This window comes from Eurytemora carolleeae, unplaced genomic scaffold (assembly GCF_000591075.1).
Source record: "Eurytemora carolleeae unplaced genomic scaffold, Eaff_2.0 scaffold320, whole genome shotgun sequence".
NCBI classification, from domain to species: Eukaryota; Metazoa; Arthropoda; class Copepoda; order Calanoida; family Temoridae; genus Eurytemora; species Eurytemora carolleeae.
Genome location: NW_019396551.1, coordinates 132768 through 256420, shown reverse-complemented (window position 1 = coordinate 256420; position 123653 = coordinate 132768). Strand labels below are relative to the sequence as shown.

At 32.6% G+C, this 123653-nt stretch overlaps 6 protein-coding genes and 2 long non-coding RNA genes across 8 annotated transcripts; 4 read left to right on the top strand and 4 right to left on the bottom strand.

The window, feature by feature from the left end:
* Positions 1–7961: 7961 nt before the first annotated feature.
* Positions 7962–10455, bottom strand: LOC111705352 (uncharacterized). The gene is made up of 4 exons (XR_002765995.1): positions 9766–10455; positions 9496–9588; positions 8552–8620; positions 7962–8041 (listed from the first exon to the last, which is right to left on the bottom strand). It is a non-coding gene; the product is annotated as an uncharacterized LOC111705352 (long non-coding RNA).
* Positions 10456–20334: 9879 nt separating this feature from the next.
* LOC111705340 (uncharacterized) lies at positions 20335–21107 on the top strand. The gene is made up of 4 exons (XM_023477839.1): positions 20335–20557; positions 20617–20765; positions 20826–20939; positions 21010–21107. The coding sequence occupies exons 1-4, from the start codon at positions 20436–20438 to the stop codon at positions 21105–21107; spliced, it is 483 nt and encodes a 160-aa protein (XP_023333607.1). The 5' UTR covers positions 20335–20435.
* A 281-nt stretch (positions 21108–21388) lies between these two features.
* Positions 21389–22683, top strand: LOC111705354 (uncharacterized). The gene is made up of 3 exons (XM_023477858.1): positions 21389–21734; positions 21806–21981; positions 22039–22683. Exons 1-3 carry the CDS (start codon positions 21476–21478, stop codon positions 22147–22149), a joined length of 546 nt encoding a protein of 181 aa, XP_023333626.1. The 5' UTR covers positions 21389–21475; the 3' UTR covers positions 22150–22683.
* Positions 22684–25038: 2355 nt separating this feature from the next.
* Positions 25039–25433, top strand: LOC111705353 (uncharacterized). The gene is made up of 3 exons (XR_002765996.1): positions 25039–25106; positions 25198–25257; positions 25351–25433. It is a non-coding gene; the product is annotated as an uncharacterized LOC111705353 (long non-coding RNA).
* A 2786-nt stretch (positions 25434–28219) lies between these two features.
* On the top strand, positions 28220–32863 carry LOC111705350 (uncharacterized). The gene is made up of 3 exons (XM_023477857.1): positions 28220–28296; positions 29549–29702; positions 30234–32863. The coding sequence occupies exons 2-3, from the start codon at positions 29608–29610 to the stop codon at positions 32812–32814; spliced, it is 2676 nt and encodes an 891-aa protein (XP_023333625.1). The 5' UTR covers positions 28220–28296; positions 29549–29607; the 3' UTR covers positions 32815–32863.
* Positions 32864–41285: 8422 nt separating this feature from the next.
* LOC111705356 (liprin-beta-1) lies at positions 41286–48455 on the bottom strand. Its single transcript, XM_023477861.1, has 6 exons — positions 48367–48455; positions 46264–47790; positions 45209–45385; positions 43805–43858; positions 43224–43326; positions 41286–43142 (listed from the first exon to the last, which is right to left on the bottom strand). Exons 2-6 carry the CDS (start codon positions 46399–46401, stop codon positions 41722–41724), a joined length of 1893 nt encoding a protein of 630 aa, XP_023333629.1. The 5' UTR covers positions 46402–47790; positions 48367–48455; the 3' UTR covers positions 41286–41721.
* LOC111705339 (uncharacterized) lies at positions 47425–105734 on the bottom strand. Its single transcript, XM_023477838.1, has 38 exons — positions 105614–105734; positions 98103–98173; positions 95239–96444; positions 90075–90178; positions 85683–85790; positions 84602–84722; positions 83455–83603; positions 82196–82329; positions 81905–82020; positions 81529–81712; positions 80015–80087; positions 78452–78558; positions 77171–77283; positions 76238–76311; positions 75169–75278; positions 74816–74880; positions 74097–74205; positions 72150–72242; positions 71613–71691; positions 70941–70996; positions 70177–70284; positions 69258–69334; positions 68052–68171; positions 66141–66236; positions 65693–65785; positions 64781–64853; positions 63411–63507; positions 60247–60398; positions 59247–59363; positions 57797–57933; positions 55748–55850; positions 53852–53928; positions 53341–53385; positions 52000–52064; positions 49306–49446; positions 48537–48666; positions 48367–48444; positions 47425–47790 (listed from the first exon to the last, which is right to left on the bottom strand). The coding sequence occupies exons 1-38, from the start codon at positions 105651–105653 to the stop codon at positions 47425–47427; spliced, it is 5187 nt and encodes a 1728-aa protein (XP_023333606.1). The 5' UTR covers positions 105654–105734.
* Positions 105735–108031: 2297 nt separating this feature from the next.
* Positions 108032–120642, bottom strand: LOC111705355 (uncharacterized). The gene is made up of 7 exons (XM_023477859.1): positions 119565–120642; positions 118133–118206; positions 116669–116733; positions 112398–112519; positions 110705–110786; positions 110131–110243; positions 108032–108505 (listed from the first exon to the last, which is right to left on the bottom strand). The coding sequence occupies exons 2-6, from the start codon at positions 118194–118196 to the stop codon at positions 110166–110168; spliced, it is 411 nt and encodes a 136-aa protein (XP_023333627.1). The 5' UTR covers positions 118197–118206; positions 119565–120642; the 3' UTR covers positions 108032–108505; positions 110131–110165.
* Positions 120643–123653: the final 3011 nt, after the last annotated feature.

The following is a 123653-nucleotide window of genomic DNA, read 5'->3' as shown; positions in this document are numbered from 1 at the left end:
ATCATCAGTGATATTGTAAATGATCTGAACCGTAGAAACAAACCCAGTCCTGCTAATAACAATGCAAAATACTCATTTTATGCTTACATCTCCGAAGCTTTGCCGAGGATGGAGTGATTATCCAGCGTTAATGAGATTGATAACTTGGAACTGGATAACTGTCTTTACTCCAGGGCCACCCTAACCAGCTTATCCTTTATCCTACCTACAGAGACGTATGCAGATTGGATTACTGAAATGACTAGAGCTGGATTGGATTACAAGAATCCTGTTGGATTGTCGGCTTATTCTGTGTTCAAGAATCTGTGTATCATAGAAAGGAAGAAGAGTGAGGGTTCGAGGGAGTCGGAGAAATTGTCGAACATGAAATCAAAATCGCCAAAATCTCCGAAATCACCCAGATCGAAAGCAAAGTCTGTTCACAAGGTTCTAGATGCAGGGGGGGACAAATCTGATGAAGAGGCCAACACTGGAGTTTTTGCAACAACATTCCACAATACCAAGTGGTATCAGGCTAACTTAAAATTTCCCTGTCCTTTAAGTAATCATGCACATGAGATGAGTACCTGCGCTGAGTTTTTTTCGTTCAACCCTGTTGAAAGATGGAGTAAAATGGAGAAGGGTAAGATCTGTTACGCATGTTTGTGTCCTAAAGATATTTGTGTAACCAGGCGGTGTAGTTTTGAGAGCCGGGTCCCTGAAACTTTGAAGTGTCAAGGATGTGTGTCCTGGGCTCAATCCAAGGGTCTTACTCCTCTTTCAATATTGTTCTGCAGAAGGAAGGAGCATGCTAACTTGAGAGCGTCATTCCAAGGTATGAAGAAGGACCTGGAGAAGTATATTGGGAAGTTTGGAACCACTGTGGTAGACTCATCAATCAAGTTTGCAGCAAATTACACTTGTCAGGTATTCTCATTGGACCCCGGAGCTAACGCTCTGGGTTGGGTTCAGGAGAACTTTATTGATAAGCCGGCCCCGTCCATCAATTCTGAGACTGGGAAGAGTTTGAAGGTTTCTCCGGAGCATATTATCCATAAGGTTCTGGAGCACTCCTGTTATCTGATGCAGACAATAAAGATTGGGAATACGGAGTCTTTGGTTTTTTTTTATCGTGGAGCTAATATTCACATTATCAATGGTTCTTTAGCGGAGAGGGAAGGATTGCAGAAAGTATCCAGTGATCCTACTAGTCTCATGGTAGTGGGAGGAAATAGAGTCAAGTCGAATCATGGAACATTAAGGTTCAATCTGGGACCTGGAGATAAAGGAGAGTTTCACGAGGTTGTATGTGTAGGAATGGATGATGTTACTGGAGGGTTTGGAGTGTATGATTTATCCGAGATATGTAAGGAGTACAAGGAGCAGATGGGAAGTGAGGCTGATGATGTTATACTTCCCCAGAAAGTTGGTGGTTCAAGAGTTCATCTCCTACTTGGGATCAAGAATACTAACCTGGATCCAGTCCTGGTTAAAGTACTACCATCAGGAGTAGCTATGTATTTGAGTCCCTTCAAGGATATTTATGGGTCAAGGCTAATATTTGCAGGCCGCCATAAATCCTTTACAAAGGCTGATGGAGGAGTGAAAACAGAAATGTCAAATGCTGTTTTTTTAATAAGGGAGAAGGTGTATGAAGATTTTGAGTTGGAAACTGAATCAAGATGTTTTTCAATTACAACAGACAGAAAGTTGGGATTCACAGTGAGTCCACATCCAATTGGTGAAGAGGACATTCAGGATTCTTATGGAGAAGTACCGGAACAATTTGAGGAGTCATTGGATGATCATGAGAGATTGCTGGATTTATTGGAAACATTGGATGCTTCCTGTACTTAGCATTCTGGCTGTGCAAATATTCAAAGATTTGAATCTGTGAGGCAGGATATAGAGTTGGGATTAGGGAGTTTGAAGGATTCCATGAAGGAATTTATTTCTCCTGGAGATGGAATCTACAAAGCCCAAATCCCTGAAGAGGCCCAGGGGATGATGACTGTAGGGAATCTAACAGTTAATGAGAGTTTGAAGGATAACGAGGTAGAGCACCATACTCTGAACCACGGTGTCTACAAAGCTCACATGCCCATTGCAAGGTTCAGGAATGCACTAGATGATGAGAGGGATGAAGAGTTGGAGACTGTTACGGACGAACCAGATGGTGATGGATCAGAGTTCTGCGTTCTTGCTGCTGTAGCAGGCAGGGGTGTAGTGGAGCTACTTGTAGACCCTGTGTTTCAAGGCTGGAGAAGAGCTTTAAGGATAACTGGTTATTTACAAGGATGGAGGATAAAGTATTGCCACAAAAAACATTTAATCCCAGATGAGAGCTGTAATATATGCAAGTTAGGAGAGCACCGATGGGATCCGAGAAACGAGGAGAAAAAGGAGGAGTAATACCTGTTCAGATGGGAGTCAAAGAGAGTGCAGAACACAATGAAGCCCAAAGGACTGGACAGATTTATTATCCAGGAAGGTATTGTGTATGATAAAGGCAGGTTATCCCCTGAGTTTAAGTTTAAAACCACGGATCTTGATCAAGTAGGGTATCTAGACAAGCATGAAATATTAGGACAGATTCCTGTTGTTCTCCCTGATTCACCAGTCCTATATTCATTCCTAATGTATGTTCATACTAAATCTAACCTTCATGCATCATAAGAGATTACTGCAAGGGAAGTACACAAGAAAATGAAGGTAGTGAAAGGACTAAGATGGTTAGTAAAGAAGATTATCTCAGATTGTTTGAAATGCCGTCTGGTAGAGAAGAAAACCTTGGAGTTAAGATTAGCAAACCATCCAGAGGCGAGAACAGTCCTTGCTCCATGCTTCCATTCATGGATGATGGATATCTGCTACGGTTTCAAGGGACAACCATACAAAAGGTCTAGAACTACTGTCAAAGTACATGGACTGGTTGTTGTATGCTTGCTGTCTGGGGCTACAAATATTATGGCACTAGAGGGCATTGAAACTCAGGATGTTTGCGCTGCACTAGAAAGTCACTCTAATAAATACGGAGTCCCAGCATTTATTTACGTGGACAATGGAACCCAGCTGAAGGCATTGCAGTTTGCGAAATTTTCAGTACGAGACTTAGAGGCTCAAGTACAAGATAATCTATGTGTGAAGATACTGGTTTCCAGTGCTAAAACCCACTCAGAGAGAGGACGAGTAGAGAGGAGGATTCGAGTTTTGAGAGAAACCCTGGAGAAGTTAGGAGTAAATGTTGCTACACCTATGACATGCATGCAGTGGGATACACTATTCTCAAGGATATCCAATTCAATAAATAATTTGCCTTTAGCTAGGGGTGATACTTCTAATGAGTCTAGTCTAGGGTATGAAATCATTACCCCAAAAAGATTGAAACTAGGGAGGAACAATTATAGGTTTTTGGAGGGGAATGAGATTGATCTAGGTATGAGCTCTAATTTTACCAAAATATTGGATAGAAACTGGTCAATTTACCAACAGTGGTATCAATCCTTTTTAGACAATATACATTTACTAAATTTACGTCCAAACAAATGGTTGAAATCAAGTCGGTTGCCTAGTATTAATGTTTTAATCGCTGATGCAACCAGAAGACGTAAATTAGTTTATATATTGTTAATTAATTTCTTGATTTTTAGACTATTGACAACGGAGGATCTCCGGAAGAGGATTGAGAGGAGATTGATGGAGCAGAGAAGTGAGGTTTACAATCCGTCCATGACCATGTTAATCCCTCAGGAAGGAGAGAAGGTATGGGGAGAGAAGAGGACTGGAAACAAGGTGGACATGGTTGCGGAGATTGTGGGTTACAGGCACCGGATTAACACTGGCAGGGACCAGGCCTGTATGCTGAGGTACCTTACTAGGGTGTCCAGAGCTGGACTGGATCAGCCTAGTGTTCTCAACTCCTGTCAGTTCTTACCTGTGGATGCTCCCCTGCTAGACTTTTTGGTAGAGGATTCTAAAGGTGTTGAAGGTTGGAAATATCCTAAATTAGATGATCTAGAACTGTACCAATCTGAGAGGGGATTGAACTTGAAGATGTTGGATAGGATCGAGGTTCGGGAGCTAGTGTTCGGTGTTAGTTCTGACCAGGAGATTGAGGAAACCCGAGAGTGGATAAAGAAGATGCATGGGTTGGATCAAGACAGGTTCTGCTCTCAGGTGGTTTCACTAGATGTTGAGGACGTCAAGACGACCTATTACGGTACACTCCGGATGGCTGGTAAGCTCAGTATTGATCCTAAGAAAGCAGTTCTCCGGACTAGTGTAGAGACTGATCTGGCTCATGGATATTCAAAGGATGGTTGGAAGCATCGTTCTGGACGCAAGAGAGTTGGAAGTCAATCTGGAGTAAAATCAGGTAAAGTAAAGAAGAGGAGGTTGAGATCATCAAAGAGTGGAGAGAAGAATCTCCCTAGTGTTGAAGCATCAGGTCGGTCTCCGTCTCAGCCAGCTCCAGGCTTGCCTGGAGTTGTGAATGAGCTCAGAAACCAGGCCAGCGGGCTTCACCAGGGGGAGGAGATGGAAGAGGTGGTTTTCCTGGACGAGAATGATGAGGTCATGGTTGAGGATGAGCCTGAGGCCCTGCCTCCTCCTCCCAAACCTGTAAAGAAGAGGTTGAGTTCTGCGTTGAAGTGTTCTAGGTCTGAGAAGAGTAAACCTAGGACGTATGATAAGATGATTGAAGGTGTTGGAGATGAAGCTGAGTTTCCTGATAACCTGGATTTTGAGTTTGAGATTCCGAAGTAGGTTGAGGATTTCGGGTTCTAGAAGAGGAAACTTGCAGGCAGTAATATGGAAGCAGGAGCACAAGTGATAAAGTGATTTTCTTTTCAGGGTTGGACGATTAATAGAGAAGATCTCAAGTCCAGTTGCGGGGTGCAGTTGAACTTGTTTCTTTCTTTTCTTTCTTGGTTGGCGAGTGTTTTGCGAGCCATCTCACAACCAATGTTTAAGTCAAGTTGCCCCTGTGAAGATCTGTATTGCCCATGGGAAGCGTACTGTGTGTGTCTGTTGCTGTATTCTTGAAGATTCTGGGCAGAAGCTAGTTTATGTATAGTACCGGTTTTATAATAATAGCGTTCATTTTTAACACAGTTTTGGTCAATGAGCGGGCTCAGACACATGTCTGTCCCTTGATTAAAGTTATTTCCGTTCAAATAAGTATTTCCCCAGGATCAATGTGGTAAGATTTACGCTATTTATTACCTTATAAACCTGAGATTGTGAAAGTTTTAAATTAATCATACGTTTATCAAAGTTTTTGATGTTTTGTAAAAGATGAATATTTAAAGTAAAATATTGTTTATTTAATCTATGTATAACTACAGTTTTTTATGCCTAAATGAAACGTTTTTGATCGAAGAATTTTTAAAATTTATGGTTCATTATGTGCTTTTTCTGTAGTAATTCTTTTATGGTTTAGATTGAAGTTCCGAAATATAAATTGAGTTCGAGACGAGTTTTTTATTCTTACAAAAGATGAGTCGATCTCGAGAGAGAGGATCTTCCGATCAATCCAGGAGGAATACAACCCGGTAACAATTTACGACCATCACTCGGGGTTGAGAAACATTCAATCACCAGGCTAGGGAGCTAGTCTTAGAGAAGGACGAAGAAATATCAGAACTTAAGGCTGAAAGGAATAATACCAGATTACTCCTGGAACACCTGGAGTGCTTAGTTTCTAGACATGAACGATCCCTTAGAATGACAGTTGTTAAACGTCAGACTGCGTCCCAATCTGGTGTATCAAGTGAAGTGGAAGTTCTTAAAGCATTGAAATCTCTCTTTGAACACCACAAAGCTTTAGATGAGAAGGTGCGTGAGAGATTGTGTGTAGCTCTGGAGAAAAATGCTACTTTGGAGGAGGAGTGTAGTTCAGTCAGGGAAGAATTAAGCAGACAGAGACTAGGGTTTATTGAGGAGGAGGAGAAGAAAGCAAAGGAAGGATATGAGGAGAGGAAAGGAGAAGACGGAGAGAAGAAAATTAATGGAACTCTGGACCCAGAGGTCCTTGAGTTAAGAAAGCAGCTAGAGAAGCAGAGTAACGACCTTGGGAACGCAACGAGGTTGGTCGGAGAGTTGAGGGGGAAGGTGACTGACCTTGAGGACAAACTGATCGGGAACAACAAGGAGCTCCACGGAGCACAGGACCTCAATCAGGCTCTACAGCATGAGTTCAAGGAGACAATGGCTCAGAAAGAAGATCAGGAAGAGAGAATTGCAACCTTAAAGAAGAGGTATCTAAACAGTCAGAGAGAAGCAACTCAGCTTCATGATATCAACGCTAGGCTAGAACAGGAGATTAAGAACAAGGAGGAACAAATTTGTCTCTACCAGGAGAAGATAAAAGCAATCAACGAGAAGCTTGATATCGCAGAACAGAAGCTAATAGAGTACGCTTCCATGCCAGATATTGAGGAGCAGCTCAAGGATAAAATGGTAGCTCTAGCAGCTGCTTAGGAACGGCAGGGATCTGCAGAGGAGCATGTTAGCCTTCTGGAGAATTCCTTGGAAGAGAAAACACTGAGCTCTCCAGGTTGTCCCAGAGACTGAAAATGAATGAGGAACACAACCAACGTCTGTCCGCTACCATAGACAAACTTCTTACCGAGAGTAACGAAAGGTTACAGGTTCACCTGAAGGAGAGAATGCATGCTCTAGAGGAGAAGAATAATCTGACTAACAAGCTGACCGCTACAAGGAAGAAATTAGAGGATTTAGCAAATATCAAGGGTGAGACTACCAAGGAACTACAGAAGAGTAGACTTGAGACAGAAAACCTGAAGAGACAGATTCTACAACAGGAGATATCATTTAATATTCAGAAAACAGAGGCTTTAACCAGAAATCTGTCTCCTGGAAACCATGAAGTGTTAGTAGTTAGTATTAAAGCCCGGTTTTAGGCCAAAAGGGAGGGCTTTGAATATGTAAGAAAAGTCAGAAAATTTCAACAGCCTCAGACCAACACTTTTTGAGTTATGTAAAAAAAACTACAGGGGGGGGGCAAATTGACCCCCCCCCCCCAGCAGGATAAGTTTTAAATTGTAGTATTTCTTTAAAAGTTGTAAAACTTAACCCATGAATGCAACAAGGAATCAAAGCATGGAGTGCCGGGACACAATAGGCCTGCTCAGCCTATCCAGGTAGAGTGTACAAGCAGTCTGTGTAGTATGTGAACTAGACTTTCAGGCTGTTTCATGCCCATTAATCATTTTAACTTCTAATTATGGCTCTATACTTATTATGGCAACTAGGGATAGCAGGGATAGGGCTAGAAAAAAGTCTCATAACAGAAATGAATTTTAAGATTTATTTGGTCAGCACAAAACAGTAAGTACTCCATGTTATTGATCTAATTACTTTTTATCTTCTGAAAGTAAATCAGCTCCAGGATAAATACTGAAACAAAATAATAGATTTGATAAACATTACTAATTAAATGATGAAGGGACCATGTGACATGTGGGCAGAAAACAGCGAAACAATCTTCGTCTTTTTTTCAAGTTGCGAAATTTAAATTAACTAATTCAAAATAGTATTTCTTAATTAAATGAGAGAACAGAAATGACAATTAACCCAATTTAAAATGGCATCTCTTGATTAATGATAGATGAGAAAATACCATAATTCCAAATAAAAATAGCATTTTTTGATAAAATGAAAAATTTGAAACAATTTATCAACATTTTTTAGGTTTCCACTGCAGAACATTCAATGACCCAAAAAAACTGAGACTTTAACTGTGAATTAAAATTTTTTTCAAAATATAGATTAATTGTCAAGGTTAAATTCAGGAATTGTTACAAAAATAGATGATTGAAAAATGTTTACAGTTCAGGAAAATATGAATGTGAGCACAAAGACTTAATAAATTCTGTACAGTAGTCCCTTAAGTATAATCTTTAGTGGGTAACCCTGTCTGCATCTCAGCCTATACAATATACATGTTTCTGATAAAATCTATCATTCCTAAGGCAGATAATCCCAGTCCAATACCAAGTAGGACATATGCAGCTGCCATGTGCTCAAGATTTAGTTTTTCCTGAAAAGATATAATTTCATGGATCTACTCTACTCTAAATCTAGTTCTTGATTGCAAATTTTTAATGAAAAGCTTGGGGTCTCCATTAAAATTCTGGGGATCCATGATGAAAACCTTGTGATCTCGAAAGAAAGTGTGTGGGTTTCCTTATGGGGTCTTTAATGATAAACTTAAGAACTCCAACCTTGGTTCTCTTGGGGTCTCAGGTGTAAAGCTTGTAACTCTTTAGGAAAGGGTTTAATTGGATTTAGTAGTTTTCAATGAGCACAACATGATTTACACTTTAAATAATAAAAGTTCAAGATTAAACATTAAAAATTATGTAAGGTTGTAATAATGCAATTTAACAAAAGAATTTAGTCGCTGTCACAAACTCAAGTTTTCTGGTTCATCATTGCAATCTGATATTACTAACTTGGATCATTTTATCCAGCAGAATTCATAGTTTGAAATATATGAGGTCTACGACATCAGCTTACAAATATATAGGAATTAAAAAGTCATCCTTACCAAACTAAATTCATCCTCATCAAAATTAATATTATATTTTATTATGTCAATCCAGGCATCAAAATCAGCCTAAATATTGTATTAAGTTCAAATATATTTTCAAGAACAATAGATATCTTCTTGAATTCTTGATAATCTATTTGCTTCAGTTTATAGTATGTGAAAAAATTTGGTTACTCAATTATTGACTAGAAACTGTTAAATTATTTCTATAAAACTCAAACTTAAAAAAAAATTTGAGAACTAGGAAAATTCTTAAAATATCAAAATTTTACCAAATCAAAAATTGTAAATTAAGCAGTATGCTTTTTTTAGATAGCCATGAAGACAACCTTTAGAATTACTCAATCATTGATTTAAACTGTTAAATTATTTCCTTGAAACTTAAAAAATTTATAAATACGAAATTTCCCAATATTTTGATTCCAGAGCTTATCATTTATGAAATATTTATTTTTTTAAATTCAAAATTTAACCAAATCAAAAAATGTAAATTAATCAATATGTTTATTTGTAGATGGTCAAGGAGAAAAACTGCTTAGAAAAGTGCTTAGTTTAAGATTATTTTTTTTTCTAAGTAACATTCTCTAGATGTTTGGTTTCACCACATACATTATAAAATGTTGTTGCTGACAGAAGATAAGGGCCTAGAGTAAGCAAATTCATGTCTGGCTTGAACATCAAATTAAAAATTGTTTAGACTGATAGCTTAATATCTTTGATTAGAATCCGCACATTTTATAGTGTAATAAATCATCTTTTTGAGCAAATGATTTAAAAACATGCTACAGTTCTCATACTTTAGAATATTCTATTGAAGTTAAAATACTAAAATAAAATGTAGAAAAAATTAGATGACATGTCCATGATGGAAAGATGGCGTTCAACAATTTATTAAAATTGTGTACTGAAGGATGGGTTATTATTTCTATAAAAGTTTCAACCTGAAAGCATCTCAGAACATGAACATTAATCAGCTCTGCCCATATTGATTGCTTAGGCAAAATCCAATGAATTAAAGATGACTTTAAAACTTCCTAAATTTGATGGAGAAAATATTTACAAGCTTGAAAAACCTTCCTTAGAATAATTGATTAGCCTAAATAGAATTAAATAATCAAACAAGTTCATTGATTGAAAGCTAATGGAAATACTGTATTAAATATATTAATAAATATTTCATGGATTGACTATTTTTTGTAAAATCATATTACATCACTCTCATATAATCTGTACTCATTTCCTCCAGGGAGCAAATCCTAGATAATAAATAAATTAAAAGTATAGAATTTATTAATTGCTATAAAATAATGTCAAAATTTATGAATGATTTCAAATAGTCCAACCAAAATTTGGTATACAAATTTTAAGGGTTAGTAAAATCAGCTTTAGAAAAAGGGCTTTGACCACTTGAGTTAAACTTAGATATCATATTATTTGTGAGTTTCTAATTGTAGTTGTTAAATTTGTATAGGTAATGACCCATAAGGAACCATCGCGTCGGATAGAGGGTCTGAGACGTCCTCCCGTCCCCCTCCGACTATGTTTTTCGAAAACTTATCTTTCACTAAATATTTGTAACTTGAGAAATAACCATTAAAATATTTGAGCATTCCTCTCTCCATCCCTTTTTTCAAGCACCCCTCCTGCGTCAGTAGAGGTCGTAAATGCACGACCCTGTTCCCATCCCTGTTCAGTTTTAGTAGGTATCATATTTCTTCAGAATGTGTTATATGTCCCAACCCCAGTTTTGTCTGTTTCCCCCCAAGTCAGATAGAGGTCGGCATTATGATCCTGTTCAAGACCCTGTTCAGTTTTATTATGTATCATATTTCTTCAACACATGTGTCGGTCCTTTCCCATGCCTCCCCTTTTGTAGCCCAAAATATTTCCCCACCCACTCAATATGCNAGATTTTCTAAGCTGTGAAATATATACATCTTCTCTGAAGCTTTCAAACAGCTTCAATTTTTAACAAATTTATGAAAATTAGTCAGAAACAATCTTTGTTAATTTTTGACAGTAAAATATGGCATAAAAAGAGGCGTAACAAGGAGGGGTGGACAGCCGGGCGCGCGCCCCCTCCTTTCACCTGAGAGTGGGGGGGGGGCCTCCCCACCCCTACAGCTTGTAAAGAAATTTAGAGTGGTCTGAGGTTGGAACCATGGAAACAAAAGTTGTAGAGGACATTAAGGGCTTTCCATTTTAGTAAAAATATTGGCCGTCAGACAAGTAGTCGCTGAAAAATTGGCCGCCAAAAAAAAAGTTTTAAAAAAGTGATTTTTTCACTTTTTTTACATTTCATAGTATTAAGAACATATTCGAAAAAAAATTGTAACCAAAATTTTTTTTTGGTATGTGATTGATTGATTGAGTTAGGTTATGTTAGGTTAGGTTAGGTTAGGTTAGGTTTGTAATTTATATTTTTAATGCTCTGAGAGAAAAGCAAAGACAGTTTTAGAGGTCGGAGGCTGTTACTCGTGGCCCACCAAACCATATTACGTTTCTTACGAAATTTCGTTTTCTCTTTTGTTTCTGTTTCGTTTCTGTAACGTTACATGAAACGTAACGTTACATAACGTTTTAGAACCGTATTTGAAACGTTTCTGAATACCAATCAGTTTTCGGCAATTGCGCGGGCGGCGGGGCCTGCCATAGTGATAGGACAGGTCCTGGGATCGGCGCGCACGGCTTTTAGGTAGTTTGGGTAAGGCGTGGCCCCCCATTTGACCAGGCGGAAGGCACTGCTGAGTGCAGAGTAACCACAACCAGTGTTGCCAACCACCCAAATCTTTAGGCCCAAAACGAGAAAACAGCCCGAATGAAATTGCTTTGGGCGTAAGGAAATTGTGGGCCTAATTTTGGGCCGAAAGAAAATTGTTGATCTTAATTGGTAAAGAAGGCAGCCAGGCATTGTTTGGATAAAGTAAGAATGAAATTACTTCATGAGTTTTAGAATTTTTCACAGACCTCATATCAAGGTTGATATAGTAAACTAAAGTTTAAAACATGGAGATGTCTGAACCTTTTTCCTTGGGTAGAAACTGGAACAAATCATGGATTCTATACAAATGAATATTATAATTTATTAGCTTTCAGGTCGCTTTGTGCCAATCTATATCAATTAAGAACATTTTCTCTTTGTTTTATATATATATTATATAAATAAAACAATACAAAAAAAGTTGCAGATTTTGTAAAAAAAATTGTGCATTTAAAAAATTTTAATGGAAATTGATTGTGGTTCCAGAGGCTAATTTTCTATTCAGATATTTATGCTGGAAGATATTTGAATCAAAAGACGCAATAAATTAGGTATTTTGGTAAAATATTTAAAATTAGGCCCAAAAATTTGCTTTCAGGCCCAAAAATTTTTTTGCCCCCCAATTTCTGTCGTTCCCAGCTATCCAAATTGCGTAAGCAACATAATCGCATATTATTTTGGCTCCAATTACGCAATTAAAACGCAAATTTGCGTAAGACTAGATTTCAAATTAGTGTAAATATCTAGTTTTTCTAAAGAAAATATTTTATAACCCAGCTTTAAGTAAAAATATCATGAATTTGTGGAGATGTGTATCATTTTATTTCAGGTATACAAATTGTGTAAAAATACGCTCAATTTTCATAATTCCCTAAAACTCTAAATCTAAATTATTTGTAAAATATCTAAAATTTCCGATACGCCAATTTTGCATTTTCCAAAAAAAATTGAAAAAATAATATTTTAAAAAGAATTTAAGTTGTCTTTGTTAGCATTAAAATTGCGTAAAAATTACACTATTTTTACGCATATGTTTTGAGTGTTTTAAATATTGAAGAATTGAGTGGCCTAGGTGTGTGTGCATAGTGCAGAGTGCAGCAATGTTATATTATATAGAAAGCCGTGTGATATGTAGATAAGGGTTACGCATATATTTTGAGTGTTTTAAATATTGAAGAATTGAGTGGCCCTGCAGGTGTGTGTGCATAGTGCAGAGTGCAGCAATGTTATATTATATAGAAAGCCGTGTGATATGTAGATAAGGGTGGGAAGGGGGGGGGATAATTGGGCAGAGAATTTACAGTGCTATATAGCACACTGGTTTTTAGTACCAAATTTCACCGCTAGGTGTCTCTATTTGTTTCACGTAAAGTTTTTAAAAAGTGTAAAGGATCAGGTTAAATTTTTACTAAAAATATATCATTTAGAAGTCAAGATTTGGGTTTTAAATTATTTTAAATTTTTATAATAAAACATTTTTATTAGGAAAATTCACTGAATTTTCTATCAAAAAGTTTTATATAACTTTTATAACTCTCATACAAGTACAAAGCTTGACGCTATAATTTCTATGTTGAACTGTATTCCGGATGAATGGGAACAGTTCAGAGAGAGTACTATACCGGTACTCAGGGATGGATGGCCTATCTGCATGCATCAAATATTGCATAATTTTTGGTAATTGAGAAAAAATAAAAATGCGCATTTTTGGCGTAAATTTGTATAATATTATTATGTAAATTTTACGTCTACTAAAACCAATAAATTTTCGTAGCTAAGTGTGCGATTTTACGTCTTTCATGACGTAAAAAGAGCCAAAACCTCTATGCAAAATTTACGTATAAATGCGAAAAGTGATGCTTAAATTGTGCTCTTTTTGCGCAATTTGGCTAGCTGGGTTGTTGGGGGGGGCTTCGCCCCAAATTCTAAAATATAAGCCTAAAGATTGGATTTTGGGCCTAACTGTATCCTCTCTCCGGCATAGACCCCTCTTTTGGAGTTGGCAACACTGAGTCCACAACCAGTCAGTCAGTTCAGTAGTCAGTCACCTAGTGTCCAGTAACTCGGTTATTATTCACGTAGCAGCTTCAATCACAACTATATCTCAGATATTCAATCACATTCAGACAGGGGAAGAAGAACAAGATTAAAAGCGAAGTTTTTTATTATATAAGTCATTTCTTTGCTAAGCTGGTAGATCGAACAAAAGTCATATCTAATAATTAAACAAGCAAATCAACATTAAAAGCTGGATGCAGGAATTGCAGAAGTAATTAGCCAAATATCACTGTATTTAAATGATGTTAAAATATGTTTAGTATTAATATTTAGGGATTTTTTTTTATATTTACTGTTTATATTTTTATCCTTTTCCTCAATAACTGTGAATATTATCTTTTATACATCATTAAAAAATAGGACTTTAATCTGTTTGTTATAGTTCAGACTTTATTCAGTTTGTTTAGTTTAGACTTTATTCAGTTTGGTTAGTTCAGACTTTATTCAGTTTGTTATAGTTCAGACTTTAATCTGTTTGTTTAGTTCAGACTTTATTCAGTTTGTTTAGTTCAGACTTTAATCTGTTTGTTTAGTTCAGACTTTAATCTGTTTGTTTAGTTTTGAATGTTTAGTATTAGTATTTTGTGATTTTTTATATTTGCTGTTTATTTTTGAACCCGATCTTGTAAACCTTTGATATTTCAAACTCAGATTATTTGATTTAAAAGAATTCATAGTTGGAAATATCTCAGGTCTACAACATTTGGTTCCAATGATATAGTGATTAAAAAATTAGAGTTTGTGGCAAAGACTCAATTCCTTTAATATAAAATGCTAGTTATCCATGATACTGGATGTTATTAAATAGTGGAGTATTTTCAATGATTTTTTATTTACTGTATATTTTTAATCTTATTCTTTTCTACAGTACATAACATTCAACTGTATGTATGTGTTCTCTTAAATATGAAAAAAAAGACATGATAAGTATATACTGTTCTCTACAGATTTAGGATAAGGATTTAGTGTTCTCTATATTAGTAAGATATATTTAGTGTTCTATATAGAATATTAAGCTAAGTACTAAGTATATATACATATATAAGATTTTTTTCTTCAGATTTTTTTTGCATTTGAACATTTTAAAACAAAATTTGAAAGGTTTTTATTAATGTTTTACGTAACTAAAACGTTAAAAATTCGAATTTTTTACGATCTTAAAACGTTTCTGTGAAATGATACTGTAAAACATTTCAGTAACATAAAAAGTGGTTTGTTTTACGTAGCATTTACGTATCAGGATAACGAAGCCATAACATAACGCTACCTTACATAACGTTTCTGTAACGTTCTAGAAATGAAATTTGGTTTGTCAGGAGAGATAAGGAGGTTTTTAGGAAGAAGGGTATAGGGGATTTCTCCCTGTGTTCCTTCATTTTATACTGTTTCCCAGTTAGGGGAATTAAGGAATTTACCCATAACTGCACCCCATATGCAAAATGGGGAGTTGTGATCCCTAATAACTCTATTGAGAGGTATCTTCCATGGCAGTCCAGTCCTCACATCTGGTCGAGTAAAAAACCGGTATAATGCATGGCTTGTATTCCCACGAGGGGTTAAAATCCTCTTTCAGTGAACCAAGCAAATATATATATTTATATATATTTTATTTCATTAGATCATATATTTATTAGCTCATAATTGGCATTTTAGGGAAAATTAAAACATTTAAAAACCAAAAATCGAGTATATATGTACTTATTTTGAGGTTCAAACTTGGAAATAATCTTAATAGTTACGGGGTACTCTGTTCATGAAAATGACGATAAGTCCATATTAAAGACGACATTGTTTATTGAAGACAAAGTTAAGAATGCCCTGCAAAATATTATAACCAAATTAATTAATCTTGCGAATAAATCAATCACATGATTTTGGAACCTCCTCCTATCAATTTTGTCCCAGTGCTCAGCCACATAGCTTCTGATATTTGCAGTGCTTGGCTTACACATATTATATATCTTCATTTAATCTAAGCCTAAAATAAATAATACCTATTTTATACCTATTTTTCTCTTGGAAGTTTTAAGGGAGGGGGGCTAAATATTTAGGTTATTTCCTTGAGAACCCCCCTCCAGGCCCCCCCCCCTCCTATCAATTTAGTACATGGATCTCACAGTAAGTGTCTCAACTTAATTGACCATGTGGCCGCAGCGCTCGGACCCCTATAGCCTGTCCTTGCTGCAGAGCTTGGCCCAGAAAGTGTCTTAACCTAACCTAACCCTTAATAATAACTAAATACTTTTTTACTTATTTGGTCATGTACAAAATTGATAGGATTTAATGGAAAATTTTAAAATTTAAATTTTTTAAGTTTCTCTCGATCGAACAAACTTGGAACCTTCTCCTATCAATTTTGTTGTATTGCTCAACTACCTAGCTTGTCATATTCGCAGTGCTCGTCTTACACATATTATCTTCATTTAATCTAAATATATACCAAAAATAAGTTTCATGTACTGTTCATCTTTAGCGGCCTTGGAAAAGGTCTTAAATGATTTGTGATCAAATGATCACTGGAGAGGTTCAGGCTCTGCAAACAACCGCTCTATTTCCAGGTTGAAACGCTGGAGGAATTCAACTTGGGAGTCAATGAAAATTAACATTGAATCCAGGTTGTCCGAGGTGTGGTTGAATGGATCCCAAAACTCCCGGTTATATATATATATATATATATTATTGTATATGAATAAAAATCAATAAAGCAATGCACTGAGTTTCTCACACTCTTATCAACAAATCNGACAATATATATAATTTCATGCTACTTTATTACAAACCATGACAAACAAATCAAAGTTTGATAACCAAACAGAGAACTGCAACTCATTATTAATCGTGTGCAAAATACATATTACATTTAGGTTTTTTATTTTATATTTTTTCGTGTTACAAAATTAAAAGAACTAGCCAAGACAACATTACTAAATCTAACGGCTAGTTCCACCTGGTGTTGAAATAATAAATCATTGACATAGTTTCCCCCTTCCCCCTGTAGTCGTAATATTCAATGACGTATAAATCTTAATTTAATTAACCAATAACGTGACAGTGATTGACAGGTAAACCATATCAAGAAAAATTCTATCCAATATCGCAAACACTAAATATTTAATTTAATTCAAAAATGTCCACCAGATGGAGATCTTTTACACACAGGATATGTTGCCTACATGTTTACCTTTTTACATATTTACGCAAAAATAAAAATAAATAACCAAAATTTACTATAAAGTTTGGACCTGACTAACCAGAGTTTGTAGTTGTAATTTGCTTGCCCACTTTGATTTGTTTGCCATATCCTATTTTTAAAAGGTAGGAAAATTTTTATATGCTTTACCCAGTCTGTTAAGGCTACGAATAAGAGCAATTATGCCATTGTTCAGACATTCAAATCGACATGCGGATATTGAAATCCCTGTACGACTTTTTTCATAGTTTAACAAGGCACATTATCCATATGTTAGAGATGATAGGAGAATGGATTTTAGACNAACCTAACATGTGGCCACAGCACTCGTTTATATCACCATCTATCTTTGAAATTTTTAACTTTTGTCAATCTACTTTGTTAACTCTACTCTAAATAAATTATAATTCATTAAAAATGTTTTTAAAACAATAAAACTCTTTAAATACATCAAATTAAAGTTTAAAAAATCTTTAACGAACTGGAATTCACATTTAATAAATCTCTAAAATTTCTTTTGAAGATGACTGATCTGTTCAACTAAATAAGCGTAATTGTGTCATGCTCTCTTAATTGGGGTGTTTCGGGTTTTGACTTAATTTATAGCGACCTTAAATAAAGCCTTAAAATATATGTGGCCCTGAAAAGGGCCAGGGTGGGTTGTTGAGCTGCTTCAGCGAGGGCTCAATTGGAACTCTCGGTGTGCATTTGATGCCCGGAGAATTTCGATGAGGAAATTCTCCATGTAGTCAATGTAATCTTGGATTCTATTAAGGTACTGATTCAAGCCATACCTCAAGTCCACCTCTATTGGAGCTGAAAGCGTGACTATAATCTGTGACCTTATCAGCTTGCTTGCATGGATACTCTCCACCACCAGAGTAAGGATCTCTTGGTATAGTGAGGTAATATCTGCATGCTGAACAGGAGCTGTGAATCTATACATATTGATAGCCTAAATAGACTGTAAAGAATGAAAAAATTTGCCCCCTTTTAAAATCATGAGAAGAGAAACCAAACTGAACAATCCAACCAATTAAAAACAACCAACTCTGGTTAATCGGGTACAAACTTGGTATCAAATTGTTGTTTTATATTTTTTTTACGTTGGGTTTTGTAGTTGAATAGAGTAACATAAACAACAAATGTTTTATGCCTCACTAGTTACATCTAGTGAGTTGATTTTGAATTATATTTCCATATTGGGTATGGTGTTCATGTAGAGGTACCGTTCCGGTCATGCATATAGTTACTGTGTGAGGGGTGGTTAATTCTGTAGATTCAAGAAATTATGATTTCTTTCCATTGTTATTTAGAACAAAATGAACACATCATCTATTTTAAAAATTTCTATTTTAATAAAAAAAAAGACAAACTAAATAAAGTGCCAATATTTAAACATGATTGTAATTAAATTTTTAAATGTTGTATTAAACAAAACCACCCCTGCGATAAGAATGAAACACCGTTTTCTTTGATTAATTAGAGTTCAACGCCATTTATCGCCAAATAAATATATATTTTTAGCTATCGTCATAATAAAACGTCGACAAAAATTATTTAATTAACTGGAATTTTAACTTAAATAAAGCGCTTTAATGTCTTTTTTTCAGGATCCTCAAATATGACAAATTATGTTCAAATTTGTATTGGGTCTTTATTGGGTGCATAAGACATGACCACATTTCAGAGAATCGAATGGCTTGTTATCATGTAGCCTGCTGGAATAATATGGAGGACCCTGAGGGTGAGATTTATCTTGAGATAATAAGTTCAACATAAGTTTAAGACAAACATATGTTATTTTGATAATCGATTCACCTTATTATAGAATTTAAATAAAATTTCTGTATATCCAAAATGAACTGAACTATATAACTTTTAATTCTATAATTTCTTTACAAGATGGATATGCTGTGAGACAAAGTTGTTGTTTTGGCCTAGAAGCGTTCCCAGCAGGCATATAAAGAAGATGTTATTAAAACATTTGCCTCTTGACCAAAAAAACGCTTATCAGATACCTGCGTACACCATTGTGCATACAACACAAAGTAATATTTAAATTTATAAATAATTTGCTGATTTTCACAAATTGAAGTTGGGCATTGCTCAAATTATGAAATTTTGTTTGAGCTCAAGATCTGCCTCTAAATAAAATGTTAACAGTTATTTTGTTAAAATTTAACTTTATAATTATTAAAGTAATAAAAAATAATGTTTAGGTTATGAAGATGCTTATAAGTATCAGACGGAAAAGGGAAGACTCATGGATGAAGATGACAAAGAAAACAGACATATAAATTCAGACAAAGAAGTTGAAGAAAACGAGGTTCAGATTAAAGAACAGTTTGCAGACTGGGTCTGCACGGACGAATCAGAATAATTATAATTTTATAATTTTCCAGAGAAAATGGGTTTGTTTCTGCACAAATACCTTATTATTTCTGTCTACAATTTCTTTAAATTACGTCTACAGTCTCTTTAAATTACATCTATCTATAGTCCTTTAAATAACGTCTACAGTCTCTTTAAATTACGTCTACAGTCTCTTTAAATTACGTCTACAGTCTCTTTAAATTACGTCTACAGTCTTTTTAAATTACGTCTATACAGTCTCTTTAAATTACGTCCACAGTCTCTTTAAATTACGTCTACGGTCTTTTTAAATTTCATCTACATTCTCTTTAAATTACGTCTACATTCCCTTTAAATTATGCCTACAGTCTCTTTAAATTTCATCTACATTCTCTTTAAATTACGTCTACATTTTCTTAAAATTACGTCTACAGTCTCTTTAAATTTCATCTACATTCTCTTTAAGTTTCATCTACATTCTACAGTCTATTTAAACAAGGAGCTATTTACGGTCACTTATTCTGGGGTGTATAGTTCCGTAGATTTCAGTAATTATATATTGTTTCCATTGAAAATAAGGAAATAAATTCATCATCTAGTTTAAAAATTCCAATTTTAAAAGAAACAGGGTAAAAAGAAGAAAAGTGTGAATATTTAAAACATGATTTTGATTAAATGTTTAAATTTGGTTAATAGACTGTAAAGAATGAAAAATTTTGCCCCAGTTTAAAATCATGAGATGAGAAACCAATCTAAACAATCCAACCAATGAAAAACAACCAACTCTGGTTAATCGGGTACAAACTTGGTATTAAATTGTTGTTTTTTATTTTTTTTACGTTGGGTTTTGTAGTTGAATAGAGTAACATAAACAACAAATGTTTTATGCCTCACTAGTTACATCTAGTGAGTTGTTTTTGAATTATATTTTCCGTATTGTGTATGGTGTTCATGTAGAGGTACCGTTCCGGTCATGCATATAGTTACTGTGTGAGGGGTGGATATTCTGTAAATCTATTTTAAAAATTCCTATTTTAATAATAAAAAGATAAACTAAATAAAGTGCCAATATTTAAACATGATTTGTAATTAAATTTTTAAATGTTGTATTAATACTACGCTTATCAGATACCAGCGTACACCATTGTGCATACTACACAAAGTAATTTTTAAATTTATAAATAATTTGCTGAAAAGTAATAAAAAATAATGTTTTATAGGTTATGAAGATGCTTATAAGTATCAGACGGAAAAGGGAAGACTCATGGATGAAGATGACGAAGAAAACGAACATATAAATTCAGACGAAGAATATTTGAGGAAAACGAGGTTCAGATTAAAGAACATTTTGCAGACTGGGTCTGCACGGACGAATCAGAATAATTATAATNAGACGGAAGAGGAGGTCAATGTAGACGAGAATGAAGAAACTGGAGATGAAGTATCATTAGAAGAACTATTATAAGTCGGTCGACTACACCCACTTAAATATACTTTAATTACTATAAATTTCAGATATGACGCCTGCAAAACCGAAATGTGGCTTTGGGGTCGTAAAGTGGAACGAGACAATTTACGCCATAGAAAAGGGTATCACCAGGAAAACCAAAAAACGCTACGTAGATGTAATAAGTCTCAGGTATAGCTATTAATTTATATTAATTTTCTATTATTTTTATTAATTTTTATATTTTTAAGCTGGATTGATCCGATAACTGCAAATCTAAGGTTCCCTAGAGGATGTCCTGAATACCGGATATTCTCATTAATAAAGAAGCACAGACCACTAACAAAAAACTTTATCTTAATTCCACCAGGAGACTACTATATTGAAGTGGAAACAAAAAGTAAGCTGTATAAAATTAAATTTTAAATTTTAATTTATTATTTATGCTTTACATTTTAAGCTTACCGAGAGGCACAGAGGTACATGAACGAAAACAAGGAGATCTTTCTCACCGATGCTACAATGAGTACACTGGAGGAAGATAGTGAGTTTGATGATTCAGATGAGGATGAAGGTGATGAGCATAGTTTAACTGTTAAATCTTTAATATTTTATTATTATTATTCATAACTGATATTTTATAGGAACAGGAAATCTGGAACTCGACAACAATAAACTGTTGAATAGTCAAGAAATTAATGACTTGGTTACTGAAGGTACATGTTTAATTAATGATAATTAATTTATCACAAAGTAATGAAGGTGATGAGCATAGTTTAAATGTTAAATCTTTAATATTTTATTATTATTATTCATAACTGATATTTTATAGGAACAGGAAATCTGGTTATCGACAGCAATAAAGTGTTGGATAGTCAAGAAATTAATGACTTAGTTACTGAAGGTACATATGTTTAATTAATGATAATTAATTTATCACAAAGTAATCATAATTAATATCTTCTTTTATTCTACAACCTTAACCCTTTTCCAATTTTCATTTGAATTATATTTTACTTCCAGGTGTAAAAATTACATGTTTACATAAAAATATGACTATTTTATTTTTTCATAAAACAGTAACATTTTATACTTTTAGGATCAAAACGGATGCAAGATAACCTTGAAGATGAATTTTTCACGACGGAAGATAAAGAAGACAAGGAAAAAGTTGAACCGGAAAAGGAGAAACCAACGGATGACGAAAATATTAAAAATCAGAAGAAAAATCAAGGGAAAAAAAGAAAATTCAGTAGTTCATCAGAAGAAGACCCTGGTGAGAAACCTGTTGCTGAGCCGTTTCCAAAACTCCCCCTGTCACAACGTAGGGGTACCATAAACTCTTTTGACGATTCCTTACTAACTGACGGTAAATATGAACATAATTCTTTTTTAAAACCTTATCATAAAACAGCTTAATTATTTGTTTGATTTTTATAGATTATATGGATGAGAATTCCATCCAAGAAACTTCAACACCATGCATCAGACGCAAGAAACAAGAGGTTGGCGAACAGTATACATTCCTGAAGGAAATACGAAAACTACATAAATACATAAAAGAATGTTTTGAATATCAGAACGAATACCTAGGGAGTGTCATTAAGAAGACTTCGGTAATAACATGACTTAATTTCTAATGATATAAATAATTCATTTGAGGTTTTTAATAGGATAAACTGTCAGCTGAGATAGGTTGTATTGCCACCTCATCTTCCAACGCAACATTGAACGTTTCAAATTCTTGTGACTGGAAAAAAATTACGTGTAAAGGTAAATATTAAAACACTTTAAAACATTGTAATTTAATTTAAATTCTTAATAATATATTTTTAATTAAGAGGAGTTAAATGAATTAGAGAATTTACTGCAGCAGGATAAAACGGGGTTATTAGAAAAGGTATAAATAATTGATTATAATAAATAATTTATTTAAATGCAATATCTTATTTCTAGTACCAAGAAATTCTGGCACAATCATTAAAAGGAGAGAAAATTTACGAGTCGTCATATAAACTACTTCCTCAGGTGAATATTCAAAGGGGAGGAGAGAGGTTATTATACTTATCAGCTGCTTCAATATTTTTTTTAGATAATGGATAAAAAATTTCTTTTGAACGTCAGCCTCACAAGCGGATATGGAGGTAGTAAAACTCAGAAAACTATCATCCTGGACGACTTCCCAAAAGTGATGTCCTTAATGACAGGTAAGATTTCATTTTAAAAAATTAAATATAACCTCAAAATTAAAAAAAAATAATAATTTCAGGTGTTGTCAACATAAGATGGAGAGATGCATTCACTTCTAACCCCTACTTGGCACAACAACAATTTAGGGGCGGAATGTCGAAATACTTACGGTAAGAGGAATAAAATAGTTAAAAAAACAAACAAATAATAATCAACAAAATATATGTAACAGAAGTAACTTATTTAAGAAATGCGCACTATGAACACCAGTGTCGAATAAAATCATTAGAGAAAGAAAATCAGCCCAGTCCAGATACAAACCCAGATACATCGGCGCATAGTGAGAAGAAAAGGAAAACTGGAGACAAAGTAAGAAAATAAATTAAAATTGAAGATAAACTGCAGAACTAAAAATAAATCTGATATAATTAAATATAAAATTATAGATTCCAGACCGCAGATCAGACGGAGCCGGAGCTTCAGGTCCCTTTGAAGACAATGGATCACAAGCTCCAGGCAACCAAGACCAGCTAGTATGTCGGAGCAAAGTAAGATAATTAATGAATTAGTATTAAAAATAAATTTTTAAGGTGTTTTCAACATAAGATGGAGAGATCAATTCACTTCTAACCCCCTCTGGGCACAACAACAATTTAGGACCGGAATGTCGAGAGACTTAAGGTAAGAGGAATAAAATAGTTTAAAAAAAAACAAATAATAATCGACAAAATACATGTCACAGAAGTAAGTTATTTAAGGAACACGTACTGTGAACACCAGTGTCGAATAAAACCATCCAGGCAAGAAAATCAGACCAGTCCAGATAAACACCCAGATACATTGACGCACAGTAAGAAGAAAAGGAAAACCGGAGACAAAGTAAGAAAATAAATTTAAATTGAAGATAAATCTGATATAATTAAATATAAAATTATAGACTCCAGACTGCAGATCAGAATGAGCCGGAGATTCAGGTCCCTTGGAAGACAACGGATCACAAGCTCCAGGCAACCAAGACCAGCTAGTTCGTCGGAGCAAAGTAAGATAATTAATGAATTAATATTAAAAATAAATTTGACAATTAAATAAAGATTTGATATTTAAGAAATAAATTCAATAATTTTCAAGGCGCCAGACTCGTAACCACTTACTTCAGGCCTCGCGGTTAAACTGCAGAATTAAAAATAAACCTGATAGAATTCTATAATTATAGACTCCAGACCGCAGATCACAAGGAGCTCCAGGTGCTTCAGGTCCCTTTGAAGACAACGGATCACAAGCTCCAGGCAACCAAGGCCAGCTAGTTCGTCGGAGTAAAGTAAGATAATTAATGAATTAATATTATCAAAATTGCTATTTGACATCTAACAATGATAATTTTAGACTCAAAAGCAGTCTGAAGATAGATCAGATGACGACCTGGCATCTCAATTACTTAATGCGCCAGAATTTCTCGTAAGTGACTAATTGTAACCTTAAAATTTGTGTTTTTTCTAAAATTATTTAATTTATTCATTAGATGAAAGTGAAAGACAAAGAAAATAGATCTAAGCCTGAAAGCCATGAAATCGATGAAGAACAATACCAGCCTAGGTCATCGCATTCAATATTATTTTAAACTACTTATTAAAGGAAATCATTGAATTATAAACTTTTTAATTTTAGAACAGGGGAGAAGAGCAAAATCACCAAACCATGGGCAATCCGAGCTGACCATATAAAGTAATTCCTTTCTTTTAGATTGTACTAATTGGTTTAATATTTTATGATAATCATTTAGGATTATTATGTTTAATTTTTAATTATTTTAGGCAATGGAAGTCATTACAAGAAATCTACAATGAACACTGNGAGAGCGGTGGGGAGGAGGAGGAGGATGAAGATGAACGGGATGATTATCAAAATGGTAAGAATACTTTTAATATTATCATTTTAATGTTTTTAAAGGGACTGTAAATCTAATTTCAAGAGACCCTCCATGAAAGATGACAAGGCCCGATTCACAATGGTACCCTTTATCTTTTCAATAATGTGGAAGATGTTAACGTTTTTTCTAGGTTTAAAAGTGTTTCATTTTGATAATTCCTATAGTTTTCCTGCTGTAGAAATGCGCAAGTCACTTTTGTACAGAAATCCTAATTTCAAGAGAAAATACTCAGTTTTCAAAATGATAAATATATGATATTTAATTCATACTAAGAGTTGTGAATCGGGCATTGCCATCTTTGCATGGAGGGTCATTTGAAGTCACGCTTATAGTCACTATAATGGTATTGTTGTAAATCTGACATGCCACGCTATAATTCGGCAGTCACTAAAAATTATGTCTACAACCTTTTAAAAAGTATTTTTATCATTTCCTTTCTTGAGAGGAAGGCTGAAAAGTTTAAGTTAAAAATCAGTTTTTAATTTTGGAAATTGTCTAAATTAATTGTGAACATGTTCTCTTTGTGTACATCGTAAAACAAAACAAAAATAATTCGCGGAAGTCATTAAAAGAAATCTACAATGAACACTGGCAGAAAGTGAACAAACCTTCTGCGTTTAATCTGTAAGATTTTTTACTGCTATACCTACTATTCATGATAAAAATAATAATAATAATAATTTGTGAATTATTTTTATTTTTTGATTATTTTTAGGCAAGGCGCTGAGGTTGGACGTGGACCTGTGAACGAGAAAATTGAACTCGGCAGTTTTGGGTAAGTTAATATTAACATTTGTAGTAGTAGCAATTATTAATTAATGATATTATATGAAATATTGTATACTATATTCTAATTCATTATATGCAGGCGAGAGATACACGGACCACTCTACGAACTCAACCATACACAATGGCAATACGGGCTACCCCTGTAAGAAAATTTCATTTCTAATAANAGAAACAGAAACAGAAACAGAAACAGAAACAGAAACAGAAACAGAAACAGAAACAGAAACAGAAACAGAAACAGAAACAGAAACAGAAACAGAAACAGAAACGGAAACAGAAACAGAAACAGAAACAGCTAAAAAATATTAATACTTACTTTCTAGAAGAAGAAAGAAAATAAATGGTTTCATTAAAATTTTTAAAAACCGCGTTTGATATTTAAATTAAGCTGTGTTGATTTCACACTGTACACAAGCATACACTATAATGCAGTTTCCGGGTAATTTTAAACACCATTTTACACACAGATAAACACACAGATAACTCTGATGTTGTTTAAAGGGAACGGTTGTGAATCGGGCATACCCCTTTCTAAATGGATGGTAAATAAAGATCACGCTATCAGTACCTTTCATACAAGAATATATTGTATATCTTAGATTAAACAATTTAGAAAGAATAAATGTTTCAAAATTTCACGTTCGACTTATATTACTAGTTTTAAATTATTTCTGAAAAACGCTAAAAACAAATATTTCCAAATTCTCTACTCACGAATCAGATTCAACATTTAATCACTAGCTAGAGGATTACTTCTTAATAACGCACAAATCACTATCATAGAAGTTCCTTACGCAAGGATCAATACTTTACAAGTTCTTTACGCAGCGCAAGGATTCGATCTTTTATAAGTTCCTAGAGCAAGGATCAGATCGTTTAAGTTCTTTACACAAGTATCGGCCTTGTTAAGTTTCTTGCGCAAGTATCGGTCTTGTTAAGTTTCTTGCGCAAGTATCGGTCTTGTTAATTTTATTATGATGTAAGGATCGATACTATACAAGTTCCTTACGCAAGGATCAATATTTTACAATTTCTTTAAGCATTGATCAGATCTTTACAAGTTTTTTACCCAAGGATAAGAGTTTTTTAATTTCCTTACACAAGGATCAATACTTTACAAGCTCCTTACCCAATGATCAGATCTTTTTATTGTATTGGACTTGTTAAGTTCCCTGCGCAAGGATCAATATCTTACAAGTTTCTTACACAAGGATCAATATCTTACAAGTTTCTTACAGAAGGATCAGATCTTTGCAAGTTCTTTATGGAAGGAACATATCTTTTTGTATGATCCTTACCCAAGAATCACTGTTTTACAAGTTCCTTACGCAAGAACCAGATCTCTGCAAGTTCCTTAAGCTCGGATGACATCCATGCAAAATTCAATCCTTACGCAAGGATCAGACCACAATACTACAAAATTTACTGATCAACACTTTACAAACGTGCGAACATAATATTCTTCATGAAACCACTGAAAACCCGAAACCTTTGTTTCGACTAATTTTCATTTTTGTTTTGAGAATTTTTTATATTCATAAATTGTCCGGATTTGCTGGAATAATGCTGCATCCATTAATCCTCGATTGAAGCCAAAGGTTTTTACAAAACAGAGCTAAACTTAATTATAATATATATAATATGTATTATATATATACAGTGAGGTACTTTCATACTCTATATTGATTCTTCTTTTTTACTTTACAGATTGTGTTTTTACCTATATTTTGATACATTCTTATTCGACACCATTTTCCTTAGTTGAGTTTTTGTTCTTTATGATATTAAATGTTACTAAACCTTGTCCAACATATATAAGCAATATTTTGCAAAATCATGAATATTTCTAAAATTTTATAAAATTGTTTTGTTAACATTTGTCTAGAATGCATGGTATTCCTTAGGTGTTAAATTAAAGATATTTTATTATTTAAGACCTCAGATTATTTTATTACGATTTCTCCCATAACACCCTCTATCAAAACCTTAAATAAATTCGTAATTTAAGTTTGGGAAAAATAACATGTATTCTTAATTACTGTCAGCGAATTAATTGTATAAATGCAACCCAAGTTATGTTATCATGTTGTAAACGGCTTTTAGTTGAAATGAAAACTTATTAAGATGAAAATTATTATCAAGGTGCACTTTGCTCTAATTATTTCTATTTCTAACTACATATTAGGTACTTATGGTTTCAAGTTAGTTGGTATATTTAATTGAAAAAATTGATTGGAGCCAATTCAGATATTAAAATCTTTGAGAGAATAAGGCATAAAACCTCCCGTTGAAAAAGTCTTTTTTTTCGGCCCACCCGAAAATTATTAAATATTTGAGGAAAGAAATTTAAAACTCTTCTTTTTCAAATTTTAATTAATGCTCAATCAAGCAAAGTATTTATCTATTATTCTAGATGAGTATTCTAGATGAGTATTCTAGATGAGTATTCTAGATGAGTATTCTAGATGAGTATTCTAGATGAGTATTCTAGATTATTGTTCTAGATGGGTATTTAGATGAGTATTCTAGATGAGTATACTAGATAAGTATTCTAGATGAGTTTTCTAGATGATTGTTCTAGATGGGTATTTAGATGAGTATTCTAGATGAGTATTCTAGATGATTGTTCTAGATGGGTATTCTAGATGAGTATTCTAGATGAGTATTCTAGATGATTGTTTTAGATGGGTATTTAGATGAGTAGTCTAGATGAGTATTCTAGATGATTATTCTAGATGAGTATTCTAGATGATTGTTCTAAATGGGTATTCCAGATGAGTATTCTAGTTGAGTATTCTAAATGATTATTCTAGATGAGTAAATTCTAGATGAGTATTCTAGATGAGTATTCTAAATGAGTATTCTAGATGAGTATTCTAGATGATTATTCTAGATGAGTATTCTAGAAGGGTATTCTAAGTATTCTAGAGATGAGTATTGTTACTAACTTCTATAAAAGTTTGTTATAACAGGACGGATCACTGTTCAGATATATTCAACTACACCAGTAGCCTTCAGGTTTCAGGTAAATTAATACCTGTTTTTAGGTTCAATTTAAACCATTTTTTAGTAATTAATAGTTTCTTAAGTTTAATCAAAACAATTGGTTGTAATTTATAGTTTCTCCGGTTTAATCCAAACAATTTTTTTTAATTCTTACTTAATCAGGTTTTATTCAAACAATTGTTTGTTTTTCATAGTTTCTAAGTAATCCAAAAAATTGTTTGTAATTTAAAGTTTTTAAAGCTTGATATTCAGATAATTGTTTGACATTCATAGTTTCTCATCAATTTAATCCAAAAAATTAAAACATAGATTTGCTGCATAAAAGAATAGAGTTCTCTGTTTATTTTAAACTGCAGCCAAAGAATCAACGTAAGAACATAATTTCAAGTTTAACTTTCCACTCTTTTCTCTTTTCTTCGTAGAATAGGATTTTCTTAAATCTTTACTAAAGCCTGAGCTTTATCTTTTTAACAAGGAGGCAAGGAAGAGAAGTAGTTAAAGAATTTAAACATTAGCAGTCGAGATTTTAACACGTTTAGTTTAGAGTTAAAGGATCTGTAATAGTAATTGCATGTGATCCTTCATTTGTAAAATGGCATATCTGAATCACAACGGTTTCCTTTAAACATTAATCTTAAAACGTAACCAACTTAATTCTGTTGCAATCAAATAGATTCTAGTACAATAGATGGCAACGTAGAATTTGTTTACTCTCAGTAGAGCTATATTCTTACGTCGTCACAAGGGTCAACTCAGTTTTTGTGTCCGACAAAACTATTAATAATAGTAATAATTTTATAGTGCTTATCTTACACTTTATTATTTAATCTTGGAAAACATATCAACTAATGGGAGAAAATTTCTTTTTCCTTGTTATATTTGAAACTTGTGACGTCGTGTATAATTGATCTATTTCTCTGTTGCCATCTATTGTACTTGAAAATCTATTTTCATAAATTTTGTTTATATTGTGTTTGTTTTCCCCCGAAATAAAAGAATGACAAACCATTTTATATAAAGAAAGAAAAAGAATTTTGAATAAACTTTACACAGAGATCTATGAAAATGATGCATCAATTGTTAAAACAGAATCGACTTTGAAGTGTCGCAACGCCTTGGTCTTTGGTTTCACTTAACTAACTTATTTATACTTTCTAAAACCCTAAACATGTAGATTAAAGCAAAACAAATCTTCTAGATAAAGTCTATAATTATTACATTATTTCACAAATTGCAAATTTTTCATAAATTTGATTCATTCTCTTATTCAGGGTTGAGATGGAGTAGAGAATGTGAGTCCCAGTGTGAAAATATCTGGAAACCAAGAGAGATGAAGGGTCGGAGTAGAACAATAATCCCGGAGAGAATTCACAAATCAGATGAAACCTGGAGAAAACTTCATAAATCAGTTCAAACTGAGAAAAGGTTTGTAATCTTCACATTTATCTTTTTTTATAATTTTTTAAAGGGAATGTTCGAAAAAATTATAAGGATCATAGGAAGAACAATAATTAAAGGAACTAAAAGGGTAATTTGCAACAGTACCCTTAAAACATTTGTGTATTCGTCGAGTAGAGAGATATGTGTATGTAAACTTATCGAACACCGCTTGCGCTGTGTGTAGCTGGAACTCAACACAGCGTACACAGAAACTTGGAAGCGGGTTTCGATAAGTTTATACACACATATCTCTGTACTTGACGAGCACACAAATGTTTTAAGGGTACTGTTGTAAATCGGGCATTGCTCTCTTTGCATGTAGGGTCTCTTGTAATTATGCTTACAGACCTGTTCAGTCATTAGTACTACAATATAAATCTCATTTCTAAACCGTCCCCACAAACCCAAAAAATGTTCTAACTGTATCTCCGAGATATTCGATATTGAAATAGTACCCTTTGATATATTGACGAAACTCCCTTTAACAAAGGTAATTAAATCTTCTTTTCTTTGTAGAATCCCGGAACTGAGCTCAAAACACAAAACTTGTAATGATGTTGAAACCCGGGGAGATAAAACCTTAGAAAACTCGGTGCCGGAGAACCCCAATCTCAGAAATGGAAGAAATTCGTTAGTTTTCTCAGATTTGATTATAGAACATAGACCAGGGGCAAGAAAACATGAAAGAGACCCAAACAACGAATTGTATTTACACGAAACCAAATTGCCTTTTTCAATATATAGTAAACAACTTGGAACTACTCGGAGAAAACTTGAGGATTATCCTAGTAAGATCGAAACCAGGTTGAAAACAAATATTCTTATTAGTTCCTCAATTCAAACTTGTCCTTTAAACAATCCGTCCGTAACAACACTTCCCTGCAATGCTTCAATACAAACCTCTGCTCTAGCCAACCCTACTCCAATACATGATCCAAATAACCTAATCATAACTCATAACAGGATCAATCTTCCAGGTTCAGTTAATTCTCTAGGTCTCCTAACCTTGGAAAGACCAAGAATGAGTGAATTGCAAATTTCTTTTCCGTTCACTACTTCCAGCTCTAAATCCTACATTATGACGTGCACGAATGGAATAGCAAGGTTTCCGACCCCATCGGAGCAAACAAGAACTTTAAACAATCCTGATTCTCCGGTATCTAGTTTTAGCAGTCCTATCTCTGACAGTACTCCTTGTAATATTGTCTCCACCTGTGATAAAACTCGTAATAATTCCATTTTGCGTTTACCGTTTGATTCAACTGGTTTCCAAAACTCTCCGCAACTAAGTTCAATTTCAGATATATCTGGTTCAAACGTGTCCTGTATCCCACTCCCGATAGATGATATAATTCCTACTAGTCCCTCTGTAGGTTGTTTAAGCGTGGATAATCTGGATTATAATTACACTGTTCGTTCAAATAGTCCTACAAGTCAATTTGATAGATTTCGAGAAGAAGTAACGTTGCTACACAGTCCAGTCCATGCTAGCGGTAGAGGTTCATGCAGAGCACTTTCTTCTCAAAATGGTTCCTATAGCTTTAATTATTCTCCAGGTTCAATAGATCAACTGGATGTGGAGAATAGTATTTGTAACTTTAATAATAGTGGAGTTAGTTCCATGAACTCATTACTTGATTATTCAAGTCAAGACTACAATCCAAAATCCAAAACTTCAAACGGAGAATTTTATTTCTTGAATAAATCATTTTCTGGAAGTTCTGAATTGTATCGAAATTCAGAAACGTGGACCCCGTGTAAGGAAATTTCGTCAAACCCAACCAAGACCAGAAACCTGATTAATAAAACTGATAAAACTGGATTCAGCAAATCTAGATTAGAAAAAAATCCAACTCCAAAGATAAATCTTTCTAACTCCACCAGGTCAAAATGCAAACAAAGTTCAGATCAATCAAATAATTGCTCAAACTGTCAGTCAACAACCAAATTCAAACTGAAACCAAACCAAAATCGAGACAAATTTACGACCAGCTCTCGTCGAAAAGATTTCAAACATTCTGAAATAAAAAGTACTCAATCATCACGGTTTAACCATCTCTCCGAGGAAAGCCCAAGCTTTATAAAGTTCGATCCAGGAACAGGAAGGAAGGATACTTTCAACCAGGATTTACAATCAAATCTTAAGCAGAACTTGTTAAAGCAGAAAAAAAAGATTAACAGAGGTCAATCTTTATTAATGGAAAAGAAATCGAGTAGAAAAGAATCAGCATCGAAGCGACAACAACCCCTGGACTGTAGAGTACTTATATATTCAAACAAAAGTCCTAAGCTTCAAAACGGCCGAGTGCATCCAGACGTTAGGTCGGAGAATATTTCAAAAGGTCCAAAATTAAAAGTACAATCCAACCCAGAGTTGTTAATCCATCCCAAAGAAAGGAATAAGTTCGAAATACACCCTGGAGAGCAGTATCATAATAAACTAGAGATGAGATGGATGAAGGTGCACTGTAAGAACCACCCGGAGAAACAAGATAAATCCTCTCAAACTGATGACGTAACGCGAGAAATTAAAAACATTCCAGATGGTTATTTAAATGAAAGAGAGAGATATAACAGTAGAGAGGAGCTAAACGAACCTGTTGACTCTATACCTCAGAAATTGAGGAAAAGAACTCGAGGGTTTTTCCTAAATTCAAGTTCTTGCATCGGACAATTTACTTCTCGTCCAATGGGGAAATATCTGAAAGAGAGACAAAGTATTTCGAATTCTAGTTCATCTAAATTTAAACAGCTTGAGAACCCTCCGGACGGAAATACAGAAGAAGTTCAAGATGATAACGAACGAGAATTAACTCATCATAAAATTCCACGTTGGATCTCATGGTTCGCTAAAACCGACCCAGACTGTGTCCACGACCTGGAGTTAACAACATTAACCTCGTCCTCGAAACCCGAGGATTTAACCGACTCCCACCTACCCATGGAGCTCTACATGACTCAGGTTCTTGTCTCCAGTATCCGGTCATCACAGGAAGTGTGTTTAGCGTACTCCATGGAGTTCTATGAAAAAATGTTTTATCCCTCCGTCCCTTGTGGACAGTGCCATTATTGTTGGATTACAGGAAACAGAAAATAAAATTGAAATATCATCAAAAATAAATTTGTTTTAAATAAACAATAGACAATCAAAGGGATATATAAAACTTAATAATTCTAGGTTCGGATTAACCTGTTTGTACAAATTAATCTTATTTGTAAATATATATCTGATATTAAGAAGCGTGACAAGATGAAATGTGAACATTTATTTCAAACAATTCGTTAAATAATATAATTAACTCAAACTTTAATAGATGAACAGAGTTTAGAACTATTTAACAGCATGAGTTAAATAATATAATTAACTTAAACTTTAATAGATGAACAGAGTTTAGAACTATTTAACAGCATGAGTTAAAAAATATAAGATGAACAGAGTTTATAACTATTTAACAGCATGAGTTAAATAATATAAGATGAACAGAGTTTAGAACTATTTAACAGCATGAGTTAAATAATATAATCAACTCAAACTTTAATAGATGAACAGAGTTTAGAACTATTTAACAGAATGAGTTAAATAATATAATTAACTCAAACTTTAAAAGATGAACAGAGTTTAGAACTATTTAACAGCATGAGTTAAATAATATAATTAACTTAAACTTTAATAGATGAACAGAGTTTAGAACTATTTAACAGCATGAGTTAAATTAATTTTCTTCTGGGTGTGAGATTAACTGATCTCTTATTGGTCATGTTTCTGAACTTATGACTAATGACAAATCGGTAAAAATTTACCAGTCTCTCGTTGCTGAACACACAGAATTTTTCATTGAAGAATTATTTAACAAAAAATAAAATTAATTAAAATCATTTTATTTGACATATACATCCCAGGGTGAGACTTACTTGTGTTTTATGCTTTGACAAATTCTCAAATAAATCCTAAAGAATTTGTCCACAACACTGCATACTCAGTTTAACTACCTTACATAGCCGGTCTGTCCTTTTAAGACAAGAAAACAAATTTCCACCTTTAGATCGATACTTTACTATTTTGGCATAAAGAATCTCACCTTTTGTGGGTAACCCTGTGTAATATAAATTGACAATTTGTTTTCATGAAAAGATGGATTATGTAAAGTTTTTTCTTTGCTGACTTTCCTGAGTTACAATCCATAGAACTTTAAGATTATTGCATCTAGTCGACGGAATTTTAGTTTTATCCATAGATAAAGATAGATTGCGCATAAGACGACATTTTTCATCTTGAAAGATATAAATGTACAGAGATGTTTTAAAGATATTCCTATTATATAGAATAACTAGGTCGATTGTGAACATTGGCTGTTCTTATGTCATTGAGTACTTGTGGTGTACATGAGTTCTGTAAAAAGAAATTTAAGTTAGTTTAGTGCTTCTCATGTCCTTCTTCAGTTCTCGTCAATATGATATATTGCTCAGTAAAATAATTTGATATTTTCAAAATAAAATTCCCTCCTGAGTGGTTTAATAATTATGAAATCCATTAAAACACCAAACCACCCCGCTTATCATTGAAGTACACTTTGACCCCTAGAAGTATGAGTTCGCGGACTGTACAATTCTTGTTGATTTTGCGTACATTAGCTATCTATGTTTAATTATCTATGGTTTTATCTTGATTCAAATATCTGACAATGATAAAACTAGGTTGGAATAAATTCCAGAATTTAAATGGATTGTTCATCTATTTCTGAATTCTCTTAATAACCATATTTTTGGTATGAGGTAAGTTATCACACCGCCGAAGTTTCGGAGTCCCAAAATGATCTTGACTTTTAGCGAAAAGGAGTCGAGTCTTTGCCATTAACTCAAATTTTCTTTTCCCTATATCTTTGAAGCCTGATTGCGTAAACCTTTGATATTTCAAACTTAGATTATTTAATCTAATAGAATTCATATTTTGAAATAACTAAGGTTGGGTTCCAAAGATTTACAAGGAGATGTTCGAAAATCTCAAAAAATAAATATTTGGCCTCGAAGAGTCATTATAAGAAAAATGTTGACAAGCCCTTTGTTTAGGATTGTATATAAATATGATGTTTGTTATTTTAAATCAAAACTAAATTTAAAACTTGTTTTTGCTTTTCATCCTTTCTCGACAAAAATCCTATTAAACTAGAAAATAGGTATAAAACAGCTTTATTTTCTGAAACTTGTATTTTCTATTTTTGTTAAACTGGTATAATCTTTTTGCAAAGAAAATTGAAGTTGTTTGCAAAATTTTCAAGAAGTTTTCAAGTTAATGCCGATACATTCAACAAAATAAAAATTTTATTTTTTCTGTACGGAGAATATTGTGATTTCTCTACAAAAGTTGCACATTTTTTACTGCAGGAAAATATTTAGAAATTATCAGAATTAAACGCTTTTAAACCTAGAAAAACAACAGTACTTTCCACATTATGGATCAGATAAAGGTTTCACGGGTACCGTTGTAAATCGGACACTGCCATCTTTGCGTGAAGGGTCACTTGAAATTACGCTTACAGTCCCTTTAAATGCAAGGTTGGAAATTTCTTCATATTTACCCAATTATGTCTAACCTTGGATATTGAGTTGACATTCTACATGAAATGTTTTTGTCGGATATTCTTATACAAGGTGTCTCACTAAACATGAAAATTGTCATAGACTGTGTGTAAACAAAAGATGCATGATTTTCAAGTTTTCAAATAATGTATACCTTCTTTGAATCTAAAAAAGCAATTGATTTTAAATCAATTTTTTATTTTCTAATTTATCAAATTGAAATCAGAACGAAATTCTTTAGTAGTCTACACAGGTAGTATTGAAAGCCCGAAGGAACTGAGTTTCTGTAACAAACTCAATTTTTTAAATTCCTATATCTTTGCAACCAAGTATCGTAGACCTTTGATATTTCAAACTATAAATTATGTTAGATAAGATAGTCTAAGTTTGAAATATCAAAGGTTTACACCACCAGTTTGCTCAAGTCAGTTCACATTTTAAAACCAAGTAAATATATTTGAAAAGGATAAACCAACCTTTGCTTGTCAAGTTTATTAGGAAACCCTGTAGAAACGAGTATTGATGAGTTAGTATCTGGCAGGTTAACAAAGAGAATAAAAGTTTGGACAGATATCAAACACACAGTTCTTTTTTATCATTGTCCGACACTCTGGGTAGATGATGCTACTTCTTAATCTTGCAAACCTTTGGATTTCCAAGATCTTGCAGAACCTGTTCATCCATTGTTTAATATCTTGTAGAACCAGGAGTTCTCATGTTCATCCCTAGTTTAATATCTTGTAGAACCAGGAGTTCTCATGTTCATCCCTAGTTTAATATCTTGTAGAACCTAGAGTTCTCCTGTTCATCAATTGTTTAATATCTTGTAGAACCTGGAGTTCTCATCTTCATCCTTAGTTTAATATCTTGTGGAACCTGGAGTTCTCATCTTCATCCATTGTTTAATATCTTGTAGAACCTGGAGTTCTCATCTTCGTCCTCAGTTTAATATCTTGTAGAACCTAGAGTTCTCCTGTTCATCCATAGTTTAATATCTTGCACAACCTGGAGTTCTCATGTTCATCCTTAGTTTAATATCTTGCAGAACCTAGAGTACTCATCTTCATCCATAGTTTAATATCTTGTAGAACCTGGAGTTCTCCTGTTCATCCATAGTTTAATATCTTGTAGAACCTAGAGTTCTCATCTTCATCCCTAGATTAATATCTTGTAGAACCTGGAGTTCTCATGTTCATCCATAGTTTAATATCTTGTAGAACCTGGAGTTCTCACGTTCATTCATAGTTTAATATCTTGTAGAACCGGGAGTTCTCATGTTCATCCATAGTTTGATATCTTGATTCCAAGTTTAATATCTTGTAGATCAACCTGGAGTTTTCATATTCATCCATTATTTAATATCTTGTAGAACCTGGAGTTCTCACCTTCATTCCTAGTTTAATATTTTGTACAACCTGGAGTTCTCATCTTCATCCATAATTTAATATCTTGTAGTATTGTAATAATGTATCACATCCCTAGATAAATTGTGTATGGTGTGCTGTGTTATGGTTAAGTTTCAATGATAACTAATTCTCCCAAAGAAAATGTATTATGTTTATCTGCAGTGGATTTTGTATCATAGACCATACAGGGTGCAGCATGTATTTACACCTACTAAATATTTAGTCAGATCTATAATATTGGATAAGAACTTTTTTTGACAACCTTAAAGGACACCTCGAACTCATAGCAAGAAAAAAGCTCGCCAGAATCGAGAAAAATAGAAACCTAGAAAGAAAAATCCTGAGGTGGGTGAACATGCAATATGATGCTGTTTTTTTACTCTACCAGCTGCGATACTCGGCCGACTATGAAGACTGGACTACTGTCGAAAATGCCACATCCTGGCGCAACAAAGCCAAAAACTTCCCATTTTGTTATCCGGTGCAACTCCAATGGGGAAAAAACCTTAAATTCCATAGAGTGGGTAACACTATAAAATTAGAGGAAAGTAGGGATTTTCTAAGCTATGGGAGCATTTGGAATTGAATTCCTAGTGAACAAATGTTGTCAGCTCCATTTTTAAGATCACTAGGCGTAACCAGGATTTGGGCATGGAACTCAAAATAAAATTGCAAAAACCTACAAACAAGAAACAAGAAGAAAAAAGAAAATTGAACATGAAAAATGGTAGGGAACTCCGATGATAAGCTCTAAACCATCAATTATCAATTTTCCCATTGGCGAATGGAGAAATCATTGGGAGATAGGAAGATAGGGCAGGGAGACGTCCAGCCCCTCCATTTTACCTCCGTTTCAGAAAATATATCTTAAGTATGAGTTAAAGCTTAGTCAGCACTGTATTAACCTTCAATCTGCTTATCAAGTCAGGTATTCTTGAGTTAAACAACAAAACTGAAAACTAATACAATGGAGCAGATTGTCCCAATAAATACTGGTTTCAAGAAATTTTTATTTTCTTTCAAAATTATCAGAATCAGGGACAGTCAACAAAGGAAAAGAAAAAAGGAAGAAGAAAAACGACAAGAAAAAGAATCAAATCAGAATTTGTCTGTATCAACTGTATCCAATTTATAAGAAGTAAAATTCAAAAATAATAAATTGTTAAAAAAAATTGTCATATTTAATGGGACACACTGTATCATACTAGATCGTCTTACATTGTCATGTTTAATGGAACACATTGAATCATCATATTTAATGGGACATCCTGTATCATACTTGATAACGTCTTAGATTTTCATATATAATGGTACACACTGTATCTGTATCATACTAGTTCGTCTTACATTCCCATGTTTAATGGGACACCGTGTATCGGCGACATCAAAATAATTTCAATTGTCGTCTTGGCAATTTTTTAATGGGCTTTATACTATTTAACCTTAATCACAGTAATTGTTAAAATGAAAAAATGTAGCCATGAAATATGCCGGAACAGTTTTAAAGCGCTCCATATAATTATTCAATTAAAAACTAAATACAGGGTGTCCCACTTCATATTTACCCAATTATGTCTAACCTTGGATTTTACCAGAGCTGGGAACTTTAGAATGGGATATCCTTAATCCCGATCAGTTAATTAATCTGGAGATTAATAAAAAGAGGAGAACAAGTGTTATTTAATCTCGAGATTAAGAAAAAGAGTGGATCAAGCATTAATCCCGATATCCACCATTCAAAAATTCCCAGCTCAGATCATATTGTCATATTTGATCGTCTTAAATCTCATGTGTTTTGGGTAACCCCTTTAACATAAGATCATCATGATTACTTCACCCTGTACCCCTACTGCATGATCTGAAGACTACATGCAGTATATAATCTGTAAGTAACGTCCTACATCATTAATCTTGAGTTCTGTTTACTCATCAATTATCTCCAATATTCACAATTATCCGTCTTTTGGAACGAAACCATCCAGATTATCCTAGAGATACGGATTTAGTAGACAGAGCCAAATATGCTTCAATACAGGGTCTTCAATAGTGATCAGGTTTTCCATGGATTAATCGTCCTTATTTTATCCCAAAAAAGAGTTAAAGATACAGGGATACTCTCGAAATATAAGCCTTTGGATACGACTGTACGTGTAAACATTATTGGGACCTTTCCCTTTGGTTTAAATATTAGAACAATCCCTTTCAGATATATTGATGTAGTCAAGAAATACATGATTTCAACGTGCAATACTTCAGTAAAATAGTTATGATAGATTGAGTATAGATGTACTTGAGTACGAGAAGAAATCATGTAGATGTTGATTAAAAGAATATTACTTACACTAGAGACGATGGTATCTCCTTGCCACAAAAAAAAACTGAATCCTGTTTTCTCTCAGCTTTATACAGACTTAGTGACCTTTTACGACTAAATATTTATTAAAATGTACATGTAGCAGTATGATCTTATGCCAAGGAGGGGGTTCCAGCTAGCCCAGGCAGGAAATGGAGGAAAGAGGTGGGGTGAATGTAAACCCTATATAGCTCTATTTCTGAAACCAACTGTCTTGGTTAGGTTGCGGCCAAACTCTGTTACTCGCGAAGGCCGCAATGAATTATAAGAAGAGAGAGATTAGTATATGTTTTAGTGTTAGGTTAGGTTTCGACACTTTCCGAGCTGGGCGCTGTGGCTAGGACAGGCCGGGGGGGCCGAGCACCGCGGCTAAAACTGGCTCTCTCTCTGTCTTATAATTCATTGCAACATTTGCGGGTAAAACAGATTGGCCGCTGCCACGAGCCACGAGCTCCCCAAATCATTAACGAATAGTAACTTAAAAATAACAAGTATTGCAGGTATTTCAATAACACGATCTATACTTATAGGATATGGATTGATACATTCTAAGGCATCCTTTAAGCCCAAATATTTCGAAAACTGTCTAATATGATGATAGAAATATAAATTCAAGAATTAGTATATTTAATACAACAGATAAGTTAGTTTAACAATTATAAATATTTTATAATATATAAATATATATACAGCAATAATTCCACTAGTGTAAAGTTTAGAAAGAATTAATGAATAGTGAAGTTGGCACAACAGATAGAAAAAGCACCGAGGCCGGATTTATTTCCTTTAATATTTTGAAACCGAGTTAAATATCTGCACCGTGCAATATATGCTGTTTTAAGGGAAATATGTTTCCTCATGAAATAACGCTATTAACATGCTCAGAAAATACCAGCACATTAAGGCACAAACAGGGTGCACATTGTATAAACAGAATTCATTGATACAGAACATACAATATTTAAATTCGCATAGGCACAATGGTTAAACTCAGAACTTGACGAGTTTTTGTGTAAAATCTTAATAAACCAACACTTTTTTATGAATACAGTTTTATGCATTACTTAAAGGGAGTGACAGGCAATGTATGGTAGTTGAACTGAGAATGTAGTATTGTGGAGAAGTTTTTAGGATTTATTTGAGACTTATAAAACGTTTAAATGATGTATAATAACAGAGTTTGAGCGCAAAGTCGACGTTTAAAATCATCCATTTGAGTGGGTTCGTTTTCAGAATCGTTATTTTTGAGGTCATTAATTAACGACAATTAATAAAAATTCTACAGTAAACTAAATAGATGTTTAAGAACATATTTCTCAGTGGAAATTTGTCGAGATATCAATGTTAGGATTAATTATCTCTTTTTAAATTAATTATATCTATTTTATCATTATATTGAATTTCTTATTCTTTACGAATTTATTTGGAGAATTCTTCAAATGTCGTTTTTTCAATAAAAATTCCAGAAAATGTTTGTGAACAAGGAGAGATTACAGAAACTAATAACAGAATAAAATTACTTGTTTTCGACGAGGACAATTTTTATTTTCTAAACCTGTTTCTAGAAAACGTTTTATGTCTCAAATGAATCCTAATTTTTTTCCCCACAAAACACCATTCTCAGTATACTAGTGCCATACATTGCCGGTCACTCTCTTTAAGCAAAAAAATGAAATGCTAGTTTCTGTAATAATGTTATAAAAAAAAGTACGAAAGTTGCCAGATTTTTAAAATTTAAGAATATCCAAATTTGAAAGTTAAAATATTTGATTTTGTATGTAACTTCATGTAAAAAATATAATCAGAACAGTCATTTAAAAAACAATATTACAAGGCACATGCACAAGTTCATTTTAAGTAAGTAATAAGTATGATAAGTTACAGAGTAGGCAGGCACTAGATCATATGGTAGTTATACGGACATTTCTTTACCGTTCTTATGATCCCAGATCCTTTGGATTCGCAACATTTTGGCTACATTGTTCCGGATCCGCAAAAAAAATGCGGATATACGAATCCGGATCCATTTTTCTATGGCGAATCTAGGATCCGGATCCGCAGCAAAATGAAATGGATCATAAGCACTGTATTCTTCACAAATTAAAGTAATAGTCTACATTAATAATTACATTCGATATATTCAATAATGTTTTTGTGCGTTCTTAACTTCTTCAAAATATGTATGATTTCCTAGGAACATAAGTTTTTAAGGTAATTTAACTAAAAATAATATAAAAATAGTAAGATTTATAAATAAACTTCACATTGTAACCGTCATATAATTTCGATTTTGGCAACAGTACAAAAATAAGCAAAAATTGAGGATTTTCAGTTTCCTGGTTTCAACTACACAAAATAATATTACTAGCTGTTGGCTGAAAATGCATATTGTTTAAAACTATAAGATAAACAATTGTCAGGATTGAGAGGCGTTGAAGTGTGTCAAAGTACTCTTAGAGTAAATGTGCTTCCATCTTGTTTAATGGATGTTCTCGTCTCAACTTGGATTTGGAACGAAATAAATATTTTCAAGAATTATCCCGGGAAATGGAGATTTTGCGTTATACAATAGTTTAAAAATTTTACCCATTAGGGAAAAGGCAATTTTGTTTTAAGACGGAGTAAAAATAAATAAAATAAAAACATGTCCTTTTTTGTTCAATATCGATTAGTTTTTATATTTCGAATTTAATGCTGGTGAGAGAGGACAAACCAGGCAGTCCTCTGCATCAAACTCAGCCTTAGACTTCTTACGTTTTAGTGTAAACTGTCCGTGGCGGGGTTTATGTTTTGCTGTCGGAGTAAGTGGGACAAAATTAGGATCAGATTGAAGTTCTCGTTTCTCTCCCATCAAATCCTTCCCAATGAGGGTGGAGAAATGTATGTTTAGATGGCGTCGAAGTAAGCTCTTACTAGGAGGGATGGAGAGGAGGGCGGCTAGAAGCTCGGAGTTAAACTTTGGTTCAAGGATTATAAGTGCTCCGTGTACTCCAGAACCTCTGAGGTTCGGAGCATACTCCGCTAGATCAACCTGTCTCAACCACTCCATCACTCTATGGTTGCTCCAGGTTATAATATCAGTATCCTCGGCGGAGTTTGTTGCTCGTCTCTTCAGGAACTCAGTGTCAAATTTTTGCTGTCTTAATATCTGTATTCCACGCCTGATTGAGTAATGATGAAGAAGGTTGGATACCTTCAAGTATGAGAGATCATCTACAGTGAGTAGGTTAAGTAATCTTCCATCTACCCGACACTCAATAAAACTTTCTTTATATTGTGGCAGACCAATATCATCCAACCACCTGACAACCCAGGAGCAATCTAGGTTTCCGGCAGGATCAGGCCTTTTCAAATCTATCTTGGCCTGCATAGCCAGGATTAATTTCTTCCTGTGCAGTGGGTTCTTAATCCCTAGCTTAGTATCCAGATCTACTCCACCCAGTTTAGCAAGATCTGAACCTGTTCCTATGTGTCTCTGAACCTCTCCAGTATATTGACCTAGACCTATGGTCTCCAGCCAAGTGCAGAGCATGTCAACCGACCACTCGGAGAAACGTTTCTTCTTAAAATTGTATCCGTTCGCGTTCGACCAACCCAGACGTCCACCCGCGGTGGCTCGGACACCCCCTCGGTTGAAGTTAGTATCAGCTCCAGCTTGACTTGGAGCTCGATCACTTTCAAACCCACCAGAGTTGCTTCTTTTGATTTTCCCCAGAATCTTTCTGATACCCCTGGTTGACCGACCAGACAAGGATATCATGCTTGTATCCATCTCATTAGAATTCTCAAAATTTTCATCGTCGGAAAGCGGAACTCCTTTCCTGGAAACCGGCGAATTATCATCCGGACTACTCACAGGAGTTGGAGAACGAGCTAGACCTTGACTCAGGTTACTAGGTCGTGGTAGTTTAGGGGTTGCGTTCCTATACTCAATTAAATCCCTCTCAAGTCTTGCGCATTTTAACTTGAGACTAGCAATCTCAGTTTTGAGTTCTCCTTGTCTCATGTCGGAACCACTGAGGTTTCTGTCTCGACTTATCGTTTTCTCCAACCTCTCATATGCGTTCTCCTTATTCCGCAGATCTCTCTCTAAATACAAAAAAAAACTTTTTTTTCTATCTCAGATAAAAGAAATAGAACGGAAGGAATATTTCATATACAATCTGTTACCTAATTCCGCTATTCTCCGTGCTTGTCCATCTATTTGATCCTCTAGTACTGTAACCTGGAGCTGGAGAGAATCCTTGTCTCGTTCCAGCTCCTGCATCCGATCCTATATATACAATACATTTGTCATTTATACACAGGAATGAAAAGGTGGGATGAAGGATGAGTGGAGAATAGTAGATGAAGGGATGAATGTTTGAGATGGAGGACGAATAAGCAGGAAAGAAGGGTGGATGGATAGAAAGGGTAATATTACCGAAATGATGAGTAAGATAAGAGGGATAATTTTTGGGAACGATGGATAGGACAAGAGTGAAAAATTTGGGATTGATGGCTTGGAGAAAAGTAATAAAATGTGATGTTCTTTCCGTGTTTTTGTTTTTGAAAATATTTTTTTCATTTGCAGTTTTTCTACAAAATTGCGCATTTCTTGCATACATGAAAAAATGGCGGATGATCTTGAATAAACACTTTTCGAGTCAGAAATACAATGTCATTGCAATGCCGTTGCATGGAGAGTCACTTAAAATTACGCTTACAGTCCCTTTAAGACTGATCCAAAAAGAAAATGTGTATCCAATTACCTCAACTCCGGTAAGATCATGAATCCCTGAGTTTGCATCCTTGTTCCACCATTTCTAAAAGTTTAACAGCTGATAAAAAATAGCATTTAAATATAAATGGTTCAACCTTTCCCATTTGGATTTTGAAATAATATGTTCTACTATTGTAGTCGGCCTAAGAAGATACCTCTTATATGGGATAAAGTACATAAAATGATCTTCCTATGTTAGGTGTTAAATTAAAAAATCTATCTTCTTTCGCATCTTTTTAACAGTAAAGATGTATTGTTTCCCCAAGAACTAGAATTGTATTTTGTGCATTGTGCAATGAAAAGACAAAATTTCAGCAATTTTACGTTGTTCAAGTAATTTAATATACTTTTCTTTCATTATTATCAATGTTCTAGATAGACGTTTGAGGGAAAATATTAATATTAGCTAAGTTATCAAAACTTATATTATATTAAATTCTCATAAACTATGTAAATAATATAGAGTGAAGCCTTTTCTGTGAAATTTGTTAGATTTTGTTCCCTCAGAACAAATTGACATAATTTTTTACTGATAATGAAAGTGATAAGACATTTAAGAGGAAGTATTTTTCAAGTAGAGATAGAATTTAGACATATTTAAAGATGATAATGATAGAAAAAAGATATTTCTCAAGATAATATTATTACGAACTATAAGTCGACAATAACATTTAATGTAATTTTTGACTGATAATAATAGAGATTAGACATTTTTCAAGATAATATTCTACAAGCATTTAGAGGTAATGTCATTTTTCAATGATAATGACAGAAAGTAGATAGTTTTCAAGATAATATAATTACGAACTTTAAGTAAATGTATATATAAATGCCATTTTTTTTTTGATAATTATAGAAATTAGATTTGTTTAGAGATAATATAATTGCAAGGTTTCAGAGGTACTGGCAGTTTTTACCGAAAATGGTAGAAATTAAGAAAATTTTTATGATGATATCACGAGGTTTCAGAGGTAATACCTGAAAATCCGCCATCTTGAAAAACCCTGACCAACAGCGGGTGGCTCAGTTTCATTTGCCATAATACTTTTGCCATAATTACACTTGCCATAATACTTTTGCCATAAGTACAGAAGTTAGGTCATCAAAAATCATTTTTAATTCTAATAGATATACATTATACAGTATACACCCCTGCATATTTGTTGCACTGAATTATACAAATGATAATGTTTGATGTATATCACATTGTTTGTTTAGCCAAAAGATTCCCACAATTTTTTGTCCTATTTTTCAGGGTTTGAAAAAACTGGAAGTTTTTACCGAAAATGGTAGAAATTAAGAAAATTTTATGATGATATCACGAGGTTTCAGAGGTAATACCTGAAAATCCGCCATCTTGAAAAACCCTGACCAACAGCGGGTTATTTATTACCTGTGAATTATAAAGATTGGTCGCATATTCAGGTTTATTATTCTTGAGCCAGGTTAGCAGGAACTCCCTGGTCTCGGGATCGGTCTGGGTGATCACGTCCCCCTGGGAACTCAAGATTGCACGTTTTAAACTCCTGAGCGCATCCCGAACTGAGACTGCAGGGGGAAATGTAGAGTCCTGAAAATATAAAAAAACAATAAAACCCAACAAAGCTCACTTACAACTTAAGCGGTTTTATAAGTAGGATTTATTGTTTTTTGGGGGGCGTTTTTTGGGCTTGGTTTTTTATGCCAACCCTGCTAATTTTGGTTTATTTTTGATACAATTTTTTTATTTGATTGTCGAACTTATTTATCGTATAACTAATTTTCTTTACGTATTCATGTTCATAATAAATAAATTTTTCTTGTTGAATAAAATATTCTTGACAGAAGTTTTAGAATGTTTGTGTTTGTCTGAATCTTGACTTGTCTGTTAGTTTTAGTATCTGTACACGTGTACGGTCTACAACTGTACAATGTACACTGTACAGTAGGAGAACTTCATCTTTATTCCTCTCAAGTACTATGCAGGGGTGTATTGTGTATAAGAATTACTTTCCCCCTCCCTCCAGGGGGAAAGAGAAATGATTTTTGTAGACTTGCAAACAGAAAAAAAAGAAAAAAAATTAGACTTTAACTGTCAATTTTTTCTTCTTGTTGATACTGTTTGTTACCTTGAACGAGATTTTAATGACCAAAACTTCTAAAATTTTGTTTTATGTCGTGCATGTTGATTGCTGAATATAGTTTTAAAAGGGAGTGCTATAAATAACGATTTGGCAAAGAAAGAAACATGTTTACAGTTGTAGGAAACCAAGAATATATGTAATAATACTTAAATAATATCCGTACTATCGTCTCTGACGTTTTGACCCCAAAATTTATTTATTTCCCTTCAAAATTCCAATAAGGCGGTAAAATGCGGGAAAGATAATTTTGTGGGAACGGGACCGGGTAGGGGAGGGGGAATGATTTATTACGAAAAAACACACCCCTAGTACTAGGCTTGTTTACCTGGATAGAAAAGTTATCGAACTGTGGTAAATCGTATCTTGCTCCTTGTATAATACCGTCCATCTGCTCAAGCGCAGCCTCAAGCATCCTAGAGGCCTCAGAGGTCATTCCTGATCCCCTGCTCCCGTCCTCATTCATCCTGGTTCATCTGAAATTTCTTATCAATATTTGCATAATGGCGAGGACATTTTCAAAATTTATACGTGAAACCAAATACGAAACTAAAATTACGGACAGTGACCGAATTTAATGAATCTAAGCCTCGTCCCAAATCCGCCAAAAACCGGTTTTAATTGAGAGCCAGTTTAAATCTTGAAACATTGAATACAACTTTAAGTGGAACCAACCATATTTGAGCCGCGGCTCAAATTCGTCCTCAGATCGTCTAATAATACTTTAATACCATAATTGTCTGTTACAACGAGTATTTAGGAGATTTAAAATACATTTCATAAAAAATAATGCTACAAAATCTTGCAAATAAATGAAAAAAACTGAAGAATAATTAGTACGGTGAAATCTAAAATATTGCAGGACATTTTAACTGAATGTATGTTTTTCTTTTTTTTTTAAAGCTCATGCTGAACTATTTTTATAATCGTGGCAAAATGTGATCCTTTGTTCTTGGAATTACACGCTATGCGATCACTGGATCAATCAAATACTTGGAAATTAGATAAGCGTTTTGAGGAAATTTTATAATTCTGTCTCGAGGAGGTATGTATAGAGTAACTCTCTACGCTTCATGATTTTTTTTTTTTGGGGGGGGAGTAAGAAAAACCTTAGAGGTGGGGAGATGGTGTATACCGTAGCGCATATGTAATTGAAAAATAATTTCCTTCATCCTCCGTTTTAGAAGTGTTTGTTTAGCGGGGACTTCGTTCTTTTATCGGTAAGTTGGCCGGTCTTTCCGGGAAAATAAATATTACACTATAAATTAAAGCTAATTACATTTACTTATGGACGTCATACTTTATCCCTCCCCCACCCCTACGGGATAAACAACATGGATAATGGATGTCAGCCCATCCAGTGACGTAGAAAAATGTTTGTTTAGGCGGCGGAAGGGGCAGAAGAAATATTAAGAGAGGTGTTGAGGCGGATAAACTGTGTGAGCCCCGGTTTACAAAACCAGGGTTCCGAGCCACACAGAGAAACACGTCATAATCTCTCCTCCGCCAGCATTTCAGAGAGAAGGCCAGCGGCAGTTGTAGCGGCGGAGCGGCGAGGACGTTTAGAAACCGTGTTCTCGTTTTCCTCTCTCACCAGAGCTCTTCTCTTCTCTACGCGAGCTGACTCCGCCCAGGAGGATGTTTTATTAGCCGATGGTTTCCGACCATTAATCACGGTACTACTGGTGTTCAAGTCCTCAGAAGTTGGATCAAAACTTTCAAACTCCTCCAGAGATATCCCCTGCTCTGCAGGAAGGTTCTCTAACTTCTTTTTCTCCTTGTTCTTCTGGTTTTCAACCTTGATCAACATATCTTTCAGCTCTCCCTTCTTCTCAGGATACAGCAGATCAAACCACTAAAATTAATCATTTTTTTATTTTGATAAATTATGGGACAATGTTTTCTTTGGATTTGAAAATTTTAATTTAAAACTCAAAATAGAATTGTCTCACTTGATCTATCTACTATTTTTTCTATTTCTCAATTATTATTATAAAATGATCGTTAAAGAACCCAAATGTAGAATCACAAGACCGCCATCGTGGTAATACGCCACTGCCTAAAACCCGTTCAACTGTCAGTATTGTTTAGATTATTGGAGAATGGAATGGATAGCTAGCTAGCTCCTTCCTTGTATTTAAACTTTAAGTCACAAATAAAATTAAATTGTAAAAATTAGTGTGATAAATTTGAAAATAAAATAGACATTGTAAGAAAAAAATGGCTCTTATAATTGGAGCGAAATTTGATACATTGAATTCTTGAGAAAATCTTGTCATCAATGTACCTAAGCAGGGAATTAATAAATAGCGAGGAAAAGCTGAACTTGTGTGACAAGAGTGCACGGGAGAAGTATTTCAGCCAGTCATATCTCGATTAACTAGCTTTTCATTAATTCAGAACTCAGGATATCTTGAATTTAGTTCCTCACCTCTGTAGTTCCCATTTTTGGAATATTATCCTTCTCATGGAGTTTAGTCATCAGATGCTTAGGTATATCAGCTCGTGCCTAAACATTTTATATTTACAGTTTTTCAATTAAAAAAAATAATAATTATAGTTTTTATTTTTCCCACTTTGTGCAGACAGTATGCTTTATACTAATATTGATTCCTGAATATTCTTGTTGAATTTAACCAGGATAGAATTCAGGTTGGATGAGAATACAGCGGAGACAGGTTCAGGTCCACGAGAGATTATCACACTCTCTCCTGTAGACAGACGGAGATCCCTGAATTGTATTAAGTGATCCGAGTTGGAAGGAGTTTTTGCCACAAACTCTGATTTTCTATCTTTGCAGCCTAATAAATTCTGTTAGATCAAATAATATAAGTTTTAAATATCAAAGGTTTTAAAGATATTGGGATATGCTAATTTTTTACAATAATTATTTCCTCCAGAAGTTTGGTTTGTTTGCGCGGAGTTCCAAAACAGTTTTGGGGGTAAAAAGAATTTAAATGGATAAAAAAACATGCCTTTTAATATTTTAATTTTCAATTTTTTCTTTTTTTAGATCACCAAATGTATTACTTTCACAAAAATAAGGTATGTTTGCTGGGAGCACCAGAACTTTTTCAGGGTTTTACTTTCTGAATTTTTGTGTAAAAAATATTATAAATCATGTCCATTTTTCATTTTTCATTACACATATTTTCATTATATAAGAAAATTCCCCCACTGCCCCTGAAGAGCTTTCAGTAAGAACACGAATGTGTTGATTTGTTAATATGTAATAATACTTGTGCATAAAATCAAATCTAGAGGAGCTACGAGGTCAAAAAATCCTACCAGTAATGTCACATAAATTTGACCTTCACCTTCTGTATACAGTTCACAGTTTGTTACGTGATGCAACATACGTGATACTTACGTGATCGCCTTGGTATATGGGAGTAGAGTTATTCCAAACATATACTCTCCGCCTCCCATAGGTAGGAACCGCCCACAGTCAACCACGCCCTTCCTGTAAACTGCCTTTCCCATCAATCCTCCCTCTAGGTCCAACTTTTTCCTAGAATATATTCATTCAGATTATTTTCCTCGTCAAAATCATAATTAAAAACTGAAATGAAAAAAAAATGTGAAATTAACTTTAAAAAATACTTTGATTTAGATTATTAGAGGTTCATTTAATTCTATACTTTTTTAACAGCGTAAGTATGCGCTACGAAGTACAAGTATTTTCAGACCACACTTTTGAAAATGATAAAGAGCTTTGAAATATTATATGATTATTGTTTTAATATATTTTAAGAAAGCGACAAGTCTTTCTCTACTTTTCCAAATATTTTCATGTTTATTTGAACACGCTGTGTACTGACAAACTTTGTGAAACTTCAACTTATTTCTTTCTATTTTCTGTATATACTGAATATAGTGAGAAGGCAGAACTTTCAAATTTGAAAATAGAGTTCTAGGGAAGAAATATTAATTCATAAAATATTCATCAACTTTTCATCATTAAAGGAAAACCAAACCATCCTCTCATTGGTTTCTAGGTATGCGTTGAGAACAGAGGTGCTTCGGGAGGGGGGAGGGAGTAGTCCATTCCCCCCTGAGTAAAATCAGAGGGCTGTAGTACCCCTTTATTTATTTATTATTTATGATTTTTAATTATAATTAATTTAATTATGTTACTTTGTCGCATTCCTCCCTTTTCTCTGTACTAATTGAAAAAAATACATCTTTATTTGAACCCGAAACATTCAACTTAAGTGATAAAAAATGTCCTCATTAGGACTTTTTGTCACCTAAATAGATAAAGAGAATTTAGTTCAAAGGTTTCTATTCATACCTTTCAGTTTAGATTTAATATTTTTCACAATGCATGCATGGCTAAATTTCATTTTCTTTGCAATTCAGGGGGAGTGTAAGGAGGGAGGGGCAGAGTAAATTGTTTAATTCTGCTTTTTTAATAGGGATGTGGAGATAGATTGCACTGATATAAGCATTTTTTGCAAAAACATCATAGAGGAACAGGGTGTAATTGGAATCTATGCCTTTTTTGGTTGTAAATTGCACTGTTCTTTGGATGTAAATTGCAATATTCAGGGGTTAAATCCTGACAGGGGGGAAGGGTTAAAAACTAATTATTTTACTCCCCCCCCCCCCCGGACTAAAGCATCCAACCTCCCTGGGTTGAGAACTTGTTAAAACTCTTAGCTGTAAATTTCAGCAGTAGTAGTTATCTTATCGTAACCACAATTTAAATTTGTAAAAATTTAAAGTATTTTCAATATATTTTCAAAGTCCAGCCGTTTGGCCAGCTATATCAAACATATATATACATACATCCTTATATACATACAGGGTGTCCTTAAAAAAATGGGAATTAAGTGACGACTTCTATGTCGTCTTTGTTCCGCATGGCATTATTGCACAGTTTTATATAGTATCCCAGTTAAAACAGTTGATAATTAAAACTGTTAGTTTTGGGAATTCAAAAATGTGGTTTACCATATTTTTAGGATCAAAACTGACGGAGATGTTGAGAAATCTATCCAGATTTTTTTCAATAACAACGAAATCTTTCAAATGTGTAATATCCCCGTCAATTTTTAAGATACAAAGAAGGTAGACCATATTTTAAAATCTCACAAGAACAATCAGAAAACTAAGCCGATTTTCAAAACACCCTGTATTTATAGAATATTCTAAAATGCATTAAATGTTCTACAGTACAAGTGCAGGATTTTCAAAACACCCTGTATTTATAGAATATTCTAAAATGCAATAAATTCTTTACAGTGCAAGTGCAGGATTTCACAATGCACAACGGATATCTCAGAAAAAAAGCTTGAAATAAAACGATTTATATTTCACCACTTTCATAAATTAGATTTTCATAAATAAACTGAATTCTACTAAAAGTAACGGCCCAGAAATAAAAACATAACTCTAGTAAAATAAATATTTTCTGCAATATAGCATATATCAAATGATGATGGTCTGAATTTCTATGTAACGGACACGTTAAATATTTGGATTTCCAAATCAGTTTTCCGTAACATATATTTCCTCATATCGGGCCCTATAATACTCAGATATGTGCATTGGCGTTTTTGATCACCCATTCTTGAAAATTAGTTTATACTAACTAGCTCCTAAGCTATTTACAGGATCAAAATAACACTGTATTAATCACACCTCCTATCGTAAATTCAAAATTGTATTGCAGTTAATCCAAAGGATTAGTTATAGTCCTATTGGCTATATACTTTTAGTTATAGTATTCATTTTAAAGAAACTCCATTGAGTTTATTTTGTTTAGATCTATATAGCATGTACATACTAAGGATGGGAAGCCAGATTCGTTTTACAGAAACTTTGAACGTTTTAAAGGTTTTAAATGTTTTGTTCGCTTGAATTTCCTTGTACAGTCCTTTTAAATGTTTTTTCCCTTGAATTTTTGTGTACAGTCCCTTTAAATGTTAATTTTTCGTTTGAATTTCCGTGTACAGTCACTTTAAATGTTTTTTCCCTTGAATTTCCGTGTACTGTCCCTGTAAATGTTTTTTCCATTTGAATTTCCGTGTACTGTCCCTTTAAATGTTTTTGTTTTAACCTGAAGAAGCATGTGATGGAAGGTAGTTTCAGATCCTCGGGTATATTCTTTACGGTCAGGTAAACCTTTAATGTGGAAAAATTTAGATTTTTATATGAAAAAAAAAATCTAAAAAACTTAATTTTTAGAAAAAAAAACACAGGATGTTTAAAAAAAAGATAATTATGAAAACTGATTCATGTGATAAAAGGAATTAAGAAAACCGTAAATTTTTAGGAAAAAATTTAATTAAAATCTTTGGAAGAAGAATTAGAAAAAGGATTTTCGCGGAAAAAAGAAATCAAGAAAGAAAAAAATTATTGTTTTGAAAAAAGCAACTAGAAAACTAATTTTAAAAAAGTTTTAAAAAAGTTGAATTTTGAAGTAAAAATAAAATCACGAAAACAGAATTTTTAGAAAAAAAGGAACTAAAACTGATGTATAAGGAAAAAAAAATAGAACTGATTTATTTGAAAAAAGGAGTTATTAAAACTGGTGTATTCAAAATAAAAAATTAATAAAACTGAGCTAAAAACTTTAGAATGAGATATCCGTAATCCCGATTAATTAATTTGAGTATCCAATGAACACACTTTTGATATTCTTCTTAATCCTCTCTTTTTGGATATTCCTACTGTATTAAAGTTACTTTTGATATAACAATGACAGATATATCCGATTCGACTAATGTCAGCTGTTCACAAGTGGGCTTTTAGAGAATTTAAAAAAATAAAATTTTTTATCATGTTAATATGAATTTATTAAAAAAACAAATTTTATCACATTTGAGGACTATAGTCATTTTGGACATTCGTCTCAATAAATATTAATCCAAGACTTACGTTTCACGCAAATCTGCCCCTTTGGTAAAAGTAAATTCAACCTGTATGAAGCATAAAGTCTGACCGTGTCAACCTCACTGCACCGACTATTTCTGTCCATAGAGCTAGGTATAGTATAAACTGGGACCGGAAAGGTTAACCCGGCTCGGAAATTCAAATGTACTACGGCTGCCCGTGGTTCATTCAATCGATCATTAGTTCCATTGATATGACACCATCATCACAGAAAATGCGCTAAAACTAAAAACCGGTTTTCAAAAGTTAAAGAGCGCATCTAAACTTGACACGCTGATTAGTTGAATTTTAAACTTTTTTCTTGGATATCGAATGCGTATTAACATAATCTCGGGTTTAGTAAAACCTGGAGTTTAAGCCTTAATCTCAATATCCACCATTTAAAAGTTTTCAGCTCTGATCTATTAGAAAAAAAATAATTTAATTAAACTGATTTATTTGAAATAAAATGAAATAAAACTGATTATTTTTAAAACAGCAAGGAAATGAAATAAGATAGATTTACCTGTCGTTTCCTATCCTCAGCATAACTAGCGTTTACGGAAACCACCTTAACCATGACGTAACAAAGTCTTATCAAAAATAACCCAATAAAGGAGACAAATTGTTTCTTTGATTTGACAAATACGGGGTTACCCACAAAGAAAGAGACTGCAAAGACGACCTGACATTTAAATATTAGGGCCTAGGGGTTATGACTTTACTAAGGTTGAATTTATTATTCTGCCCTGAATTTAAGTCTTTTAATGGCTTATCTAATGATTTGGCAGAGAAAAGACATATATTAAGTTGCATCATAAATGTAAGGTAACAGACATAATAAATTCCATACAGTCGTCTATGAATTCTCGTCCTTTGTGGGTAACCCTGTATATATATATCTTCCAAGATAAGCTTCTCAAAGAACGCGAAAATAATGCAATAAAAAGTTATCTTTTGATTGTTGACAGTTAAAATTAGTTTTCCCGTCCTGACTTGCATTTGTAAAGATGCAAAAAAAAGTTTTGTTATCATCCCTGAACTAACAAGGAATTAAATATCTGCAGTTTCTGATTCAATTTGGAATAGAATGTTTCAGACTTGTTTTCAGCTTCTAATCAATCAATCAATCAAAAATCAATCAATCAATTAAATAAATTATAGTCTCTACATTAAGTCTGAAGGTTAGTCTATTTGGTAAATTTGATAACTGGCTTTTGGACCACCAATAATTTTTTTCTTCAAAAAACCCTATTAGTTTTTTATCTAAGCCAAAATGCACATAACTCTCGAACCTGGCAGATTAAAGCACGCATTAAACTCCAAAAGTGAGAGATGAAGACCCCCCCCCCCTCCCCCAACAACGCCTCCAATTGAATTTTACCCATTAAATTATAAAAAACCCAAAAACTGTTGTTTTTAATCTTCCCTCAGAAATCCGCATATTATTGAATTTCCCACTTCCTTATTCGACTCTATGGGGGGGGGGGGTAGGTTTCTCACAATTTTTGCCTTTTCAATGTAACAACGTTAGAGCGCGCTCCAACGTTAACGATTTCAGACCACTCTTTTAAACCAATTACTGTTCGATTGTTAAAAACAACCATTAATGGCTTGATTGTTTCTGTTACAAATCAGTATTAGATAAAATAATGAAGATCAAGCACTAATCTCCGCATAATGCAGATCAAGCATTGATCTCCACATAATGCAGATCAAGCACTAATTTCTGCATAATGCAGATCAAGCATTGATCTCTGCATAATGCAGATCAAGCATTGATCTCCACATAATGCAGATCAAGCATTAATCTCCGCATTATGCAAATCAAGCACTGATCTCCACATAATGCAGAACAAGCATTGACCTCCGCATAATGAAGATCAAGCATTGATCTCTACATAATGCAGATCAAGCATTGATCTCCATATAGTTCAGATAGAGCATTAATCTTCTCATAATGCAGATCAAGTCTTTATCTCTGCATAATGCAGATCAAGCATTGATCTCCATATAGTTCAGATAAAGCATTTATCTCCTCATAATGCAGATCAAGCATTGATCTTCGCATAATGTAGATCATGAATTAATCTCTGTATTATTTAGATCAAGCATTGATCTTCGCATAATGTAGATCATGAATTAATCTCCGTATTATTTAGATCAAGCATTGATCCCCACATAATGTAGATCAAGCATTGATCTCCGCATAATGCAGATCAAGCCTTTATCTCCGCATAATGCAGATCAAGCGTTGATCTCCGCATAATGTAGATCAAGCATTGATCTCCGCATAATGCAGATCAAACATTGATCCTCAATACTATGCACAAAAGTTCTAATCTTGTGTCTAGTTAAAAAATAGTAAAAATTTATTTTTTATATCAAAAAAATATTTGCATTCGACATGAGATTAGGTCATCTCCCAGCTGTCAAGAAAAAGACATAAATCTAATATATTCTGCTCTGCTCCTCCCGGGGGAAATTTAGATGAACGAATTATTTTTACGTCTGTCACGGCATTAAAAATTATACTTATATTAACCTTAAATATAATTATCTTATAGAAATCTGTTTAATTTATTGTCTTGTATCATCTAAAATATATTCAGGTGGAAAATTATTTCTTGTTGTACGGTTTTCTTTATTTGTCAATATTGATTTTTAAATTGAATCAATAATTAATAATACATTACTTTGATTCGACAAAAACAGGCAGAGTAATTGATTGTTGATCAAATTTAACATTTAACTAAAGCCAATTTGATTAATCTACTTATATAATTATATAATTAGATTAATCTTTGCTGATTGATCAAATTGATTTGTAAATGAATTTTGTAATTTATAAATTACTTTGATGTTACGTACCGTATGATTTATTATTTGATTGATTTGATAAATTAAACCGAAATTTATTGATCGATTTTTTCCTAAAGTGCAAACAATGCTGAAAACTCCAAGAGGGGGGTCATCCTTCCCAAGCAGTAAATAATCTCTTCTTATAGATATATCAGGGATACTATACTTCTCATTCTAAACATATATATATCAGGGATACTATACTTCTCATTCTAAACATATATGTATCAGGGATACTATACTTCTCATTCTAAACATATATATATCAGGGATACTTTACTTCTCATTCTAAACATATATATATCAGGGATACTATACTTCTCATTCTAAACATATATATATATATCAGGGCTACTATACTTCTCATTCTAAACATATATATATATCAGGGATACTATACTTCTCATTCTAAACATATATATATATCAGGGATACTATACTTCTCATTCTAAAAATATATATATCAGGGATACTATACTTCTCCTTCTAAACATATATATATCAGGGATACTATACTTCTCATTCTAAACATATATATATATATCAGGGATACTATACTTCTAATTTTAAACATATAGATATATCAGGGAAACTATACTTCTCATTCTAAACATAAATATATTATATTATATATTAATGATCCCTTTAACTTTCCTATCCAATGTCGTAGACTTTTGATGTTTCAAACTAAGTTTAAAATATTAAAGGTTTACACCAATAGGTTTCAAAAATATAGGAATAAAGACTATTTTAGTTTATTGGGAAAATTCAGTTCCTTTGAGAGTTTGATGTTCGATTAACATGGACATCCTTTAACCCTATCACGGATGGGGGTGGGGGTGTTTTCTAACACCGCCCCCCCCCCCTCCTCTGGGGTTTATTCTGAATAACTTAAAAATGGGTTACATTAGAACACTAAAACTTCTTTACTTTTTCAAGAATTTAGTTGTGAACAAAGTTTGCGTTAATTTTTTTTTCTTTGATGCATAGGGTAGGGTGGAAAATGGTCAAACGGCGGGTCGGTGTTTAAAAAAATCAGAAATGGTTAATACATTTTTAATAATTAAGCTAAAAATATAAGGCTTATATGTTTGAAAAGACAGACTAGGGACATGTATCACACTCCCCTATCTCAACTCAAAGGGCAAAAACATAGGGGTTTAAAAACACCCCCCCCCCTCCCCCAATCTATATTAGACAAAAATAGCCTAGCCTGGAAAGGGTTAAACTGACGATCAATGAGGAAAATATCATTTTATTGAAAAACATTAACAATTAAATGAACTAAATATTCGACACAATATAAAAATATATATCCTGATATGTAAACCTATGATTATTGAAACTTTCCTTAATTTGACCACAATTAAAAATAATGTCGACGCCAATACTTACTGTCTTACCAATACTTCTTATTATCTTACCGATACTTCTTATTATCTTACCAATACTTATTATTATCTTACCAATACTTATTATTATCTTACCAATACTTATTATTATCTTACCAATACTTATTATTATCTTACCGATACTTCTTATTATCTTACCAATACTTATTATTATCTTACCAATACTTATTATTATCTTACCGATACTTCTTATTATCTTACCGATACTTCTTATTATCTTACCAATACTTTTTATTATCTTACCGATACTTCTTATTATCTTACCGATATTTCTTATTATCTTACCAGTACTTATTATTATTCTTACTGATACTTCTTGTTATCTTACCAATACTTCTTATTATCTTACCGATACTTATTATTATCTTACTGATAATTCTTATTATCTTACCGATACTTCTTATTATCTTACCGATACTTCTTATTATCTTACCGATACTTCTTTTTATCTTACCAATACTTATTATTATTCTTACCGATACTTCTTGTTATCTTACCGATACTTATTATTATTCTTACCGATACTTTTTATTATTTTACCGATACTTCTTATTATCTTACCGATTCTTCTTACTATCTTACCGATACTTCATACTATCTTACTGATACTTCTTATTATCTTACCGATACTTCTCATCATCATACCGATACTTATTATTATCTTACCGATACTTCTTATAATCTTAACGATACTTCTTATTATCTTACCCCAGCATCTAGCCAGCAGATTGGGTTTGTATAGTTTTCGGTTAGAAACTCCTGGCTCTCCAGGTGCACTGAGAGATAGGTAGATTGCAGGATATCATGGTTCGTTTCACTTAGATCACAGAATTTCTTCTTACAACCTGAAACAAAGTTTTCTTAATTGGAATCCATTTTTTACACAACTACTAATTTCAAATTCTTTAAGTTTGAAATATCAAAGGTTATCGGGTTGCAAAAATATTGGCATTAAAAAATTAGAGTGTGTGGCAAAAGCCAAATTTCTTTATATGGAGGGAGTTACACGTTTCACGTTACTTTCTTGTTTTTTCCTTAATAATATTAATAATATAAACGTAATAATGAGATAAACTTTTATTGCTATCTTTTAGAAATTAGGGTTTCTTGTTAAGTATAATTACATATTTTTTTTAATTCATTTCTCCTAAATTTGTTTTCTCAGAATAAAGTCGTTGTAAACATACCAAATATATATATATTTTTTTGAAAAAAAATATAATCTCTACTTTTATGATAATAAATTAAGTTAGTGTGCGTTGATACTTTAAAAAACATCTTTGGTTGTAAAGAAAGAAGTGTTTGACAAAAAGGTCTATATGTTAAATCTGTATATTTTAGATGTTGATCGGGACCAATATTAACCAAAATTCCAAAACTAATGTTGGTCGCGATAAACTCCTAAAATGTTTAGGTATTATCCTATTTCCCCTTTAACATTTTAAATTATAAATCTTCAAGATCACATCAAGGATGAAAAATCTTAGGTTTTTTCTACCAGGTTGCAAAGATATAGAGATTAGTAAACTAGAGTTTGAAGCGAACAGTTTCTTTTGAATTTCAGACCATTTCATTCAGATATTTTACAATAAAATACAATACAATACAATACAATACAATACAATACAATACAATACAATACAATACAATACAATACAATACAATAAAATACAATACAATACAATACAATACAATACAATACAATACAATACAATACAATACAATACAATACAATACAATACAATACAATACAATACAATACAATACAATACAATACAATACAGTGCAATACAATACAATACAATACAATACAATACAATACAATACAATACAATACATACAATAAAAGTTTAGACGTTTTCCTAAAAAGGACTTTTCTTTTATACATCTGCATATTGAATATCAAGTCCATTTATTCCATAGTTGAAAACATATTTTGTTCCTATGCATTTTCCACTTCCACTATAAGAGGACTTCATTTCCAGAGATTTTTCATTTCAAGGACTTTTTTCACAAGACTATTTAGTACCAAAGTTTTTCAAAAAACATTTTTGGAAACTAACGAAAAAAATACCGTTAGTCCTACAAACAAACAAACAATGGGTTTTATTTATAAATTGAATAAAAAAGAAGAAAAAACTATTTATTTGGAACTTACTGTTTCTAGATGAAGAGTTAGGTTTAGAGCACACTCCACAATCATCCTTCTCCTCTCCACATTTACCACATTCACGGACACCAATAGCAGAGGAACATCCACCACATTCATGCAATCCTATATAATTATACCACATTTACCACACTCATGTACACCAAGTAGAGGAACATCCACCACATTCATGCAATCCTATATAATTATACCACATTTACCACACTCATGTACACCAATAGCAGAGGAACATCCACCACATCCATGCAATCCAAGATGATTTTACCAGATTTACCACACTCGCGTTCACCAACAGTAGAGGAACTTCCACCACATTCATGTAATCCTAGACAATTATACCACATTTACCACATTCTTGTACACCAATAGCGGAGGAACATCCACAACATTCATGTAATCCTCGACAATTATACCATCCACATCCATCCACCACATGCATACAATACTAGCAATCACCAAAAAACCTAGATATTACCTAGATATTACAATTACCACATTAACGTACATTATTAGCTGAGGAATATACACCACATTCATGCAACCCTAGACAATTAAACAACATCATACACCTCCTAGTTACCAAAAATATGATATCTCAGTATTAATTAATACTTGATTCTCATGATTAAACGGTTACCAGAATACGTTTGCAGTTTGTGAAAAGGACTGAAGGAATTATATCTGAAGATTCTCCATCAAAAAGTGGTATTTCTGACTCACAACGGTACAATTTAAACTTTTGTCTCATTAAAGATGGATGATTCACCTTTTTTATATTTTCAATTGTGATTTCTGTTTAAATGTGAATTTCGAAAATGAGTGAAATTGTATTAGATTTAGATTTAGTAAAACAACCATATACCTATCAATTTTTTAATAAAAGATTTTTAAGGGTGCCGTTGTGAATCATACATGCCACTCTATAAACGGTGGGTCGTTTGTAATTATTTCTACAGTGCCTTTACTAGCTCTTAGCCTAGCTGGTGACCTGCGTGAGCTGCCCGGCCTGTTGTTCCTCCAACACAGATTCCGCACTGGTTAATCCAGGCTCCGGATCTAACCTCGCCATCACACATGAGAAAACTCTGAACCTCGACAGGGACACATACATCCTCTACAGCTACTCCGGTAGAGTTAGGACTAAACAAAATATTTTTTATATTTGAAATAAATTACATTTTTTACGAAGCTTCACTTCAAGTATCTTTTAATGGTTCAAAATGCTTGAAATTTCCTAATTTAATGCTACTTTAAAATGTAAACATCAAACAGATTCTGCCAGCCCGCCCTGAAAGAAAAAAAACATTTTTGAGAAAAAGAGTGTTTGCGAGGAAAAAAATAAAATTTTGGTTTTATCCTTTTTTCGTGAACCCTCACTTTAAATTGATTGAGAAAAAATCAGCTACACACATTAAAATATTCTTAATCCATATACAGACAAAAAAAATCCCTTTTTTACATACGACGCTTAGATTTTGATTAGAATCAGATTTAAAACTTAAAACATTTTTCGTACTACACCACATTACAAAATAAATTAAACTCACTTTAACTTATATTTTTGTTGAAAAATGTTTTCCTTTTCAGAAATCAAAGAAAGAATTTTACTTTTATCAAAACTAAATTAAAAACAAAACAATAAAACTAGATTCAAACTAATTCAAATTTTGATGATTTTAATTTTAACATTGAATATGTGCCTACTGCCATAACAATAAAAAGAAAAAATTGAATATCTTTGAAAACTCTTTTGATATCTTAACAATAAGTTTATGATAAAAACCTTAAAGTCCCCCCCCCCTGAATTTCCCAAGAAAAAAAACTATTGAATTCTTTTTATAAAGAAAATTCTAATGAACCTTAACTCCAAAATAATATCCTGTAGTTTAGTTGATCTTCTGAAACTCGGCTACATTAACCCTTTATCAACCGACATCTCCTCTGCCAAGAATACCGCAGAGGGGGAGGTCCCTTCTTTATCCTTATTGTGGTACTAGGGGGAAGGGGGTTGAGTCTCTTCTTTATCCTTATTGTGGTACTAGTGTAAAGGGGGTGGAGTCTCTCATATATCCTTATTTTGGTACTAGTGTAAAGGGGGTTTAGTCTCTTCTTTATCCTTATTGTGGTACTAGTGTAGTCCCTCATATATCCTTATTGTGGTACTAGTGTAAAGGTGGTTTAGTCCCTCATATATCCTTATTGTGGTTCTAGTGTAAAAGGGGTGGAGTCCCTCATATATCCTTATTTTGGTACTAGTGTAAAGGGGGTGGAGTCCCTCATATATCCTTATTGTGGTGCTAGTTTAAAGGGGGTGGAGTCCCTCATATATCCTTATTGTGGTACTAGTGTAAAGAGGGTGGAGTCCCTCATATATCCTTATTATGGTACTAGTGTAAAGGGGGTGGAGTCCCTCATATATCCTTATTATGGTGCTAGTGTAAAGGGTGTGGAGTCCCTCATATATCCTTATTGTGGTACTAGTGTAAAGGGGATGGAGTCCCTCATATATCCTTATTCTGGTACTAGTGTAACGGGAGTGGAGTCCCTTTTATATCATTATTGTCGTACTAGTGTAAAGGGGGTGGTGTCCCTTCTGTAACCTTATTGTGGTACTAGTGTAAAGGGGGTGGAGTCCCTTCTACATCATTATTGTGGTACTTGGGGAAAGGGGGTTGAGTCCCTTCTGTACCCTTATTGTGGTATTAGTGTATAGGGGGTGGAGTCCCTTCTATATCATTATTGAGGTACTAGTGTAAAGAGGGTGGAGTCCCTTCTATGTCCTTATTGTGGTACTAGGGGGAAAGGGGGTGGAGTCCCCTCTATGTCCTTATTGTAGTACTCAGGGGAAGGGGGTGGAGTCACTTCTAAATCATTATTCCTGGTACCAAGGGGAGGGTCCTTCTACATCCTTTTTGTGGTATACTAGAGGGAGTGGTCCCATCCATATCCTTCTTGTGTTACTAATTCACAGCAATTCATATATTTTGGTAAGCCCTTTAGCTTTACTTTAATAACCTGCCTAAAACTGTGCGAAATATTGCGCCAAATATGATACGGTTTGCATTTTTTAAAAGTCCTTAACCCAGCAAATTCAAATTTACAAAAATAAATTTTTTAACCCTAAGTTTGAATTAAAGAAAATGAAAATGTGGAAATTCAATTTAAAAGCGCTCGTGCAACCATTCTTTACAAAACTTTTGCAATCTATTTTCCAAAGAGGTGTAAAACTTACTGATATTGGGTCTAAATATAGATTTAGTCTAGACTAGGTAAAATAAGGTACTCAGGCAATACGACCTAGGAATAAAATCCCTTTTTTTAACCTAAAGTGAGGGGCTTGTGTTAGTTTAAAAAAAGGTTTTTGAAATTTTACAGCCTGATAATTTCACCTGAAGAGTTAATTCCCCCCCCCCCCTTCTTTCCAGTAGGAGTAGGGTTAAATATATATTTGGTTATCAGCAATCAAAAACATTTTTGACATTCGTTTTCCTTATATCCACATTAATTTCCGAAATATGAGAATATTCAAAAATGAAATAAATTTCCAACATGAAAACTACTTTGAATTATAATTGAGTACTGTGTGTACACATGTATATTTGTATTAGTGTTATTTTGAAACTGTAAAATATTTATTATTATAGTTTTTGTTGATCTAGTATCTGGGCCGGTCTTGAGTTCCCAATGTGTTTGAAAATTATATACAGCATGAAATACTACTATTATGATTTTTTTAATGTTCCAGAGATACGCACAGGTATTTTTAAAAAAGTATTTTACAATGTTTACATGTAAAAACTATGTTATCCAGTAAGCTAACTATAGAATAAGTAGAAGTAAATATTTCCATTTACTGATAGCGCCGATTGAAGGATTCATAACGCTGATTGGATAATGAGATAGATAGAAAGATAGATGTTACCGCTATGCTATTTCTATTGGTTCAGAATAAACAACAAACACATGAACCCTGATTGGATCAGGCGCTAATGGACTCGGCATACATGAATGAGCAAATTCTAAGTTTTGCATTAGATTTATTTCTAATTTATGTGAAAACGACCTAGACAGGAATTTATTTTCCATTGCAAATGATTGTTTTGTAAATAAAGCTGATCTCAGTAAAATGTTATCTAATATGAGGATATTTACCTTATTATGACATTTCCTCCACAAGTTCCCAGACAGTCTCTTTTGCTTTTAGCTTCCTCTGCACTTGCATGACATACTCCACAGTCAAATACACTTCCTATAAAAAGATATTGTCCAGGGGCGTATTTAGGAATTTGTCCAGAGGGGACGCTTAAATTTTTTCCTGTCCATACATACATTTCCTAAACAATACCTCTACTCTTTAATCTGTATGCATTGTCCAGTATATGTTCTTACAGGAACTGAACTGAAAACTTTTGAATGGGATAATTAGTCTGGAGATTAATAACAAGCGGAGAACAAGAATTTTTCAAACCCGAGATTAAAAAAGAGTGAATCAAGCATTAATCCTGGTATCCAGCATTCAACAGTTTTCAGCTTGGTAATCATAATTTTAAGTGACCCTACGTTTGTAGAGTGGGGTTTCCAATGTACAATGATATCCTTTAAACCTTTTCCTAATTAAGTGTACAATGTACAATGATATCCTTTAAACCTTTTCCTGATTAAGTGTACAATGTACAATGGTATCCTTTAAACCTTTTCCTGATTAAGTGTACAATGTACAATGATATCCTTTAAACCTTTTCGTGATTAAGTGTACAATGTACATACAGTGATATTTCAACCACTCAATTGTTAACTACAAAATAATGATATCCTGCTGTATTCTGCATTATAGAGTGTAAAGGGTTAGAACCTCGTACCCGATTATCCGATCTAGTTGCTTTCCGACCTAATGTTTATCTGACCTCAAGGGTTTCCGACTTAAAATTGTCTTAGATCTTAAATTAGGATAGGTATAAGGGTGGTGTTTGTTCGGGGTTAGACCATTAGACGTCGAGTAAAAAATAAGCGGAAGTCGATTTAAATCTGTAAAAACGCAAGGGGAGTGAAAACTACTCAATATTTTCTTTGAAACTAAATGATAATGAGGTTGGATACCCTTCAGGTCGGATTCCTCTAGGTCAGTTTCCTTAGCATTATGTCCCTCCAACTAAATGTTTTTAATAATATTCTACAATTTACAATTTGTTTGAACGGGGTTTAAAGAGCTTAAAACTGTATTGTTCCTCATGCACACAAACAGGGGTTAAAGGGACTTTAAACGTAATTTTGATAGACCTTCTTTGGCTTGAATGTTTATTTAAAATTGTACCTTTTCTCACTTAAAAATTAGTCTAAAGTCCCTTTAAGATGTATATAATGGCTAATTANGTTCTTTGAAGATTTAAAACTGAAAAATAAATTAATCTGTCTAAAATATCAAATTAAGAACTTTGACACTTTAAATCCACATAGACACTGATATACAGAAAGAGTAAAAAAATTAGACTTTTTCAAATTTACCAACAATTATGACATCTCACCTCCATTCAGAACGTTGTTACAATCCCTGCACGAAGTTCCAATTCCTCCACATACCCCACATTCATCTAGTTCCTTGAAGTATATATTCATTATTCATCTAATTCCTTATAGTATATATTCATTATTCATCTAGTTCCTTGAAGTATTTATTCATGATTCATCTAGTTCCTTGAAACATATATTCATTACTCTTCTAGTTCCTTACAGTATTTATTCATAATTTATCTAGTTCCTTGAAACATATATTCATTATTCAGTTAGTTCCTTGAAACATATATTCATTATTCTTCTAGTTCCTTGAAAACATGGCAATATATTTATCTAGTTCCTTGAAAACATGGCAATATATTAATCTAGTTCCTTGAAAATATGGCAATATATATTTATCTAGTTCCTTGAAAACATGGCAATATATATTTATCTAGTTCCTTGAAAACATGGCAATATATATTTATCTAGTTTCTTGAAAACATGGCAATATATATTTATCTAGTTCCTTGAAAACATGGCAATATATATTTATCTAGTTCCTTAAAAACAGGCAATATATATTTATCTAGTTCCTTGAAAACATGGCATTATATATTTATTTAGTTCCTTGAAAACATGGCAATATATATTTATCTAGTTCCTTGAAAACATGGCAATATATATTTATCTAGTTCCTTAAAAACATGGCAATACATATTTATCTAGTTCCTTAAAAACATGGCAATATATATTTATCTAGTTCCTTGAAAACATGGCATTATATATTTATTTAGTTCCTTGAAAACATGGCAATATATATTTATCTAGTTCCTTAATTTATCTAGTTCCTTGAAAACATGGCAATATATATTTATCTAGTTCCTTGAAAACATAGCAATATATATTTATCTAGTTCCTTTAAGTTAAAAGTCAAAATGTACCTTAGGTTTAGTAACTATAGGACCTCCTGTACAATCAGCTTTCTCAATATAGAAGAGTGCGAAATCAGTAGCCAGGGACCCATTCTCTTTACACTGTACATAAAATATATTCTTAGCACTGTGCACATATTTCTTTATATTTCTTAAATGTCATCATACCATCCCACAATTTTATACATATAAGTTGTAATCTCTGTGTGTATGTTTTTTTGTTTGTTCTATAGTAGTTCAGGAACCCCTGGACCAATTTGCCTCAAAATTTGATTAGGGAACTCGGAAGAACCTCGGGAATGTTATTTATAGTTTAACTTTGATATTCTAAGTTGAGTTGGTCCACTTTTAACGGGATAATAAGTAAAATCGTAATTTACAACAAAGGGCGGGTAAATGGTGGACTAACTATGTGCTCCCAAGCTAGGAATTGTATGTATATAAGTAAACTAAATACCTGACAGCAAAATGGAAGTTGTTGATCTAAATACTCTTCTTCCTCTCCTTCCTCGCCATCCCAGGCAGTAAATACAAGTCTTGTCTCAACCATAGCCTGAAAAATTGTTTGTGTAAACCAACAAATGAAAAAACTATTGTTATTTTCAACAAACGAAAATGATAACTATTTAAAATCGTTAAATTCTTTCTGAACGATTTTTAAAATCATTTTTGAGTTTAGTCTGTTATATAAATCTATAGGGTTCAAAAGATACTACTTAAAAACGGTAAAAATAAGTAAAAAAAGGTTAAACTAAATTAAATATAAGCTTTAGAAAACTTTTTAAAGTAACCAGGCCAAAGAAGATCTATTTTTTTCTAAATGAGAATGGAATCAGATTTCATTAAATCCCTTTTCTTAAATTGTATGAAAAAAAAGTTACGAGTAAAAACATGTTCAAAATATTTTTTTTCAATTTTTCTGGAAATATTTAAATTGTTTTGGACTTTTTCAATATTTCTGGATTTTTTCAATTTTTCTGGAGCTTCAATTTTTCTGCAATTTTCAGTATTTCTGGAATTTTTTCAATTTTTCTGGAATTTTCAACTTTTCTGGAATTTTCAATTCTTTCTGGATTTCAATATTTTTATTGACGTATAAACGCCTTAATGTTACCGTGCATTTATTTATTTTATTAGTCTGAAAAACTAAAATCTAACTCCTAGAAATAATAATATAATGTAAAAAACATTTTTATTTTATTTATTCATTTTATAATTGATCGTGTAATTTACAATTTTCAATCCATTATAATCCATCCATTAAATAGTTAACTAAATGTCACGTATATTAATCGAGTTCTTCAAATAGTCAATCAATTGATCGTGTAGGTCATGAACGTAAATTAATTGATCGAGTAGTAATTGATCGCTAATCAATTCATCGAGCATAATAGTTAAACTTTATTAATAATTTGATCGAATACAATTTAACAAATTCAATTTTTTGATTATCTAGTCAAACCAAGGTTGTATAATAAGGTTGCTTACTCTTGATGCTCTCCAATGTACAGTAAATGTTGTCTCGTAAGCTTGGATAAATAAAATCATCATATGACATCACTGATTATAGAGGTGAGAGTAACGTCATATACGGATTTTAATCCATCATTGCTAACGAGACGACATTTCCCGTACGTTGGAACGCATTATACAACCTTGAGTTAAACCAAATCAATCAATTTTGATCGAGTAAGTTATAAAGTAGCTAGTTATGCATCGTCAATCATTCAAGTAGATTAGTTTTTTATGTTCTATGTTCTATGTTCTATGTATACCACGTTAATGTCAATTACTCGATTAAGTAATTTTACAGGGTTAATCAACCAATTACCCAGATATATAACCTTTATCAAAATACGAAAAAAAACATTAAGCGAAATAATTAATAATTATTTAAGTTTTCTTATTCATGAAAAATAAATATGAAAAAGCAAAATATTATAAACTACGCAAAAGCTTAAAGACAATACATATAAAAAAAAGAATAATGGATGAGATGATAAAATAATTGCATTTGTAAATCGTTTGATCGTCAAGAAAACTAAAATATAAATATAAGAGAAAGGAGGGCTCAAGAAAACTAAAATATAAACATAAAAGAAAGGGTATAGATTTAAGGGGAGAAGAATGAATAAAACAAGAGGAAGGATGAAGGAAGGAAGAATGAAAAAAGAAGAAAAGGATGAAAAGGATGAATAAAGTGACACCAGGATCTGGGCAAAATAGAAAACAGACCGGATGATTAATGGATAAAAAGATAAGAAGGGTGTAAAAGCAAAGAAATATTGAACAAAGGAAAAATTGGATGAATAAAAGGAAAGCGTAATTGATGACATGGAAAAAGAATGAATAAATAAATGAGTATAACCTGGAAGGTTGACCAGTACCCTTGAGAATCTTTAGGATTGAACCTTATCCTGGTTTGGTTCGAGAGCAAGAGTATCCTGGTAATCCTGGTCTCTAGTTCTACTGACACCTCTGCTACACTCTAAAAATTAGTTATAGTAGCAGTATCCTGGTTCTCTAGTTCTACTGACACCTCTGGTACACCCTAAACATTAGTTATGGTAGCAGTATCCTGGTTCTCTTGCTCTACTGACACCTCTGCTATACCCTAAACACTAGTATAGTAGCAGTATCCTGGTCTCTAGTTCTACTGACACATCTGCTACACCCAAAACACTAGTATAGTAGCAGTATCCTGGTTCTCTAGTTCTACAGACACATCTCCTACACCCTAAACACTAGTATAGTAGCAGTATCCTGGTTCTCTAGTTCTAATGACACATCGACTACACCCTAAACACTAGTATAGTAGCAGTATCCTGGTCTCTAGTTCTAATGACACATCGACTACACCCTAAACATTAGTTATAGTAGCAGTATCCTGGTTCTCTAGTTCTACTGACACCTCTGGTACACCCTAAACACTAGTATAGTCGAAGTATCCTGGTTCTCTAGTTCTACTGACACCTCTGGTACACCCTAAACACTAGCATAGTAGCAGTATCCTGGTTCTCTAGTTCCACTGACACCTCTGGTACACCCTAAACACTAGTATAGTAGCAGTATCCTGGTTCTCTAGTTCTACTGACACCTCTGTTACACCCTAAACACTAGTATAGTAGCAGTATCCTAGTTCTCTAGTTCTACTGACACATCTCCTACACCCTAAACACTATTATATATCCTGGTTCTCTAGTTCTACTGACACATCTCCTACACCCTAAACACTATTACATATAGTAGCAGTATCCTGGTCTCTAGTTCTACTGACACCTCTGCTAAACCCTAAACACTATTACATATAGAAGCAGTATTCTAGTTCTCCTGGATAAATTATTCCTTTGATTGGTATGTTTGTGGGATAGAAGAGAAGAGATGATATATTAAGATTAATGTTTTCTCGCAAAAGCTTAAAACTTTGACTTTTCGAACTAGCGCAATAAAATGTGAATTTTAAAGAGGATTCCAGGGGGAAAGGGGCGGTAAGTGGAGGAAAGGAGGGGGGGAGAGGGGAAGGGGAAGGAGGGGGTGAACGGAAAGGGATGGAAGCGTGAAGGGGGTTAATTACCTCTGGGATATCTGAACTGCAGTCAGATGTTCCATTGTTGTTCCTACACAATTTCTTCTTCTCAACTTGAATACTCTCTACACAGAAAATATTTTAGACAGTTTAACCCAGAACTGTGGAGATATTGAAAGAATTTATAAAATGTCGTCTTCAAAGTCAACTGATTATTGAATTTTGAAGATTGTTGATTAAATAATTATATGGAGCTTTTTAAAACTGTTCCAGCATATTCCATGGCTTTTTATATATTTTTACAATAACTGAGATTTTGGTATAATAGTATAAAATCCATTGTAAACTTGCCAATAGTACTTATGTTTTTTTTCGACATTGAAGTTTATTTTAATTTTTAAAGGCTGCAGAAAACTATTTTCATTTTTATAAATTATCCCGGAACTTCTTTACCTTTATCTTATAAAAATGACAAAATTATCATAGATTTTTGCGTGAGAGCTACTTTAGACTCTTCAACAACCTTTTTTATGTAGTTTTTTTTACTTTATATCTCTCCTTTACGGTTTTAACAAATTCAATTCATCTTTTATTCTGACGTTTCCACTTTCAAGAAATTATTGCATTCATAGAAATAGAACGAAGCTTGATCGTAAAATATATTTATTAAACGAACAGAAAAACAAAGAAAGTTAATGAATGATTTCCTACATTTACATTCCTATATTTACAAAAAAGTAGTTTTTTATTTCGAAATTTTTTTTATGAATATGTATAGATCAGATAAATAAAATAAAAAAAATTTGTTATTTTTTCACAAAATGGTTTGAAATAAAAATTAATTAAAAGTCGTACATTTAAAAAGATTGTTGTAAAAATAAGTGGATGAAATAACAAAAATGTAAAGAAGTGTTTTCCAAGAAAATTTATTTTTAAATTTTACTCAAGCAAAGTATGAAAATACGACCTTTAAAGCTGCGAATGGTTGAAATTCCTCTTGTTCTGAAACCACAACTTTTGGATTTTATTCTGGACCAACATCCAGCATCCGCTGAACCGGTTAGAGATACGTTCACTAAAAAAATATTAATTTTTATTACAAAAAACTTACAGTGGTCGGCAATTATATTTTGTTTTGATTGCTAACAAGCTTGTTTTCCAATTTCAAGTTTACAAGTAATTAAAGAGAAGCTTTTTTAATTGACAGCCTCTCTTTGTTTCCATGTTTACGTGCATCCATGCTATATAATAGCTTGATATAAATCAAAATTTAAATCGAAAGTCGTCTTCATTGTATTGATATATGCGACAGCGACTGTATGTCAAAAAAACGCAAAGAATTATCCATCTATTCAAATAGATATGTTCTTTTTTATTTTTTTAATAGAGTTTCATTAAGCTTGTAATTGTTCTTCAGGAAACTTGATTTTGAACTTTCTTAAAAATATCTTAGACTCTCCAGCACTTCGTACTATTGAACTTAATGAAATTATTTTCCGTTAAAGTGCTTTATCTGAGCAATTAATTTTTATAATGAGAATATTATGGTACAGAAAACAAAATATTTTCTTTACTGAATCAAATACAGCGTAATTTATAAATCCAAATATTTAATATCTTTATAATGAACTTATACACAATAACATGCAGTATATTTTTTCATCTGAAACCACAGATGTAAGTAAAATCAATTTGGAAATAGTTTTTAGAAAAGAATTTAGATTTTGTTACCTTTTTGATTAGAACAGGCTAGCTTTTCTATATACTTAGACACTGGAACAACACCTCTAGATAAAGAACAGATGAAAATAGATGAGAATAGATGAGAATAGATGAGAATAGATGAGAATAGATAAGAATAGATGAGAATAGATGAGAATAGTTGAGAATGAAAATTATATATACTAAACTTTCTCTATGAAAGTAAACCCATTCTACTCAGAATTTTCTTATATAATGTTTATAACGTGTCCTCAAAACAATATTTGAGGCAGTTCGGTCAAGGGGTTACTGAGTTATTATCGTACATAAAACAAACATACAGACACAAAGACAGAGAATAATGACCTCAGCTTGGTTTAGAAATTCTAAGTTGAGTAGGAAGACTTTTATAGAGAAATTTTAGGTTTCAAGCAAAGTTGGGTTCCCACGATAATTTTACATAAGTATTAATTATTCATGAAACCATATAAACGCTTTCCCCAACATTACAAATACTAGAAATGAACAGTGGGTAAAGGAATTGCATCTTTGCCACAAACTAAAATTTGAAAACTGATGGTATTAACTTTTGATATTTTAAACTTAGATTATCTGATCTAACAGAACACCAAGGTCTATGACATTGGGTTGCATTAGAAAATATCAGTTTGTACCTAAACCTCAATTCCTTTCACGGTTTACCTAAATGATTGTTGTAGTTTTAACCCTGTAGGTACTGGGTAGTAGGTCATATTCAGTATATCAGTCCACTCTCCACCTTCTGCAATAGCATTAGTTACATAGAATAATAACAATACAGATAGAATAGATTTAGGGGGGTTTCATTCACAATTATCCTGATGAAGAGGCCCAAATGAATTACGCGCATGCTCTCTCTCTGTCTTCTTATTCAACGCTGCCCGCGCAGAACTCCTTTGGGTTAAGTAAACGAGAAACTCCCAATCTTGAAAAGACGACATCTAGTGTTCTATCTGTATTGCTATTAATCTATGATTCGTAAATTCAAGTGCACATACATTTAAATTGAAGATTTAAAAATATTTTCTTGAATTTCAATTATTTCGGTAAGTTTGCGTCATTTTAAATTACGCAAAAATATTTCTCGAAATTCTGAGCAGAATGTTCAGATTATCTCACACATTTTAACATTACGAACATTTTGAGCCTAATTTGAGAAATTTTCTTGAATAATAAATTTTTTAAGTGTATATTTTATACCTGATTTGTACTGCCATGTTCCCAGGTCGCTCTCTTGGGCATATATTATACCAATACCAAGATCTGTACTCTCAACATCAGAATAGTATAATCCTAAACACCAAGATCTGTACTCTCAATATCAGAATAGTACAATCCTAAACACCAAGATCTATACTATGAATATCAGAATAGTACAATCCTAAATACCAAGATCTGTACTCTCAATATCAGAATAGTACAATCCTAAGCACCAAGATCTGTACTCTCAATATCATAATAGTACAATCCTAAATACCAAGATCTGTACTCTCAATGTCATAATAGTACAATCCTAAACACCAAGATCTGTACTCTCAATATCATAATAGTACAATCCTAAACATCAAGATCTGTACTCTCAATATCATAATAGTACAATCCTAACCACCAAGATCTGTACTCTCAATATCAGAAAAGTGCAATCCTAAACACCAAGATCTGTACTCTCAATATTAGTTCAAACCTAATAGAATTTGAACGGCAAAATTTAAACAGCTGACTTATATTCATACAACCTTTTATTGATACAAGTATGTTTTTTTTAGCTTTCGATGAGAGATAATTTTAATAATATTCAACTTTTATACGGTGGATTATAAAAGATACGAATCTGTGCTTTCTCAAAGTCAAACATAGCTCTCATATTTGGCTGAATAAGGAAAGTTTTCCTCTTGTCGGATTTATTACAGTGAAGCTTCTTTTTTGAAAAGTCAAAGTTTTTAGACTTTTACGGATGTTGCTTCTGTTTCAAATTGTTATGCATTGATAAGTTTGCTATTATTACATCGCGCAACATTTTTTACTCTGACCCCAAAGATACTATTAAAAACAATAAGTAAATAGTTTTTATGAATGGTCTTTAAAAATCATTTTGGTTAAAATCCTTGTATAAAGAAAATATGTTCTATAAACTAAAAAAAGCAAACTTATCAAGCATAAAATTCTAAAACAGGATTGCATCTGAGATTCTTGGGAAGAGTTTTTAAACACAAAATACCTTAAATGTTTCCAAACGAACCTGAACACGATAATTGAATCCTCTTGTTTAATTACAACTCTTCAGAACCAAAGATTAGATTAACTTAAAGTTATATGTTTCATGATATTGAAGGAACTTGGAATAGAACTTTGGTTTAATCAATATAATTTCTGATAGGAGATTAATCTTCTTTTATAATATTTGGTTTGGCTTCCAAATTTACTTCATCAATGTCAGTTCTTGGCGTGGTTTAATAAAGTATGATTAAATTGACCGGCGTATTTTCTGTAAATTAGTTGAGATTATTAATAGTGAAGTAGAGTCTATCTTTAAAAAATATATAGGACAGCTCGGTAAGGAACCATGAGTTCTTGAATCGAAATAAAATGTTTTTTGCAATCTTTTATATTTAAAACTTGGACTATTGGATCTAACATAATTCATAGTTTGATATATCAAATGGCTGGTTGCATATATATATACTAGAGGGATATAAAAGCCAGAGCTTAATTGTGGCTTAAACTCAGTTCCTATATTTAAGGCTTTTAAATTAATTTATTTGCATTAAAGTTTTACGTTCGCACTCCGCAGCAAAAGTGGTAAAAACTATTCTGTCAATCTTCTTTTCTCAATCATGAAAGTATAGGAAACCCATAATGAAATAGTTGACAATCATTAAAACTAATCTTTAGGCTTTTTACCTACTAATACTGTAACCAGTAATCTCTGTATCTACTATTCCTATGACCAATAATCTCTGTATCCACTATTCCTATGACCAGTAATCTCTGTATCTACTACAGTAATCTCTGTATCTACTATTCCTATGACCAGTAATCTCTATATCTACTATTCCTATTACCAGTAATCTCTGTATCTACTATTCCTATGACCAGTAAAGGCTGGTGCAGCTCAGACTCAAATTACAAGAGTTAAGTATGGTATACCTGCAAGATCCCTGACCAGAAACCCGTCCTGAGGAAGCTTAGAGGGAACTAGAGGAACATCTTCTCCAGGTGAGTCCAGGGGTACAGGAACATCATTGACAGGGGAAACCTTTTATAAAGATAAAAATCAGTTTGTCCTTGGTTCAATGATCTTATTAACTATTATGTGTTTTTCTAAATAACTTAAAAACGACTGACATTAGAACGCTAAAACTTCTTTACTTTATTAACTTCACAGTTGTGAAAAATGTGGCTAAAAATTAATTTATATATTTAAACAGCCCTTGGAAAAGGACGTAAGAAAATGTCACATGTTAATAAAATGTCACATGTTAATATTTGTCATAAGTAACATAAGAAATATATAAGGTTAGGCTGGGCAAGACCACTGCATGCACTATGATATAAAGGTTGGAAGCTCTTACGCAAAAATCTATCAGAATCTTGCAAATTTTTCCTTTTTAACTGATGCTAAAAAAAATTGCAACATAGTTATATGAAGTACATTTCTAGAGCTACAAAAACATTCAAGTGAGTTGGTAAGCTAAAATCAAAGTTCAAGGCGTTACGACATATTAAAGTTGACCCAGTTTTTTAAATGTGTGCATCTGTTCATCCCATTCAAGCTTTATAGTTCACTATGTTGTATGGAGAGTTCTGGTTATGTTCCACATTCGCTAAAAATAAACCAATTAAACCAAATCTACGAAAGTTCCAACCTGAACGCGGATTTTCTTCGGTTTTCCAAAAACTGTTTTGTTCATCCAGTCCAGAGCCACGGGAACTGTTTCCAAAGACATTCATTTTATTTTGGAAATTTCATTAATTGAATATTATTTAAGCTTCAGAAAGATTTATAAATTTGACAATACAAAAAAAAAATTATAGTTGTAAACTGTCTAAAAACTATTTTTGCTCTATATTAATTAAGGTTGTACTGTGAGTGTTTTTATAAATCAGTAGTTCGGATTCAATTAAAACTTCTAAGATAAAAGTTGAACTAAATTGCTCTCAAGGATAACCTGCAAGTTCTATAAAAACTTCCAAAACATTGAGAAAATGAACAGTTTTCCTATATTGAAGACGACTTCACCATTAAAGTCTTTTTCCGGAACAATTTGGATTCTGGGGTTGTTCTTTAACCAGAGGATTGGTTGGGATACAGGTGTTACCAGTTCAACACTAGACAATATATATCTATATATATATCAAATATGTCCATTGCCCAGTCATTAATTTCCAACAAATTTAAAATCGGGGAACTCGGTGGAACTGCACGGAAATGTTCTTAGCTTGGTTTAGAAATAAGAAACTATTTAAACTTTTCTATAGAGAATGTTGTTTTCGGGCAAAGCTGAATTCCCAAGCTAGTTGTGTAAAAAGGAACTGAAAACTCTGATGGGGTGAACCTGCCATATTTAATTTGATCCTTATATCTTTGCAACTTGATGTTGTACACCTACAATATTTCAAACTTTGATCTAAAAGAACTCATATTTTTAAATATCTCAGGTCTACAACATCAGGTTGTAAAGATATGAGAATTAGAGTGTTCTTTTTATTTAATTTCTTAAATGCACTCTTGTTATTATCTATGTGACTCTCCATAAATAAATGGACATACCCTATTGACAACCTTAATCTGATCAAGGATAATAGTTGAAAACTGTTTAATTCTGACAATTTTTACATTGTTTCTAGGGCAAGAAGTGTGAAAGACACTTTTGTGCAATATAAATGAGAAAAAAAGATTGTTTTTAAAAGCATAGAAATGGATATCTAATTCATACACGATCAGTCAAAACTTTTATGGATACCACAGAGCATACAACTCTATCAATGGAGTGTCACATAAAAATACATTTACAAACCCTTTATACAGAAATTCTTATTCCGAGTTTTTAGTGTCTGTTTGAAGATATTTAGAACCTTTGTCACGCTTATTATACTGGAAATTTAAAAAGTACATAAATGTTTAAGACGTAAAAATAATATTCCAAGGAAAAGAAACTCTCTTATTATTATAAACAATGATTATGCTATTGTTTTTTTTCTGAAACTCGCTCCACCACTAAATGTGTTGATATTACAAAGAGTAAATTAAATTTTAAGAAAACTTGAGTTTAAGAAATACAACTTACTTTCGTCCGTCTGTTGAGTAATAAAGTTTAGATTTGTAATCACTCAACCTCTCAACAGAGTCCACTAATCGGATCTAAACAAAATAATTAAGATTTCTCAAAAAATAACACGGCCCCCGATTTATTTGCGAACTGATATTTTTTTATGTAATGCAAGGGTGCATAAGGATAACGAATGTATATCTTCATTTAAAAAGGGGGATATCCGATGAAATAGGTATCCGATTTTAATACAGGGTTACCCACAAAGGATGATACTGTAAAGAAGAGAACATGATATCATGAATATAAGGAAACAGACACCCCTCTCTGAAGTTTCATCTTCTGTGTGTAACATTGCATTTTCTTAAAATAAACTTGTGAGTTTGTGGGTTAGGCCTCTTGACCTAGAAACAGGTTTATAAAGAACTGGACAAATGATTCCAGTCAGAGAGGAATTAATTCTTGGTTTCCTAACATTGCATTGATTCATTCATTCATTCATTCATCCTTCTTCCTTCCTTCCTTCCTTTCTTCCTTCCTTTAATTCATCCTTTCACCCTATATTCTCATGATTTAAGGTATCTCTAATGTGCGTACTCTTTTTATGAACTATATAGTATTTGATTACGACTTTTCATTATTTTCAACTATTTTAAAGGAAAGCTAGGGAAATTATACTTTACAAAGGGTTCCCAAGACCAATTTTGCCAACAAAACGCAGCGAGGGATGTTTTTTTGCAAAATTGGTCGAAGGAACTCGTGGTTAAATACAATTTTATATCCTGAAAAGATAGTTGTACACAATTTTATTGTCTTTTGAGATGAAAATGTAGAAATTTGTTCACGAAAACTTTTTTATTTTACTTAATTGTCCCTAGGGACGTAAAATAACTGTTGGGGGAATTATCGGTCGATAATGTTGATGAAAAGGCGGTAAGAATAATATATCACCTGAACCCCTAAAGTCCTGGTTCCTGATTTGAGGAACCTAAGAATGTTGTTTACATGCTCTAGCTGTAAATCCAGGAACCTGGAACCAGATAACAGAACCCACTCCTGGTACACTACAAAATAGAATACAGGATTTTTTTATAGTCAAAAAAATTATAAAAGACTAGCTTAAGTGCCCGGCATTGGTCGTGAAATTCAAAAAAAAATTTTATTTAAAGAAAAAATTCCATCTTGAAAAAAAAATTTCAGTCAATTTGGTCCCCAGCTATTGCTAACATTTAAATATATATAAATGAGTGAAGAGCTTTATTATATGGATTAATACAAAATTATATTTAAAAAAAGTATAAAGTTGATAATTTGACACAGATACTTTTTTGTCCCTAAAGTTGGCAAACAAAACTTGTGAAGTTCTTAAAGTAGAGAATCCACAACAATATGAAATACTTGGCAAGCACATAAATGTTGGATTTCCTTAAATACCATATTCCTAAATCATCAGATATTTTCCAGTACATTAGTCCAATTCACATTTTGAAAACCCAAAGTCAGTTTGAGAGTGGGGAAGGAAAATATTGCCTCCTTTAGATTTTTTCATGGTAGAAAAAAATAATTAAATAAAAAGCAAAATTGCAAAAATTGTAAAAATCCATGAATGCAATATAAATTAAAGGGGTTGTAAGATGCCCCCTTTTAATATTAATTTTATGATACTAAACATAATATTAATCCTCTGATACTAAACATAATATTAATTTTATCATACTAAACATAATATTAATCCTATGATACTAAACATAATATTAATTTTATAATACTAAACAAAATATTAATTTTATGATGCTAAACATAATATTAATTTTATGATACTAAATATAATATTAATCCTCTGATACTAAACATAATATCAATTTTATCATACTAAACATAATATTAATTTTATGATACTAAACATAATACTAGTTTTATAATACTAAACATAATATTAATTTTATGATACTAAACATAATATTAATTTTATGATACTAAACATAATATTAATTTTATGATACTAAACATAATATTAATTTTATCTAAACACAATATTAATTTTATGATACTAAACATAATATTAATTTTATGATACTAAACATAATAATAATTTTATGATACTAAACAAAATATTAATTTTACTTCAAACTAGAGAATGGGAAAAGGACAATAAAAGCCTTTATTTTAAAAAAATGAGTTTTATTAATTTGTAAAATTGTAAAAAAATCTAGTAAACCCTGAATTACAAACCTTTTTGAACAGCTACAATATGTTGCTTGACGTCCATATTCTCATTGACCTTCATCTTCCTGGAGATACTGATGGGTTTATGTGTATCCTCATCTACATCTAATCCACTGAACACAGATATTATGTAAACAAATTAACAATATGTAAATAAATCATCTTCAAGCTTTTTTACAACTTGTTTGTTTAGTATGATTTACAGGACTGGCGGGGTTCAACCAAAATGTGTTTTTTTTTCAGTTCTTTTCATATTTTATTCTTTTATTTTTTTAATCCCGTTGACTGACCTCAATAAAACGAAAAGAAAAGTATTCAGCGGTACACTCGAAATAAATGTACGGTTCGGACGAAAAGATGGGTGCCTTCCCTCCCTCACACAACCTACTTCATGCTTCCCACCTCTACCATGTTTCTCAACCTTCCCGTGTTCTTAAACCTTCAAATGTTCCTCAACCTTCCCTTTTTCCTTAACTTCCCTTGTTCTTAATCCTTCCCATGTTCCTCAGCCTTCCCTTTTCCTTAACCTTCCCTTTTTCTTAAACCTTCCCTTTTTCTTAAACCTTCCCTTGATCCTAAACCTTCCCTTGTTCCTAAACCTTCCCTTGTTCCTAAACCTTCCATTGTTCCTAAACCATCCCTTGTTCTTAAACCTTCCCTTGTTCATAAACCTTCCCTTGTTCATAAACCTTCCCATGTTCTTAAACTTTCCCTTGTGCCTTAACCTTCCAATGTTCCTAAACCTCCCTTTATTCTCAACCTTCCCTTGTTCCTAAACCTTCCCATGATCCTCAACCTTCCCTTGTTCCTAAACCTTTCTTTATCCCAAAACCTTCTCTTGTTCCTCAACCTTCCCTAGTTCCAAAACCTTCCCTGTTTCCTTAACCCTTCCTGTTTCCCACCCTTTATCCATATATTTCCCAGAATAGAAATAGATTTCATTCTCCCCTGTGGCCTATTCCTTCTTTCAGGTTTTATATAAACTTGTGGATGCATTGAGGTTTGGGAATTGAATCTTCAGGACCTGCACTGTGTAGAGATGGGCATTGTGTTTTTTTGAACGAACGAAATTTTTTGTGGAAAAAGGGGTCGTTCAGAAAAGAAACGAATGGTGAACGAACAAAATGAATTGTTCAGAGAAATGAGGAAAAAAATTCATTTTTTAAATGAATGAAAAAGAAACACAAATGAACGATTTAAAATCAAAAACGCACAATTTTTTGGGAACAAAATTTTGAACGAACGAACGAAAAAAAGTGGAACGTGCCCATCTCTAGCACTATATACATGTGTAAATTATGTGAAAAGAAAAAAAAGTTGTTTAAACAAAATTTGTTTTTAAATTTTTTTCCATCAATAAAAATAGTATTTTAAACCACAAAGCATGGAGTCGAAGCATTTACAGGACACAGCAAACCTAATTTAGCTTGATCTAACCACTGCTCAGTCGCTTAGCCTGTTTATCATAATATAGAATAGAAAAAAGAATATACTTGATTACTCAAACTTTAATTAATTAAATGAGTTTTTAATGGAGCATTGTTTGATTGTGTATTGTTTACAATTTGCCTTGTTGGTATGTTTACAAGAGGAGGGGATAGATCCGGTAGTATTGTCTGTAGAATCCGCCTCTCAATACCACCTAAACAATATGTATTGTCTGTAGAACCCGCCTCTCAATACCGCCTAAACAATATGTACTGTCTGTAGAACCCGCCTTTCAATACCACCTAAACAATATGTATTTTCTTTAGAGCCCGCCTCTCAATAGCACCTGAACAATATGTATTGGCTGTAGAATCCGCCTCTCAATACCACCAAAACAATATGTATTGTCTGTAGAACCCGCCTCTGTATACCACCTAAGCAATATGTATTGTCTATAGAACCCGCCTCTCTAAACCACCTAAACAATATGTATTGTCTGTAGAACCCGCTTCTCTAGAACTCCTTAACAATATGTATTGTCTGTAGAACCCGCCTCTCTATACAACCGAAGCAATATATATTAACTGTAGAACCCGCCTCATAATACGACCTTGCAATATCATAATTTCATTAATTATTCAAAAAAGAATGGTTAAACTGTAAATACATGGTGAGTTAGGTAATTTCAGTTTTTTTAAATATGATAATAAGAAAATAAGAAAAGAATGTTATTTTTTTGTTTGTAATAAATCTATTTTTATAAGCCTAGGATCAAACAGGATTTATGAGATTTGGAAGCTCATAAAATCTTATTATAAACCCCAGCTTTAATATTCTGATTTTGTTTATTAAATGAAAAAATAAAACCTATTCTTAGAAAATGTAGTTACATGAATATTTATCAGAATTGATCGCAGTCAAAGTTTAAAGGGACAGTAAAGGGAAAATGAAAGGGGGTATAGGCTGAAAGCTAATCACTTTAGCTCTTGATCGCGACCCATGAAAGTTATATCTGATGTTCCTGTCTCGAGAAACTGATATAAAACTGTATTAAAATTATACGAAAATTCGTGTATGTAAAATTTTGAAAATCTGAAACTTAAATCACGTGCCCAGAACTATCACCAATGGCAGAGCAGTATACTGGTCACTTGTCTCCGCCTGTATCACGTGACCACTTTACTGCACTGCCATTGTTGGAATTTCTGGTCAAGTAATACGGACGTAAAAATAATATTATGAATGAAATCTATTGAAAATAGAAATAACAAATATAAAAGTAAACCTAATTTACAATTAGCTTTCTCTGGGATATCATCGTTTTCAGATTGGTTGCTTATTTGCTGAATATGATCTGTTTAAACCTACTACTTTTATACAAAATTGTATATATATTAATTTTCGTATATATTTGACACAGTTTTATATCAATTTCTCGAGATAGGAGCATCAGATATAACTTTCATGGGTCGCGATCAAGAGCTAAAGTGATTAGCTTTCAGCCCATACCCCCTTTCATTTTTCCTTTACTGTCCCTTTAAGGGATGATTTTTGAGACTATTTCGTTTATTTCCAAGATGAAAAGAGCCTGTTTAAAAATTACCAAAAGTGGAAAAGTTCTTAACGGTTTAACCAATAAAAAATAGATATTTTACTTGGATTCTCAAGAAGATTAAGAAAGCCTACACCCGGAGCAGAACTGTTCAAGAGCTGGAGCTGGAGAAAGGATTTAGAAGTGAGGTTTACTCCGGGTTGTAGTTTACTCCATCCTGTCTCCGGGGTTCCATACTCCCAGCTACTGCTGCTATCCGGAGTAGATAGGTTTAACACAGTGTAAACCTTAATATAATATCAAGCCTGATACATCAATATATCATGTATATATTTATCTTTCTTTTTATAAAAATATTTTTCAATATATTTTTATTGTAATGATTATTATTATTGCTGTCACCTTTTTATATTAGTTTTATTATAATTAGCATTAATCATTACGTTATCAATACAAAAAAAAACATTTATAGACTGTACCTGGTTTTTGGCAACTTTTTTAAAATTTTCTCCGAGTTGGTAGAGAGCTGTTTGAACAGGTTTATGAGAGAGAACATTGGGTTCGGGGAACATCCAAACCGTCCAAGCACTTGTATCTAAAAACATTACAAATCTATATATATATATATAAAGTAGTAATCTCTGTTTGTTTGTTTGTATGTCCGATCATAACTCATGAACACTTGGATCGATTAGCCTCTTGTTTCTATTGGGAAATGTGTCACTTCAAATTAAGTGTGAAGCCCTTTATGTTAATCATGACGTACGTACTTCCTGTGCATGAAGTGCCTGGTGGGGAACATATTTGTGTAGAGCCTTCTGAACAGATAGTTAATCCGGGACCACAGGATACACTACAATTCCAAGCCAGTGGGTCAACACACGAATTCAAGGTTTCACAATATCTAAACATTTCATCAAATGAATGTTCATTGTTCACATCTATATATAAAGTAGTAATCTATTTGTGTCTGTTTGTATGTCCGATCATAACTCATGAACCCCTTTACCAATTTGTCTCAAGTTTTGATTGGGGAACTAAAGAGAACCACGGGAATGTTCTTAGATTGGTTTTGAGATTCTAAGTTGAGTGGCAGTAGTTTTATAGGAAAAAATAGCTAAAATCGCAATTTACGACCCAGTGCGGGTAAACGGTGGAGTATCGCAGCGCACCGCTTGTTTCTCAATCTAGAAAAGAATAAAATATATGAGGAGAAGTATGTGTAGTTTTCGTTTTTTTCTTTTAAAATCTATTATTTTGTAGATTTATATTATCTTGTTCGTGGATTTTGTCCGTGTATGAAGGAAGACGATATTAACTCTGCTAAATTGAAAAATTTACAAAAAATGCGATCACAGTAACAAAAGCCAGAGTACGAATTTTGAATAAACAAAAAATGACAATACAAAAAAACATTAAAAATTATTATTAGTATTGAGTACGGGAATCGAACCAGTGAACACCATTCTGGACACCAATCCAGTTACTGGCTGTGGACGAGTGTGCTTAACTTCAGTGATCTGACACTCTCCACCCACGTGGATTTAACGGTTCTGTTCTTATTCCAGAAAACTGGGACTTTCGATCACAATTTAATCTATTAAACATAAATATTTCGCCCTTTTTCGTTAATACTTTTTGCGTGTTTTAAATGATAAAGTATAAAACAAACAACTCCTGTATTGTTGAATTTTAGACCAAAACGCGTTTGATTTGAAATTTGAAATATAGAGGAAACCGTATGCATCTTACTCCTGGTTATTCCTGGGTGTACCCCACTCTACTAAAACACCCCACCCCACCTCACCCCACTGGTTTAATAATGGCACCTTCATGTAAGATGATCTAGTAACAACAAGAGAAATAACTTTGTTCAGAAAAGTTTCTAACAGATTTTAAAGCTTATGTCTATTATTTGTCAAAGAAAATGTGTCACGTATGGCGTGGGTTTATGAAAATGAAAACTCTAAAATTATTAATTTCCGAGAGTGGTCTCATCATATTTACTCCGAGATTAGATAGTACTTACTCTAATCCTCTCCTGCATCCTGCAGAGCCGGTTATTCCGTCCTCTCCTGAACCTGAACCTGGTCCAGGTGGAGGTAGTGGAATACCTCTACACTCTCCTCCACAACATAAAGATAGAGGTGGACAACTAGAAGGGGTCTCAGGACACATCTGAACAATTAACATTTTTTTTATATTTTCAGGAAATTGTTTTTGACTTTGCTTTTACATGTATTTTTCTATAATGATATTTTTGTGTTTAAATTGAATGGGTTCCATTTATATATATTATATAATACAGGATATGGAAGGAAGAGGCAGGAAAGCTTTAGTTCCTGTCATATAACACAAATCCAATTTTCATGTGTTCTACTCCTTCAACTTTTAAAGGTTTATTTTAATTTGCGAACTAATTTTTAAGTATTCATTGAAAACCTTAAGTAATATTTTCAATAAGTTTCTCCGGCTCAGGGGGGGATCAAAATATTTTTATCCGATTAGTTTTACTAAGTTTTCCATTCTGCATTAAAATTTAAATTATACCAAATATAATTCATAAAAATACTAATTCTGTAGAATGAATATCTTTGGTAACGCAATAAATTAAATCCCGAACTTTGATTCCATGAATAGGTCTATAGAGGTATCCTTAAGCAGTATATACTGGAGTCAGTATTCTTTAGATAGACATGAAGTAGGTCCGGAGGTATCCTGGAGCAAGTATTCTCTAGCTATACCTGAACTGTGAGTAGGTCTGGAGGTATCCTAGAGCAAGTATTCTCTAGCTATACCTGAACTGTAAGTAGGTCTGGACGTATCCTGGAGCAAGTATTCTCTAGACATACCTGAACTGTGAGTAGGTCTGGAGGTATCCTGGAGCAAGTATTCTCTAGCTATACCTGAACTGTAAGTAGGTCTGGAGGTATCCTGGAGCAAGTATTCTCTAGATATCCCTGAACTGTGAGTAGGTCTGGAGGTATCCTTGAGCAAGTATTCTCTAGATATACCTGAACTGTGAGTAGGTCTGGAGGTATCCTTGAGCAAGTATTCTCTAGACATACCTGAACTGTGAGTAGGTCTGGAGGTATCCTGGAGCAAGTATTCTCTAGATATACCTGAACTGTGAGTAGGTCTGGAGGTATCCTGGAGTAAGTATTCTCTAGATATACCTGCACTGTGAGCAGGTCTGGAGGTATCCTGGAGCAAGTATTCTCTAGCTGAGTAAAATATGTTTCTTCTGATGAAATGTTGCTTGATGTACAATATCTAGACCCTTCTGTTTTACAGCAACTGTAAGAAATAAATTTAAAACTTTAGATTAGAGTTTTAAATAAAACTGAATGTTTGTTCTCCGGGGTTGTCTATTGTTGTGAACAATGACAACCGGGTTTCTGAAAAAGATACACAACAATGATGAACATCCCTAAGAATTCAAATATAACGGATTTTTTAGTTCTCATGGACTGGGTTATTATACAGTTTGTACAACATTTGCGACATCGAAAGAATTTATAGAATGTCTTTTTGACAATTTGTTGACGGTTTTTATACTTTATACTTTAATCTCAGTAATTGTAAAATAAATGAATGCCATGACATAAAGGGGAACAGTTTTAAGGTGCTCCATTTATTTATTAAATTAAAAAAACATGTTTACTGCAATCCTATATCAGTAGGTTTGGAAAACGACATTTTATAAACTATTTCGGTGTCTCCTAAGTTCTGGATTTAACTGAATGTATTTTTAATGAATGCTAAAAATAAAATCATTAAAACTCTGAAAATTATTCGTCAAACATTTCGACAATCACGACATTATTTCTAGCCTAAGTTCAAATGGAGTAATTGGCAAAATATTACTCGATTTTAACGTGAGAACATGCACATCCTGGTTCGAATAATGAACAAAGATTATTGTTAGGATCGTTTAAAAATTTAAATCACCCATGAAAATCTTATAGTTTCTTGCAATATCTCTACAATATATTACATCGTTATCTTGGGATTCTATTCAACGAAATATACTCAGTATTTTTTCTTTGTTAAAAATTCTCAAATTTGGATTTTTTTTTTTACAAAATAAAACTTTCAATTTCTTATTTTTGTGTAAAGGAATTAAGTCTTTGCCGCTAGCTCAAACTTTCTAATCTCTATATATTATCAACCTGATGTTGTAAACCTTTGATAATTCAAACTTACATTATTCATTATTTTTTCTTATTATTTTTACACATTATTAAAAAGTGATACCTTTGATTTTGTGAACAATGATTTGAAAGAATGCATGTTGAGAAATCAGGTTGGGTTAGGGGGGATATTTCCTCATTGCAACAATCTTCAGCACACGTCGTTCCACACCTGAATAGGATAGATGAAAAAAATTAGAAATTTAAGGTAACAAATGGAAAGAAAAATAAAATCGATTTTTGAAAGAACAAATTTAGCCTACGTTACCCCCCATGGTGCCCATGGGTTCCCTAAAAACGGCTTTTCATTCGGCTCAGTCGCTTGGCAAGCTATTATAAGTAAATGAAGTAAATAACACGTAAAATTAAAATCTATAACTTCTAAAGTTTGAGAAGAACAAAAATGTTTTAAATTTTGTAATATGTAATCAAATAAATATGCTGTTTCATACTTGTGCATAAAATCAAACCGCGAGGAGCTACTAGGTTACAAAGTTGTACCAGTAATGTTCTCTGTTTAGTTAGCAGTGAACTTGTTCATTACCTAAAGGACCAGTTACGTTACCGGTACTTTAAAAGTTCAACCAACCAACTTTCAAGGGATGAAAAAAGAGCTGAAAGGTCGGCAGTCCTTTTCTTTAAATTTGTTTTCAACCAAATGTAAGGTGTGAACCTCGGATAAAAAAGATGAATTTTGTTATAAATAAAAGTCGAATTTCTGTGGAAAAAAAGGAAATTATTATTCGAATAATGGAAGAAATAAAAGAATATTGTTGTATAAAGCCTGACAAAGCTTTTTATCTTCGAGGACTGATGAGAAGTCAGGAAATGTAAATGTATGTAGATTACTGCATATAGAATCATAATTGATATTTACGGTCTATTGAAAATTCTACAATATCATTCTATACATATATAAAGTTGTAATCTCTGTTTGTCTATTTGTCTGTTTGTCTGGGTGTCTGTTTGTCTGTTTTTTCCGATCATAACTCAGGAACCCTCGAACCGATTTGCCTCAAATTTGGATTGGGGACCTCGGGAGAACCAATGGGATGTTCTTAGTTTGGTTTTGATATTCTAAGTTGAATGGATCGACTTTTATAGCAAAAAGTTAGTTTCCCGGTAAAAATCGGCTAAGTGCGGGTAAACGGCGGGAATAAATATGAGTACCCTGTGCAACGCTGGGTCCCCAAGCTAGTAACAATATACATATATTCCCTGGAAGAGATAAAATAAGCCAAAAAAAATTTCGACAAATAATTAAGAATGTTTAAAAATGTACGATAAAAGAAACCGTAGAACAGATAACCCCCCCCCCCTCCCCCAACACACTCCTATTTTCAAATCGTTAAACTTGAGTAAAATAAAACCTTTCCTCGTAAAAAACCCGTTCGGAGTATAATTGTTATATAAAAATAAAACAAGACATTCCTACACATGTTCCCTATGACTGCCAAACGGCTAGACTGAATGGGCTGACATTTTTTTGATGACACTCGTGGAGGTGACAGGATAAAAAATTGAAATGTTCTTTCTTCAAAAATTCGAGAAAAAATTTGTAAGAATTTTTTTTTAAATTTGATTTTACATAACTCCACATGGAACACCGGGCACTTCAGCTAGTTTGTATATAATACAAATTATCAAAAACCCAAACCAACAACGGTTTAATATTTACTAAATTTAATTTCTGAACAACACACCACTTAAATCATCCACAGTGGCAGCATTTATGCATTTATTTCGAAATTCTAAAATTCAAGTTTCTAAAATTTTTTTTTTACTTTCTATCATTTTTTTTGAACACAATCGACTTTCTAATATTTATTTTCCTTGACTTCTCCTTAGCCCATTATTCTGTCTGTATTGGAGAAAATATATAGAAAATAATATGTCATCCACAAGAAATTATATTAAAGGCCATTGTTCATGTTAAAAGTACATTCATATTACAAGGGTCTGTACGTGAAATTCACACCAGAAAATGTTCATTTCAATAATTATATATTTTGAGCTCGAGCAATCTAAAAACAAAAATATCAATTTAAAAAATTAAAATAAAGAAGTGGGAACAATCCATACATTCCATAATTCACTTTTTCATTAAAAATATTTGATTAGGGAAAAAATCTCAACATGGTTTAAGTTTTTACTTTTGAATAAAGAAATCAGGCCAAATTCCTTAATTTTCTCTTTTGTTGATCATCATCTTTTTTGAACTTTTCAAGATTTGTAATTGAGAAGATGGGGAAACTATTGCTGGGAGTGGGGTGTGTGTAAAATATTGTATTTAATTATACAAGCTTCAAGAAAAATGTACCTCTACAAATATTTTATATCTCCAAATATTAATTAATTTAAAAAAAATAAAAAAAAAATAATAGGCTAAAATGTTTCTTTGATATTTTCTGGATATTTTTTAATGGTTAGGAAATTATTTTTCTAGATAAGGTATTGTAATCTATATAATGAAGCTCTTCGTTCATGTAAATTTATATGTTAGCTATAGCTGGCCAAACGGCTAAACCGAATGATTTACATCATTTTATTTGGAAACCCACGGGTACACACTGGGGGTAACATAGGCTAAAAAAATTTAAAAAATAATTTTCTCCAAAATCTAATTTTTCTTTTTTAACCTGGACTATTTTTCAAACAAAAAATGTTATTCCACGGGCAATGCCGGGCACTTGAGCTAGTTTTCATATATTTATTGATAAACCTCCAAGGTGTTGATACTTAGTATGTTCAGAGTTTAACAGAAGTTTTATATTCGAGACAAGCTTAGCTCTATAAAGTTCTCTAATCTCTTCTCAGGTTCTCCGAAAACTATTTACTTCCATGAACAGAAAGAGAAAATTTAAAAACTTTTTCACAAAAGTCGTAGATATCACTTATATAATGTTATTCATAATAAAACTATCATTTTAAGGTAAGAATATAAAACTGAATATATTTTATTTCAAAATAAACTATTCTTTGTTTTATGACCTTGGCAGCAAGCTATCTCTACTTAGTCTAAGTTTTCAACAAAGTTTTTTTAAATATTCTAAATTGAGTCTTTCCCACAAACTCTGAATGTCTAATCCCTATATCCTTGAAACCTAATGTCGTAGACCTCAGATAATTCAAACTATAAAATCTGTAAGATCCATTTATCTAAGTTTGAAATATCAAAGGTTTACACCATCATTCTGCAAAGATATAAAGATTCGAAAATTTGAGTTTGTGGCAAAGACTCATATCCTTTGAAGAAAAAAATTTAACTGATATATTATCACGTTCAAGTTATCAGGGACAGTCAACAGAAGGAAAAGAAAAAAAGGAAGAAGATAGAAACGATGACAAGAAGATGAAGCAAATCAGAATTTATAAAATTCAAAAACACAAAACAATATATAAAAAAAATATATTTTCAAGTTATCAGAAGGTGGCATTAGTTGAATCTGTTATCTTGAATAATATAGATTTGTAATATAGACTTTTCTCTTTGCAATTTAAAGTTTGAAAACTTCGTAACTCTGTGCAGAGACTGATAAGTTAATGCTGCATTCGGGGATTGAACAAAAAATTGTGGGGACTTAATTTTTTTTATTTATATAACCGGATGAGCCTTTATCTGGTCAAATAAGTTTGTTTTTGTTTTTATAACCCTTTGAGAAGGATTGAAACTTTGCCACAAACTCTAACTTTCAAATCCCTACATCTTAACAACCCAATGTTGTAGACCTTAGAATTTCGAACTATGACTTCTGTTATATCAAAGGTTTACATAATTTGGTTGTAGATATATAGGTATTAGAAAATTGGGATTTGTTGCAAAGACTCAATTCCTTTGTATTTTGAAAAAACAAAAACATTGGAAACATTTGGGAAATAATCTAGTTTTCAATTAAACGAGATCTTAAACATAAAATAAATTTTTGCATTAGATCTCATTACATGTTTTCCATCAACCCTTTGCTTCGTAAGGGCAGTGGAAGGACATGGGATATCCTTGGGCCACCTCTTGAAAAACTTGCAGTTATGATTAATATATTAATACTTTACAGGGAAGTTTTAGTTCAAGGAAATTTTTTTTACCATGCAAGGGTTCCCTAGACGAATTTTCCTACAAAACATCCGCCGCATATTTTTTGGTCTGGGTAACCCGTTGCTAAGTAAAATTTTTAATTTGCCGAAAAATTAGTTGTGAAAATTCACGATTTTTTTTCACGAAAACTTGGCAGCGCGGTAGGTATTTTACATTATTGTCCTGAAGGACGTTAAGTAACCTAACATCCCGCAGTTAGGAGAATCATGGGTTAATAGTGTTAATTGTTGAAAAGGCGGTAATAACCATTTAATTTCTTCATTACAGGGATCCAGGAGAAAATATTACATATCCGAGGATTCACAAGACCTTGTTGAGTTCTAAAGCAACATGATGTTGTTGGAAAGTTTGAGAAATAAATACCTGAGAAGACCAAGTGGACATGTTCCAAGATCTTGTTCCTCCAGGGTTGCATTAATACAGCCCAGTCCTTCAGGTACACATCGTCCTATATCCAGGCAATAAACCTGAATTCAATTAATTAAAGGGACTGTAAGCCAAATTTCAAGTGACTCTTCCTTCAAAGATTTACAGAGTTGCCATTGAACACTTTGTCTGAATAGTAATACATGAAATACTCATCATTTATTCTTTGAAAATTAATTATTTTCTACAGTGGTTTCCCTGAAAATTGACTTTCGGATTTATGTTTCAGAAACAATGGAAGAAAATGTCGAAATAAAATACTCTTTAAACTTGAAAAAATATGTATCTGATAAAAATGTGCACATCCATATCGTGTAAATATAGTGCATTATGATGCAAAGTTTGCTGATTGCTGAATGGGATTTTAATGCATTTATATTCAAATATATTAAAAAAAAAACTAATTCTACAATTTTATCAAACAATTAAGCTTGCAGGGTAGGTTACCTTGCAGTACGAATGTTTCAAAAAATGCAAAAAATCATGACATCCTAAGACTACTGATGGACATCATTTTTAGGTTTGTTGCTAAACATTCATCTCTTTACAGTTTGAAAGGTGAAATTACAATTAATCGTTTTGAAAAATTGTTTTATTGAAATTTTAGTCGAATTTTACTTTGCTTAATTTATACAAAAAGCTTACTTTTCAAGCATACAATTCAAAAAAGATTAAATATAACAAATTTTTGTGGAGTCTCTTGAAAGTAAAAAAAAGAAAAGTTTGAATATTTAAAAACGGGCCTCACAACGATGCGTATATCATTACACATGACACATTAAATGTACAATCAAATTGCTGTTGATTAGCTGAATTAGTGTCTATATTTCTATGGTGTGAATGTACAGAGTTACAAGCAAAAAATGAGACTTCAGAGACGACTGTACAGAATTTATACTGTCTATTTCTTTAATTTCATGATACCCTGCAATTATGAACTTGGTTCTTTATATGACAAATCATTAAAATATTATATGCTGAGGCAGACGGCTTAATTTAACAAATGTGATTGTAATTTTTTCTAAGTTTTTGGTCGTCTTTTCAGTCTCATTCTTTATGGATAATTATGTACGTGAACTGTGTTTTACTGTTTACACAATGCTGAACATTATTGATTGTTAAAAGAAAGATCTGCAAGATAAAAACGTGATCTAGCCTTATATATATTTAAACAGCTAGAGAGGGAAGTTTTCATGTCAATTTTTACAAAATATACGCTTTCTCTGGAATTAAAACTAATTAACTATTTACATTTTTTACTTTTGGGAAATATTATCGTTGGTTTTTATTATTATAAAATATGAAAAATTGTGAAAGTTATTTGCATTTAAGAAAATAACATGCAACATGCAAGTATGTCATAGATTTTCAATTTATATATGTAAAAAAGCATAGACTTATAACAAAAACGTTCTGGTATAAATTAGTTTGTTTTGTTTATTACAGTGTCTATATTGTAGATCTAAAAAAAAATGTTACAAAAAATATGATCTTTTATAAATTTTTTGTTTTGTTTCTCCATCTTCTGTTTATTACATTTAGGCTTAAATAAAAACTTAATATTGCTGGAATAAGAATATTTTATGTATACGTATGTGTGTGATCGAATGTAAGAGGAAATAGTGGGGGCGATCACGCCCCCCCCCCCCATCATTTGATTTACTATTCGGAGGAAAGGTTTATTTTGGCTCCTCGTCTACTTTATGTAAAACACAGAACAAATGAGTTCCAATATGGACTCCGTTCCAAACTTTTACAGGGAGACAGGGGAAGAAAGAAAAAGTTGGTGAAACATTGAAGATTTATGTTTAGACATTTACAAAACTGTTTCGTGTTCAGAGCCGGAAAGTTAAGAGAGTTTCGTTGAACGAAACTTCCGAGTTTTCTTTTTGGGGTGGATAAGTTTCCGTAGATTTTATTTTAAGAAATCAGAAACCAAAAAGAGATTTTAAAGAATATTTCTTTTAAAATATTGGTATCTACAAAACTTCCTGACCCTATTCATGAAACCAGGTTTCCGATACAATTTTAAGTGGAACCAACCATATTTAAGCCGCGGCTTAAATTTAAACCGCCGCTCAAATTCTTTAAATTCAGCCACGGGTTTCATTACGATACTCTGTATTCCGCTTCAGGCTCTGTCGTACTTAAATCAGTTTTCATTAATAATTTTCAAGTTTATATTTTAATTTTAAATTAACATGAAAGACATTGGGTCAAGAATGCAGGAATATGTCAGGAACGTACATAACATGCCACCAATAGTATATTTCATACACTTTACTGAATTTTACTGAAACTCTGGCAGATTGTGAATTTGTGATCAAACCACGTTCTCTGGAGGTTTTCTGTGGAGATTTTAAATATTTAAGAACCGTTCGATTTTATTAAAACACTCCTTTTCATCCGTATACTGGGTTACTCACAAAAATTCTTTTAATATAATAAAATTCGATGATGATGATGATGGACCAATCCTCTTTGAAGGAAATAATGTAGATGTTAGTTCGACAATTTATATATTTCGGTCTGGGTTGACCCTTGTCTGTTCTAACGATAAAATAACCAACAAAATCAAAGATAAAATACGTTCCCCAAGAATGCGCGAATTTTAATTCGAGGTTAAAAGTTCTGTAAAATAATGAATAGCTACTTAAATATTAAACTCTCTCAAATTTAAATTTGAATTTCCCGGGAAAATCTGAACCAATCAGAGAAAAGAATTATTATGTAACTATTGGTAATCAGCTGATTTTGAAATTTTAAATTACTTACGTGCAAACATTAATTAATCTAAAACGTGAAATTTATTAAATCAAGGTTTTTACTTTTAAATATATTGTAATTAGTTGAATGCCGCTTACCGCGCTGAATGATGATATGCAAATAGGGAATAACTCTGTGTTTAAATTTTAACTCGTCGATCGCGGCGAGTTAAATATTTAACCACAGGGTTAAATATTTAACCTCACGGTTAAAGTTCAGGTTTAAATTAAATTAAAATTTAAGTCAAAACTTTTCGTTCTTTAGTTTTAGACTCAGATTAATTAACAGATCAGGATTAAGGATATCACATTCTAAAGTTTTCAGCTCTGGTAGATTATGTAATCTAAGTCTGAAATATCAAAGGTTTACACCATCAAATTATAAAGATGTAAGGATTGTGACAAAAGCTTAATTCTTTTCATCTTTACATGTACGAGTGCAACGATTAATTTAGGAACAAAACACTTGAATTTCTACAAATCAAGTTTTATAAACAATATTTCGGTGATTCTTTACATTTCCAGTGACTGCATGAATTTTGTTTCTCATCCCGATTTTAAATCACTTTTTGCCCCAAACTGTGATTTTTCAAATCCCTATATCTTTGCAACCTAATGTTGTTAACCTTATTTCAAAATTGAACTTCTGTCAGATCAAACAATTTAAGAATGAAATATTAAAGGTTTACACCATAAGGCGTCAAAGATTAAGGGATTTGAAAATCAAAGTTTGTAACAAAGACTTAAATCCTTATTTTGCCTAAAATCTTGTTCTTGTAAGGTAAAAAGAAGAAATTGTACCAAAGCCTCAAAGGAATGAGTTGTATCAGAGATGTAAGAAAAAGTTTGCAGCTCTGAAGTGGCATCATAAATCTGTTTGTAAAAATTTGGAAAAAAGCGAAAGTATTTATGTCTTAATTCACCAGCCTTTTAACAAAGATATTAAAAGCCTGAAAGGTTTTGTTTTTTACTGCACACTCTGGGCTGTAGTAAATTTGAATTCGAACAGGACCTGCCCAGTTTGTACCGGCCTGCCAGATAACAGAGTATATTCCCATGGCGCGTTCAGACTTTTTACAGTACCTGGCCTAATTCTGGCCTATTTGACCGACCCCACTGGCTTAGTCCACTATGTGCACATTGCAAACATAGATAAATAAATAAACATAGATAGCTTATGTACGCAAAATCACTATGAATTGTACAGTCAGGGAACTCATACTTCTAGGGGTCAAAGTGTACTTCAATGATAAGTGGGGTGGTTTGGTGTTTTAATAGAGTGTAAAATAACTCCGGGAATGGAACTAATTGAGCAACAATATTTTACTGAGAAATATATCGTATTGACGAGAACTGAAGAAGGACATGAGAAGGACTAAACTAACTTAAATTTCTCTCTACAGAACTCATGTACACCACAAGTACTAAATGACATAAGACCAGCCAATGTTCACAACCGACCTAGTTGATCTATATAATAGGAATATCTTTAAAACATCTCTGTCTTATGCGCAATCTATCTTTATCTATGATTGCAAACCCAAGACTTATAGACTGATAGCATAAGAAGGAAAATTTAGAACAAATAGGATTTAGTTAAGTAAGATTAGATATTTGATATTCCTAAAAGATACTTCGTGTCTTCAATAAGAATGGTTTTTATAAACTTGAGGGTTGATATTTAGGTCTCATCTCCGACTGGACAGACAAGCTAAACACGAAAGTAATAAGTAAAATGGTAAACTAAGTTAATATGGTTTTCAAGCTACAGAAAAGTCTACTTCTACTCTATTCTTTATTTTTATGAATAAAGGGTTTTTTAAAAAAATCATAATTATGTGCACTAAAAATTATACATGTTGTACAAAATATTATAAAATAATCCATGAATCAATAAATGATTCCTGGATTTATTGTAATAAGAAAGGTTTTATAAGATTGGAAAGGAATTATAGTTTTGTGTAACATTTAGAACATTCACTCAATCAACGAATCGAGCAAATCGAAATACAATAGAAATAATTATAATCCCCCCCGCCCCCCCCTTCCACCAACTTTTTCCGTCTGATCATTTCAAAAGATAAGTGGAAATTACATTAGTACGTTTTCAAGGTTAAATATTAGAATCCAATCCATTCAATTTCGGAGAGTTCAAAATCAGTTTCTTGATCTTTCAATCAATTTTAGTTTAACTCTGATGAAGTCTAACTTGAAAGGAATTCCCTGTAAATAATCTATAAATCTATTAATTAGTATTGCATGCATAAAACAATATGATAACACACTGAACACGGAAAATGAAAAACACACCAAAACATAAAACAACTCTGGCTTACTGTTCCAAATGGGCATCTCTCGTTTTCTTCCTTCTCCTCATCTTGGTGATTAAAGAAGTCACAGTTGGTAACACATGCTTGAACTGCCAGGCAGTAGGACTGTCCGGCAGGACATGTCCTCCAGAAACCTTCATCGTCGTCCTCTTCTTCTAATGCTCGTCCTGGTCTTTCACAGTTCTCTTCACAGTTCTGCGATTTGAAGCAGTAAACTGTTCCATGAGGACACTCAAGTTCATCATCTTCATCATCTTCATCATCGTTGTTCAGACCATCCTCTTTCCTCTGGTCATCAAATATACAGGTTTTGTACTGCATACAGTAAATCATACCTGGCGGACAAGAAACTATATTGGAGAAATATTCATCCTCATCCTCATCATCATCCCAGTCCTCTACCCTGCAGTCCGAGGAGCATCTTTGGGTCTGGATACAGTAAATTTCTCCAGCCTGACATTTGATTATACCTGGTTCATCTTCATCGTCTTCATCTCCAACCCATACACCACAGCTTGGAGAACATTCTCCTAGTTCTAGACAATAAACTTGTCCTTGAGGACACATCCGTCCTTCTAACTCCGGGTCCACTGGGATGAATATCTCCTTGATTTCGGTTCGGTTGAGAGCATCCTTCTTCTTCGAACATTTAAGTCTTGAAGTGCATTTATTTTGGTTTACACACCAGTACTCATCATTCTCCTCATCACAAACCTGGATAATACATTCTCCTTCCTTCAAGCACTCAAGCAGAGGCTGACACCATTCTTCTCCGAGCTTGCATTCAGTCTGCCGTCTCTCCCTCCTTATCTCAGAGTCCTTCTGCCCTTCCTCCCTCATGGTATCAGGGTTGGCCTGCACTTCCTCTTTAATGGTCTCGGAGTCGATCTGCCCTTTCTCCCTCATGGTATCATGGTTGGCCTGCCCTTCCTTCTTCATGGTGTCCGAGTCAATCTGCCCTTCATCCCTCATGGTGTCAGGGTTGGCCTGCCCTTCCTCCCTCATGGTCTCAGAGTCAAACTGCCCTCCCTCCACCTTGTTATCTGGGGGTACCCTAGGTTCTAGGTTTGGTCGAGGAGTTATAAACTCTAGGCATGAGTTGAGTAGACAAGTGTCCTTGGAGCAGTCAATACTCTCTCCTGCACATGTACCGTCAACCTTCTTCTCCATACAGAAGCTTGGTAGACATTTCTGTACTGAGGAGCAGTACACCTAGTATACAAATATAGTACATAAATAAGACCTGTTAAAGGGACTGGGATTCAAGTCAACCTTCATGCACTAATGAATAGTTGGATTCAAAACGGTATCCTTACAACCTTTATCTGATTAATAATGTGGAAGATATTGTCGTATGTCTAGGTTTAAACGGTTTTAATGCGCAAGTCACTGTTGAAGAGAAACCACAATTGAAAATAATCAGTTTTCAAAATTATATACATTTATAGATGATTCATACTTGATCAGAAAAAGTGTTTAAGGGTACCGTTGTGAATCGGGCATTGCCAGTTTGCAAGGGGAGTACAGTCCCTTTTATTACATAAAATGTTTAAACCCTCATATTGTATAAACATTTTTTATTTAAACATGGGAGTAATTGCTAGAAACGTAAACTCTTAATGTTTTCGTCTACGTGGTGGTTTTGAATGCTCCTGAACTGAATTTGATAAAAAAAAATATCGAGGAGGGATAAACTAGAAAAAATCATTACTTTGTATTATTTTTTTGTTCTTGTGAAAACGCATTTAAGGTTTAAACAAAGCATAATTTTTTACTTTCATGTTTATTCATTCTAAAATACATCCGTCAGTTCTCTAAACTTCATATTATTTTAACTCTAAAATAATCTTAAAATCAATAAAATCTTGAAAAGAATTTCATCTCGAATATTTGTTCGTATATAATTGCTCGGGTTCAGGATATTACAGAGGAAAGGTTTATGAAGGCTGTAAAAAACCGGATATTTTTACTTGGAATTTGTAGACTAAAGAATATTTTGGGGAAAAAAATCCCTAGAGATGCGGTAAAATATATTTTTTAACCATGATATTTTGATGATAAAGATAATTGCATTGAATTAAAATCGATATTGAATCTAAACATGGAATCAAATATAGATAAACATGGAAAAATGGCAAGATAAAGGAATTGAGTTTTTGTCACAAACTCTGATTTTCTTATCTATCCCTATATCTTTGCATTTCAATGTCGGAGACCTTAGATATTTTAAACTATGAATAATTTTAGATCAAATAATGATAGTTTGAAATATCACAGATTAACACCATCAGGTTGAAAAGATTTGAAAATCACAATTTGTGGCTAACACTCAGTTTCTTTTTAAGATACTTTCAACTATCAATAATTAAGAAATTACAATAAAATTTAGAAGATCATTATAAAATCTTCCTGCTGCATGGGATTACTAGAAATAACAAGGAATATATTTCAAACTCAATTATTTTAAGATTTATCTCAGCTCCGAGAAGTGACTAAGCATCTGCTTTCGAACAATGAGAGATCCAAAAAAAGAAAATCAGCATGCAATGCGCACTTCATTGCGTCATATGAGTTGAGTCGTTGCCACAAACTCAAATTTAATAATCTCTATATCTTTACAACCTGAGGGTGCAAGCCTGTGAAATTTCAAACTTATATTATTTGATCTAACAAATTAAATAGTTTGAAAAAGCCAAGGTCTACGACACTGGGTTGCAAAGATATAGGCACTAGAAAATTAATGTTTGTGGCAAATACTCAATTCCATAAAGTTTTCCTGCGAATATCAAGGCATTGAAGATTAGTGCCATCTCATTCAACAGTTCGGACATCTGAGCATGAAAATTAAAAATTAAAAATTGAATACTTACGAAGCCTAGATTACAGGACTCCTGAGAGGATAATCTACTGGAGATCAACAGAGGCAAGAAGAGCAACAATCCTGAGAAAATAACCAAATATTAAAAACACAGTTGACGAAATAATCTTTAGAAAAACTTAAAGGGAATTTTGATTAGATATTCCTGCACAAAAAGTATAAGCAATTTTTAATGAAAATGTTCACGAGATAGTCCTGAAGAACAAACAAGCTATTAAAGGGACTGTTAACTAAATAATCCTGAAGAACAAACAAGCTATTAAAGGGACTATTAACGAAATAGTCCTGAAGAACAAACAAGCTATTAAAGAGAATGTTAACAAAATAGTCCTGAAGAACAAACAAGCTATTAAAAGGGACTGTTAACGAAATAGTCCTGAAGAACAAACAAGCTATTAAAGGGAATGTTAACAAAATAGTCCCAAAGAACAAACAAGCTATTAAAAAGGACTGTTAACGAAATAGTCCTGAAGAACAAACAAGCTATTAATGAGAATATTAACGAAATAGTCCTGAAGAACAAACAAGCTATTGAAGCGAATGTTAACTAATTAGTCCTGAAGAACAAACAAGCTATCAAAGGGAATATTGACAAAATAGCCCTAAAGAACAAACAAGCTATTAAAGGGACTGTTAATTAAATAGTCCTAAAGTACAAACAAGCTATTAAAGGGAATGTTAACTAAATAGTCCTGAAGAACAAACAAGCTATCAAAGGGAATATTAACGAAATTGTCCTAAATTACAAACAAGCTATTAAAGGGAATGTTAACTAAATAGTCCTGAAGAACAAACAAGCTATTAATGAGAACATTAACGAAATAGTCCTGAAGAACAAACAAGCTATTAAAGATAATGTTAACGAAATAGTCCCGAAGAAAAAACAAGCTATTAAGGAGAATGTTAACTAAATCGTCCTGAAGAACAAACAAGCTATCAAAGGAACTGTTAACTAAATAATCCTGCATAACAACTCAATAAGTAAGCAAGTACTGTAAATTATAGAATTATCCAGAAAATCAAACAGATTTTTATTGGATTGTTAAATCTGTTAATTTTATTTACATCCCTTCCGGAAACTGTATTGCGCTTATTTTGAAAAAAAATAACTTTTTGATACAATGGGATACAGAAAACTCTGGAATAGGATGTTGAATTTTAAACTCATATTATGACTTTTAAATTGTGCAGTGGGAACAGACACATCACATCAGTGATTCATTAACAAACAGAAAATACACTTCAGTATTGCTTTCATGTCGTCTTCCTATTCTACAATTTTCTGGTTATCACTGTATCAATATAAGAAATCCAGAACTAGAATTTTATGTTACGTAATTAAGTTTTTGCCACAAACTTAGTTTTTTATCCTTCTATCTTTGTAACCTGATGTCGGAAACCTAAAAATGTACACCATTTAGCATTTCTTGTTTTTATAAATATCAATATCACGTTTAGTTTAATGTTAACTTTTGGTGTTAAATGATATTTTTAGGTAAATTTTGTGAAATATAAGATTAGATCTGCCTTTTATTTTATCGAGCTCTATTTTGTTTATTTGTGGAACTTTAATTTAATAAAGGTGATACAGAGACTTCAGGTGTCCAAAATATCTGTAAATAAAATGCCAAACGTCATTGATACACGTTGATTAAAATCAAAACACACAATGCACAATGGAAATAAAATCAAATTCTAATTAGTATTTAACTTCAGCGGTTTGTTTGTCAGTTAGAAATGTTTTCTGATACTAAAATAACAATGACGATTCTATACATAATGTATATATAAATAACAAAAGAAAATAATGCAAAATAAAGCAAAAACATTCTAGAATTATATTCGAGTTCATGGTGTATGCATCGACGCATCTTCTTTCGACCAAATATTAAACGTTTTATTTATACAGGGAGTATTTATCAAAGAGACTTCATAATTTTGAGGACGTATTTATATATGGTATGTATGGTATGTATGGTATGTATGGTATGTATGGTATGTATGGTAGTTGAACTAAAAATGTTTTAGAAATCATTTGAGACATATAAAACGTTTCTACGACGCATAATTACTGAGTTTGAGCGCAAAGTCGACGTTAAAATCATCAATTTGGGTTGGTACGTTTTGAGAACCGTTTTTTTTCTAAATCATTAAATAACGACGACAAAAAATTCGACAATAAACTGAGGAGTTGTTTAGGAACAGGTTGAGAAAATTGAAATTAACTCTTATCGTCGAAAATAAGTAATCAGTTATTAGTTTCTGTATTCTCTCATTCTTCACAAACATTTTCTGTAGATTTTCTGGAATTTTTATTGAAAAGACGATATTTAAAGAATTTGTAGAAATCTGCGAACAAATTCGTAAAGAATGAGAAATTAAATATAATATAATATAATTAAATTAAATATAATATAATTTACTTTAACATCATTGATTTATTGCCAAATTTCTTTTGGTAAATTTGTTCCTAAACATATTACTAGTTTACTGTAAAAGTATTGTTACATTTTTCGTCGTCTTTGATTAATATTTTTTTTTTAATCGATTCTCAAAACGAATTTACCCAAATTGTTGATTTTGAACGTCGACTTTGAGCTCAAACTCAGTAATTATACATTGTGAAAACGTTTCACATATATCAAATGATTCCTAAAAAAATTCCACACTATTAAATTTTCAGTTCAACTACCGGTCACTCCCTTTAAAGGAATCGAGTCTTTGCCACAAAATAATATTTTCTTATCCCTATATAATGGTATCAACATATGAAATTTCAAACTTAGATAATTTGATCTAACAGAAAATTCAAAGTTTTAATTATATAAGGTCAACAACATTGGGTTTTAAAGATATAGGGGATCCGAAAATCAGAGATTGTGGCAAAGACTTAATTCCTTTAAATGACAATTATAGAGTGGATTTTCCAATTCAAATGCCGTCCCTGTAAATCTTTGACTGGTCAATTGAAAATGAATGAGATATCCTTTTTCTAAAATTAGGTCAACAAACGGAGTTTTACCCTGACTATAACTACCGAATGAATGCTTACTTTTCGGGCTTTTAAATTTGAATATTCAAAAGATTTACGAAAACACGCGCACAATTGTTTTAATACCACTCACACTAGAGTTTTCAGCGAAAAGGAAAAAACGTCACGTAAAAATTACGCATTTTTCACTAAAAAATTTCGCTAAAATTTTCTCATTTTGCTCGCTCGCAAAAATGCGAAATTTCCACTTTTTTCGCGAAACATCGCTTTAATCTGTTTCGCGAAAAAAATACGAATTTTTCGCGAAAGAAGAGGTGCGGAAATTTCGCAAAAAAAATCGAAATTATAAAAAATGCAAGATGTTTGCGAAAATTTATCAAAAATGACAATAGCTTCAACACTCATCGTTACGCATTTTCGTGAACATTTTTTTCGCGAAATATCGCTTCGTTTTCGCATTTTCCGCTTCATTCATTTTCGCGAAAAAATGCAAAATTTCGCGAAAAAGTTTGTGAAATACGAACAAAAAATGAGAGCGCAAGATCAATAAAACCTAGAAGGGGGGAAGCGTCGAACGCCCCCCCCCCCTCTCCTCCCAGCCTGTTTATGGATAAAGTACCACAGCAGATAAAGACTGAGTAATAATTAATTGATCAATTTTTCAGAGTAAGTTTGTAGATGAAAGTTGTAAATGCAAAACCAGTGCTAAGTTTTTTATTCAAGGACAAAAAGTGTTCCTGTTCGTCTCGATTAAAGAGTTCTGATATTTAATTCATTAACCATCATAAATACTAAATTAGAAAATCACTAAGGAGAAAGGAAAGCTTTTTACTGAGACTATATAGGATTTTATTTCTATATTATTTATACTGGTTTTTTTCTTTTGACAAAAGAGTGTATACAACAAAAACGTGCAAAAAAAGTGATTCAAAGTTTGCTTTTGGGATTGTAAAATATTAAAATATTAATTCTTTATATTTTCATTCACAATAGTGAACATGTTCTCTTAGTAAAACAAAATCAAAAAAGTTCACGGATTTTATAAAAAGATTTTGAAAATTTAATGAAAATCGAATTTTGTCGGAAGCAAACTTCCCTGGGGACATGTGAAGTCCCACACAAAATTTGTGCCTGATCAGTTTAGTCGTTTTGACGTTTATTGGACACAAACACACAGACAGACAAACAGACACGCAAGAAGAAACTGAGTTTTTATATAAGTGTTAGAAAATCAAAGTTTGCACGTGGTCATAACGCAGTTCCTTAACATTCACGCTTTCATCTAAGATATTAATAAGAAATGTACATTTTGATAGGAATATTTAATAGATTATATATTTTCTTCTGATATCCTAATTAGGGATCAGCTTTTCACTAAGCATAAGAGACATTCTAGGGTTTCCGTGGAACGAAAAATATCTCGAAAATTTTCGTTCGTTTATTAAGAAAAGGGCGAAATTTCCGCGAAACGATTTACCCTTTTCGTATCGACCAGTGGCGGACATAAGGGGTTTATTGGGGTTATTTACCCCCCCTAGAATCCTGGGGGTAAATACCCCCCCTAGAATCCTGGGGGTAAATACCCCCTCATAGAATCCTGGGGGTAAATACCCCCCCTAGAATCCTGGGGGTAAATACCCCCCTCCCTAGAATTCTAGGGGTAATTACCCCTGAACATATATTCAGGCCCTGAATAGCAGGGGATACTCCATTTGCTGCCTCTACAAGTAAACAGTTCCAGTTGCCTTGACCCCTTCCCTTCAAAAAAAAATACATTCCCTATTGATTAGCCTGCACTTGTGTAAAGACGACTATTTTCATGATAGTAAAAGTTTTTGCGGCATTTTGCAGATGCCTAAACAGTCAGTAAACATTAATTAATTAATCAAATTAAAACTTAAAAATTAATTTAAAACAAAGTAAGAACTGTTTTGATTTTGATTAGATAAGCTTTGAAAACTGTTTAAAATTTAAACAAAAAATAGAAACGGAACTTATGTATATTGATAATTAGGTTGCTAACATGGCTACGGAACACCATGAAAACGGAAAGGCTATCTAGCCTTGCACTCATGCACTCCCATCCTAGTAGATTAAAATTAATCAAACATAAAGACATTCTGAACAAGTTTTTAAGCGCCAAGTCGCGCCGACTTTATAATGGAGGAAAGAGTTGTTACTTTGTTTTTGTTTTTAAAAAATGGTTGATTTTAAAATTGAATATCTTTTAAATTTGCACAAAAACAATTAAAATGTGCACTGTGCAATTACGTCGGAATCAGATATTTCAAATTTTAAGTCAACATATTCTAAATGATTCTAAATTCTAAAGTAATAGTCAATGTCATTAAAATTAGATGTTTTTTTAAATAGAAAAAAATGGTATGGACAATAAAAAACCTTTTTAATTATAAATAATGTCATTTCCACATTAGATTTCGTTAAGATCTTAACATACTCCATTGACGACAAGAAAATTTAACAATGAGTAATGACCATATTTTTTCAAAGTTTTGCAGAGTAGCTTTTCTAAAGATTTAAAAAAGTAACATCTTTTTCCTCTTAGAGTAAAACTATTATTTTTTATATTACTGCCTTTTTTTGTCAAGGTTTGCCAAAAAGTTTAGTTAAAATTAAATAAATTCAGTTTTCTTACAGATCTTTGTAGTTAATGTAAAATGAATGACTATAATGAAGGGTATGAATGAAGGTGGAAGCTGAAAGGTATGTAATGAAGCCTTTATTAGATTGAGTTTGTAAATCCCAGAAATGAGTGGAAAATGCAAATCAAACCCAATTAAAACCAATAATTTTCATGATATTTTTCTAGGGGGGGGGGTAAAAAAATTTCTAGGGAGGGGAAAAAAAAAATTTTTCCCCCCCCCTACAGAATCCTTATGTCCGCCCCTGGTATCGACCCAAGAACTTCCCTATAGGAGAGTAAAATAATATCTTCGCCAATTCGTCGTCAGAACAGTGTAAGATAACGGCAATGCTACGACCAGAAAATCATTTCCAAGAACAAAACATTAAAGCAATGCAAATCTTTAGGCGCTATCTTCGCTCATATATATGTACTCAGGATCGTCATGAGACGTGAAACATTATGTTTAGTATAATTCTTTTTGAATAAAATGTGAAGTTTAAAAACTGAAATAAATATATATGTCTAATATCTATATAATAAAACAAGACATTCGTATATATNCCAATTATAGTAAATAGAAACTCTAGAAGTGATTATTTTAAATAGGTAAAATAAAGAGCTCGCCAAAAAAATGAAGAAAAAAATAGAAATAAATACGATATTTTGCGGTTTTGACAATATTGGAAGAAGCTAAAAAGTTAATAAAAAGTTTTTAAAAAAGCTAAAACTATTACTATACAAACGCTTATTGATATCAAATTTAAAATCCTACCCCTCAGGAATTCGAAACCATTTCAATACTTGTATTCGAAACTCTAGGCTTCCATTTCAATTGTGAACATTTTCTCTATTTGTACAATGTAAACAAAAACACAACAAATTCGTGGATTTTATAAAACAATTTCGTGGATTTTCAAAATTTTCAAAAAATGGAATTTCGTTTGAGGCAACTTTTTGAAAATTCGATCATACATTAAACTTCCCTTGTGTCACGCGAGGTCCCACACAAAATTTGGGCCCGATCGGTTCAGCCCTTTTGACGTTTATTGGATACATCCAATAAACGATATCGATACAAACAGACAAGCAAGCCAAGTAAATATATAAATTCAAAAGAATTTTAAAGATCAAAAGTTTAAATGGATTGGATTGAAGATTGCTGAGATATTCTAAATTATAGATTTGATAAAACTAAATTGATTAAACTGTAAGACAAATTGTTCACATATATTGATACCAGCTTGGGAACTCAGCGTTGCACAGGGTACTCATAATTACTCCCGCCGTTTACCCGCACTTGGCCGATTTTTGCCTAGAAACTAAATTTTCGCTATTTATGCCAAACCCACTCAACTTAGTATCTTAAAACCAAGCTAAAAACATTCCCGTGGGCCTCCCGATTTCCCAAGTCTAAATTTGAAGCAAATCGGTCCAGGGATCCTAAGTCATGATTGGACAAGCAAACAGACATACAGACAAACAGAGATTACAACTTTATACAAACTGATATGTTGCTGTTCAAGCCGCCATTTTGTCTTTCTAGATTGAAAACCTCATAAAGGAATTGTGTCTTTGCCACAAACTCTTATTTTATAATCCCTTTATCTTTGGAACCCAAAGTCATAGACATTATATATTTTAAACTATGAATTCTGTTAGATAAAATATTTTAAGTTTAAAACATCAACGGTTTAACCTATCAGGTTGTAAACTTTGAGTTTTTGACAAAGACTCAATTCATTTCTCAGGTTATTCTGTTCACATGGATGTGTATAAATATGTCTGTTAACTGACCAATCGTGCTTTTTTTACATTTAGTTTTTTTACAGTAAAATTGATACGTCCAACTTTTTAAACACAATACCTGCTGTTGTTAAATAGATTCTTCTAGACTTTAAAAACATTTTTTTTCACTAAATTCAAAATCACTAAGTCTCTTTTTGTTAAGTCATGGTACAACGTTGTACCGACCTATAAACTCGAAGAACTGTAGAAATTAGTCCGTAAATGGTAAACGTTGTATCGAAGGAGACAGTATGTCACAGAAACCTTGTTCACTCACCAAACAAAATGGTTCTTTTAAACCATGAAATTCCATAAGAAAAAAGCTACAAAGTACTTACTATACAATCTACATAGCAAAGAATTACAAATGTTTTTCTAAAATCAATTCAATTATGACTTATGTGGCATGATTTGGGATTTCTGGCGGATATAAGGTTTTTGAGGCACACTGTACGCAGGGTAGAAAGCGATCGATTGTTACCATGCACCCCATTCACCTCATGGACACAGTAGACACACAAACCTTTTTATTTTTAATTATTCATATTTATTGATTTTATGAGTAACTAATGGTTTCTCTCTCTACTTTCTTATAAAATTTTACGCACTTAACAAATATTATATATTTCATGTTTAAATACAGGGTTACCTACATAGGATGAGACTCCAGAGACGATTGTACGGAATTTATACTGTCTGATTCCTTAAATTGACAACACCTTATAACTGTAGATTTGTTGTTTCTTTGCCTAATCTTTAAATTGACGATACCTTGCAACTGTATATTTGTTGTTTCTTTGCCTAATCTTTAAATAAGCCATTAAATAACTAAGTCTTTGGAAGAATACATAATTTAACCTTGGGAACGTCACATTTTTAGAGTTTTCGATCGTCTTTACAATCTCATGCTTTGTGGGTAACCCTGTACATCACAACAATAATAATGTGAAGACAATAAATAGGAAATTTTTGTGCATTTGATAATCTATAATATATAGAATGTATCGTTTATAGAATTAAAAACAACAAGTTTTAATTCTGGATTTGATAATTTGACATTTTAGAATAAAATCCAAAAGTTACGAAATCACATGGAAACATTAAAAGAATAATTTAACATTAACCTGTAGCAGAGGCGTATTCAGGAAGGGGGCTATTTGGATAACCCCCCCCCCCCCTCTTGGTCAGTGAAATCTATGGTTTTCAGAGGGGTTTTGGCCTCCAACAGGTGCTTCCCCCCCCACCCTGGAATGGAAAGAAAGAAAAAAAAATTAAGCCCCCCTCCCTGAACAAATTCCTCAATACGCCCCTGGTCTGTAGTGTAGGAAAGTAAAATATCTAACACTAAACAATTAATAAACTATACCAGGCAGGATTATTTAAAAATAAAATGGAATTAAGGATATTTTTTGAAGATTTCAAGAAACATGTTAAGGAGTGTTAGCAAAGTATTCTGTGAGTTTTCAAACAAGGAAATTAGTTTTATCAGAAGTCATGAGAGTGTAGTATACTGGTCACGTGATACAGACAGACACGTGACCACAATGCTGCACTACCATTGGCGGGAGTTCTTGTGAGGTAATACGGACTTAAAAATAATATTATCAATTATATCTATTAAAAATAAAAATAAAAATCATAAAATGATAATTGGAGAAAACCTAAGTTACAATTAGGTTTCTCTGGGACATCTGCGTTTTCCGATTGGTTTCTGATTTATTGAATATGATCTGTTTAAAGTTTTAACTATTTCTATACAAAATTATATATATATATATATGAAAATTTGTATAAATTAGACACAGTTTTATATCAATTTCTCGAGAATTATTTTAAAGGATTATATCTGTGAGTTGTTTGAAAACATATTCACAACTTTGTGAAATGTCAGCTTAATTTTTCATAGAAAGTCTCAACTACAGTTTGAAATATTATGTTTCAGTTAAGCTGTGAAAATCAGTTTAAGTTATATCATACTTTTCTATAATCATCATAGAAAATTTCTTTGTCTTTATGTTTGCCATTATAGAATTTATTGTTTATTGTGCCTTGTAAACAAAGAAAGACGACTAACCCTTGATATTAAATATACTGCAATATCTTGTTGTTGTTTATCTTGTTTACACATGAGAAGGAATCATTGGTTACTTTTGTGTCTATTAACCTTTCAGTGTAAAATGAGAACCTTAAAACTCTGGCATAGGAAGACGACTTTTAATCAACATTGAAGGTTAACTGATGTTTTTAAAAAGCAAACAATGTTTATTATTTAATAATTTTTAAAGTGAAATGGTTCTGTGTTCACTGCACGCAACACAATTACTGTGTCTTGGACTTTTTAAAGCCATAACTTGAGTCCAAAAGTCGTCTTCCTATTCCAGAGTTTTCCTGTTATCAGTGTACAGTACTTACATAAATATATTTATAAATATAAATATATTTTCAATAGGCGATTATATCAATTTAATGAAGACGACTTTTTTATTTAAGTTTTAAGTGTTGTTTCGTTTCGTTGAATTTAAAGTTTACAAGTATTTAAAGAGAAGCTTTTTTAATTGACAGCTTCTCTTTTTTCCATGGTTTGTGTGCTATCTATGCTGTTTAAAAGCTTGAAATTAATAATCAAAATTTAAATCAAAAGTCATCTTCATTCATCGTCTTGTAATAATATAAAAATTTCTTCAAACCACGTACACGGTACAAACACCTACATGACAGTTAAGACACAACTTGAAGATCGTCTTTGTATCTTTAAAATTATTTGCGGCATTATTATATGGTCTGCCTTTTCGTGTTTTAGAAATTAACAGAGATGCCCTGTAGCTGGCTTAAGAACTTTTTCTTCTATTTCTAGAATATCTTTTATGTCTTGTTTCTTGTTTGTCCATTGAATTAAAGATGGAGAAAGTTCAACTTGGCAGATAGTGAATGTCGTCGTTTTCCAGGCGATTTCTCAGCTTTACTTGATCTCCTAGAAGTAAAAAAGATGTTTGGTACTGATTTCATTATTGTCTTCAGTCAAATACAAGCCAAATGAAAATCCTAGGGATTTTCGAGATCAATCAATTGCACCCATGGTTTAGGCTTATGCAAATAATTCACTCTAGATCCCCGTACCCTTAAGTTTTAGTGTCGATCGCTTTAACAACCTCTTTGTACATTTCTTTCAGAGTTTAATTTAATTGGTATTGATCAGTTTCATAGTTTATTTATTAAATACATCTGTAACGTCTATTCATGTTTAATAAGTTCTTTTAGATATTTAGCTGCTACAATTCAGGATCTGTCTGAACAACACTTTCCAAATTATATTACCCTAGTGGCAACTTTCCAACTGTGCAATTTCCCAAGCGGCAAATTTGCAAGTCTGCCCTAGCTGCAGCGCTTGGCCCCCGTGCTTTTAAAATTCCACGGGCAACCAGTAAACCATAAAAATAATCTGTGCAGAATCTGGTGAGAAGATAATAGTATATCTAGGGTATTTTGTTAGTGGTGCAATATTTCCAATGAGATTATATTTTAATTATGTGGATTACTCGGCGCTAATCCTTCTCCCAGAAACTAATTCAATTTTCAAATAAACATTTTTTTCAGAGAGAGAAAAACCTCAAAAAAATATTTTTGATGTTTGGTGAATTTTATTCACTTCATGTTGGGATAAAAGATTACTTTTATTAAAGTTGACTTTGCTATAATATTTGTCACGTTAAAGCGAAACTTATAAAACATAAATTGCAAGATGCAAAATTTTATTCTAAACATATATTTGAAATTAAATTCAATTTTGAAAATTGGGTAAAAAGAATTATTCCATCAACTTTGAATTTATTTTTTAAAAAGAAACGAAATAGAAAATTTACAGCTGCAAATTTTGAAATAACCTAACCTTATTCCGTCGTACTAATTAATAAATAGACTTTAAATCTATCGATTTCTTAGAATCTTTTGATATCTTTAAAATCTTGTTTGCAGATTTTATTTAGAGAGAGACACAGGTCTGAAATCTTTATAAATCAGTATTTATGATATCTTCAACTTTATTCCTCATCAAACAAATCAATATTTTTTGAACTACCTTTGCATGAAATTTCGAAAATTTACTTTTCTTTTAAACCTTTTTGATTAGACATACAAATATTTCAAAAAAAACTTCAGTTTATTTGAAAACATTTCATAATTTTGAGAGAACAAACGATAAGAATGCTCTTCATTTAATAATTTATTAAAACTACTTTCAGCTTTTTATTATTTAGATAAAAAAGTATTTTTAGATATTTATTTTAAAATTCTATAACTAAATGATTACTTTATATTTAAAAAGAAAAGAAAAAAGAGTTATGGCTGGAATCCAACCTGCTTGAATTATGGCTGGAATCTAACCTGCTTGAGTTATGGCTGGAATCTAACCTGTTTGTGTTATGGCTGGAATCTAACCTGCTTGAATTATGGCTGGAATCTAACCGGCTTGAGTTATGGCTGGAATCTAACCCTCTTGAGTTATGACTGGAATCTAACCCTCTTGAGTTATGACTGGAATCTAACCCTCTTGAGTTATGACTGGAATCTAACCCTCTTGAGTTATGGCTGGAATCTAACCTGCTTGAGTTATGGCTGGAATCACTTCCCTCATGTCATTCATTGTAAGATTCTTCTAAAGCTTTGAACTGATGGTCCACGTCCAGGTTACGCTCCAGTGTCCATAAATACTCCTGGATAATATTTTAAAAGGTCTATATTAAACGTCAGGTATCATAAAAAGTCCTGGAATATACTTAAAACTGTTAGAAGTCAAGTTCTTGTTTAAACTTTAGTGTTTTTGGAACACTACCTGATACTCCAGGGTTCATAAATATTATTGGAAAATAATTAAACCGTTTTAGGTCTAGGTCTGGTTTATACTCTAGTGTCCATAAATACGCTTGAATAATATTTAAAATCATTTTAGGTCCAATTTTATAGTTTAAACTCCAGTTTCTTTAATCACTACAAGATCAAGTTAAACATTTTACAAGTTTAAATTATTTTTTACTCCATTTTCTTTAAGTACTGCTAGATCATATTGAAACTATAATATCATAAAAAGTCATTCATCCCCCCCCCTACCCCCCATCCCATACAAAATTTATTTAATAATTAATTGTAACTATAGGTCTAAACACTATCTTCGTACCTTCGAATCACCGCAGGTTGTGATAACCTTGAATCCAATATATCCTAGAGCATTAAGAACCACAACAGCTGTTGCTTCAAGCCTAGAAGTATAAATATATAATAGAGCATTCAAAACCACAACAGCTGTTGTTTCTAGCCTAGAAGTTTAAATGTATCCTAAAGCATTCAGAACCACAAAAGCTGTTGCTTCAAGTCTAAAAGTATAAATATATCCTAGAGCATTCAGAACCACAACAGCTGTTTCTTCAAGCCAAGAAGTATAAATATATCCTAGAGCATTCAGAACCACAACAGCTGTTGCTTCAAGCCTAGAAGTATAAATATAAGCATTTAGAACCACAACATCTGAAAAAAAATATTCTTAAAAGTTCATAAAAACAGATTTCGCCATACAGATTGAAGATTAAACACATCAGTTTTAGTTTAAACTTAATAGGGCCACCAATTATACAATATAAAATGTAATTTGAAGTTTTTTGACACATTTTAAAAGATTTTATCCAAAAATCAACAAAGTCATACTTAATGTAAAGTTTATAATTAATTAGTTTTAAAATATGAAATTATGCAAAATTTTGACTCTGACATATCAAAATTAATAATTCCTTGACGAATATGTTGAAAATATTTTTAGTTTAATATCTTAAATGCTAGAGTCAAGCTTTGCATCGATATATATAAAGATGTAATATCTGTTTGTCTGTCTGTCTGTTTGTTTGTCCGATCATAACTCAGGAACCCCTTAACCGAATTGTCACAAATTTTGATCGGAAAACTTGGGATAACCATCTGAATGATGTTAGCCTTGTTTTTAAATTCTTAAATCCGATTTTTATTGGGAAAAATAGCTAAAATCGTAATACGGGACCACGGGTAAACGGCGGAGTAACTATGAGTGAGTAATCCAGGGCAACGTTGGGTTCCCAACCTAGAAGTGTAATAAATGAAAACTTTAACTCTAATTGGAATGGCCACATTCTAAAGATGCATAACTATATCTTAACCATATTTTTAAATCTTGCTTTAAAGTTCTAAAAAAATAAACTTTTAAGATTATGATTAGTATAAAATATATAAACTATTCCTTGAAGCTAGTTTTATGTGCAGTGGAAGGCAGGCGGCCATAAGCCACAACATTTTCCCCTTCCATGCCACATATTATATATTTGTCTTCCGACAGCCATGAGCCACAACCGTACGCTCTTCCATGCAACAGCAATTGAGTCTTACGGCGGTTATAACGTTTTTAAATTCCCTCGCTTGTTTTATCCATAAAATGAAATCCTGCATGCATATATCGGGTGAAAAACTGTTTAACTGATTTTTTGGGGGTGGAATAATATATAACTTGAATTGTGCATTTTTAGTGGAATATTTATGTACCCTTGTACTGTAGTGTATACTGTGCAGACTGTACAGACTGTAAATGGTAAACAAGCGGAAAGTATGGCTGGGTGTGTTCCTAATTTTTTTAATCGTTCGTTCCGTTTCGTTCATCTCCGAGAAAGAACGATTGTTCCCCAGGAACGACGGCCAGCCCTAGCGGACAGTACAAATTTCGAAATAAAATATAAAGTTTAAGCATTCTGTCGATCCAAATATTTGGAGTGGAATAAAAAGAAAAATTACAAAAATAAAGAATAAATAAAAGCTTTGCACTGAAGTGTTTAAATCTTCTTTTTGTATTTTACCTAATTCCATGTTGTTGAGGAAGTGACGTTGGATGAGTTTGATGAGTCTGGTGGGATTGTTGAGAATGGTGGTTTTGATGTGAATTGGACCCATTAGGAGAACGAACAGAAGGAAACTTTCCCTACAAAATTAAAACTATAAATATTTATTGATCTTACCTTCTTTATTCAATTTTAATGGAATTTATCACACCTAATATTTCCCATTATAGGGTGAATAAGTGACTTTATTACCCCACAACAGGGCGAAAAAGTAACTTTTTGACCCTGCTATTCAAATTTCATACCTAATTTGTCGCATTGTAGGGCGATAAAGTTACTTAATCATCCTAAAACAGGGTGATTATAAGTAACTTTATCGACCTGCTTTTAAATAATTTGAGTAAAACTAAATAAAATAAATATCATGCGTGCGGAAAAGTTTTTGCTGTGACTTTTTTCGCACTTAATAATACCCATTACAATGACATAAATGGGAAAATTAATTGTAAATAAACCTTCCGCTCCGCGAAGTTTTTGGGAACTAATTCACGAATTTTTATCTTAAAATTGCGTGGGTTGGTTTCGGTGGAAAGTCGGCAAAACTCTGGGTCGGGTTTAAAACTGAAGGTAGATTTTCATTTAAAATATTATCATGAAGAAAAAAAGCAGATAAAATTCAACAAAGAGTGATGTTATTTACAATTTTTATGATATGGTATGAAGATATGAATTTAAAAGTTATAACGGCCAACATAAACATGGGTATTACAATTTTATCATCAAAATATTATTCACTTAATTTCCTATACCAAATATTATATAGATACTGTTTTAAAAATCTTATTTAATTACCATGTTCAAATTAACTCTCCCTGTACACTTTAAATTTTACCCTGAACAGTCCAATTAACTCTCACTGTACACGGTACAGTCCAATTAACTCTCCATTTATACTTTAAATTGCACACTCTACAATCCAATTAACTCTCCCCGTACACTGTAAATTGTACACTGTACAGTCCAATTAACTCTCCATGTACACTGTAAACTGTACACTGTACAGTCCAAGTAACTCTCTCTGTACACTGAAAATTGTACACTGTACAGTCCAATTAACTCTCCCTGTACACTTTAAATTGTACACTGTACAGTCCAATTAACTCTCCCTTTACACTTAAAATTGTTCACTGTACAGTCCAATTAACTCTCCATGTACACTGTAAACTGTACACTACAGTCCAATTAACTCGCCCTGTACACTATTAACTGTACACTGTACAGTCCAATTAACTCTCACTGCAAACTGTAAATTGTACACTGTACAGTCCAATTAACTCTCCCTGGACACTGTAAATTGTACACTGTACAGTCTAATTAACTCTCCCTGTACACTGTACAGTCAAATTAACTCTCATTGTACACTGTAAATTGTACACTGTGCAGTCCAATTAACTCTCCCTGTACACTATAAACTGTACATTGTACAGTCCAATTAACTCTCACTGTACACTGTAAATTGTACACTGTACAGTCCAATTAACTCTCTCTGGACACTGTAAATTGTACACTGTACAGTCTAATTAACTCTCCCTGTACACTGTACAGTCAAATTAACTCTCATTGTACACTGTAAATGGTACACTGTGCAGTCCAATTAACTCTCCCTGTACACTGTAAATTGTACACTGTACAATCCAATTAACTCTCCCTGTATACTGTAAACTGTACATTGTACAGTCCAATTAACTCTCCCTGTTCACAGTAAATTGTACACTGTACAGTCCAATTAACTCTCCCTGTACACTGTAAATTGTACACTGTACAGTCCAATTAACTCTCACTGTACACTGTAAACTGTACACTGTACAGTCCAATTAACTCTCCCTGTACACTGTAAACTGTACAGTGTACAGTCCAATTAACTCTCCCTGTACACTGTAAACTGTAAACCATTTACCGCGACCACAAAAACGTATAAACGTAAATTATTTAATCACTAATTTTATAATGTTTTTAATTCATTGGAATTGAACAATTGTCTCCAATTTTAATACCTATATCTTTGAGATATAATTTTGCCGAACTTAAGTAGTTTTTTTACATCAAAAAATTCAAAGTTAGAAAAATCAAAGGTTTTCCATGTATAGTGACGAGAAAATAAGTGCCCAAGACGATTTTTTTGTTCCTTTAGGCTGATTCACTAGGAACCTCATATTTATGTATATAATGAAGCTCTTAACTCATATATATATTTGGTTATCTGTATGTTAGCCATAACTGGCCAAACGACTGGACCGAATTGGCTGAATTTTTTGTGAAGGGGTAGCATAAGCCTAAAAAAAATTTGAAAAAAATTTTTGAAATCGAATTTTTTATTTTATTTTTTTAATTCCACGGGCAACGCCTGTCTTAGCTAGTTATTTATATAAAAAAGTGTACAGCAGTTTCAGAAAGATGTGTAAATAATATTATTAGTTCTCCTCAGGACAAGTTTTATTTGATTATGTTCCTCCTAAAACCTGCAGTATACTCTCAAGTAAACTTTTTTTTTAAATCTATAGAAAAAAATTACTCAGTAGTCGGTATAAAGTAATTGGAGAAGAAAATATTTTAAAAATACTGATATGCATCTAAATACGTTTTAGAATTCTCTTTTTTGGCATAATTTTAATTTTTGTTGGAGTTGAGGCCAAAAAATGATAGAGTTTAGTTTATAGTTTTTAGTTTAATACTTTGTTTCATTATTGAAGATTTCAACAAAATTTTTACTTTTAATATTCGATGTGATTTCTATAATATGGTATAGTATCTTTAAAATCATAGAAATATTACATCTGTGGTCGATCAAAAAAGTTCCGTTTAGCCAAATAAAAAAAAAAACATACAGAGTGTCCCAAAAAAATCCAATATTTTAGACATTGCATCACTCACCATGGTTCAATAAATCAATGGATAGGAAATGTTCCATAGATTTTTTAAATGTCCAAAAGTAAACTATCATGAGTGCTACAATGTCTAAAAGATCGTTTTTGTCGGAATACCCTGTAGAAATAATTAAAAGATCGCAGCTGATATTCGAAACTATAGTGGATGCTATTCCAAAGAAAATGGAAGTGCAAATTTTTCTGAAATAAAAAAAGTTTTCTTTAGAATTGTTTTCATTAAATTCAAACAAAAACGACTCAAATTGTGCATTTTTAATTAAATTAGAATAATTATTACTTAAATTTTATTCTCTTGTACCATCAACAAAAATTGTTAATTAAGATTCTGTAGAAAGTTTTTAAGGAACTATGGACCCTTTTGTCAACTCAACAATTTTAATTACTTGAAATATATCAATTTGATAATAATTAAAAATCAACAACAGAATGATTTATGGTTCTCCTGTCGGTGTTGAACAACCAGACCAAAAAAAGATAGGCAATAACTTGGTTGATTTTAATAGAACTTTTAAATCGTTTTGACTTTTTAAAGTCATCACAAAAATAATGTAAACTTGTGGTGGTTCCAACGTTTCAAAACTGTATTTTAAATAAGTTGTACGGTAAATTTTTAATAAGCGGTACGGTAAATTTTTAATAAGCGGTACGGTACATTTTTAATAAACGGTACGGTACATTTTTAATTTTCTCTTTCTCAAACTTGTTTGATTATATAAATTAATCAAATCAAAGTTTTATGGAAGTCATTGTCAAACCTAAATTTTCCAATTATGAAATGACAATAAGTCGGAATGTGATCTTATTTGCTCTAATTAGCTCTGATTAGCTCTAATTAGCTCTAATTAGCTCTAATTAACTCTAATTAGCTCTAATTAGCTATAATTAGATCTAATTAGCTCTAATTAATTAGATCTATTTAGCTCTAATTCGTTCTAAATAGCTCTAACTAGCTCTAATTAGAATTATCTCTAATTAGTTATAATTCGCTATAATTCGTTATAATTAACTCTAATTAGCTCTAATTATCTTTAATTAGCTCAAATTCGCTCTAATTAGCTCTAATTAGCTTTAATTAGCTCAAATTCGCTCTAATTAGCTCTAATTAGCTGTAATTAGCTCTAGTTATCTTTATATATCTCTAAATAGCCATAACTAGCTATAAATAGCAATAATTAGCTCTACCTAGCTCGAATTAGCCATAATTAGCTATAATTAACTGTCAATATTTCTAATTGGCTCTAATTAGCTCTAATTAGCTCTAATTAGCTCAAGTTAGCTCTAATTAGCTCTAATTAGCTCTAATTAGCTCTAATTTTTCACTTTTATTTGTTGTTGCGCACTCACCTTGAGATATCTTACTTCTTGGGGCGTCAGGCCAAACACAGTGCAGCAGTCATTGTTTGGTGTTCCTTAATATATACTGCATTTAGAGTACAGCTGTCATTGTTTGGTGTTTCTTAAAATATACTGCATTTAGAGCACAGCAGTCATTGTTTTGTCTTCCTTCTATATATAAATTTGGCTTGTCTGTCTGTCTGTCTGTTTGTTTGTTTGTTTGTATCCAATAAACGTAAAAACGGCTGAACCGATCGGGCCCAAATTTTTTGTGGGACATCTAGGGACCCCAGGGAAGGTTTATGAAAAATCAAAATTTCAAATATTTGTCTCTATCAAAATTCGATCGTCATTAAATTTTTAAAAATTTTGAAAATCCGCGAAATTTTTTGTAAAAATCCGCGAATTATTTTTGTTTTGTTTTACGATGTACACAAAGAGAACATGTTCACAACTAATTTAGAAGATGGGCGCGAAGCGCCCTCTAAGGCTAGAAAGAAGGGCGCGAAGCGCCTTGAATTTCTAGTAATATATAGTGCATTTCGAGTACAGCTGTCATTGTTTTGTGTTCCTTAATATATACGGCATTTAGAGTACAGCTGTCATTGTTTGGTGTTCCTTAATATTTACTGCATACAGAGTACAACTGTCATTTTTTGGTGTTCCTTAATAAGTATAGTTAGAGTACAGCAAACATTGTTTGGTGTTCTTTATTACAAATATATATATATAGAGTACAGCCGTCATTCCTTGGTGTTGCTTAATAAAAAAGTGTAAAACAATCATTGTTTGGCAAATATTCCTTAATGCATATAAAGTACAGCAGTTATTGTTTGGTGTTCCTTAATACAGAATACAGAGTACAGCTATCATTATACAAAATACAGCAGTCATTGTTTGGCGTTCCTTAACACAAACATAAAGAGTAAAACAGTCATTGTTTGTAGTGCCTTAATACATGTAAAGTACATCAGTCATTGTTAGGTATTCCTAATTACATAGTAACCCTAAATTTTTAAGTAATGGTAAAAAACAAAGTACAGAGAGTACAAAAGTTGGTTCCTTTATCCTTAGAAATAAATCGGACTATAGTCACAGTAAAGTACAAAGTTGGACAATCAGTGTAGTTACGAGATAAAATGTGATAATGTGATAATCTTAAGTGTAATAGGTTGAACCCAAGTTCGTAAATTTCTTTATTTTAACTCTAACCTGATACAGAAACATAGCTCAACATATTGTGGAGCTAGGAACTATATAATACAATACACAAAATACATGTAGTTAACTCTACCCGGATACAGGAACATAGCTCAACATATTGTGGAGCTAGGAACTATAATGTGTATACGATATACAATATACAATATACAATATACAATATACAATATACAATACACAATACACAATATACAATATACAATATACAATATACAATATACAATATACAATATGCATGTATTTAACTGTAACCTGATACAGCAACGTAGCTCGACATATCGTGGAGCTGAGAACTATAATACGACATTCTTCTCATAAACCTTAACCTAAACATAAAGGAATATTCACCACTCAACCTGAACATAAAGGAATATTCACCACTCAACCTAAACATAAAGGCATATTCACCACTCAACCTAAACATAAAGGAATATTCACCACTCAACCTAAACATAAAGGAATATTCACCACTCAACCTAAACAAATCAGATTATTCACCGCTTAACCTAAACATAAAGGAATATTCACCACTCATTTAGGGATTATTCACCACTCAACCTAAGCATATTGGGATAATTCACCACTCAACCTAAACAAAATGAGATTATTCACCACTCAACCTAAACATAAAAGAATATTCACCCTCAACCTAAACATATTAGGATAATTCATTGCTCAACGTGAACAGAATGAGATTATTCACCACTCAACCTAAACAGAATGAGAATATTTACCACTCAACTTAAACAGAATGAGAAAATTCACCTCTCAACCTAAACAGAATGAGAATATTCACCACTCAATCTAAACAGAATAAAATTATTTACCACTCAACCTAGACATAATTGGATTATTCACCACTCAATCTAAAAATATTGGGATTATTCACCACTCAACCTAGACAAAATGGGATTATTCACCTCTCAACCTAAACATAATGGGATTACTCATCACTTAACGTATACAGAATGAGATCATCACCCAACTTAGAAATAATGAGATTATTCACCACTCAAGCTTAAAATAAAGGAATATTCACCACTCAACCTAAACATTAAGAGATTATTCTCCATTTAACCTAATAATATGATAACTATTCACTAGTTCACCTTATTATATGAGGATTATTTATCACTAAAATAATAAAGGGGGGAATTTAACGTTTTTCTTCTGTAATAATAATTTTCTGATAACTATGTATTAAAAACATAAATTTTCTTATTTTTATTTTTAGAATTTTTAGAATTAACCTTTTGCTTTTTTAAGAAGCAGTGCAAAAAATAGCTTTATCGAACATAGAAATTTTTGCATTTACCAAATTGTTAAAAAATGCATTCGCATCTTGGTGGCTGTAATATATAAATGCTATAAAAGAAGCCAAAGGAATTTCTAATAATTTAGAGTTTATGAAGCGTGTCCTCTATAAAATATTTCAACCACTGTTGTGGTTTTTGTCGATTGCCTACAAACTTTGGAAAACCTGTCAAAATGCTTCGTGTTTATCCATTTTTTTATCTGTTTATGAAAGGCCTTCTTCAATTTACAGCCCTTTACATTACTTTGCAAAAGCTATGTTGAAAATATGTTTTGATTGGCCAAAATTGTCGCTATTAAAGAATAAGTATGTTCACATTTTTATGTGTTTCATTTAATTATTTTTGCGTCCAGCTAAAACCATTGTCACCTTCTATTAGGTTGTTGTTTAAGTTCTACAGCTGTTGATTTCTGTAATGCCAAGAGTGCCTAGATATCTGAACCTTCCCTGGGGATGTCCAGAAGATAACTAGATCCTCGGACCCGGAGATTCTTCCGTCCTATAATATCCTCTCTCCAGTGGGACGAGGAGACCAGGGATATATCGAAACTTGTAATAGGAGATATCTAAACCTTAATGCGGACATATTTAACCCAGTATTCGGACATATCTAAACCTGTATTCGGACAGATTTAAACCTGTATCTGGACATATCTAAACCTGTACCTAAACATATCTAAACCTGTATCTGGACATATCTAAACCTGTACCTGAACATATCTAAACCTGTACCTGAACATATCTAAACCTGTACCTGGACATATCTAAACCTGTACCTGAACATATTTAAACCTGTATCTGGACATATCTAAACATGTACTTGAACATATCTAAACCTGTACCTGAACATATCTAAACCTGTATCTGGACTTATCTAAACCTGTAACTTGACATATCAAAACCTGTACCTGGACATATCTAAACCTGTACCTGGACATATCTAAACCTGTACCTGGACATATTTAAACATGTACCTGAACATATCTAAACCTGTATTCGGACATATTTAAACCTTTACCTGGACATATCTAAACCTGTACCTGGACATATCTAAACCTGTACTTGGACATATCAAAACCTGTACTTGGACATATCTTAACCTGTACCTGGACATATTTAAACCTGTACCTAAACATATCTAAACCTGTACCTGGACATATCTAAACCTGTACCTGGACATATCTAAACCTGTATCTGGACATATCTAAACCTGTATCTGGACATATCCAAACCTGTACCTGGACATATCTAAACCTGTAACTGAACATTTCTAAACCTGTACCTGGACATATCCAAACCGGTATCTGGACATATCCAAACCTGTACCTGGACATATCCAGACCTGTACCTGGACATATCCAAACCTGTACCTGGACATATCTAATTCTTGATTTGGACAGATCCAAACCTACAGTGCTAAACGATTATATTAATACAATGAAGACGACTTTTTAAAAGTTTTATTGTTAACAAGCTTTTTACAAGTTTACAAGTAAACAAAGATAAGCTTTTTAATTGACACCTTCTCTTGACTTCTAAGGTATCCGTGCTGTTTAACAGCTTGATATAAATAAAAATAAAAATCAAAAGTCATCTTCATTGTATTGATATAATCGCCTAACACTGTATCTAAGATATGTTGTGGAGGGGGGATGAGAGATAAAATTGTGTTCTTAATTTTCGAATGAATTTATAAGTTAACAACTTTTAAAACATTTTTCAAGTAAGAAAGAAAAATTTCACGATGAACAAACACCATTTTATCTTAGAAACCTTTGATATCTTTATATCCTAGAAAAAAATTGATAAAAATATCCTGTCTGAATTTTAAATTTATCTGCCTCGATTTCTCAGTTATGAAAGTGTTGATTTTTTGCAGAATATTTTCACTTTGCGGATTACACTTATGCAATTTTTTCCTACCAAGGAGAAGAGAAATTGAATAAGTAAAACATTGAATAATAAAAACTATTTATAACACTGTCATTTTGGTTCGCAGTGTTATAAAGTTTTTGGTCAGAAATTTATCGAGAAGGTTCAAGCCTTTTTAGATTTCATTTTGTCCCAAGCTTTAGTGAGAGTCAAAATATAATCTATAAAGGCGAGAACCTTCAAGATATAAAGAAAATTTAGGTCCAAAAACTTTATAGCACGTCGTGCCAACACAATAGTGTTATCGGTAATTTTATGAAACGTTTCTGTACTTGTCTTATTTCAATGGCTATTTCTAGATCAAATAAGCTTTGAAACAAAGCAGAAGTCAAAATGTAAAGTTTATTTTAATTTTATTTTCATTTCAATTGAATAAAAATATTTTGGAAATATTTTGGATAAAATCCCGTAACCAATCAAAACTTTATAGTACATGTACTATTGTGCATGGATAATATCATCAACATAACCATCGGAACGCAGAACCTGGGCACCAGCTGAGTGTTCAGGATAACATTCTTCACAATAATCAGCAACTTGACAGAGACCAGCAAAGAGTTGATTGCCGGAAGATTTAACTCCGTAGATGAGAGTAACGACGACCATGACGACTGTAGGTTGATCCGGATCACAACTAATTTAACATTATAGCACGATGATTACTTGATACCACGTTCATTATGAAATTCACGATGAAGTGAGTACCAATGATAAAGTACACAATAGTTTCATAAAGGTCTCAAAATTATATGACTATTATTTTATATTTCCATGCAGTGTATTGAATTAAAATTATTTAATAATAAAAAAACGCATAAGATAATTGATGAATGATATTTTTACACTTCTTATAGTCTAATTTAAAGGTTGTGGGAATATGATGGACCAGAGCTGGGAACTTTTGTGTTGGATGTTCAAAATCACGATCACTTGATCTCGATACTCACAGTAGGCATTTTCAATTTAAGGATCTTTAAAAAACTATAGCTTTCCATATATCTTCATTTCAGTTATTTCTTCCCTGAGCAAAGCTTTCTTCAATCCCTGTCTGGGTAAAACGATCACAATGAAACCAATCTGCAGATTAATGAAAGATTGAGATCATGCATTGATCTCCATAACCATATATACAAGAGCTTTTACTGATCACGAAGTATGCTATGATAATCAGAAAACTCTGGAATAATAAGACGACTTTGTAACGGAGTTCAAAGTACGTATTTTTAACAAAGAATGCTAGAACATGGTTGGAATCAATTATCTCTTTATATGGGAACTCTGCTGGGTGTTTAGATAAGCTAAAACTTCTTTTTTGTAAAGATCACAAACGAATGTAACAGATTTTTTAAGAACTGATATTTGTGCTTTTATGAATATTTAAAATGTATTTATATGTTTGTATTTTTTGTGAACAACCTGTGAACACTGTGTATTTTTACGTATAGGCTCAAGGTTAAGACTACGCCTTAAAATCTAACTTTGAAATCTTGAAAACATGATATAGACAGTTGTAGCCAACCCTTAAGCAGCTCCGGAGTTCCAAACCAACTCTGTACCATCAAATAGGGGATTTTATTGATACTTTGAAATCAGCTATCCAAATCCCGGATTCTATTTTAATAAGCTTTTAGCTGCTCCCCTACAGCAGCAGCCTTCTACAGTCCTGAACCAGAAAGCTCCAGGATCTAGGATTTATCTGCACCAGCTTCAAGCAGCTCCCTACAGAAGCAGCCTTCTACAGTTCTGCTCCAGACAGCTCCGTATTCTAAAGATTCATCAAAGCCAGCAGTTGAGCAGCTCCCCAAATCCCCCTACAACAATTAACTCCATACTTTGAATAATGCTCCATATATTCAGTCAAGTTTTTATCAATAAACATTTTCAAGCCCCACCACGTACCATTTAATTAGACTTAAGGTCTAATAACTTATAGACTAAAGTAATGACATTAATAACTCCAATAAACATGAGACACAGCAATTGTTTCATGTTAACAGACCCTATTAACTTAATAAGTGATTTAATAAGTTACTTGCATAAAATTTGCTTTGGAACACCATCAAATACACAAAAGTATAACTATAATGTCATCTTTTTATTCCACAGGTTTTTGATTATCACTGTAAGTAATTTGGATTTTCTGAATTAATATTAGCATGTCCAAATTCTTCAGGTTGACACAAAGACAATTTATCCTATTTTGAAAATATTTAAACCATAAACGAAGGAGGTTCGGAGGTATGTTTAATAAGTTTTGCGAGAAATGTTTTAAAGGTACTTAATTCTGCAAGAAACACTTGAAATATTTTCATGTCCCATTCCGATTTTACACGAACTATTAAATACAAGATTGAATAATTTATATGTCTAAGGATTCAACCATAACATTATTACTGAAATGATAAACTATAAGTTATGTGATGAATTATGATCAATGTCCCCTATTTTTACATATTTTTTCTTTTGTGAAACTATATGATCAAAATATCTAAACAAATTTAAACTACACCATTAATATATGTATGT

Bases quoted from the DNA above. Each gene is read 5' to 3' on its own strand.
- LOC111705340 (XM_023477839.1), top strand. From the start codon at position 20,436: ATGACGCCTGCAAAACCGAAATGTGGCTTTGGGGTCGTAAAGTGGAAC. The intron at 20,766-20,825 runs GTAAGCTGTATA...TTACATTTTAAG, and splicing joins TATTGAAGTGGAAACAAAAA to CTTACCGAGAGGCACAGAGG. The intron at 20,940-21,009 runs GTGATGAGCATA...GATATTTTATAG, and splicing joins TGATTCAGATGAGGATGAAG to GAACAGGAAATCTGGAACTC.
- LOC111705354 (XM_023477858.1), top strand. From the start codon at position 21,476: ATGCAAGATAACCTTGAAGATGAATTTTTCACGACGGAAGATAAAGAA. The intron at 21,735-21,805 runs GTAAATATGAAC...TGATTTTTATAG, and splicing joins CGATTCCTTACTAACTGACG to ATTATATGGATGAGAATTCC. The intron at 21,982-22,038 runs GTAATAACATGA...GGTTTTTAATAG, and splicing joins GTGTCATTAAGAAGACTTCG to GATAAACTGTCAGCTGAGAT.
- LOC111705350 (XM_023477857.1), top strand. From the start codon at position 29,608: ATGAAGGGTCGGAGTAGAACAATAATCCCGGAGAGAATTCACAAATCA. The intron at 29,703-30,233 runs GTTTGTAATCTT...TTTTCTTTGTAG, and splicing joins TCAGTTCAAACTGAGAAAAG to AATCCCGGAACTGAGCTCAA.
- LOC111705356 (XM_023477861.1), bottom strand. From the start codon at position 46,401: ATGAATGAGGACGGGAGCAGGGGATCAGGAATGACCTCTGAGGCCTCT. The intron at 45,386-46,263 runs GTAAACAAGCCT...TTATATTTTCAG, and splicing joins TCGATAACTTTTCTATCCAG to GACTCTACATTTCCCCCTGC. The intron at 43,859-45,208 runs GTAATAAATAAC...TTAAACTTTTAG, and splicing joins CCAATCTTTATAATTCACAG to AAATGGTGGAACAAGGATGC.
- LOC111705339 (XM_023477838.1), bottom strand. From the start codon at position 105,653: ATGTTTTTAAAGTCTAGAAGAATCTATTTAACAACAGCAG. The intron at 74,881-75,168 runs GAAAACTGTTCA...CTTTGGAAACAG, and splicing joins TGAAGTCGTCTTCAATATAG to TTCCCGTGGCTCTGGACTGG. The intron at 68,172-69,257 runs GTAATTAACCCC...ACTAATTTTTAG, and splicing joins GCAGTTCAGATATCCCAGAG to AGTGTAGCAGAGGTGTCAGT.
- LOC111705355 (XM_023477859.1), bottom strand. From the start codon at position 118,196: ATGAGAAGAATGTCGTATTATAGTTCTCAGCTCCACGATATGTCGAGC. The intron at 110,787-112,397 runs GTAAAATACAAA...TTATACTTCTAG, and splicing joins CCTCAACAACATGGAATTAG to GCTTGAAGCAACAGCTGTTG. The intron at 110,244-110,704 runs GTACGAAGATAG...AATATTATCCAG, and splicing joins CAACCTGCGGTGATTCGAAG to GAGTATTTATGGACACTGGA.